At 38.6% G+C, this 109,883-nt stretch overlaps 3 protein-coding genes and 2 pseudogenes across 10 annotated transcripts; 3 read left to right on the top strand and 2 right to left on the bottom strand.

The window, feature by feature from the left end:
• Positions 1 to 1,535: 1,535 nt before the first annotated feature.
• Positions 1,536 to 13,277, top strand: LOC137025061 (gastrula zinc finger protein XlCGF8.2DB-like). Of its 3 annotated transcripts, XM_067393070.1 has the most exons (5): positions 1,536 to 1,578; positions 2,674 to 2,993; positions 6,198 to 7,262; positions 7,413 to 8,134; positions 9,612 to 9,701. In XM_067393070.1, the coding sequence occupies exons 2-4, from the start codon at positions 2,735 to 2,737 to the stop codon at positions 8,120 to 8,122; spliced, it is 2,034 nt and encodes a 677-aa protein (XP_067249171.1). In that variant the 5' UTR covers positions 1,536 to 1,578; positions 2,674 to 2,734; the 3' UTR covers positions 8,123 to 8,134; positions 9,612 to 9,701. The 3 variants fall into 3 exon arrangements, with proteins under 3 accessions (XP_067249171.1, XP_067249172.1, XP_067249173.1); XM_067393071.1 differs by lacking the exons at positions 6,198 to 7,262; positions 7,413 to 8,134; positions 9,612 to 9,701 and adding an exon at positions 12,597 to 13,277; XM_067393072.1 differs by lacking the exons at positions 6,198 to 7,262; positions 7,413 to 8,134 and having other exon boundaries at positions 9,612 to 11,623.
• Positions 13,278 to 15,217: 1,940 nt separating this feature from the next.
• Positions 15,218 to 39,269, bottom strand: LOC137025062 (protein NLRC3-like; annotated as a pseudogene).
• Positions 39,270 to 43,148: 3,879 nt separating this feature from the next.
• On the top strand, positions 43,149 to 47,930 carry LOC137025317 (gastrula zinc finger protein XlCGF57.1-like). The gene is made up of 2 exons (XM_067393318.1): positions 43,149 to 43,296; positions 46,894 to 47,930. Exons 1-2 carry the CDS (start codon positions 43,149 to 43,151, stop codon positions 47,928 to 47,930), a joined length of 1,185 nt encoding a protein of 394 aa, XP_067249419.1.
• A 22,112-nt stretch (positions 47,931 to 70,042) lies between these two features.
• Positions 70,043 to 86,823, top strand: LOC137024076 (zinc finger protein 239-like). Of its 6 annotated transcripts, none has more exons than XR_010895626.1 (4): positions 71,492 to 71,625; positions 80,566 to 81,653; positions 81,800 to 83,087; positions 83,871 to 84,597. XR_010895626.1 is itself a non-coding variant. In XM_067391239.1 (4 exons), the coding sequence occupies exons 2-3, from the start codon at positions 81,128 to 81,130 to the stop codon at positions 82,510 to 82,512; spliced, it is 1,239 nt and encodes a 412-aa protein (XP_067247340.1). In that variant the 5' UTR covers positions 71,492 to 71,625; positions 80,566 to 81,127; the 3' UTR covers positions 82,513 to 82,524; positions 83,871 to 84,597. The 6 variants fall into 6 exon arrangements, 5 of the variants coding, with proteins under 5 accessions (XP_067247342.1, XP_067247343.1, XP_067247340.1 ...); XM_067391239.1 differs by having other exon boundaries at positions 81,800 to 82,524; XM_067391241.1 differs by lacking the exons at positions 80,566 to 81,653; positions 81,800 to 83,087; positions 83,871 to 84,597 and adding exons at positions 70,043 to 70,083; positions 85,768 to 86,823 and having other exon boundaries at positions 71,393 to 71,625.
• A 1,514-nt stretch (positions 86,824 to 88,337) lies between these two features.
• Positions 88,338 to 95,749, bottom strand: LOC137024075 (NLR family CARD domain-containing protein 3-like; annotated as a pseudogene).
• Positions 95,750 to 109,883: the final 14,134 nt, after the last annotated feature.

The following is a 109,883-nucleotide window of genomic DNA, read 5'->3' as shown; positions in this document are numbered from 1 at the left end:
AATCAGAGCAGTGTAGGCTCTCGGAAAGGAGGGGTTTAGAGAGACTGATTCTTCAAAATCAACTACGATTCAAACGGATTGTTTACCAATCTTTGAGAACTGAGGTAAAATGAAATATATATTATGAGAAAACTAAAGTGTTTTTTGACCTTGCATGCATGTAAACCTGATGTAGGAGACTCCCAAAACAATATTAGGAACATTAAAACTGGCATAATAGGGACACTTTAAAAATGGAAACCAAAGAACTGAATTTTCCCCCCATGGGTATGGAGTAAAACAGGGCTGCAATTTATGTCAACCAATTGGCCAATATATTAAAATGTGCTCCCATTTAAGGTCTCACTCTACATGACACAGAAATAAAGTGTCTTCTCTACACAGATGACCTGGTACTTCTGACAACCACAAAAGAGGGGCTTCAGGACAGCCTGAACCTGCTTGAAGGATTACGGTCAGTCCTGGGCCCTGAGAGTCAACCTCCAAAAAACTAGAGTAATGATGTTCCAGAAATGCTCCACATCTCAGGGACCAACTCATACATTCACACTATCACACAGAACCATTGAAACCACAAAAACATACACTTACCTCTGCATAAATATATCTTCAACGGGTAATTTTACTTTTGCTGTGAATGAACTCAAATGGCTTTAAAAGATTCATCCAATCCAAATCTGGCTCAAACTTCAAATCCATAATTGTTTTATATGGCAGTGAAGCATGGGGTCCTTATAGCCTAAAATTTGATTTCTTAAATTGGGAAAAACATCTGATTGAAACTCTACATTGAGAATTATGTAAAAGAATACTCAAAGTTAAAAGAAAAACACCAAACAATGGATACAGGGCAGAATTAGGCCAATACCCTCTCCTTCTAAACATCCAAAACAGAGCCATAAAATTCTGGAAACACCAACAAACAAGCAACCCCAACACATACAATTACAAAGCCATAAAACACCAAGAGCTGGACATAAGAAAAAGACATCACCCATTGGACAAACACCATTAAAAACCAACTCAAACTGGAATGTTATTCGGCACTAAATTGAGAGTATACTGTTGTAAACTACCTGAGCACAGTGAGTGATGTGAAACTCAGGAAACCACTGACGATGTATAAACTTGGCAAGCACATTCTGGCCATAGAAACAGGGCAGTGCAGACAGACCAGACTCTCCACTCGCACTGCAGCTTGGGAGTAATCTTTTTTTATTTATTATTAATATTATTCTTTAATAATTTTTATTTTATTACTTTCATTTTATGTTGTTATTATTTTTTGCTATATATAGCCATGTGTATAATGTTGTGGATTTATGTGGATTTTTTAACTCTCAATGTGGAATGTATTATTGTTTTTAAATGTATTTCACCAATACACTCAACTCTTAATTGTGTTAACAAAAAACAAATTGTGTTAAAAAATATATATATATATTCGTAAATTAGTATGCACTTTTGTGATTATAGACGCAGCGGCGTGTGATCAAGACTTTTATTTTGGTCTCCGCGAGTGTGACGTCATAAGCCAGCGACGTGCTCCTGCATCTGTTGTGATTCTGCTGAAGAAAGGTTTGTGTTTTAAGCGTTGAAGGTGTTTAAAGCGCTAGAAACCATTTTAAAGCGACGCAAAATGAATTGTGTATTATTAAATGTAACATAGCATTGCTTTATCTAACATGTATTATCGTCGAGTGAGTAAAGTAACAATGAAAACTCGCGAGTAACATAATAGTTGCGTCTCATTACGCGCCCTTTTATCGTGATTCAGTTTATCATAAACACGAATTCCGCCACTGTCGACTGTGGCGAGTAGTCATGAAACTTTACAAAACTCCGAGTCAATTGAATCAAATACTTTCCAAAAAGATTCAGTGAGTCGAAGTGCTGTATTTCTGTTTCCTGCTTATCTTGATTCCTACAAGTCATACCTAAACTGCCTACTATATTAAGTGTATGTATAACTTGCATTATTTTATTAATTTGTAGTGTCAGTTTTGAGTGTTTAAATTGTCTAATCGGGTGATTTAAGGCCATTAACTCCCATTCTGACTGACTCCTTTCAGTGTTTCCCATGGGATTTAGTGAAACTGTATTGGGTGGAGCAGAGGGTCTGGGGACATTATTACCCCGTAAGAAAATTTTGTACGTTTTAAAGATAAATTTATTAATCTAGTGCACTTTGAGAGTTCATTGCACTTCATTGCATTGCATTGCATGCTGTGCATTGACTTTTACCTGAAACTTTAATGGGGACTCATACCTCTTTTTATTAGTGATATAGTGTCTCAGTCTATATTACAAAATGTAGTAATGATAATAATTTTGCAATATTAAGTAATAGCCATATATTTTAAAACAAATGCACTTAAAATCAAACCTTTTAGCTTCATCCTTTCAGTTTGACAAAAACAAGTTTACAAACGTGTCTCGTTTGAACTTTTATGTTATTATGAAAACTTTTATATATTTTTTGAGGGCCTCCAGAGTCTAGTTAATGAATGGGAAGCACTGAAATCTTTTGTGGCTGCCACAAATAAATCAATGTATGGAAAACACTGCCCTTAACAGAGCACTGACTACTGAACTAAGGAGCTGATTAAAACACAACCAGAGATTTAGTTTGGATTTAATTTTCTTTCTGTAAATTATTCTAATCTCAAACAGGACAAACACACAGAAAACCTCCTGGGGAAGCGACTGAGAGCCAAGCGACAGTATTATCAAGATGGCGTTTATTAAAGTGGAGAGTGAAGACATGAAGATTGAAGAAATGTACAGTGTGAAACATGAAGATACTGAGGAACAAACAAAGATGGGGTTTATTAAAGAAGAGAGCGAAGACTTTAGGATTGAAGAAACTTTCACAGTGAAACAAGAAGATACTGAGGAACAAACAAAGATGGAGTTTATTAAAGAGGAGAGTGGAGACATGAAGATACAAGAAACATTTACAGTGAAAAATGAAGATACTGAAGAACAAACAGGTTAGTTTAATTCTCAAAGCTGAACTCAGTAATTTGATTCTTTAATAAATATTTTGTATTTGAAGGGGAAATTAACTAAATGTTCCCTAAATATTTAGTATACCTCATAATGATGCACAAGTTATTATTTGCAAAAGGTATAACTACTAGATGACTGTATAGCCTTACATAAAACAGCTGCTGCATTACTAGGTTATTCATATATGTAACGGTCCTACTCGACCCGCTCCGAGTGAGATTTGAACTGATGTCTGGCATGGGAGGCTGGCGCTAACAAGGACGCTAAAGACTGCAGGCTCTAGCATTAGCTAACACGCCTCTTCATGCCAGGGGAGTCAAGTTTACATGCACAGCTCTTACTGGCCTACATCCATTATATATATTCAGACATTATTATAGACTATTTTTCGTAAAAGTTGACATTTTAATGTTGATTTGAAGAGTCAGTTTTTGCATTATTATTGTAGTCAAATCTGTAAACAGAAAGCATTTTTGTTACTCATACGAACTCCAAATAATAGCATTAGGGCTGGGCGATATATTGCATGCGATTCTCACGCGCATTTCGTCAGTAAAGCCGGTTCCCTGATTGCCGCTAAATCGCCATCACCTGCTTTCAAATGGAGCGGCATTTAATAGACAGAACCGTAGTTCACTGACAAGTTACGCAATATCGCGTTCATTATCGCAGATGAATCGCCTTTGACAAGTTACGCAATATCACGTTCATTATCGAAGGCGATTCATCTGCGATAATGAACGCGATATTGCGTAGCTTGTCAGTGAACTACGGTTCTGTCTATTAAATGCCGCTCCATTTGAAAGCAGGTGATGGCAATTTAGCGATAATCAGGGAACCAGCTTTACTGACGAAATGCGCGTGACAATTGCATGCAATATATCGCCCAGCCCTAAATTGCATGATCAGCCACACAAAAGAAAGAAATCAGAATAAATATTGTCTTAGTGCAACCAGGGCGATTTTCAAATATATTATTGAGTGTTTACATACCATGAACAGAGTCATGAGTCTGTGGTTGAATCATGAATCTTCCTCATATTTGAAAAACTGCATCATAGTCAGCGATTGACAAATTCAGATTCAAGTTGCATATTGGCATTGTAAAAAGGGTTTACGTTGCCAAAGCATTGACATTGCTTTGAACCAATGGTGTTGAGTATTATCAGGTTTACTGGCAACAATGGCCAGTACAGCCCAGCGCTCTGATCCAGTGGCCAAAAGCGCTCTGATCCAGAAGTGCCAAACCACAATTAACAACATATAAAAACAAATAATATTTACAGTAAGTTTATGAACAAATGTGCGTTAGTCTATATATTTATATAGTTCCATCACAACATATGTGATTTGATGATCGCACTAAGCCATATCACATTCTCACAACCATGCATTGTCAAAATTTCTAAAATTACCAGGCAACTGGCGAGTAACACCCTTTCAACGCTGATTTTTATTTGCATTTGGTGCTTTGAACCCTGGCTAACATGCTAAAGGCCTGGGTATACTTCACTTTGCACAACCGGATGCGTCTTGTGCGCAGTCGTGTCCGAGCATCTTTCAAAGTATACTCAACCGCGGATGGCTGAGTTCGACACATGCGCAGTACAATTTTTTTTCCATACTCTACCAGCCATCAGAGGGCAGCACTGAGTCATGTCATCAATGGGACATTTGCTGGGCAGGATCGGAGAAGAAAAATAGTGCATCCACCGTTGCAACATAGTTCAGAAGATACACCAATAGAACAAGAATCAAAAACGATGGAGAAGGATATGCTTCTAAGTACTCATCTTGAAAGAAGAAGAAATTAAGAAGAAAAGACGATGGTTATGTGTGGCTGCTGAACCAGAAGAGACTTGTGGATGTGGAATTTAGCAGTCTTCTGTCCTGTGCGATCTCATATGTAAGCAGATGCATGTGTAAAATTATTCAGTCGTCAACAATAAACAGCATATAAATCAAAATGCCTAATGTTATTGAGTGAAATGTCGACCGAAGAAGTGGTTAGGCCAGTGAAGCTTTAGGGGTGTTGATGGACTCGATCTACTCCATCTGTTTTGATCATTGTTTTGAATCCAATCCAGATGTAGATGTGATTTTCTCAGCTTTTTGCTCAAAATGTTGCTATATGAAATGTATCTATACAAGTGTCAATAAAAAAATGAGTGCATGGCTAGAATAAAACAGTGTTGTTTAACCTTTTAACATGCATTGTAAATGCATGGTTGACCTTTTTCGTGATCAAATTGCTCTAATTAAAACTTGCAAAACCCAATTTTTGGCCCTCATTGAATAAAGTGTGTAATTGCCATTATACCCACTGGGTGGGAATGCTGCAAAATATATTGTTGCTGAGAAGCTGAAAGAAAACCGGAAGTATATTGACATGACGCATCTCTTCAAAAACTAATATGTGAGGTAAGTATTTTTTTATTTTTTTTTTTTAAATTGGATTTTATGTTCTAAATCTCCTAACGGTATATTTAGTTAGAGGAACATTTTATCACTGTGTTTCTGCCATTTGTGTTGCATCAGAAAAAGTGCTTGACCGCTCTGTCGAGTTGCGTTTCCCAAAACCATTGTTGGTGAACCATGGTCGTAAGTCCCATTGAACTTTATTGGTAACGACGGAACTTGCGACCATAGTTCGCTTTGGGAAATGCACCCCAGTTAGGCTAAACTGAACTGCTCAGCAACAAAATATAACATGGTAGTCCTAACATTACTCATTTCTGAGCCTGTTTGGAATAACACTACATTGAATAGCAATAGCTACAGCTGTCTAGATGGGTAGCTATCTACAGACATTACATTTTCTGTTCAATAATCTGACAAATATAACATGTTTATGAGTATGTAATTGTAATTATGGATGGACATATTTGCCCATTTTTTTTTTTTTTTTTTTTTTTTTGTTTAGCACAGTGAACTCTTATTACTCAAACTTCAACATTTTCTGTCTTATCTAATTTCATAGTTGTGTGTTATCGAATGTGTTTTACTCGGTGTGCCATTTTTCTTATCAATTTATATGAAATTTCAATGTGCCTATATGTTGGGACAACAGTTTGTCAACATGACAATTATTCATTTTCATGGATAGATGTGCATGAGGCACTGATTAATCAAGATACAGTTTATCATTCTTGTGTAAAGTAATGTTAAGGTCCTATTTCTTTCAGACCTAATGGACTGTCTGACATTTTATGGATGTCCCAGAACTACATCTACAGCCTACAGCACTATTGCACTTTTACCTGCTGATCCATGTGATTCTGAGGTTGAAGATCTAAGTGATCCTGACGATGAAAATGATGAAGATTTGCTGCCCCCTCCAAAGAAACGGAGAAAGAGGAACAGACTTGTTGAGGCCTCTTTAGACCTCTATCAAACTCCCTCCCCTTCTACAAAGACCAGAAAGACCACATGGGTCAAGAAGGACATTCCACCTTTCACTGTGCCTGAGCCGGTCTTCATGATTCCAGAGTCAGTCCAAACACCGTTTATGTATTGGAAGAGGCTCTTCACTGACCAGATGATTGAGCACATAACTGAGCATACCAACCAGTACTCAGTTCAACAGACCGGGACATCCATCAACACCACAGTTTCTGAAATGGAAGATTTTTTGTCAGTTTTACTGTACATGGGAGTTTTTAAATTTCCCTCTATAGATGATTACTGGGCCCGTGAGTCACGATTCCCACAAGTGGCTGATACCATGTCAGTGAAGCGTTTCAATGTGCTACGAAGAAATGTCCACTTCAATGACAACTTCCAGATGGAGGGCTGCACTGACCGCTTCCATAAGATCCGCCCTCTTTTTGACATGTTCAGAGAACAATGCCTTCTCATTCCCCACACCAACAGGCAAAGTGTTGATGAAGTGATGGTGGCCTACAAGGGCACCAGAGCTGGCAAACTCAGGCAGTATATTCAAAACAAGCCAGATAAGTGGGGGTTTAAGATCTTCTGTCGGGGCAGCTCCTCTGGCATCATCCATGACTTCATACTGTACCAAGGGGCCACAACATTCTTCAACATTCAAGAGGAAGAGCATGCACATCTGGGCATGGAAGACCTCCACCTAGGTGCCAAGGTTGTCTCAATTCTCTGCAGCTCTATCACACACAAAGAGAAAACTGTGGTGTTCTACAACAACTTCTTTACCAGCTTCAATTTGGTGAAGACGCTGCACACCAATCTGGGTCTGAGAAGTGTGGGTACCGTCAGAGCAAATCACTCAGGTAATGTCCTTTCAGTGTTAGGTTAATTATATTAATTGTTAAATATACAAACACAACTACAACATGCATGCATGCACATACATTTTCTCATACATATAGAAACTGTATTAGGATTTATACACAAACAAATTTTTATTTCCACATTTTCAGGTGGTGCAACATTGAGCGACAAGGAGATGGTGAAGCGAGGCCAAGGTTTTGTCGATTTCTGTTCATCAGAGGGAGTCGTTGCAGTGAAGTGGTTCGACAACAAGTGTGTCACCTTGCTGAGCAATGCTTGTGGGGTGGAGCCGCTTTCTTCAGTGAAAAGATTCAAAAAAGATACACAACAGAAGGTTGATGTCCCTTGCCCATCCATTGTCCTGGCATACAATCAAGCCATGGGGGGCATCGATCTATCCGATATGCTTGTGCACCTCTATAAAACGCCAATGAAGGCACGGCGCTGGTACCTGCCTTTGTTTGGGTACATCATCGACGTGAGCATTGTGAATGCATGGCTTGTCTACAAGCAAGACTGCAACCTTCTTGAACAGAAACCAATGCCCTTGAAGAAGTTCCGCCTGTCGGTGGCTGCTACATTGAAGGGAGCCAACAAGGTACCAGCCAGGGTTGGCCAGCCCACAAATGCAAAGCACAAACCAGAAGTTCGTCGTCCTAACCCCCGAGTTCTCCATCCCAGCCTGGAAGTCCGCTACGATGGCATTGGACACTGGCCTACATTTGGCACTCAGCGAGGGAGGTGCAATTTGTGCAAAGGTGGAGTGTCACGTTGGCGATGTTCCAAATGTGGAGATGGGAAGCTGTTCCTTTGTTTGAACAACAAAAAACAATGCTTTGTTGCATATCACCAGAGGTGATTGTGACCAGAGGTGATGTTTAATATTCTATTCTAATATTTATTTTATTTTATTTCATTTTGTTGTTTTTTTTTTGTTGTTTTTTTTTTTTTACATTGGATGCATTTTAAAATTTTGATTAGATTACTCTGGATGTAGAATATAGTTGTACCTTTGTTTAAAAAATGCCATATATCATATCAATAATTTGTTCTATTACATTGACTATTTTTTTGCCATTTGTTTTATACAGATTGTCACTAAATCTTAATATAATTTTAAATGTATTTGTTTTTGTAATTGTTTTTTGTTGTATTTATTTAAAAAATTCTATTACATTAAATGTTGCACTTTTTCAATGCATTAATTGTATGTGTGTAAAAGACGTAGGCTAGTAAGAGCTGTGCATGTAAACCTCACTCCTCTGATCACAAGAGACGCTCTAGTGACGCTAGAGGTTGCAACCTTTAGCCTCCTTGTTAGAGTGTCCGACTCCCATGTGGATGGGCCCGGGTTTGCGTCCCACTTGGAGCGGGCAGGTGTGAACTAGAGGGGCTATGTTGGTGTCGTGACCCGGATGGGAGTGAGGTTTAGAGGGGTGAGTGTAACAGACATAGGCTAGTAAGAGCTGTGTGTGTGTAAACCTCACTCCCCTGATCTCAAGAGATGTTCTAGCGACTGATGCTAGAGGTTGCAGCTTTTAGGGTCCTTGTAGAGCGTCCAACTCCCATGCGGATGGGTCGGGGTTCGGGTCCCACTTGGAGTGAACCAGGCTACATGTTATAATAAGAACATGTTTTTTTAAATTAAGTCATGGATACATGAAGTTCCATGGATGGAACTTCATCTTAACTTGCACACATGAAAAACTCTATTAATGCCTACTGCTTGTTAGTTAATACAAAAAAAAAAAAAAAAAAACCCATCTGCGCAAATCAACCAGCTGGTATCCATTTAGTAAATGGGTCATCTAAAAAATAAAAAAATAAAAAGTTACTAAATGTGATTTCAGGAACACCATTTTAGTAATAAAATATTTTTTTGGAAATGTATTCTTAGTTTGACTGTTAAAGGTTTAAGCTATCAAATGGCTTCAGAAGTGCACGAAAACTTTATGGTGCTTTACATTTTTTGAATGTTTTTAGTGAGGCTTAACAATAACATGCAATAATACGCACCATATCGGACATCACTGAGAAGCTGCAGCTGTGGTGGGAAGGATTTTTGGGGGATGAATCTCCCCAGTGCTGTCATTGCCTTCCGCTATGTGTTCTAGTACAAAAAAAAAAAAGCTTCAGCGTCAGACTGATGCTACCTGGACAAGATTTACTGCAAATTTTCAAAATCATGATAATCAAACATAGTTTTAATGTCAGGACATTTTATCGTGGTTTATCATGAAATCGGTAACCGTCCATCCATAGTTGTCATGTTGTACGCATCGAAATGTTTTGATAACTGTTGCTTTGTGGCATTAACTAGGAATTAAATACAACTTTTTTCACCTTAGACCTGATGCTGTTGAAAGAGGACAGTCAAGATCTGAATGAAATGGAAGAGAAAGATAAGTACAAGACACATCATGATTTCATAACTGAAGAAAAATCTTTTAGATGCTCACAGACTGAAAAAACTACCTCACGAAAAAGGTATCAAAAGTCAGGGACTGTAGGTAATTTCACATGCCATCTGTGTGGACTAAGTTTCAAAAAGCATGGAAACCTTGAAGTCCACATGAGAGTTCACACCAGAAGGAAGCTTTACCCCTGCCAAGAGTGTGGAATAAATTTCAATCGAAAAGAACGCCTTAAAGTCCACATGAGAATTCACACTGGAGAGAAGCCTTTCACATGCCAAGAGTGTGGAATGAGTTTTGCTCAAAAAGGACACATGAATGGTCACATGAGAATTCACACTGGAGAGAGGCCTTTTACCTGCCAACAATGTGGAAAAAGTTTCACTCAAAAATCACACCTGAACAGTCACATAAGAATTCACACTGGAGAGAAGCCTTTCAAATGCCAACAATGTGGAATAAGTTTTACTCAAAAAGGACACTTGGACAGACACTTGAGAATTCACACTGGAGAGAAGCCTTAAAGTGCCCTTATTATGGATTTTTGAAAATTATCATGCAGTGTGTAATGTGACTGTATGTGAATGTAAACGGACCACAAAGCTGTAAAGTGCATTATAAATAAAGTTATTGTCTGTTAAAAGAAAGCGTCAACTCTATACCGCTTAAACAAGTCCTTCGAAACCCATTTCTGCAAATTTCACATGTCACGTTTACATAATGCCTGCTTACGTACTGTGTGGACATCCTGTGAAAACTTGAACCCCCTCAAATGCTGTAGCTCATTTGTGCGGATAACATGTTGTCAAGATGCTGTGCTCAGGAAATTTGGTTTATTTTACCTGCCTTATTTAGACCATCTTGGTCCTCAAAATCACAACCTGCAAGTGATTAACTATTGATGTATTTTATACTGAGTGTACAAATTGCATAGTTTTGTATTTTAGCTATAATTGTGTATGTTTTTGGTTAACTCACGTTATCACTGTCTTACTGAAATACTTCTGCTAATCAGTTGTTGGCCACTATAGCCTTAAACTATCCATTATTATTAATGTTACATTAGTCATTCACGTCAGTGCTGGGCTAATGTATGCACTGTTATTGATACAGTTAATGATAAAGTTACCACATGTGCACTGCAATAAATTAGAATTGTACACATCGGTTTGATGATAGACATACACCTGTTAATGCTGATAGTGAGGAATTACGTCTCATAATGTACCTCAAACTGAGTAGGGCATCACTGAGAAACTCATGCTCAAGTCGTTCTTGTGATAGAGGCTTGGGTTGAATAACTATTTTTTTTTTTATCATGTTTCATCACTGGACACGAGCTTAGATTGATAATGTAAAATTGACGCCATTGTTACTGTCTTTACAGTGTGTACAATCGCTGAGCTTTAGCTCGATTTGTTCTTAGGGGTAAAACGACGTTCAAAATACGTGAACGACTATTTGTTTATTTTACAAAAGTGCTATGTTTTGTTGGTATTGTGAATGTCCACAAATAATCTTTTAGAGAAGAAGTATTCTTAGAACCTTTACAGTTTCCAATGATGTATTGCTCTTATCTGTATGACCAAAAATTATATTTGAAGTTCTTTCTGCTTTCCGTTATCATGACAAGCACACTCAAATAGAGGTTTGTGAAATGCTGCCACTGGTAGACTGTCCGTTGGTATTATGATTCGAAGCACAAGCAGTATCAGTAATGTCAAAATGTGATTGTGCAGTCAAATGTCCTTGTTTTGCTGTTTAAACGAGTGTTCTCACAGATACACTTGTTGTACTTCCTGGAGTTTTGATATGTTTTATAGACTAATTTTTATTGTTTCTAAATGTGGTGACCTAAATTCCCATGACCCTGGTTGTCACTGCAGAAACTGGGAACGATTTAAAGGATCTGTTCACTTTTAAATAAACTTTTCCTGATAATTCACTCACCCTCATGTCATCCAAGACGTTCATGTCTTTCTTTCGTCAGTCGAAAAGAAATTAAGGTTTTTGATGAAAACATTCCAGGATTATTCTCCTAGTGGACTTCAATGGCCTCCAGATGGTTGAAGGTCAAAATTACAGTTTCAGTGCAGCTTCAAAGGGCTTTAAACAATAACAGACGAGGAATAAGGGTCTTATCTAGCGAAACGATTGGTCATTTTCGGAAAAAAATACAACTGTATGCTTTATGTCCTACGCCTTCCCTATTCTACTTACGGAACGAACGCAGCACCAGCTTCGTTTTTTCCGTAAGTAGAATAGGGAAGGCGTAGGACATACAGCGTAAGCGTTTTGAAGAATGCGGAAACCAGAAGTATGTTCACGGCGTTACTTTGTGTTTATAAAGCACATACAGTTGTATTTTTTTTTTTTTTTTCGAAAATGACCGATCGTTTCACTAGATAAGACCCTTATTCCTCGTCTAGTATCGTTTAAAGCCCTTAGAAGCTGCACTGAAACTGTAATTTTGACCTTCAACCATCTGGAGGCCATTGAAGTCCACTATATGGAGAATAATTCTGGGATGTTTTCATCAAAAACCTTAATTTCTTTTTGACTGATGAAAGAAAGACATGAACATCTTGGATGACATGGGGGGTGAGTAAATTATCAGGAAAATTTATTTTACAGTGGACTAATCCATTAAGCTACAGGGACGCTTTTGGTGGGACTAAATTAGCTCCTGTTTCAGAGTAGGGTTTAACCCAACACAATAGGAACTATTGACGCAAACGTACATTTGTTTGGCCGAACGTATGCAAAACACTGCCACCTGTCATTTTTCAAAAGACATATAAACCATTGATTGTGTATAGGATCTAGCATATGTTATAATTTGATATTTTATGTGTTTAAATGTTTTGATGTCTTTTGCTTTGTGACATTAAACTGGGATAAACTCTTTTTTCACCTTAGACCTGATGGCGTTGAAAGAGGAGCGTCAAGATCTGAATGAAGTGAAAGAGAAAGATCAGAGCAAGGCGCATCATAATTTCACGACTGAAGAAAAATCTTCACAGACTGATAATACTACCTCACGAAAAAGGCATCAAAAGTCAGGGACTGTAGGTAATTTCACCTGCCATCTGTGTGGACTATGTTTCAAAAAAAATGAAAACCTTGAAGTCCACATGAGAGTTCACACTGGAAGAAAATTTTACCCCTGCCAAGAGTGTGCAGCAATTTTCAATGATTCAGGAAGCTTTAAAGTCCACATGAGAATTCACACTGGAGAGAAGCCTTTCACCTGCTCTCAGTGTGGAAAGAATTTCAGGCAAAAAGGAAACCTACAAAAGCATATGAGAGTTCACTCTGTTGAGAAGCCTTACATGTGCCAACAGTGTGGATTGGGTTTCAGGCATAAAGGAAACTTTAAAAGCCACATGAGAACTCACAATGGAAAGCCGCCTTACATCTGCCAGCAGTGTGGAACATCTTTCACTCAGAAAGGAAACCTTACAAGACACATGAACATTCACACAAGAAAGAAAGCTTGCATATGCCCTCACTGTGGAAACAGTTTCAATCAAGATGGAAACCTTAAAGTCCACATGAGAATTCATTCTGGGGAAAAATAGAATAGTAAACATTTGTACATTTCTAAAGTTGTTTAAATGTAAAACTGATTTAGAAACTGTACACACGCCCTTGATGTACATTAGTGTTTATGCAAATCCAACACTTTACGTACTGATATGCTCATAAGATCACATATAAATGATCTGTAAATTATATGAAACATGTTTATGCATGATGAAGAGATTAGACTTTAGTTTTGGGGATGCAGAAAGCTTTGCAGAATGATTTATTCATGTGTTTACACATCAAGTATAACAGGTGTTGAACACTGTAGTGTGTACTGCATTGTAAGTGCAGAATGGTGAGGGTATAGACAGCTGTCTTCTCTGACACACATGGAGTTTTTAACTGCTGTGCACCTGATGTGAGCTTCAGTGCAGGGTAAAACCAGTTCATATTATCACTAGATCCCACACAGAACACATGAGTGAAGGGATTTAATGAAACCCACTAGAATCACCTGACTGTAAGGCATTTAAAGATGTTTATTCACTTCAAAACTAATAAATTACTCTTCTTTAAAACACTGCTTTATACATGTTTGTTTTTGAACACAGACCAGCTTACAAGTTCATGTTACATCAAATTACATAGTGATGATTTACTAATGGTTTGTTCATCATTTGATCATTATTAATCATTGTTTAAGATAATGATGCTAAAACAGGTTTGACATAAAAAAAGTGTTTATTAATATAACAACCATCTTCCCTTTATTTACCATGGTACGTCTCTTACTGACCACAAAAAAAAAAAAAAAAAAAAGGTTTACCAAACTTTATAATGGCAGTAAGCAAGACCAACAAGTATGACAATGAAGAAAGTGTCTTCATCCACATCCATCCATCATAAACGTATGCCACATGGCTCCAGGGGCTTAATAAAGGGCTTCTGAAGCAAACCAATACATTTGTGTAAAAAATATCCATATTTAACAAGTTATAAAGTAAAGTACCTAGCTTCCACCAGACCACCTTCCGTATTGACGTTACGGGAAAAAAAACTGGTGTTGTCAGTTAAGCTTTTTCCGTAAGTTGAATACGGAAAGCATAGGACGTAACATAAGCTTTTTTGAACTGGTAGAGTTTTATAATTTCTTCTTAAGTTGAATATGGAAGGATTGGATTTTGTGATTTGTGATCTAATCTGATTACATAATTATTTTTTCTTTTGAACAACTGATTTCCGAGATACAATCAATCCGAAATCAGATCAGATTACTTTTGAACAACTGGCCCAGGCATTCCAAATGGTAGCAGGAAATCATTCACCGAGTGGAGTCTTGCATGGATTCTGATCACTCCTATGTATTTAAAGCTGCCAATGTATTGGCAAATTTGTCCTTAGAAACCAGAGCACTCATACCAGACATTATCGCAGGACAATAAAATATGAACAAAAACAGAGCAAAGGTAAATATAAACCTGAGAATAATAATAAAATGATAAATGGTGTAAATCAAATGACAACAACATACATAACTAATGATTATAAATGATTGAACGGAGTAAAAAAAAAAGAAAATAAAGCACAATGGAATTAACAGACATGTTAATCCTTAGATCAAAGATCCTTAGATCCTTTATTTACACAGGAATTGATCAACAAAATTAAATTGATTCATTCTCTTAATTCCCTTGACTTTAACATGCTGTTCCTGTTTCTTTTGTTGTTGATTCTAACTCAATGTCTTCCTTAAAGTCTGCAAACTCACTCTCGATTTGTCTTTTGTCCCTTTTCCTTTTGTTTCATGGATTGGTTTTCAGTTCCTGTGTTTCCATTGCTGTCTTATTTTGTATCCACTTATCACCATTACCTGTCCTTCATTTAGTCCCTTGTTATCTAGTATATTTAAACCCTCAGTCATCTTATATTCATTGTCTTGTGTTAATATTTCTTGCTAGCGTTTGTTATATATGTGTTCATCGTCTCTCTGTGTCAAGCCTCTTTTCTTTTTCATCAACACAGTTTCACTGATGATCCAACATGATAAACAGTAAACCCAGGATAGAGCAGTTGAGTGAATGTGGTCTGGACTGTGTGGATGAGGCTCATTGTGTCTCCAGAGATGCTGTAGAAGGACAGAGTTCCTGCACTGTGATCCACATACACTCCTATTCTACCGCTGATGGATTTAACAGGGATTTCAGTTTGTATGTTATTGTGTCTGAATGAGTAACCGAAGAGAGAGCAGATCAAACTCCAGGACTGATCATTAGATCCAAACACACACTCATCACCCTGTCCCCTTCTGTTGATGCTCTTATATGACACTGATATAAACACACCATATTCACCACTCCACTCAATCTCCCAGTAACAGCGTCCACACACACTCTCTCTACACAACACCTGAGGATAATCAAATCTGTCCTGATGTTCAGGATACGGCTGAAGCTCTGTGACAGTGTAAGTGATGACTCTGTTTTTCTTAGACGGAGGCTTTTATTCACTGTGTTCAGATCCAGAGTGAACTGATGGGAATCTAATGGAGAGAAAACACATCAGGGGTGTATTACATAAACGTTCTATATTAAGTCTAAAGTTAAAGCTGCAGTCTGTAAGTTTTGCCTCTTGGTCGCCGTCTCTGTTCAAAACCTGCAATTGCAGTTATTTACGGAATTATCATCTTTACGTGGGTTGTGCATCGGGACGACTCCTCAGTGTGGATTAATCTAATGCTTTAAGGATGTGTGGCTGTCAGTCACTGGTGAATACTGTTCAGGTACTTCGGAATCAGATTGTAGTCTTGGAAGTATGAACAAAATAAGAAGTTTCACAGGAAAAATCTAAACAAGTAACAAATCTGCCACTTTTGTTCTGACCAAATGAGGAAAAAAAAGCATTACAATAAATTACACTATAAATAGTGATTAAATCTAATGATCGCTTAGCTCATATCACATCAAACCGTGCACATTATTATGTTATACATTGTTCTCAAATTTCTCAATTTTTCACAAATTTGTTTTACAAAAGCAAATCTTTACTTGAGTTCGGAACTCAACTCTCAGGTCTGTTACCAAACAACAAGTGATAATAATGCACTTAAGAAATGTGGGGTTGTCCTAAAGATAATACAAGTGTGTGAGTGTGTGCATACATACATTTGCGTACTCCTGCTGTAATCCTGATCTCTCCTCCATGATCCACACTACAAAACACACACAGTGTTACAATTAATCAGTAAACACACACATCCTTGTTTATACTACTTTGTGGGGTCCTTCAGTCTGTTACCATTGTATGCTGAAGGGATGAGGCGAATACGGAGATCCACAATTCAAAGGTTTTATTCACAATACCAGAGCACACAAACAACATAAACAGCTAAGCAAACAATAGAACAGACAAGGAGTGCAGGGAAAGTGTCCAACTTAAAGGGAGTGCTACGAGGAACAACAGCTGCAGGGAATCCTGGGAGATGGCGGGAAGACTGATGATGGGAGTGAAGATAGGTGTGCGGAACAGGAGGATTCTGGGAAATGGAGTTCGGGACAGACGTGGATGTAACACAGTTGGACCCCACATCCATTAAAATCTGGGCATTAATTGGGATACAGTTAAATGTACACTGTTATACTTGTTCAGCTACTCAAACTTCACAATGTGCATAAAAATTAAAAAGTTTCTGTGCATGTGTCTGTACTGCATGTGTGTGCATTTGTATGGGAGAGAGAGTGGAAGAATCCGAATAAAGCATAAAAGCATAAAAATCATAAAAATGGTTTGTAATTTATATCATATTGTTTGATATATTTATTTACTTTGTGGGTTTTGGTTCTTTTGTTGTTGTAGGCTGTTAGGACCTTTGAAATAACTGAAATTATTTTGGAAAGTGATAGCATTCAACAGCTCTATAGTATAACGAGTATTTACAACCTTAGTAAATTCTCAATAAGAACTTTTGTAAATCTATAAAAGAAATAAAGTCTAACTGGTTTGTAATAAGTGAAGATTATAATAATGTTTTTGGAGTTGTTTAATCACAAATCTTAATGCTCTACATACTTGAGTTTATCCAGTCTGTAGTTTGGGTGGTTGAGTTTATCAGTGAGCAGCTTGACTACTGAATCTCCTGGATGATTATAGCTCAGATCCAGCTCTCTCAGGTGTGAGGGGTTTGAATTCAGAGCTGAAGACACATAACCACAGCCTTCCTCTGTCACCATACAGCCAGACAATCTATAAAAACACAGCAACAATCCACAAGACATTAATTTGTCAATCAAATATTACTATCACACACTGACCAGTGCAGTTTGTATTTGCAGGCAGCTGCTATTGTCTGTAGATTCAGTTACAAAAGTGTCTGTGGAAGTGTATCAGAGTAAAAGTATTCATTTACTTTTCTAAATGTAGTTAGCCTCTTGAGGCGCATCCCCCTTTTGAGCCATTAAACAGGTTGTCTTTCCTAAACTATATTGAGTATGAGCATAGTTCTGGTATCATTTAAAAGTCGACAAATTGAGCTTTATTAATATAAGTAAAAAATAAGTTAGACAAGCTGAAGTTTAATAGAATGAAAATGATTTTGCATAACATAACATTGCATAACATCTTTTTATCATTTTATCACCACTGTAGTAATGTTTTGGAGAGAAACAAACCAAAAATGTAATTTATTAAGCAAAATTATTCAGATGTTGCACTCCTGTGTACATTCATATCAGAGCACCGCATTTAGCGCCAGTGTGCAAAGGAAAAGTACACGCTAAAAAAAAAAAAAAATGAAACATGAGGCCTATAAATCTCAAAAGCGCATATATTTTCTTCTCTGAGTAGATTTCTCTGTTGTGAGAAAGATTGTCACATGAACGAATAATGTAAGCTAAACCTAACACAATATATATATATATTTTTCTTTGAGTTAAAATTATTTAATTAATAACTAATTCCATTGGAAACTAAACTTTTTTTATTGGAGAATTATTCCAACATACAGAAAACTCCTACAACTCAACATACAGAAAACAAAACAACGCACCACCCACCCACTCTCCATCTGCCTGATACACACCACATAGGGAGGAATACTAAAAATAAAAGCCAGAAGTGAAATGGATCTTAGATCCAACTAAAATTAAGTCAACATCCCTTTCCTCCAAGTTGTAGGACTTCGCCTATTTATTAGCTCAATTTAATTATTATGAGGAATAAGAATTGAATCAACTGTAATTGATTCACTGTAAATGATTCAGAATTAATGTTTAACACTTCATCAATTATTCGTCCAGCGAAAATTGAGGTTACAGTATTTTACCAATTCTGGATAAAATATTATCCTGCGGCCAACAGTAACAATATTTTATTATTATTATTATTATTATTATTATTAGGCTATATTATTATATGCAAGAGGTAACTTGATCTTTTAAGTTTAAGGCAGTAATTTGACACACAGCACAAGAAACTTGTATATGTGAAAATCAAAACAAGGCTTTATTGACTACTTCTAATGATTATAAGAAACTAAGGCTAAAATACACACACATACATACATACGCACACACACATTCACGGAGTTGATATGAGTTATGGAGAAAGTCCCAAGTACCCAAGTCCCAAAACCTTTGCTTGATTCTTTCTGTTTCAAGGAATTTCACCAGTTTCCAGCAAGGGAGAGAGAAGTTTGCTTGTACCTGCGTTTGCTCTGACAGCTGAGGTAATCGGGTTGTTCCGTGACTCTTGTTGAGCGGGATCCCGGCTCGGATTGGCTGTCTTTGAGGTGACGTCTCTCGGGGAAGCCTTTCGTTGGGCTGCGCGGAAGCTTTGAAGAAAGTTGCCGGCTAGTGAAACGCGCTGTTCTGAGAGTCTGGCTGGAGCGGCTCTCTTCTTTGGAGACTTTGGTCAAAAGGTTTAACGGAGTGTTACAGGGTTCGGGATGTGACGGCTGTTGCGGCTCGTGGATGAAGATAGTCAGCGACTGTCAGATGGAAATCAGCCACGGCAGTTAGATGGGTTCTTCAACCCTTCTTCAGCATATCGATTCTTTGACGTATCTTTTACATATCTTTTGACAACTAGCTATTGGGAAAGCATAGTTTTAAAGGAGAAAGTTGGCTCCATCCTCTGATGCGATTCTCCAATGAGACGTTGCTACAGAGCATAGACACGCCCCGTTTATTGTCCATTGATTGTGATGTCCGTGGAACATAATCATGTTTATCAGTAACTTTATAAAGTTTCCTAATATTTCTCTGGTACCAAATTTCAATATTCATGCACACTGAATCAAAGAGGATAATAAACATGACACACTTCTTACACACATATTACAATGATGATTACAATGATGCATTTGAAGAAAACCCACATATTGAATACATTAAATAGACATGTTAGTAATTACATCATGGCATGTATTATTCTGTATATAGTCTAAAATTATCTCTTAATGATTGTCCATTTGAGATTAAAGATTGAGTCCTTAAGCATAAAGTCAGACGTGACCGGGTCAAAATGAACTCCTAATCAGGGGGCTGTCTGTGCAGTTGCTTCACACAAAGGAGGTATTGGTCAAGGATCCATTGGTCCTAACTTGATAAGCGTTTTCCTGTTCCATCCGATAATACAAGAGGGTTTTGTGAGAGAATCAATAGATTTAATGTGATCAGACCCCCGGGATAGGTTTTGATTAGTTTATTGCGGATGAGCTGAGGAGTACTCAAGACCTTTGTTAAAAGAAGTCGCGTCATCACTCCTGTTAAGGCTGGGGTCTTTGCTGTCAGGAAATGGATCTTTTGGTTCAAATGAAGCTTTGTTTAATCATGTTGCTGATTGATAAGGTCATTTGGCAGGTTCTGTCGAGCGATGCCCTACAAAGTCTCCTCTGCCTTCGCCTCTAAATACCTTAATTCACGAGTTCACAATTACAAATAAGTCAGATAAAATAAATGGTATACGTATTTGGCGTGCTGTCCGGGGAGAGGGTTCCGAGCTCGGTATTTGGCCTGAATACTGAATACCCCCCAAAGAATGCAAAATATGAACGACGGACAGCAGCCAGGAATGGTAACTGTAACCCCCCCAAAAAATATGGTAATTATGAGGCTGATGTTTGTGGCGTTTGCAAGGAGAAAGTTGTTTGCTGGATCGAGAGGGTTCTCGCTGCATCCGATGGGAGTTCGATACTCGCAGCGATCGGATGAGTAAGCCTCGTCGACCGGCAAACTAAGATGGAGTTTAGATGTTTTGACCAAGGGGGCTCTTGCGGCATCCGACGGGAGTTCAATACAAAAGACAGGTGTAAATTTATTCCAACCTGGAAGAGCTCTTACTGCTTCCAATGGGAGTTCAATACTCGCAGCGAACGAACAAGCCCCCTTGTGCGATCGGACGGGTAAGCCCCTGTTGGCATGGGGTGAATGTTTAGTTATTTTAGATTGGGAGGGCTCTAGCGGCGTCCAACGGGAGTTCAATACTTGCAGCGATTGGACGGGTAAGCCCCCTGCTGGCATGAGGTGAAGGTTTAGTTATTTTAGATTGGGAGGGCTCTAGCGGCGTCCGACGGGAGTTCAATACTCGCAGCAATTGGACAGGAAAGCCCCCGCTGGCCGTGAGGTTAACGTTTAATTATTTTAGATTGCTAAGCGCTCTCGCGCCGTCCAATGGGAGTTCAATACTTGCAGCGATTGGACGGGTAAGCCCCTGCTGGCATGGGGTGAAGGTTTAGTTATTTTGGATTGGGAGGCTCTCATGGAGTCCGACGGGAGTTCAATACTCGCTGCGATTGGACAGGTAAGCCCCTGCTGGCGTAAACGCAAAATGTTTAGCTATTTTCGACTGGGAGTGCTCTCACGCCATCTGACGGGAGTTCAATACTAGCAGCGATCAGACGGGTAAGCCTAGCCATAGTTGAACGAGAATAGAAAATTTATACCGATTCCGAGGTTCTTATGGGAGCTCAATACTCATGGTGTCAGATTGAGACTGATTTGACTGGGTGGTTTAAATAATCTGTGATGTTTGGAGGGTTAGTTTGAAGACCAGGAGATTTCTTGCAACATTGGATGAGGGCGAGTTTAGGCAGAGCTAGGCTCCTGCGGGAACGGGGGTGATCTCACTGCTGTGGCAGTGGAGAGAAAAAGCCAGACAAACTGAGCCCCTGTGGGAGCCCAGGCGACATCACTGCTGCGGCAGTGGAGAAGTTAGCCAGAAGAACTGATCTGCAGGAGCCGAGGGAACATCACTGCTGTGGCAGTGGAGAGAAGAGCCAGAAGAATTGAGCTCTTGCGGGAGCCGAGGCGTCATCGCTGCTCTGGCAATGAGATACCATCATTCCAATAAAATGGAAATGTTCTATTAGTTGAGTTCGATATGGCTTGTGGGTATGTGTGAGAAAATGAGCTGGAGCTGAAAACCTAGCTGATAAGTGTTTGTTGGGCTTCTTTAATGTGGAAGCAGTTTGATGTAGTTCTTAAAAGCTTCTGATGACCAGTGACCAAGTGTTTGAATCTGATGCTGGGAAAGGCCTTATTGAGCAGCTGTGGTTGCTTCTCCTATGGGGAACGAATGACTAGAAAAGTGGTCTGCTGGGAGCTTGGAGGTTCTTAATGCTGTTTACATGAGATGTAAATAAAGTAATGTTGAGAATAGAAAAATCAGGAAAGGCAGGCTGGAGGAATGGCTGGGACCGAGGCCGCGTGCGGTGGCAGCCTCATGCTCAGGTTGGCCCCTGGAACCTAGGGAGAAATAAGAAGGGTAGAAAAGAGGGAAGCTGGGGAAGAGAATAAGGCATCTGGGCACGCACCACTAGTGGAGGCAGCCTTACACTCAGGTCAGTCCCTGGAGCCTGGGGAGGAACAAGAACTGTAGAAAAGAGGGAAGCTGGGGAGTAAAATAAGGCATCTGGGCCTGCGCCGCTAGCGGAGGCAGCCTCACGCTCGGGTCAGTCCCTGGAGCCTGGGGAGGAACACGAAGTGTAGAAAAGAGGGAAGCTGGGGAGTAAAATAAGGCATCTGGGCCTGTGCCACTAGCGGAGGCAGCCTCATGCCAAGGTCTGTGGTTGAGCTGTAGACCAAAGACAAAAAGAGAGTTTGAGACTAATGATTGGGCCTGTGCTATTAGCGGAGGCATCCTCACGCTAATGTCTACAGGCCACAGACAATGGGTAGGGTAAGAGATGGTGGGATGAAATGGCTGAAACAGCGGAGCTTGCTCCGCTAGCGGAGGCATCCGCCAAGAGGGGCGAGCATTGCTGTATGTGGTGTGGCAGCGGGAAAACTGCGGTGTGTGGCTAAGTGGAGGGAGGAGGAGAGTGGGGAATCTGAGGCCCGGCCCAGGCCCGCTGCTGCTGTGGCCTGACGCTTGTCTTCTAGTGCATGAATCGAAGAAGCAAGAGAGAGGAGATGCAAGATGAAAAAGCGGCCTGCGGGATTATGCGCATCACATCAAGATAGCTGAGCAAAGATAGCAGTTCCTGTTTAGAACAGTTTGGACTACAAAACAAATAAAAATATCCTATTGGTTCCTTATGTAGTGAGGCCTAGAAATTAAAGGTGCCCTAGAACATTCTTTCACAAGATGTAATATAAGTCTAAGGTGTCCCCTGAATGTGTTTGTGAAGTTTCAGCTCAAAATACTTCATAGATTTTTTTAAATTAATTTTTTTAACTGCCTATTTTGAGACATCATTAACTATGCACCAATTCAGGCTGCGGCCCCTTTAAATCTCACGCTCCGGAGGTCTTTTAAACAAATGAGATTTACATAAGAAGGAGGAAGCAATGGAGTTTGAAACTCAATGTATGTCTTTTCCATGTACTGAACTCTGTTTATTCAACTATGCCAAGGTAAATTGCATTTTTGATTCTAGGGCACATTTAACTGTATTTAAGTTAAAGCCCATAAATTCAGTTAGAATTCAGCGAAACTTTGCAGGGCTGAGAAATCGATTATTAAACTATAATGCTTTATAACCTGCATATATTCACCTCTGGCATGATTGTTTGATACCGTACTGTCGTTTACAGTTTGTACCGTCATTGTTTGATGTTGAATGATCATCAAACAGCAAAGTACAGACTGATTTAGATGATTGTTTGTTCTTTTAACTGTTGCTGGTTTGAGTCACATGCACCTTCATTCAAAGATCAAAAGAGACTTGATTGTAAAAAGAGAGCTTTGCGTAATAAAAATGTGCAACTTGGATTTATTCAATTGTGTTCAACAATCGCTAAATTTACAATGAACATGCTGCTTGTATGATTTTATCTATTTATTTATTTATTCATTTATTCATTTATTATTTTTAGTTCTATTTTCCATACTTATCCAGACCTTGTACTCAAATTACTCAAATCAAATTCCATGCTTTCCCAAACTGCATAGGAACATAACATACAACATAAGTTTATTCATTGGTTATCCGTCTATGTTTCATTACTTTACTTACAGATTTCTGCTTGTTCTAAATATAGATGAACAAGAGGAACGGTAAAATTTATTTGAATTCATCGGCAAAAGAACAATTTTGTCCTACCAGTCTGTGCTGCGTCTTACCAATTGTGAAGCTGTGGGTTGAAGTTACAGAAATGCATATTATTACTTTAAGTTTCCAAGCGATTTGTTGATAAATCGCAGGACAGCAATGACAACAAGTTCCGTGTTTCATAGTGATTCTGCGTGCGAACTGAACGTGATATATGAGCTACTGTTTGCGTGTTTAACCATAAGGAAGCGGCACAGTAATTTAGAACAGCAAGTCACAGAAACAATCCCCCCGATCAAAACTGATGCAGATGAATTGACTGTGAAAATTCAATCAGGGAAAGAAAACGAGAAGGATTTAAACTGTGCTTCTTGTGGGGTTGAGCCGATGGGGTGGAGAGTGTGAGCTGGCTGGGAACTCGATCTGCGCTGTGGCGTGGCTCCGGCTTACTGAAAGTCCCTGTAAAGTCAATTTTGAGAATTCTTTCTAAACACTTCATAAATGTTACAAATGTATTGCTGAAACACATTACAAAGACTGTGAATTGTGTAATGCTTAATTGTGAAGTTAGAGTGTTTTCACCAAGTCTCTGTTCAGGATTTTTTGGGCGGAGCTAAAACGGGGGTCCGATGATGCACTGGAGCCCCCGTACATGGTCCCTCCCCTAACACTATATAACTGTTGATGAAGCACCGAGCGTGGTGCCACCCCTAACGCTACAGCGGTTCACTCGCTCAATCTCGAGTGTCATTACAGTTATACAGCCCTTTGCACATTTAGTTGGTAATGCCTTCGTCACGCAAATGCATATTACATAGTTGTTATATACAATACAGCTTGGTCTCCTTATTTATATTTCCTAAAACGATGATATGAAGAAGGGGTGGATTAATTTAGTCTCTAAAGTGATCGTTCTACACCGGATAATTTTACAAACTTTCATCAGACAGCTGGGATTCACAGATAATCCGCTGTTTTTGGTGAATGTGACTGAACAGACCTCGGCCCCCCTCCCTTTTGATAACTTATTTCATTTACTTGCAGGTTTTTTTAATCATTCAAATTTGGCTGGGTGGTTAATAACACATTTTTCTGAGGTGTGACAAACTTAGAACACATACTTTAAAATGACTTTACAGGGACTTGAAGGCCTGCTGCGGCGGCCTGGTGCTGGAAGAAGCCCCGTTCCTTCGCGGGAAGAGGCGGCATTGCCCGAGACTCGAGCTTGGTGCTCGGCTGCCTTATTGTCCATTTCCCTATGACAGTAATTGAATGGGCCGGAGTAGGGAAATACATAGAAGGAATATCGCGGATTATTCAAACGTGGTAACAGGCCTCGGCATTTTGGCATGCAGGACCCGTTTGTTTGGGCTGACGCCATAATAATAATGCCATTGGATTGGAGAAAAATTGTTCCTAAGGCCAGAAGATTGTGGCAAAGATTCCTCAAGGATGAAAGATTATTCATCGGATTCGACTTCGGACATGTTGGGAACTTAGGGCGGGCCAAATGCTGAAAACTGTCGAGGATTCATGGGTGAGTTGACTGTGGTTATACAGTATATGCCTGTTCTCATTCTGATTGGGTAGATATGTTGATTACTGATTATTGACTGCTGGTTGAGATGATGTGATAATCGGGTAGCTTATTTGACTTGTTCCTCCCGAACTACATTAATAAAACATCATTAAAGCGTTCCCATGTTTTATCAAACTGTCCTTAGAAAGAGCAGTATATGCTTCAAATGTAATGCATTTGTGAGTTTGTCAAGCCACAGCTAGGATGGGGCCCCGGATGTTTATTTAATTATTTTAAAACCATTTACCTCAGTATCTCCAGCTGACAGTTTGGACTCTTCAGTCCATCAGAAAGAAGATTCACTCCAAAATCCCGCAGGTCATTGTTACTGAGGTCCAATTCTCTCAGGAAGGAGTTTGAGGATTGTAAAACTGAAGACAAATTTTCACAGGACTGAGAAGTGAGATCACAGAACTGTAGCCTGTGTATAGAACAAAATAAACAGTAACAGTAATGCTTAGTAGGTAGCTTTTATAATATGAAGCTTGAAAAAACCCTGTGCTGTTGAGCAAAGCTAAAACAATTTTCTATTCATAAAACATCAAACCAATATTTATATAATCATACACATTACATTAATTTTTTTCTGAATAGTCTAGGCCAACAGGTTACCCATGTAAAATGAAGGCCCTATTACAAAAAAATTAACAGTGTATATGAATGAATGTAAAGGTGACTCTTACAGTGCTCTTCTGGTGTTTTTGATTACTGGCAGCAGTCTCATTACTGCTTCATCAGATCTTTGGTATTTATGCAGTACAAACTTTTCTTGAGTCTCTTCTGACATGAGGAGCACAAACACCAGACCAGACCAGACCACTGGACAGAGGAGAGATTCTCTGCTGAAAGATTTCCTGAGCTCAGATTCTTCTCGATTTCCTCCACAAAGTCATCTTTCAGTTCACTCAGACAGTAGAAGAGATTCATGGTTCTTTCCACTGATTTCTCCATCTCTATTGTCTGTTTGATATAGTCAACAGTGTCTTTAACATTCTCTGTTTTCAGTGTCAGTTTTGGCAGTAGTTCCTTCAGGTCACTTTGAGTGGACTCCAGTGAGAGACCCAGGAAGAACCGGAGGAAAAGGTCCAGGTTTCCATTCCCACTTTGTAAAGCCTTGTTGACTGCAGCCTTATGAAGCTGAAGCAGTGGCTTTTTGGACAGTTTCCATGTCAGTTTTTCTATCCAGGATTCAAGAAATGTGTAGCGCGTAACACGTGTCGAGTCTGAGGTGTCACACTTGTATAGGGTTCAATATGGTTCGATATGGGCCAACTGATCAGAAGGTAAGGAGCGGCTACTGGAGAGAGGGAAGCAACACAGCAGGTAGGTGAAAACCAAGAATTTCATTTACTGGTTGGAATCTTGCATTCATTCAAGAGTCTCTCAATTGCAATTTGTCTGGAGTATGTAAATCTCAATATTGTAATTTAACAACATACAATGTTGAACAATGTTTATAATCAATTCTCTTTTTGAAATTCCAGGAAGTTGGGCTCATCAACTCAAACAAATCAACCCAATTGAGAACAATTGTCATATACTTTGTATGAAAATGAAATAATAAAATAAACTTATTGGAAAACTCCACAGACTCAGTTTGTTTATAACCCAATAAAATTGAAAGAAAAAATAAACAAAATAAAAAAATATTACAACTCAATTCAAATAACTCTTTCCCTTCAGAATGTAACAGTGCTTTCAGCCAAATGGATCAAATGTTCAAGATTCACTGGATCGATTCAGTTAATGTCAGTTCAGAGTCAAATGACTCAGATCAAAAGACTTGTTGACTCCTTAGAATTGTTCAGTTCTGAATCAATGTCTCTCCGTTCAAAGCTCGAGGGAAAAATATGCAAAGTCTCAGTCCTGTTTGTTCAAAAACAAAAGGAAAAGATTCATCATACCGGTTCCGATGAATTCAAGATCAAGGTTCAACAATCAAATTGTCTCCGCGGGTGGCTCGCCTTTTACATACGCTCATATGCGTCTCACGTGTCCAGGATGGTGTTCACAATTTCTCAGAAAAACACATAAAGGAGGGAAAAAAAAACCCAGCCTTGCAAAACACAAGGCAGAACAATAATTAATCTTCCATTCAAACACATCACACTTCATTGACTCGTTTACATCTTCACATGTGATTAGCTTTAGCCCAACATGCTAATTAGCACCAGCTCATACACTATGCATAAACGGCCTATATGACGCTAATATCACATTACTGATTTGCCGCTAAGTCTTCAACAGTTTTCTTGTAGAATATTGAAACAACTCACCAAGGCAAGAATTTCACATCTTATTAAGAAGATAATTTGCGGTGCTTTGGTGCTCCATGTATCTACATTGGCCTTTATTCTCAATTCTCTGCCTCGTCGTCTTCTCACTTCGGCATCAGCTCTTCAAAGTTCACTCAAAAATGTAATCTCTTGATTGCATTCAAGTTTTCTATCTCAATCGCGATCTTTTTTTTATACGGAGTATCTGGAAATCACTCAGTGTGCACATGCTTCATCTGACTCGCTCGCTCTCTCTCAATGTCTGATAGTGGTGAAGTCGCCGGTGCCATCTCAGTGCGCTGCTACCATTGGCTCGTTGGAGTGTCAATCAATGCAGCACGATCAATGATAGGACGAAACACTTTCTCTTCTAAAGCACTCGCTTTTCTCTCTTATCCTCTTGTTCTTAATCTTCCCTTTTTTTTTCTTTTTTTTTTTTTTTTTTTTACATAACTTTCAACACTTTTACTAGTAGCCTGGATCACCCGGGTTACAAATGGGTTTGTTTTCTTGTATTTGCTAATCAAAAACACATAGAGAGCAGCAAGGAATTCTTGTACGCTGAGATGTATAAAGCTGTAACATTTTCTTGCCTTTTCTTCCTGAAACATTTGAGTGCATAACCCAGACAACACAGACACTTCACTGACATCTAGTCCACATTCCTCAAAATCTTCTTTGTATAAAATCAGGTTTCCTTTCTCCAGCTGTTGAAAGGCCAGTTTCCCAAGCTTCAGAATAATCTCATCAAAAGACCTTGCACTGGTTATAGGTTCAGGGTCATCACAGTATTTTTCTTCCATCTGTTGCTTCTGAGAAATAAAGAAGCTTGTGTACATCCCTGTTAGAGTTGTGGGAGTTTTGTCATTGCTCGCTCGGGCCAGTAGGGGCTGAAGAACAGTAAGAGAGATGGAGCAGAAAACAGGGATATGGCACATGATGTACAGGCTCCTGAATTTCCTGATGTGACGGATAATGTTTTCAGAAACCTCAGGAATGCTGTTATTTTTGAAGTATTGCTCTTTCTGCTCATCGTTAAATCCTCGCACCTCTGTCACTTGATCAATGTAGTTACGGGGTATCAGACCGGCTGCTGCTGGTCTGGATGTGATCCAGATGAGAGCAGAGGGAACCAGATGTGTCTTGATAAGGTTTATTATTATCTTACTCACTGCTGTTTTTTCATTTGCATTTGTAAATCTGTCACCTTCTTTAAATCCCAAAGGAAAGCGACATTCATCCAGTCCATCAAAGATGAACATAACTTTACCATCACTTTCAGGAAGAGAGGACAGTTCTTCAGGACTACTAAAGAAGTATTTGTTAAGCAGTCCCAAGAGACTGTACTCTTCTTTAATCAAATTCAATCTACGAAATGGAAGTGGAAATATGAAGACTATATCCTGGTTTTCTTTTCCTTCAGCCCAGTCAAGGATGAATTTATTGACAGAGACCGTTTTTCCTACTCCTGCGATCCCCATTGTCAGCACTTTTCTGTTTTGTCGACCCGTGTCACACTGGACTTTAAACATGTCATTACACTCGATTGGCTTCTGTTTGGCAGTCAATCGGTTGTGGTTTTATTCGATCTGTATCACCTCATGGTCGTTCACTCTTCCTCCAGTCTCATTCTCTACCACATAAATCAGTGTAAATGTCGTTCAGGTATTTCTGATGACCCATCTGTGAGTTACCTATCAATATCCTGTTATAGTCCTGTTTTAATTTGTTCTTCAGTCTGAGACTGGTCTCTGTGTAATCATGAAGAGTAGCTTGATTGTCGTCTGCAGTTGAGCATTTAAGAAAGAGGGAAAAGACAGCAAAGACTAAGTGATCAGTTTATTATAAAATCATGCTTCTACTATTTTTAAATTAAATCACAGTCTTACTGCAATAGTGATTACATGCACATCGTACACTGATTATGCTGAAGTTGACAACATATATGGTGAGGGAAATGCCTTGACTAATGCTGACTCAAATGCACCTAGTTTCAATTTTAAAATTTCTAAACAACTTTTTTTTTCTAATTCCTTCCAGAGCATTTACTGGACTGTCAATAGTGGATCAAATTAAAGTGACAGTTCACCTAAAAATGAAAATTCTGGAGAAGGTGTTCGCTGCAGAGCAAACGGGCGGAGCTTACGTTAGCCCCCCCTCGCTAGACGTCCATTGAGGAGGAGCGAATGTACAACCACACATACCCTAACCCTACCCACAACTCTATCTCTCCACCCCATTCAACTTCATTATAGCTGTGTCCCAATTCAGGGGCCGCGCACTTCGAAGTGCATGAAAGGGGTGGGGTTTTTTGAGTGGAGGGTTGCCAAGTCTGCGCAACAAAACTATCCCAAAAGTAGTGTAATCACAAGTGTAAAAAGTGTCCCAATCCCAGACTTGGCAACAATGAGCCGAGCGTTGTTACATGGCTAGCGACTGTGTGGCAGACATCTGACAGCTGATGTTTGTGTGTGAATTCTAAAGTTTTATGACTTTCTAGTGAGTTGTGACATGCTTCACTGCCGCCGACGACGGGCACTGGACCAAAATATGAATAGTTAAACTATGTAATGTTAGTTTTATAACATTAGCAAGTTAACCTTGTTTGTTTTTTTATGTTAAATGAAATGTTATAACTTGGAAAATATATACATTCATATTTATACATTTACTCTGTATTTAAGTCTAAATTTAAAGTACTTTAGAATTTTATTCAACTGCACTCCATCTCAGAGACAAATATTGCATTTATGAAAACCTGACGATTTGGACATCACGGATATTACAGTCTGATTGGTGAAACCAGGGCATTGCTCAGGCTACATTTATTCTCCTGTCGTCACTGGCGCGCAATGAATTGTGGGATAGTGTAGACTGCGAAGTGTCTTGAGATCGACGCTTCATTCCACTGGGAAACGGAGAGGGTGCACTTGAAGTCGCTCTCGAGTTATGTCAGCCCTCCTCGCGCCGCGGTGAATCGCACTTCAAAGGCCGCTTTCCCCCTGTTTTCTCAAGAACAGAATACAGTGAATTAAAATGTGTCGATATGAATATTATTTAAATGTCATTTTGTCAATGAAACAGCCTAATTTCTCTAAAGTTTTTTATTTTATTTTTTTATTTAACTTAGCAAATGCATAAGTTGTATAGGCCTACATATATTTGTAATGTAATTTATTTGTAAATGAGCCAGAGTAATTCTGTGAAAATTTTTTTTTTTACATATGTTCACATGTGTAAATAAAAGAGAATTGTTCTGTTCGTTGTTTATTTCTTTTATGCAACTTGTAATTTTACATGAAAAATTATACGTAGGCCTATATATTTTTTTCATCATGTAAATTAAATGTTTTTACATTAAATACATCGTTCTAAAGGTACATTAAAGTACCTTTTACAACTATATACAACAGAACTTAGATTTACCATCAGAAAAATAGCATAACATTTTAAATCATGAGTATATAAAACAACAACATATTTGTGTACACTTTCATTCGGCTGAGAAGGGAGATGCTGGTGGAGCGTATTATATAAATATATAAAAATCATAAATATTTGAACATACAAAACAGATCTATGGTCCATTCTAATTTTGTCTTGGTCATCATAGCTTTAAAATTCTTGCCTGTTACAAATAGTCATGCTCAGCAGGTATATTTTAAGATATCAGTGCAAGTTCCTTTTAGTTAAAACAACTGACACATTTAACATTTCATTTAACATGAAAACAAACAAGGTTAACTTGCTAACGATATAAAACTAACATTACATAGTTTAACCATACATATTTTGGTCCAGTGTCCCATCGTCGCCGGCACTGAACGTGTCAAAACCCAATATAAAGTCATAAAACTTTAAAATTCACACACAAACATCAACTGTCTCAGATGTCTTTCACACAGCCGCTAGCCATGTAACAACGCTCGGCTCATTGTTGCCAAGTCTGGGATTGGGGCACTTTTACACTTGTGCTGTGATTACACTATTTTTGGGATGGTTTTGTTGCGCAGACCTGGCAACCCTCCACTCCAAAACCCCACCCCTTTCATGCACTTCGAAGTGCGCGGCCCCTGAATTGGGACACAGCTTCTGTCATCATTTACTCACCCTCAATTAGCATATTTGGAAAATTGTCAGTAACCAAACAGATCTCACCTCCCATTGACTAGTCACTGGGTGTCTGTTGGGAAGATCTGTTTGGTAACTGACAATTTTCCAAATATCCTCCTTTGTGTTCAGCAGAACAAAAAAAATCATACAGGTTTGGAACTACTTGAAGGTGAGTAAATGGCAGAATTTTCATTTTGTGGTGAACTATACCTTTAAGGTCATGCTGACCAAAATTATGAAAAGCTTTTTGACCAAACCATTGACATCTAACACAAGACATGAGACTGTATTAGGGTTAGGTCGGGGTTATTGCAAAGACCCTTTGTATGTAGAAGCTGCTTACAGAAGTTTTAATTTAGGGGTTTAAGACCCTAAACAATTTAACCATTTATAAAGACATGACTAGATATTCTGTTCTATTAAATGTGCTTGTATAAGATCTGCCACTGTTCTTTTTGACCCTGTAATTGCTGCTTGCTGTTATATTTTCCTTGTTTTCATGTACAGTTAATAATTGTTATTTACCCATTATCTCTTTTGAATCAACAGCAGCATATGTCTTCATATTGCCTTCAGCCTGACCTGTGTGTGTGAGAGAGAGAGGATCACTCACTGGGAAACATAAATCACACAAACTATCACATTGGTAATCTGTAAATCACTTTACAGTCACAGTGAATTAAATGTTACCTTGCCTGTAATTGTTCTGTAGCTGCTCAGCCAAATTATTCTGGTTCATCTTCCTCAGGATTTTCACAGTGACCTTCACAGCTTCTTCTGGTCAAAAACATGCCACCATCTTATCCACAGTTTTCAACCTATCTGCATTCTCCATATCAAACTTTGATATACACTTATTATCATTCTTTAAGTGCCACCGAAACTTCTTCAGTTCAGCTTCTAGCAGTTCATTCAGGGATTTCTCAAGCAGCTCTTCAACAAACGCCATTGCCCTTCACAGATTCACAGCTGCAGGACAAAAAGAAAAAGATCTGAAGTATTTTCACTCTAAACATGTTGACCTAAACATCAAATGTTATTAAGATTATAAAAAATGAAGCTGTGATCAAATCAGGACTCTCAGAGGCACCTCATCCAAAATCATCTGTTAAAGTCAGAGCTTTACTGGATCCAGAACCTCCGAAATCCAATCTAGCACCTAATTTGGGGGATCCCCCTTTTCACACATTACTGACATGCACCATGATAACCTATAGCTTAGATATGTTTAATGAAAAATTAAGTATAACTCTTGCCTTTAACATGTATGTATACATGGGTATGATCGCTCTAAGCTAGTACCTGGAAAGCGAACATGTGAGTGGATCAGTGCATCACGTTATCTACTGCTAAATTCAAATGTGCTTTCTTCCTGTGTCTGGCACTGAGCCAGAGACAGACATGCTCAGGCAGAGCTTTCCATAAAGGGTAACATCAAATCTATTCAGTGTTTTCAACCACATAATGTTTATTTTATTTTAAACCATTTCAGACATTTAACCCCTTAAACCCAAAGAAAAATGCAAAAAACAAAATGAGAAAAAAAATCGAATTACTAAGACTTAAGTGTCCATGGAATTGTCAATAAACTATTACGTGCCTTAGAGTCGGTAATGGCAGAAAGACTTAAATCACTCTTCCCAAAGAAGATTGTGTGACACTGCTCAATGCATCGACTGGAGCTCGCAGTTGTCAATACCATAAAGGAACTGGGGATAATAAATCATTTCAGGATTTTTGTGGATAAACACATTGTACAGCACATCAGAGAAGAACAGAATTGAGCTTAAACGATGTGCTGAAGAATTAGACATTCAGGCCCGGTTTCACAGACAGGGCTTAGCCTAAACCAGGATTAGGCCTTAGTTCAATTAGGATATTTAAGTAGCTTTTATAAATATACACTAGAAAAAAACATTTCTGGTGTTCATCTTGAGACAAAACAACTGACTTATTTTAAGATATGTCAGTGCAAGTTGCTTTCAGTTAAAAAAGCTTAAACATGTATTTTAGTCTGGGACTAGCTTCAGTCTTGTCTGTGAAACTGGGGGTCAGTTGTGCCCAAGTTAAATTGGGTTTTGGACGAGATGGGTTGCATCAAGTTTTAGATCTGAAGAAGCTGTATGGAAAAATTATCCTGCCCTTTACAATCATTTCATTCAGACATCAGAAGATTCTTCCCGTGACAGCGTTAACCATGCAAGCTACAGTGGCTTAGCTAAGCGGTTGTTTTTGTGCTGTTTTGTTTAAAGTCCCAGTAAAGTCATTTTAAAGTATGTGTTCTGAGTTTGTCACACCGCAGAAAAATGTGTTATTAACCACCCAGCCAAATTTGAATGATTAAAAAAATCTGCAAGTAAATGAAATAAGTTATCAAAATCTCGGAAAAAATAGGCAGCGCTCTCTGCTCTCAAACGCTGGGGGTGTGTCCGCTGTCGGCGCTGAAACCACACCCACTCGCGAGAGCTGCCGTCTCAACTGACTTATCTGAGTCAAACATACTGATGCATATAAAAAGAATTATTTAGAGGGTTGCAAATTTTAGTAGAGTTACTGTGGACTACCTTCTAATTATAACATAAGCAAACTCGGCAACTGACACTCATTGGTGGGCACGAACTGCCGAATGTTGTCGAGTCGACAAATAACGGTGCTGTGAGACGGGAGGATGAAGGCCGAGACGGGAGAGACTTTGTCCTGCCCCATATATCATCGGTTAAAGGTGGGACAGTAGGAAGGCCAAGGCAGGAGGGGGGCCAAGGTCTGTTCAGTCACATTCACCAAAAACAGTGGATTATCTGTGAATCCCAGCTGTCTGATGAAAGTTTGTAAAATTATCCGGTGTAGAACGATCACTTTAGAATCCTTCATATCATCGTTTTAGGAAATTTAAATAATGAGACCGAGCATATTGTATATTATAACAACCATGTAATATGCATTTGCGTGACGAAGTAAATGTGCAAAGGGCTGTATAACTGTAATGACACTCGAGATTGAGCGAGTGAACCGCTGTAGCGTTAGGGGTGGCGCCACGCTCGGTGCGTCATCGACAGTTATATAGTGTTTGGGGAGGGACCATGTACGGGGGCTCCAGTGCATCATCGGACCCCCGTTTTAGCTCCGTCCAAAAATCCTGAGCAGAGACTTGGTGAAAAACTGTTTAACGCTCTAACTTCACAATTAAGAATTACACAATTCACAGTCTTTGTAATATGTTTCAGCAATACATTTGTAACATTTAAAAAAGTGTTTAGAAAGAATTCTCAGAATTGACTTTATAGGGACTTTAAAACCTCAGCCTCATATACTGTATGATGCACTTAAATAATTGTGTTAATGTATGACTCATGAAGAACTAAACCATTAATTAATGATTACTGCATCAGCAACTAATAAAGTTTCTATATGATTAATAGATTAAGTAATATATGCATTGGTATTAATTAAATGTGGCATAATGTATTAATTCCTTAATAACATATTTTATTAACTAATAGTGTAAGTTAATTACCACAATGGGTTGAAGCCATGTACTTCAACTTCCAGTTGTCTGCTTTAATTAATCATTAACTAATTATTTGAAAATGTATCATTATGTTATGACTTTACTTGTTGAGGCACATGACTATTAACTAACTGTTAAGTAATATGTAATTAATGGGTTTTGACAGTTGCACATGAAGTGAGTGTAATGACAGATAATGTGTTTGAAGGATGGGTAAGTTGGGCTGTACACAAATATCAGCACACCAGAATCTGAACTACAGATTGATGTTACACTGTTTAAACTGGATGTGGCCATTATCGAGACATGCCGCAACAGCTGTTTACACTGGACATGATGGACCATTGCAAGTTAATTTGTCCTTAAAAGAAGTGACGTTTTGTTGTGTTGTGTTGCGTCGTGTAGTATCACTATCACTGATTTTAATGGGTTCTATTCTCTTTGTCCGGTCTTGACACAGTGTTACGAAATAGCAGTGTCCGGCCACATGTTCTCAGTGTTCCACCTTTGAATCCTTGAGTTCAAGCTTAACCTGACACATTCCTGTGCTGTGAACAACAAGGTTCTGAATGCAGTAGTTCACCTGGTACAGTGGAATCATGGTTGTAAATAGTTTGTAATTGAAATCCATGGCTTAGTGTAGATGTCAAAACCATAATGACATATTAATTAACAGTTAGTTAATAGTCATGTGCCTCAACAAGTAAAGTCATAACATAATGATACATTTTCAAAGCATTAGTTAATGATTAATTAAAGCAGACAACTGGAAGTTGAAGTACATGGCTTCAACCCATTGTGGTAATTAACTTACACTATTAGTTAATAAAATATGTTATTAAGGAATTAATACATTATGCCACATTTAATTAATAAGAATTCATATATTACTTGATCTATTAATCATATAGACTCTTTATTAGTTGCTGATGCAGTAATCATTAATTAACGGTTTAGTTCTTCATAAGTCATACATTAAAACATGATTATCTGTGCATTAATTAAGCATGAATTAATGCATATTAGTGTACACGTATTGTAAAGTGTTACCATGCTTTTTTTCTGAATACTTGCCTCAGGATGCTTGAGCAACGTATGGTGATAATGGAACACTAGGTGCTCTAAACCGTGCACGGTTCGTTTAGTCGGCCCTGGCCCGCTTCGTTTGGGCTCGAGTGCGTTTTGCATGCAGTGTGAGCGCAAACCGTGCCTGAGCATTGAACGGCTACTACTTTTGTGTGCGCTACTGTCATCATTACGACGGCAAACATCTTTATTACTACTCTGATAGTACACTTATCTATTCATGTAATTATTTCGAGTGTATTTGGGTTTATAACGGGCCTGATTCTCACCTTTAGTGAACAGGAATTGTAATTTGCGAGTAAAGCTGCAAATTCCTCCATTAAAGGGATAGTTCACCCAAAATGAAAATTTGATGTTTATCTGCTTACCCCCAGGGCATCCAAGATGTAGGTGATTTTGTTTCTTCAGTAGAACACAAATGATGATTTTTAACTCCAACCGTTGCAGTCCGTATAATGCATGGCAATGGGAACTCCATTTATAAGAGTCAAAAAAACATGCACAGCCAAATTAAACCTTCCGGCTCGTGACGACACATTGATGTCCTAAGACACGAAATGATTGGTTTGTGCGAGAAACCGAACAGTATTTATATCATTTTTTACCTCTAATACACCACTATGTCCAAGTGCCTTGAGCATCCGGTGTGTGAGGTCTGAATGTACTCTGGTGCCGGAAGTGGTCTCTTGCACTCATTGAAGTATATGCGTGAGACATCACTGCGCATTTTCAGATCTCACACACTGGATGCTCAAGGTTCCATGCTCGATGATCATTAAGTGCAGTGTGAGCACAGGCCAGCAGAGGAGTGGCGAAGAAGGACAATCGTGCTCGGTTTACAATTTCAAGTGCAGAGTCTGAAGGGGGTTGTACACCGAACGAGAAGCTCAGCGCTGCGCAGCACCTGGCCACATCTTTAAAATTTGATCGCATTGTTTTCCATGAGTGTATGCACACCGGCGGCTCCATTCGGCGCCTGTCCGCCGCGGCCAGCTATGACTAAATAAGTTGTTCAAAATCCTGCTGCGCCACAGAGGGTCATTTACATTGCTTTACATTAAATTTATATTATATTTCTCTCAAATCGTAATTAATGTACATACTGACTTCACCCTGTGCTGCAAGATACATTCGTTTTACATTCTTAGTTTAACAGCTTGAATAAAGTCTAAAAATATTGGAAAAAAATTGGTACATTTTTATTATTATTTAAAAAAAAAGTTACATTATTAAATGTAGCCTTTTCTTTCATTTTGCCATTCAAATGTTTGGGGTCTGTTCAGTTTTTCTTCTTTTTTCTTTTTTTAAAGAAACTGAAACTTTTATTCAGCAAGGATCCATTAAGTACTATATCGTTTTTTTGAATGTTAGTAACTGTCTTATGATATAAGTAGGTATGCTCTCTGTCCTCTAAGGGTAGAAAAATATGAAATAATGTCATTATCCACATGAGCCAATGAAATCTTAAAACTATTCTTAACAATGTGTTTTGTAACTTTTCCATCCACATACTGGATAAATTTGTCATCCATGAACTATACACATACTAGATGACTAGATGATGAAGATGACTTTGTACTAGGCCTGCAGCAAGTACCTTTAAACTTTCTTTATCTAAAAAAATAAATAAATAAACAACTAGCATATCTAGCTATACATTTAATTCTAGCATTACATTTTTCCAAAACTTTCCAGGCCATACTAACAACACTTAAATTATCCAGAACACATCTAAGATAGCTGACCGATGTTTTATCATCACACAATCATCAATTTTGACTCCCAAATCATCTACCGGTCGTAACTAATGTTTAACATGACACTTTTAAATCTATATCTATCAGTATTTTATGAAGTAGTATTTACTAACCATGAATGATGATGATATAGATGTTTTTTTTATTCCTCCACTGAACTTGTGTCTTGAGCAGAAGTTATTTTGAAACCAAGTTCAATTCTGCATTTTCATAAAAGGACTGTGGAGGGGAAGTTTACTACGTAACTCAAAAATTAATTATTTCGACACCTTAAACCAACAAGGAACTATGCTTCTAACCACAGGCCGAGAGTCCGGATGTTAGCTGGAACCCCTTTTCAGTTTATATGAGAAAAGCAAGCAAGGAATACAGTATAAAGCATTTGTGAAATTGCTGTAAACAAATCAGTCCCTTTTGAGCTTTTCCCTTCCATTGTGAACTTCAAATATTCTGTATTTTTTTCCTCTAGTGAATCTACTGGTATCTCATTCAACATGCCTGCAACCTTTGTTGCTAACTTTCTGGCAATCATTTCTCTTTCATTGTCGGTTTGTAATCTATGTTCTCATCTCCCTCATCACCAAACTCTCTACTCTGCCTCTTTTCTTCATCTAGACTTTTGTTGTCTTGACTGATCGGTCTACTTCAATAGTCATAATCTTTCTAAATACAACAGAATAGTAGAGTTCACATCACAATTCTAACAATAACAGCACAGATAAATTACATGGAATCACTTTCAGATTTTTTTTTTTTTTCAGCAGCTGATGAACAATAAAAACGTAGACAGCCAATCAAAACCCATCCTGCTTTCACAGCTTGATCCTTTAAGCAACAGACAACAAATCTGCAGTTCTTAGAACAAACAGAATGATATCGTCTGCTGGTTTGGATGCTAATATAGTTATTGTTCATGGTGAGAACATGCCTCTGTAAATTAAGAGGATTACACATTACAAATTTACAATTCCTGACATTATTTAAAATTCAATAAATGTAAAGAAAAACATTAAAGTTTGATTTTTAAAGCTCACCTTCTGCCTCAAATTACTCAGTCACCTCTTCCCGTCTCAGTTCAAGTTCAAGGCATCTGCTGTTATTCCTGACAAAAAGGATGGTTTATAGGTCAAGAAATAGCTGGTACAAGAGCAACAAAATATATTTTTATTATTTACTGAGTGAACATCACACACACCAGCAGGTCCAAAAAGACAGACATTTCTTGACCACCACCTTCAATTTAACCTTGCGAAGACAGAACTGCTTGTGGTCTCAGCCGACCCAACATTTCATCACAACTTCTCCATTCAGCTGGGTTTGTCAACCTTAACTCCATCCAGGACAGCCAGGAACTTGGAGTTGTGATTGATGATCACTTGAACTTCACAGACCAGTGCTGTATCAGCCAATCAATTCCCCTCTCCGTTGTCTCCATAACTTTCTAATTTCTTCCTCTGTGATTCTTCACTTGATATAACACACACAAATCAAGTTGACATCCATTGCTTTCTGTTTAATGGCCATTTTTTTTTATTTATTTTTTTACTCTTGACCTTTCTGGAACATGTACAGGACATTTCGACATTGGCATCGTAATCATATTATGTAATGCTTAAAGCAGGAATTAAGCAAACTAATAAAAGAAGTCATACAAAACTCCATCTTCCTCAAAACACTCTCATTACACTTTCCTGAAAAGGCATTCAACCTCCATCAAGAACATTTCGATCACACTAATATGCAATAAAGACAGAAATAATTATGAAACATGGGGCACATTTCCCATTTTTACAGGGCCCCACACGACATGCAGCAAAAAAGTCAGTTGTGTGCATACATTACTAAAGCCCCGTTCACACCGCCAGCGACTTTCTCGCTGCATGTACTGTACTTTCTCTGTACTGTGAATTCACATTAATGTGATTGGTAGACTGCACGTCTGGCCATATCTATAAAAAATGTAATTACAAATGATATGTAAAACTAAGATATCATTCTAATTTGACTAGGAATTAGGTTTAAAATAATTAAAAGTAACATTCTGCTGTTGTAGAGTGTTGTAACTTGCATTAAATCATTAACTAGATTAACTAATGGATGTTTGACAATTTGCATAATGCAAATGAAACTGTAATATGAACTGCAGCAGTGCTAAACTGCTCACAACATCATTAACTGTGCGTTCACACGGTTCAACATTCGCCTTGGCCGCCCTGCCAACAACGCTGTATTGTTCGTTCAAACCGCCGCCGGCAGGAGTGTCAAAGTAAATGACAAGTTGCGGCAACCAATTGGAATCCGCCATTGGTTGCCGCCGAACCGCGTCATAGCTCATTACCATAAAGTTGACTTGATTTCAACTCTCCTCGAAGCTCTCACTGTCCAAGACGCGCCGCGCCGCTCTCGGCGGCAGCTCTCATTGAAAATGAATGACTTCCTGTCACTTTGACGCTCTCGCCGCCGGAGGTGTGAACACAGAGTAACACAAACTATCAATGAATGTGTCACAGAGACGAAATTGATGAACGCGATTCCTTCCTCTGGCCATCAGAGGGCGCCTTCACCTGAATGCTGACACACACACATCCACTCACACACTACATTTCCCATCAGCCCCGTACCTTGGCACTAATCACCACAACCAGCTGCTCGCATCCTCACATTCTTTGCGAGGACTTGTACTACTACGGTTTGCATTTCTGAGTGTTCTTTATTGTGTTGCCCTGCCTGTTATTGACCCAGTCTGTTACTCGTTTACGATTCTCTGCTGCCTGCCCTTTGGACTCTTTTGCCTTGATCTGGACTTGTGATTGATATCTGCCTGCCCTGATCTACTGCCTGTTCTCCGACCACGATTCTGTCTATTCTCTGCTGTACCTGTTTGCCACTGTTTGACCACGAAATTTGTTCAATAAAGCCTGCATATGGATCCCACTTCGTGTGACGACTCGTTACAGTATGAATCAAACTCACAATACTGCCAACCACTTCATTTCCACGCATCATTTTATTATATCCAGGTATGTACAGTCAAATCATATAAACAGTCAAATCGCTCTGGAACTATGTCCTGTTTGTCTTGCCTGCACTCAAGACAGTGACGTGAGCTCCAGAGAGCCTTCACTCCTATCGGTTGTCACTTGAGAAATTCGCTTCTCGTTTGAAATTTCTAAACTTTTGTCGCTTGTCTCCCGTCACTTGACACGCCTACATTCTGTCGCCAGTGCTCCATTGAAATGAATGGGACCTTTTGCTGCTTGTCGCTGATGTGAATGGGGCTTGTGTTGTTCTCTCAGTTTACTAAATTGTGTGTATGATTTAGAAAATTGTGGGAATGAATTAGCAAGTCATGAGCACGATTTAGCAGTTTGATCTAAAGTAGCTTGTCTGTTGGGTCGGACCACATGGGCCAGTCTTCATCAATGAACCTTGGCTGCCGATGACCCTGTCGCTGGTTCACCACTGTTCCTTTCTTGGACCACTTTTGATAGATACTGACCACTGCAGACCAGGAACACCCCACAAGAGCTGCAGTTTTGAAGATGCACTGATCCAGTCGTCTAGTCATCACAATTTGGCCCTTGTCAAACTCGCTTGAATCCTTATGCTTGCTCATTTTTCCTGCATTTAACACAACTTTAAGGACTAAATGTTCACTTAACAGTAATTACAGGTTTCAAACAGAGATGTCGACAAAGAGGCAAACCTTACAGACTGCAGCTTTAAGGTAGGAAAAGACCTAAAACAAATAAGCAAAATTCGAAATCTCCTGAATCAGCAAATTTTGGTCAATTTAGATCACTTAAAACATTAATTGGAGAAAGGCTTGAATGAACAAATTTCAGGGACAACTGGGCAGAAAATTATTAAATAGATTTATTAATCATTTATATGTCATGTGGTTGTGCAATTCAAGGTATTACACTGGTTTCATTGGTTAAAGGTTAGGTTATCTAAATTCAGACCAGAACTAGACCCTATTTGTGATAGATGTAAGCAGACACATGCCCAAGTTTGTATAACTTTTGGAAATCCCCAATAGACCCATCTCCTTTTATTGCTATATTTGGTGTTACAGCACAGAACATGTGCCTAAGTAGCCATAATGGTATATATGTATATATATTTTGGTCTTTGTTCATTGTAATTGATACTTTATGTCTGATGGGTAGAGGGATGGGTTGTGTTGGGGATTTTGACTGTAAATACTGTACTTTTTCATTTTCTTTTTGTTGCATATTAACAGACCTTGTTAAAAAAAAATACACTTGCTTACATAAGCAAATAACTTTCAAAAAACTCTTCTTTACAATACAGAAGAAACCTCCCATAATGACCTTACTTTGGAAGGGTTCTACACACAAAATATGACATAGGCGGATGGTGAACCAACACAATAAGAATACGTTATTCCATTTAAAAAAACAAAACAAACATTAATAAAAAGCTGTTATTCATCTTCAACTCGATCTCACAAAGTTCTGTTACAGTCAGTAATGCTGGCTGCACAGTGAATCTATTATTTACATTATTACTTGCTATCATGAGAGAATTTGCAGGCATGCAGAGCTCAGAATCCAGTGACCACTTAAAACAGTCTTTGCCTACTGTCTATTTTTGTGTGTAATATGAACTCTGCTTAATAAGTCTGCGTAATAAGTCATGCATAAGTTTTTTTTTTTTTTCATGTATTTTAACACATTTGTAGCTATTTGAATATTAATACTGTATATCAGGTATAAATTGTTTCTAGACCAAAACATTACAGTTTTGCTTGTTAGATTCTCACACTCTTCTATGGGAAGTTCTTAATATTGCTTTGTGAACGGGACTTTTATTTTGGTCTGGCGGTATGACGTCATAAAGCTGCGCCGCACTCCTGCATCTGTTGTGATTTGGCTGAAAAAAGGTTTGATTTTTTTTTTTTTTTACACATGTAAAGTTTTTAAATCAAACTGTTCAGTCAATTTGTTTTTTACAAGTTATGTACAGTTAATTAACCATTTTTGAAAGTAATGTTGCAGTGCTTTATTTAACATGAATTAATATTATTTATTCCTTATGTTAATTATCTTAAACAGGACAAACACACACAAACTCGTTGAAGTGACTTAGATCCACGTGACACTATTATAAAGATGGCATTTATTAAAGAGGAGAGTGAAGACTTTAGGATTGAACAAACATTCACAGTTAAAAAACAAGAGACTGAGGATCAAACAAAGATTGAGTTTATTAAAGAGGAGAGTGAAGACATGAAAGATGAAGATACTGAGGAACAAACAGGTTGGTTTCATTCTCAAAGCTGAACTCATTCATTTCATATTATAAAATGTCCAGCTCTACAGAAATTAATGTTTTTGGAGAATACAAAGAATTTCACGTAACTAGAAAAATACTAATGCTGTCTTTAAACTTGGAAGCAGGATCTTCTTAGGTTTTCGTTTGTTGTTACGTCACACAGTAACTTCAAATTGCTCACAGTTCGGTTTGCATCATGGTTTAAGGATGATTCGGTATGTGCTATGTTGAGGGGAAAATGCATTACTGTCAAATAAATAACAAATAATCAAACTACAAGCAACAGCACAAATTAAAATCAATAGAGCAAAGATACGAATGAAATAGTGTTTTTCAGGTAGGTCTAATTGAAGTAATCAAATGTAAAGTAACATTGCATATTTGGCTGTGTAATGTAAAGATAAATCTTCATTAAAGTTACAAAAGCTGGTGAGTGATTTCTTTGTCTTTTGTTGTTTTGATTAACATTAAAAACACAGACATTAAGCTACTGTCACTTTAAGACATAATGATACTGAACTCATTCCTTGTCTTTCTCGAATGTATAAGTTAACTTAAGGCATAACAGACACTCCCCCGGTTTCATAAACAAGGGCTAGTCCTAGACTAAGCTACGTTCACACGAAGCCGGAGCTTTACCCTAAACCGATCTTTCTTTCTTTTTTTCTTGTCTCAAAAAAATATCTGCGTCCACACGAAACCACTGAAACGACTCAAAACGATGGAGTATGCATGCCAGACCAGTATGTGGCGCTGTAATTCTGACACAGAGATGCGCTTAAAGCAGCAAATAAGACTTGGAGAATGCACATAATCCTTGTGCGCTGAATACAAACTATAGACCAGGGATGGACAGCTCCGGTCCTGGAGGGCCAGTGTCCAGCAGAGTTTAGCTCCAACCCTAATCAAACACACCTGAACCAGCTAATCAAGGTCTTTAGGATTAGTAGAAAGTTATAGGCAAGTGAGTTTTTATCAGGGATGGAGATAAACTCTGCAGGACACTGGCCCTCCAGGACCGGAGTTGTCCATCCCTGCTATAGACCCTTTTACAGCCCACGTGATCAAACAGTTGCGTGCGCATTTTGGCAACGGAAGTGGTGTTGTTGCCTTTTGGTTTTAACGTGTTAGCAACTTTTTTTTTTCAATTTTTCAGGACTCTCAAGTGTAACGCATTGAGCGTGACAGTCATTCATTTCGGTCTTTTGTCACGCACTCCCGCCACACATTGTATTTCTCACGCAGAAAAACTATTTTTCATATATTTAATATGCCGCTGTGCCGGGCAGGAATCAAGCGCGTCTCCCCTGGAGTAGCCTGCCACTTATCAGCCAATCAAAAAAAAGAAAGAGGCTACACAGTAGCCAATCAGAAAATAGCACTATTGTATCTGGGTAAGATTTAACGCAACAACCAATGAAAAAAAAGCATATCCTGGAATTGTTCACCATCATCCTCGTTCACCATCATCCTCGTTCACCCACAGAGGAAAACACTGGAGCTCTGAGCATCACTTTGAGCACAGAGTAAGTCATGATCTCCTATTTTAATGTTACAACAAATTCACAGCTTGTTTGACACAAACAATGACAACTTGACTGAGAATGTTTCCCAGATAATCAGCATCAGTTTTTCATGAGTGTCTGAACTTAGTCAACAGTTTTACAGCCTGTTCACTGAAAACACCTGGTCAGTAGTCTAGACCTAGCTATACAGCTATGGAAAAAATTAAGAGACCACTTAACATTGATTTCTGAACTTGGAGTGGTCTCTTAATTTTTTCCATAGCTGTATTTTCGTTATCACACGATGACTGACATTTTGTCACATTAAACATCTCTCTCTCCAAATAGGCTTAATAATTTTATTAGCACTAAATAAATTATAGTGTATTACATCGTCGATGTTATTGGTCACTTTAAAAATCATGTCATGTTGTTGGATATTAGTCATTCTTGCCTGTCTTTAAAACTTGAGAGCCCTGGTTTATGTATATATATCTGGCCACTGTATTTGGCCATCTGCTAACGTCTTCTATCCACTCAACTACACGGATCTGATAGCCGGATACCATTTGATAAAGTCAACTTTTTAAAATAACTTTATCTGTCTGTGTTGCTTAATCCGCTCGCGAAGCTGTAGATATATATATCACTTTCGGAGTTGCTAACACGTTAGAACCTATGGGGTACAACACCACTTCCGTTGCCAAAATGCGCGCGCATACGTTGCTACGTCATCATTGTGTACAAACAGTAAAAGGGTCTATAGTAAAGCTTAGGAAAAAGCTTTATTTTAGCTCAGTAGCTTCTGCAGCACGAACAAAAGCATCTAGAGTCTGCTATTGTTGTTGTTGCTGTTTTGTGCTGTTAGCGGCATCTGACTAGGGTCGACACGTGGGGTGTTGACATCATCGTTTCAGATAATATACGGATAAGCTGTCCACACGAAAACGCAAGATGGCATTTTCAGACTTATACGCTCTGAGAGCCGGTTTCAAAAAAATAGCAGTTTCACCTTTCGAAAACGCTGGATCCTTGTGGATGAAATGACTATCCGATACAAAACTTGTGTGTATTCACAGAAACGCGCCTCTGTGTGGACGGGGCCTAAAATGCATGTTTGAGCTGTTTCAACTGAAAGTTACTTGCGCTGACATATCTTTTAAATATGTCAGTGCCATTGTTTTGTCTCAATATTCATACCAGTTATGGTTTTTTTTCTTTCTGTTATGTACTGTTTCCAGGTGTTGAATATTTTTTCGGCGAGCTCCGGCGAGATTACAGCGTAATTACAGCGTTGTTGGCAGGGCGGCCAAGGCAAATTTTGACGCTCTTGCCACGGCGGTGTGAACGCACTGTTAATCAGGGAAACTGTTGCAAATTTCCAAATAAATAGATTAGGATCCACAAATAAATGCAAAGTGATTCACAAAAATAATCATATGCACAAATTAATAGAATAAGATCCATAAATATATGAGTGTCACAAAAAATTATTAAATTCACAAATAATTAAAAATGAGATTTGCTAATAAAAAATTTATGTCACAAGCACATCTCTCCCTGCATTAATTTGTGAATTACCATCTGTGCATTTGTTGACTCTGAAACATTTCTGGCATCAAGACTGGAGAGTATTGGACATGCAATGCTGACACAGGATCCAGGCAAAAAATGAGCTGGCATTCAGACATAAACAAGAAAGCCTGTACGATTTTATCCACAATTTTGGCTCGCCGACAGGTTGAGAAATCGCCAACAGATGCCCGAAATCACAGGCAATTCGGTGCTCGTGCACATGAGTGACAATCCTGCAATGACTTCCTATTGTAAGGTCATGCAGTGTGAAACCTTCTGTCGCCGATCCATCGTGCAGTTTGAACACAGCAGCAACTGAATGCTGGCCAAGATAGTCATGCAGTGTGAAAAGAACAGTGACCCGACTACTTTCAAAATCATGCAGTCTGAACTCGGCATTACATGCAGTTGGTTTTGATGCTTAATATGTATAAATGTTTGGATGTCTGTGCTTTGTGCCATTAAACTGGTGTTCACCATTTTCTTTCTTTTTTTGCCTTAGACCTGATGGCACTGAAAGAGGAGAGTGAAGTACTGAATGAAATGGAAGATAAAGATCAATATAACAATCATCATGATTTCATTACTGGAGAAAAATCTTTTAGTCACTCACAGACAGAAAACACTTCCTCACAAAAAATAGCTCAAAATACTGGAACTAGAACTCATTTCACCTGCAACCTGTGTGAAAAGAGTTTCAGCACAGAGGAAAACCTTAAAGTCCACATGAAAATTCACTTTGGAGAGAAGCCTTACACCTGCTCTCAGTGTGGAAAGAGTTTCAAACAGAAAGGAAATTTTAAAGTCCACATAAGAATTCACTCTGGAGAAAACCTATACACATGCCTTCAGTGTGGACAGAGTTTTAAACAGAAAGGTCACTTTGAAGACCACAAAATAATTCACACTGGAGAGACGCCGTTCACCTGCCAACAGTGTGGAAAAAGATTCAGCCAAAAAGAAAACCTTAACAAGCACATGAATATTCACAATGGAGCGAAGCCATTTATGTGTGGACAGAGTTTTGATCAACATGAAAACATTAAAGTTCACATTACCATTCACACTGGAGAGAAGCCTTTCATCTGCCAACAGTGTGGAAAAAGTTACACTCTAAAAGAAAGCCTTAAAAGGCACATAAGAATCCACACCAGAGAGAAGCCTTACACCTGCCAACAGTGTGGAAAGAGTTTCATTCAGAAAGGACACTTTGAAGACCACATGAGAATTCACACCGGAGAGAAGCCATTCACCTGCCAACAGTGTGGAAAACGTTTCAGCCAAAAACAGAACCTTGACAGGCACATGACCATTCACACTGGAGAAAACTCCTACACATGCCTTCAGTGTGGAAAGAGTTTCCAACAGAAAGGACACTTTGAAGACCACAAAAGAATTCACACCGGAGAAAAGCCGTTTACCTGCCAACACTGTGGAAAAAGTTTTGGAATGAAACGGAGCCTTGAGAGGCACATAAAAAATTCACACTGGAGAGAACTCCTACAAATGCCTTTAGAGCAGAAAGAGTTTCAATCATAAAGGACACTTTCAAGACCGCATAAGAATTCACTCTGAAGAGAACCTCTAAACATGCCCTCAGTGTGGATACAGTTTGCCTGTTTAACTTTATTTGTTTATTTCTGCTGCTACTCATTAGACTTTCTGCAAATGGATTCTACTGTAACCATCATATGTAAGGAATGGTATTATAAAAAAAATGAATAAAATGGGTGAAATTATTAAAAGTTGATCAATCAATTTTGGGAAAATTAAGGCACTTTAAAGGTGTTAAATCTTAATCCTGATTTTATGAGGTATTAAATTTGTTCAAGCTTTGTCCAAAGAGTTCAAAAAGAAAGCAAGAATATATTTATTTTCCTCCACTTAACTATTAGAAACAACACCATGCTCAGTCTGCGATGATGGCAGTCCAGCCAGAAGAGCGTTGCAGTAATCGAGTCTAGAAATGACAAGGTCCTGGATGAGAAGTTGTTGTATGTTTTGTTAGAAAAGGCCTGATCTTCCTGATGTTGTTTAGTGCAAATCTGCATGTCTCAGCAATGTGGTCTTTAAAGGTCAGTTGGTCATCAAAGATTACTCCTAAACGGCTGAATTTCATGGGTTAATTGATGATGTACCAAGCTGAACGGTGAAATTTTGCTGTAGAGTCGTATTGGCAGGGAAGGCGAGAAGCTCAGTCTTTGCCAAATTGAGCTGCAGGTGGTGTTCTTTCATCAATGCCGATATGTCCGCCAGACAGCTTGATTTACAGGTCCTTCTCAAAAAATTAGCATATTGTGATAAAAGTTAATTATTTTCCATATTGTAATGATAAAAATTAAACTTTCATATATTTTAGATTCATTGCACACCAACTGAAATATTTCAGGTCTTTTATTGTTTTAATACTGATGATTTTGGCATACATCTCAAAAAATTAGCATATCATGAAAAGGTTCTCTAAAGAGCTATTAACCTAATCATCTGAATCAACTAATTAACTCTAAACACCTGCAAAAGATTCCTGAGGCTTTTAAAAACTCCCAGCCTGGTTCATTACTCAAAACCGCAATCATGGGTAAGACTGCCGACCTGACTGCTGTCCAGAAGGCCATCATTGACACCCTCAAGCGAGAGGGTAAGACACAGAAAGAAATTTCTGAATGAATAGGCTGTTCCCAGAGTGCTGTAGCAAGGCACCTCAGTGGGAAGTCTGTGGGAAGGAAAAGGTGTGGCAAAAAACGCTGCACAACGAGAAGAGGTGACCGGACCCTGAGGAAGATTGTGGAGAAGGACCGATTCCAGACCTTGGGGGACCTGCGGAAGCAGTGGATTGAGTCTGGAGTAGAAACATCCAGAGCCACAGTGCACAGGCGTGTGCAGGAAATGGGCTACAGGTGCCGCATTCCCCAGGTCAAGCCACTTTTGAACCAGAAACAGCGGCAGAAGCGCCTGACCTGGGCTACAGAGAAGCAGCACTGGACTCTAAGCAAATTTAGCATGTCATTCGGAAATCAAGGTGCCAGAGTCTGGAGGAAGACTGGGGAGAAGGAAATGCCAAAATGCCTGAAGTCCAGTGTCAAGTACCCACAGTCAGTGATGGTCTGGGGTGCCATGTCAGCTGCTGGTGTTGGTCCACTGTGTTTTATCAAGGGCAGGGTCAATGCAGCTAGCTATCAGGAGATTTTGGAGCACTTCATGCTTCCATCTGCTGAAAAGCTTTATGGAGATGAAGATTCCGTTTTTCAGCACGACCTGGCACCTGCTCACAGTGCCAAAACCACTGGTAAATGGTTTACTGACCATGGTATTACTGTTCTCAATTGGCCCGCCAACTCTCCTGACCTGAACCCAATAGAGAATCTTGGATATTGTGAAGAGAAAGTTGAGAGACGCAAGACCCAACACTCTGGATGAGCTTAAGGCTGCTATCGAAGCATCTATTTTTTTAGATTTTTTTTTTGGAATTTTGGGCTTTCATGAGCTGTATGCCAAAATCATCAATATTAAAACAATAAAAGACCTGAAATATTTCAGTTGGAGTGCAATGAATCTAAAATATATGAAAGTTTAATCTTTATCATTACATTATGGAAAATAATGAACTTTATCATGATATGCTAATTTTTGAGAAGGACCTGTATGCAGTTACTGAGGGATCATCTGGTTGGAATGAAAGGTAGAGCTGTGTGTCATCAGCATAGCAATGGTAGGAGAAGCCATCGTATGTATGTGGGTATGAGCTTCCGAGCTTATCTGAGTTCTGTTGTATGGTTCAGTTGTGCTTTATAGACATATTTGCAAACTACAACGGTTTATTAAGTTAAAGGTTTATTGCTGATTAGAACTTGAAGTGACGGTGAGGTCTTATTGACAAGGTCTTCAAAAGGTATTGAAATTAACTTCAGGATTCCAGCATATACCCTGAAGAAGCTGGAAAAACCAACCAATCATTGGACTTCTCTTTTTCTGAAATTACATCACACCAGTTTGTTCTTTAAATTCTCTTGAAGCATGTTAAAACCTTCCTTAAGAGTTTCACACTTAAAGAAAAAGCAGAGGACACACCTAGTTGACTTCAAAGAACCAACAATGTGAACACATAAGAATTTAAGTGTTTGTTCAGCTTCTATGCAGCTTTTGGTTGTAATTTTCTGTCGATGGGCAACAACATAAGCAATGTAAGTCTTCACTGCTTAGCAATGAATAAAACATCCTAAAGACCCATGTCTTTGTTCTCCACCACTTTAGCCCTGATAAATTTGAGGTTTTTAGTAGACCACAGCTGAAAGAGCTTACAGTTGCCGATGGATATAATTGAAATTCTTTAACCAAATGCCGCACCTGTCGTGGAGTCTGATGAGGGCAGCCCATAACACATCTCAATTGAGACAGACTACCTCAAAGCTTGTGTGCGCTGATGCACAAGATATCTGTGATTGCATAACATAACATAATCAAACATACAACAGAACAGCAGTTTGAGTAGCCACAGAGACATTGCACACAATGTTTTTATCCTCACTAATTTTGCACTCTGGCTCAAATTGAAAAAGCTTAAAGGGTTAGTTCACCCAAAAATGAAAATTCTGTCATTTATTACTTACCCTCATGCCGTTCCACACCCGTAAGACCTTCGTTAATCTTCATAACACTAAAATATTTTAGTTGAATTCCGATAGCTCCGTGAGGCCTTCATAGGGAGCAATGACATTTCCTCTCTCAAGATCCATAAAGGTACTAAAAACACATCTAAATCGGTTCATGTGAGTACAGTGGTTATAAAGCAGCGAGAATATTTTTGTAGCGCCAAAAAAATCAAAATAACTTATTTAGTGATGGCCGATTTCAAAACACTGCTTCAGGAAGCATTGGAGCATAAATGAATCAGTAAGTCGAATCATGATTCAGATCGCATGTCAAACTGCCAACGGCTGAAATCACGTGACTTTGGTGCTCCGAACAGCAGATTCGACACACTGATTCATCTGTGCTCCGATGCCTCCTGAAGCATTGTTTTAAAATTGGCCATCACTAAATAAGTCGTTTTGTTTTTTTGGCGCTCCAAAAATATTCTCGTTGCTTTATAATATTTATATTGAACCACTGTACTCACATGAACCAATTTAAATGTTTTTAGTACCTTTATGGATCTTGAGAGAGGAAGTGTCCATTGCTCCCAATGGAGGCCTCATGGAGCCATCGGATTTCAAAATAAATTTCAATAAAACCTTTTAATAATGGCATCAGATGTCTTCTGAACACCACAGTGTGCACCAGTCGGACTGCATCAAATACCCGTTTGACCTCCTCTGTTGAATTCAAAACTTTAGCCAGTACATCCTCTCCTCTTCACTGTATATTAGTATAAAACCTCATCTAAAAATACTGTGTTTTAATCATGAAGTAAACCAGAGAAATCCCTGAATGTGACTTATCTCATCTTTGATTGTGAAGTTCTGTGCCCTTTATGAGCCAGATTCTACTGGTGACTTTCCTGGTTTCAAAATAAGAGTGATCAGAGCATTTTTCAGCAACGGAGGGAGACATCCTCGCTGAAAAGCTTCTACATACATACCTATTAATTTATCCTTAAATTCTTTATAGATATCAATTGGGAGCCCATCTGGACCTGCCGCTTTACCACCCCTCATTTTAAGAATAGCATTAGAAACCTCCAACATCCGATCTAGCTCAAGTCTGTCCTCTACGGAAATAGAAGGAACATCCAATCTGTAATGAAGGCAGGACTCAGAGTAAGATCCAAATGCAGCTTTATTAAAAGGTGAGCGTGGTCATACAGGCAGGGGTCAGATAACAGCAAACAGGTACAGCAAGGAACAGGCAGAATCGTAGTCAGGAACAAGCAGAGGGTCAGGGCTGGCAGATATCAATCAAAGGTCAGTATACAAAGCAAAGGTCAAGACAGGCGGCACAGGATCGTAGACAGGAAGCAGACAAGATATAAACGCTTGTAAATGCATCACAGGGAAAACAAGACCTCGCGGTGAGGTGGTGTGTGTATGAGTCTTTTATAGTCAAAGTAATGTGTGGCAGCTGGGTGTGGTGATTAGTGTGGAGTGATTGTGAAGTGAGTGCAGGTGATAAGCAATGGAGGATCATGGGAAATGTAGTCCGGGATGTGACAGGATAATCAATACAAGGTCGCAAAAATCCGTCCTTCTTCCCCACAAAAAAGAACCCCGCCCCCGCTGGAGATGAGGAAGGGCGAATGAACTTAGCTGCTAGAGAATCAGAAATATATTTCTCCATGGCCTCCATCTCGGGAACAGACAGAGAGTATAACTTGCCCTTAGGCGGAGACTTACCGGGAACTAAATCTATCGCACAGTCATAGGGACGATGAGGAGGGAGAGAAGCAGCCCGGGACTTACTGAACACTTCCTTCAGATCTAGATACTCCTCGGGCATGTTAGACAAATCCACCGCCTCGTCCTGTAAGACAGAAACAGACACCGTGGGACAAGCAGACAAAAGACAAGACTTGTGACACTGGGTGCTCCATTCAGTGATAGTCTTCTGCTGCCAGTCGATGTGGGGATTGTGTTTAGTGAGCCAGGGGTGTCCAAGTACAACAGGTGCGTGCGGTGAGTCCATGAGGAGAAACTGTGATTCCCGCTCGATAGTACCCTTGAGTTTACTATTGGGCTTGGTCTTTTACCGGGCATGTCCTGATTAGATGTCCTGACGCCCCGCAGTACAGGCAAAGACCCTGGGACCTCCGCCTCTCTCTCTCCTCCCGGGAAAGCAGAGCTCTCCCCACCTGCATGGGCTCAGGATAGAGTACAGGACCGACCGTATCCACCACGCTGCTAAGACGGCTGCTGGCTCCGTTGCGCTTAACTCCAGGCTCCTCCAACAGCTCTAACCTCTGTAGGCGAGAATCCACACGAAGAGCAAGTTCAACCAGTCAATTGAAGGTTTATGGCAGGTCCAGCGCGTAAATCTCCCGGTGGATACGATCGGCCAGCCCATGCAGGAACACATCCCACTGCGCCTCCTCGTTCCACCGGCACTCCGCCGCGAGGGTGCGAAACTGGATGACATAATCGGCGACCGTGCGGTTACCTTGCTTGAGGGCTGTAAGTTGACGGGCGGCCGCAACCGCACGGTCGAACACCCTCCTCATCTCAGCGGAGAGTGCCTGGAACGAGGAGCAGCACGGGTCTTGATTCTCCCACACCGCCGTTCCCCACAGCGCCGCCTTCCCCGTCAGGAGGGTTAGCACGAACGCCACCTTCGATTCTTCTCTCTCGAAGGTGCGTGGCTGAAGTGCAAAGTGAAGAGAACACTTGTTAAGGAATGCTTGACAAAAATCAGGCTCACCAGCATAACTCTGTGGTACGGGAAGGCGGGGCTCCGGCAGATCCCTCCGTTCAGGTGACGTGGGGGGAACAGGTGGTGGGGCTGGCGCAGTGGGAGTGCGGAGTTGTTGAAGCTGCTGAGAGAGCTCGGACACCTGTGTTACCAGCGTCTGAACCACGCGTCCGGTGGATGTGATGCTCTCCTGCTGCTGATCCATGCAGGAAATGCTGTGGTTGATGAACTCCGTGAAAGCCGCTGAACTCGCTGCATCCATGATTGGTCAGATCGTTCTGTCACGGAAATGAAGACTGGATACAATAGCAAGTTAATATCTCTTTATTAGAGCTTCACGCCAGAAAATGTAGACGGATGAACACACAGTAGAAATAGCAACACAGTTAGCAGGAGAGTGGTAACACAGGGACTTCGATGAGCGGTGAATGTCTGTGATGAATGGTGATCCGTGAGGTGAGTCCGTGAGTCCGTGCAATGATCCTTGAATGAAATCCAGAGCGAGTAATCCAAATTAAACAGACGGGAACCAGGAACAGCAACGAGAAATCCAAGCCAGGAACAAACAACACGAGAGAGACACGGGACAAACACCAGGACTCCACACAACAATCTGACAAACATGAGACGAAAGACAAGGCATTAAATAGGCAAGATGTAACGAGCCACAGCTGAACAATCAGGTGACACACCCAAAACCCTCACACAGACAACAGTATGAGACAGCAGATACATGAACCGTGACAGTTATAATACAGATGAAGTGTAACATTTATGATGAAGTATGAGGGATGTGTATCAAAATGTTTTTCAGTTGAGTCTAGAGGAACATTCAAAGCTTGCCCTTAGTACTTGGTCACTATTCCCACAATCTAGGTCTCATGAATATTCATGTAAACGTCACCCATTTGAATAAAATATTTCAGGAACCGAATATATTGTAACACCAGTATTTTTATATTGCAGTACAGTACAGTTTTTATGGTTTCATTTTTAAGTGCTTCATGTTTTTGTAAAATATTTAAAACTTTAAATTATCAGTCCTGTTAAATGTTGCAGTCTGGCATTTACTGAAAATTTTAAGTTTTGTTGATGTCTTGCTGTGTTTGTGGCTTTGTTGACAGCTGCTTTTGATAAGCTAATATTAAGTGTACAGTAACTTATAGAGGTTTATTTAGACATGAGTGGCCATTAACAGATATTTAACTGCATTTACTGTGGAATTTGTGGAGATTTTACATCTTGTGCGCAAGAAAATATGGGAATCTGCTGGTGAGTGAGTGAACATTTCTGCCTGTGTCTCTGTTTTATCACATCAGTGAACGGACTGAGAAGCGGCTGTTCTCAAAGTGGTCTGTTTCTGGCCGTGTCAAGAAACCAGACCTGCCAGAGCACATATACGGAAACTACGAGAATCGTGCCGTTTATGGGTTTGTGATCTGGCGTGCACAGTCCGAAAACATGCCTTTTCATACAGTGGTGTCTCTGGGTTTTAGAAAGCATCCACATACCAACAAGAATCAGATTACTCCCAGAGAGTGCTTGAAGGAAAGAGATTTTGTTTGATGGATAAGCTTGAAATCCCATAATATGTTTTCTTGAAAAAAATATCTGGTGTTATTTAATTTATTTATTATTTATTAATAGTTATTTAAAACATGCTATTTCAAAGGTGAGATGGCCTATATGATCAGTGCTTTAAGTGGCCCAAAAGAGGTGCCGGTACTCTATTATAGCCTGCGCGTTTCACACACCCTCTCCGGCCACGTTGAGTTGTTGACACTGACAGCGGCAAAAGCGACGCATGCACTTTTCACTTGTAAAACTCCGGTTTTACGGTGTATGGGTAATGTAGTCTCTGCTCTCGGTGGGACGAATTAGGAAGCGTGCATTGTGAAGGGCACTCTGAAAAGCGGCAGCGCAGGCAAAGGATTAAAACAGATGCTAAAAGCACGTTCTGGGCGCACGGAGAGGTGGCCGTACGCTCAAGAGCTATATTTGGAAGTGGCGGCACTGAGTACCGGAGCGTACTGGCCCACTTAAAGCACTGTATATGATACCAATTTAACTTGTTACTAGAACTTATAAAAATACAAGTGTGATGCACAATACATGTGTGGTGATGCGATCCACCACTTTTTGTTAATTAGGGCAAAATGGTACATTCCACCTGTATAAAAATGCAGGAGTCTGACACCTAAGCCACGTCATTTGGGGTCTCGTTCTCTGACGTCATTTCTGGCGCGCCGTGTGTATGTCCTGAAGGTAAGAGTTGCTGGTAGCAGTTGCAGTCCTAAATATGTTTGGAAGGGGTAATTTGACACCCATGTATTTCAGTGTGGCTGAGGAGTGTGATAGACACCTTGAGCGACTTTATTTCTGCGAACCGTGTGGCTTGCACGCCATTGAGTGTGCGGGGTGGTGCAAGTCATTATCTGCAGGTATGTTATATTTCATGTTTGGGTTAATGTGACAGTAATTTCTATTTTTAATGCAACGTTTTATATTATACTAGTGACACGGGGGCCAGGAGGTGTTGCAGCAGGCTTTGTGGGCGCCGGTACGCGACTGCGGTCAAGCCAGCCGCCACCCAGAAATGAGTGGTCAATCTAGCCGCCCCTATATTTCATGGTCCGCGTATACACTTGGTATTACGGTAAGACTGTCTGTGAACCGATCTGAACGTGATTTCACATTCATTCATTTATTCAGTCAGTCAGTCAATCTGTATGAATGAATAAAAATAACTAAAAAAATATTTCACAGCTAAATTTCACCTGAAAATGATAGTAAACAAAAAAAAAAGCCTGACATTGTATGCTGCTGAATTCCAAAATTAAAGCCCTCCAACACTCATACGCTGTTTTGTCCATACATTGTGAAACTGAATGCATTTCACAGACCTATTTTACCTCGTGTTTACCCCCAAAACTCATGTTTCTGCTGTTTTGCTCATATTTTCAGAAATTCATAAATATAATCCTAGTTTCCACAGACCAATTTCAACTCAGCTGGAGAAGGACACATTCTCACAGTGTCAACTGCACCGTTTCAAGACATTCTGATGTTGCATTCCAAAATAAAAGCCCCCCAAACTTCATATCTATGTGCTATTTTGTCTATACATTCAGAAAATCATAAAAAGAAAAGTCCTAGTTTCCATAAAACAAATTCACCTAAGATGGAGAATACACCTTCTCATAGTGTCACCTATATCGTTTCAGGACATTCTGATGTTGTATTCCAAAATTAGAGCCCCCCAAACTTCATACACAGTTTGGAATACAACATCAGAATGTACTGTAACGGTGTATTTGACACTGTGATAAGGTGTACACCCCATCTGACATTAAATTGTTCTTTGGAAACTAGGACTTTTCTTTTAAATGATTTTCTGAATGTATAGACAAAGTGTATATATGAGATTTTGGGGGGCTCCTATTTTGGAATACAACATCAGAATGTCCTGAAACAGTGTAGCTGAAACTGTGAGAAGGTTTACTCTCCAGCTGAGGTCCAATTGATTTGTGGAAACTAGAACTTTTATTTTTTATGAATTTCTGAAAATATGAGCAAAACAGCAGAAACATGAGTTTTGGGGGGCTCTTATTTTGGAATGCAACATCAGAATGTCTTGAAACGGTGCAGTTGACACTGTGAGAAGGTGTCCTCTCCAGCTGAGGTGAAACTGGTCTGTGGAAACTAGGATTTTATTTTTTATGAATTTCTGAAAATGAGCAAAACAGCAGAAACATGAGTTTTGGGGGGCTCTTATTTTGGAATGCAACATCAGAATGTCTTGAAACGGTGCAGTTGACACTGTGAAAATGTGTCCTCTCCACCTGAGCTGAAATTAGTCTGTGGAAACTAGGATTTTATTTTTTATGAATTTCTGAAAATATGAACAAAACAGCACAAACATGAGTTTTGGGGGGGGGGGCTCTTATTTTGGAATCCAACATCAGAATATCCTGCTGAAACGGTGCCGTTAACACTGTGATAAGGGCCGTTTCTCAATATGCGTACTTGTCTGTACTTGTGTTCTTGTGAAATGTCATCAGTCGCTGTCCAAGTACTGTTCCAATTCAAAGTTCGCATCTAGCCAAGTTCAGTTCAAATCCCCGGATGTGTTCTTGATCCGCCCCTTTTATCGAGGATGCATCGAGAGGTGACTTGTGCAGACATACGGTGCATTCCAAACGGGATATATCGCCCTCCGAAGGGCACTTCGGAGTGAAAATAATCATGGCCGCCATATTGAAGGGTCGTTCCAAACCAAAGTGCTCAAATCTGGCCACTTCAAAGGGCCCTTTGGAAAGAAGGATTTCGAAGGGAACAACTGATGGACACTTCGGGCCCCCATGATCCTTTGCACAGGGAAGTTGTTTGACGCCACAGAATGGCTACAGGAGGTTAGGAGTTCGATTTTAACTATAAAGGTATGTATAATATTTTTCTGTACTACTGTAATATTTATACAAGTTAGATTTGGTACATTATTATGGTCAAAATGACATTGATAAATGAGCCGTAAAGTTTTTTTTTTTTTTTTGAAGTACAGTCCATTCAAATGTTTCAAATACATAGATACAATATAGCCTACATGCGGTAAACCTAAAATAAATAAATAAATAAATAAATAATAACGTTAAACAAAAGGCGCAGCTTGCACAATTTATCCTCCTTGATTGTCTCGTTAAGATGACGCTGAAGTGCGTTCCAGAAGAACAGTTTTTTTTTTTTTACCCCTACACCCTTCATCCCTTCGAAGCTCTCACTCCGGAGGGTAAACCCTCTAAAGGGATTAGGGCATAGGGATGAGCCCTTCCGAATGGAACGCAGGGTTGAAACAGCCAGGTATCCCAGAATGCATCTCGCACTAACCAGCAAGCATCAATAGTAAAGGAGAAACCCTGCATAATTTAAACATATTACTGTTATTATGTCATGATATGTGGTTTTAAGAGTTTTTCAGGCGAGAATGTGCTGGTTTAAAGCTCAAATTTGTGGTTTATTGATAAAGATAGCGCCTTTCTGACAATTTGATCTGACGTTGTCGGAGTTGTGAGATCCAGGCGATCACTGGACGCTCAGCGATCATGTACCCAGCCGAGAGCAGCCTTACCTCGGCTAGTCCTTCTGACTTTTGCCGCTGGCTCCGTTTTGGCTGAGGGCAACGTGACGTTTCATAACTTTATATATGGCTATTTAACTTTTGTATCCTACTAAAGCGCTGATTTTGTACGCTTGACTGCAATTGTTTGCTTTATTTCTTATTGTATATTCTTACCTTTTATAATGGCTATTATTGATCATTAAAACTGATATAAAACAAATGGAGACATGGTTTTGTTTTATGTTATAGCCTATTTCATTTTATTACAGTGAAGTTAATCAGAGTATGCACAAATAGTATTACATTTAATATTTTTGAAATATATACTAAAAGAGGCAGGGTTGTTTAATATTTCGTTTTGTTATAAATCTGCACATTGCAGATAATCAATCACTCGTTGCCTGAGACTATTAATATGTTTTTGTTTGTTTTTTAAATAAAACGAAAAGAGGCAGAGTGGTGTTTTATAACAAATTTCGTTTTATTGTTGGCTAAAATACACATACAGAGATAACCGGAGAAGCCAGAGCGAGCTGAGTGACGTTATCAAGTACGCTGCTGTTCCATTTGCAGAATCACCGGATTTGTGTTCTCCCGTCCACGGGAGTTCGTTCTCCTGAGTCGAAATTGTCCGAACCACCAAGGACGCGAGTCCGAAGTTTGCGAACTTGGTTTTGAGAAACGGCCAAGGTGTCCTCTCCACACAAGGTAAAATAGGTTTGTGAAATGTATTCAGTTTCACAATGTATGGACAAAACAGCGTATGAGTGTTAGAGGGCTTTAATTTTGGAATTCAGCAGCATACAATGTCAGGCTTTGAGGATTACTATCATTTTCAGGTGAAATTGAGCTGTGAAATATTTTTTTTAGTTATTTTTATTCATTCATACAGATTGACTGACTGACTGACTGAATAAATCAATGAATGTGAAATCACGGTAAGACTGTCTGTGAACCGATCTGAACGTAATACCAAGTGTATGCGCGGACCGCGAAATATAGGAGCGGCTAGATTGACCGCTCATTTCTGGGTGGCGGCTGGCTTGACCGCAGTGTTACGCGTCGTGATCCTTCTTATTGAGCAACGCGATTTATATCATCTCTTTGCTGCAAATGCCTGAACTGGAACGTTTCTTTGGACGGATGGATGGTTTCTTTCTCTCTAAGGCCGGGTTCACACCGCGAGCGGCAGCAGAGCAGAAGCAGCGCGTATTTTTTCGGCGTCCATGTTAACAGATGAGAGCGTTCACACCGCACGCAGAGGCTGCGCGGCAGCGCGGAGCAGGAGCAGAGCAGAAGCAGCAGTGCCGCGATCGTTTCGGCGCTGGGTCTATTTTTGCTGCTCTGCTAACGCTCAATTAAAGTGAAAGTACACCTTTGATGGACAAAAAAGTGATTTCACACAAAAAGTGCTCAAAATGCACAGAATAAGTATATCTAGTGTGTTTTAACAAGAATTGAAGTATGTCAGGAGAGAAAATTAATATTAAAAAATATTTATAGAAGATTTACTCATTTAAACGTGTTTTTAATTATTCAGTTTGGGTTAAAGTATAGCCTATGGTTTATTATAGAAAACTAAACTAGCCAGAAAATATGATATATAAACATTATTTTAGTTATTACACAGACAGCCATATTCTTGCATACCCAAATCAAACCCGAGTTTGCTGTCTTTTTTGCCGAGATTGCAGTCTTGTAAACATGTTCATGCGTCAGATGATGTAAAACACAAAGCTTACCTCATTCGTGTGCAGCAATGGATGACAGGAGGCTTTTATTTATTTATTTTTATTTAGGCTTTACTTATATTTGAGTGTTGTACACCTTGCATGTTAACAAACTTTCAAGACTATCAAGTTTAACAATGACCAATTATAAAAACAAATTTATAGCTGTCTTTGTAAAGAAATGCTCACTTTATATGCAGTTTCGAGCCGCTGCTGTGACGCTGTACAAACGCTTCCAGTGTGAATACTCGCGCGTCTCTGCAGCTGCAGTTCCCGCTCACGCGCTGCTAACGCGCTGCTTCCGCTCTGCTGCCGCTTGCGGTGTGAACCCGGCGTAAGTGTTGATTTCTTCGACCGTTCCTCAGATCTGCTGTATACTAGACGATGCCATCGCTGCGGCTTTGCAGGTAACACTAATTCACGTTATCACCTTGACGACCGGACCAATATTGCCGGCCATCGGTGACGCATCCAGATTCGAAAGACTTGAACTTCAGTGATCTGTGGATTTAAAAGGGGGTAATTGCGGGCGAAACGCTTCGTGTTTGTCACTACATTGTCTTTTTGTATATGCTGTTATTTTGCTTTGTTTGTTTTTATTTTGTTTGGAAACAAGTGTTTCGTGCTTTACATGTTTGTGTATTTGATGCATATTTAACTTTATGGGATGATTTCATGCTCCTAACGACCAATGAACCTTAGCTAGGACGATCACGATATTGATTTGTGACGTTTATCCCTCTGAAAGCATGTGATAAAGTGCTTGAGTTGTGGCCAAATCATAATGTGAAAAGTGTTTATGGATGTGTGTGTGCTTGTGTGTCTCATCCAGTTTTCTTTTTCCCTTCAGAATTGGGGTACCAGTATTAGCCGGTGCCCTTTGTGTGTGGTGGTGGTGGTTCGGCTGTTGGCCTGCAGTGTTCACAACGGGTGTTGTTGGTGCTGTGTTGTGAGAGCACGAGGGGTTGCTGTGTTTATCCGATAGGCGAGACGAATTCCCCAGTTCTGAAGTGGTAAACTCAGGTTTGTATGGATGTGCAAGTTTTATGAGTGATTGTGCTCCCTTTTTAAACTTTTATACATTAAAGAGACTGGTCTTGTACTTTCTTGATGTTTATTAAATAACATTGTGTAAAATGTACATTGTTGTCTGATATCTTTTCCAGCCACTGCTTATCTGTGTGTGGTACTTTGTGTACCTGTGGGTCCCCGGCCCATTTCCGGGGTGGCGTAGTCGAGCTGTTGCCATATTTGGCTTAATTGTGTAAAGCCTTTAATAGCAGAATGCCACACATGCCACAGAATCTTTCACATCCAGATTCCTGCAGGAGATCCCCACACCCGAAGTCGATCAGATTGACCTCAAGTGTTTCTGTGTTGATCAGCAGGTTCTCCAGCTTTATACCTCTGTGGAAAACACCTTGGCTGTGAGCAGCCATTGTTGCCTGCATCATGATAAACTGTCGTGTCCTCATTGAGGATAGCTTCGGTACTCCAAAAAATCCCACAGATCTTGGCAGGGTGAGGGACACTGCAAGACCATGATGATATATATTGGTCAGGTTGGTCCTGCCAGTCCAGCAGCTTAATGATCTTTGGAACTTTAAACCCCTTTAACAGAAGGGGTGTGGGATCACCAAGCTAGAAGAAAGATAGAAGAAAGACTGAAGAAAGAACGTACTGTTAGTGTGTTTTAGGGGTTGCACGACTACTGATTTCTGCTAGTCGATCTCTTATCAAAACAATACTCGAGTTAATCGACTACTCGTGGTTCATAATACTGCACATGAAAAGACACGAAATAGTTCTTAATGTTTATTAATTCATAACAGAATTCAACAATTACATAAGTAAACTCTCAAAACATTATAATTATGACATTACATATTTTACTTTTCATGTAACAGAGTAAAGCCAAATAAACAGCAGCACGCAACATGTAAATCCTAACATTCACGTTGTATATGCAAACTTTAAGTGCATGGCTGCATGCATACAGTCATTTAATAATATTTACCAAGTTTTCAACAGTAATAACAAGAACGAATAGAATCTTACTTTAGCCGGCCTGAAAATTTATAGACTAACACAAGTCATCGCCGCTATCGTCCTCTCCCCACACCAGTCTTTGGTCGAGCTCATGCATCACCGGTTTGCATTTAGAAATACAAGTGCACCGAGCAATCAGTAATGAGGGAGACCTTTTTGCCTTTCATTTCAGACGCAATGTCCGCTTTCATAGAGTCGTAGAGAATTCACCAATGCTTGTTTGCTTCATGATGTGCATCTCACTAACATTTGCTTTTGCTGTTGGAGGTTTCAATTGTAGGTAGTTGTGCATAGCTGTTGTACTGCTGTTGTATTTTAAAGAACCAGTCTAGTGACAATGCGTACCCAAGACTACCAAGCGTATACACGCCATAAAGTGCGTATCATATGCACATGACAGATGCATACAGTAATTTAATAATATTTACCAAGTTTTCAACAGTAATAACAAGAACAAATAGAATCTTACTTTAACCGGCCTGAAAGTTTATAGACTAACACAAGTCATCGCTGCTATCGTCCTCTGGCCACACGCAGTCTTTGGTCAAGCTCATGGATCACTGGTTTGCATTTAGAAATACAAGTGCACCGAGCAATCAGTAATGAGGGAGACCTTCTTGCCTTTCATTTCAGACGCAATGTCCGCTTTCATAGAGTCGTAGAGAATTCACCAATGCTTGTTTGCTTCATGATGTGCATCTCACTAACATTTGCTTTTGCTGTTGGAGGTTTCAATCGTAGGTAGTTGTGCATAGCTGTTGTACTGCTGTTGTATTTTAAAGAACCAGTCTAGTGACAATGCGTACCCAAGACTACCAAGCATATTACATACATGCCATAAACTGCATATCCTATGCACATGAAAAACTGCTTTTTGGCGTATATATTCTACGAGATTACTTGTGTACTATTGATATGCATTCACATGTGATCGGGTTTTGGGTTTCTCCATTTCGGAGTCGCATCTTCCCTCTCCAAGCATTCTGCCGATTTCTTACCAGCTCAGGATGTTGTCTATTAAAAGATGAATAATTTTAGTTACCATGAAATGTCAAGCATGGACAGCAGTGTGTGTAATGTTTAAGGTTATGGCTGTAAACTCACCCTCAGCGACACGTCGACTCTGTGGTTGTGATCTGGTACTAGAATGAATGGACTGAGGTGGACTGGAGCTGGAGGGATTTGAACCTGATGATCTGCAGGAGGAAGGACTTCAAGACCACTGGAAAGAGGTTCCTGAAGACCATGATCCTCTAGAGCACAAAGCACTGTACTGTAGAGAATTTATGATCTAAACCAGGGAATTTTGAACAAAAGCATAGTTCAGTTGCATAATAATAATTAAACATTGCATACTCATATTACGATAATTATTCAATTCTTTTTTTACTTTTTTATTATATATGTATAAATATATAATATATAGAATATCTGTTCATTACTTTGATCAAACTTTCAGTCATGATATAATATGTGATGGTGTGGATTTGTAACATATGGTCTCTTGGTCTGAGCTGCCACTCCAGTCACAGAAATGAAGAGAGAGGAGCTTCTCATAACTATCCATCCTCTTCCTCTTTCTAATTGGAGTCTAATTTTGCTCAACAACACTAACGTGTTGATGGTTTTTAGCCGCATCAGTGCTGGATGTTGAGGACGTGCTCCGATAAGAGTCGTGCAGCTGAGCGCTAGAACTATGTTTTCTCTTCAGCACCATGATAACAGCAGCAGACTGGGAAAACTGAGGATATGGTTCTCTTTCATCATCTCATATTCGAGATCCATCTATGGGAAGGATATCTATACCTAACCTCTGCAGAAGCATATAATTTTGGACCAAGACTGGCTTGGCTTACAGGAAACCTAGTGTAGAGGAGATGCTGTCCCTCAGGATAAAAAAGAGATAATATTACCATCGGTCACACAGGATGATAATCTGGATTAAGTCTGGACTGTGCATAGAATTAGTCAAAAGAGAAGTGTTAGCACCTGTGGCTGAACATTCAAAATGCAATCATATCACCATCTCAGCCTGTTTTTCTTTGTGCCATATATATATATACCCTCTCTTTAGTCTCCGTATGTCCAAAAGGGAACTTTTCAAAACATAGAATGAGAAATCAGCATTTCCAGGCCCAGGGAAATGTGTAAACAGTACAATGTGTTCCCTTCTTACCCTGCCAGACAAAACTCTGATCAAACTGTGAATGCCCACCGAAGGCAGCTTTTAAAATTGTAATTCGAAGAACTGAATTTTCCCCCCAGGGGCGTGGAGTAAGACAGGGCTGCAGTTTAAGCCCCGCCCTCTTCAACATTTACATCAACCAATTGACTCTTCGCAAAGACCTTTCCCCTTAGTTACTGTTGCTTTGTCCGACAAGCCATGGCTCTGTCACGCCACAGAGAGTGAAAAATACATTGACGAGCAAAAAGGACACTGACAACACGTCGACAGACAAGACATCTTTTAAATTGTGTGATTTTTTTTTAAAAGAAATTCGAACAATAAAAATGGTTTTGTGGCTCTTTAATGTCTCATAGATTGCTGTAGTGCCTCAGCTCAAACGGCTCGTAAACCGATCATCTCTTCCTACTAGTTCATTTATAACATCAAATAAACATGAATGAACATCAGAAGGAATGTTGTTTCAAACGCAGAAAGACGTAAATACACTCCAATTTTCAAGGTTAATCTTCTAACTCATGACTGCTTTGTTGGACAAAATGGTGGATCCGGCATTATGATTGGTTAGATCGCTTGTCAATCAAACTCCCGGCGAAGGGTCATTTGGTCAATATATTAGAACATGTTCCTATTCAAAGTCTCACTTTACATAACACAGTAATAAAGTGTCTTCTCTACGCAGATGACATGATTCTCCTGTTACCCACTAAAGAGGGGCTTCAGGACAGCCTGAATATGCTGGAGAATTACTGCCAGTCCTGGGTCCTTAGAGTCAACCCCAAAAAACTATTTTACTTACTTGCTTTATAGGGACCATGTACAATTTTTAACATAAATGTTTCCATTCCAAACAATGATTTAGCTAAAAGCTAATTTTCACCCACAACTAGAGTAATGAAGTTCCAGAAAATGCTTCAGGGGCCCATTTCAGAAAGGAGGTTCAACCAACTCTGAGTTAAAACTTGAACTCTGAGTTGACTTACCCTGAGATGGGAAACTCTGAGTTTTCGGTTACAGAACAGCTGAAATTAGTTAGTTCAATCAACTCTGGTTTGACTGACTCTGAGTTAAGCGCGTGCACCACCACTATAAAAAGCCATTATCAATGGAGTGCAGATATTATGAGTCACCATGGTAACAGCACCCGAAAAAAAACGCTCTGCATATTTTTCACCGGCTGAACTTGATGTGCTCATGCAAGCTTACAGTGAGCATGAGCACATTTTCCGAAAAAAAAAAAGCAAAACGACTGCAGCCGCAAAAGAGAGAGAGTTGGCGTGAGAAAAAATAGCTGCTCGAGTCAATGCGTGTTTAAATTTTAATTAGTTATACAGTGATGGGTTTAATTAATTACTAAGTACTAATTTACTTTTTTACTTGAACAAATAAGGGATTAGCTACTCTTAATTTTTCTGTAATTTAATTAAAGTTACTTCTGATGCAATTGCATTAAATACTGATTATTTTTTTTTAAGAATTAAAAGTGCGGTTTACTGTATATCCTTGTGTTGTGGTTGAGGTTGATATATATTTCTTATTATAAAGAAATTAGTAATAAATAATTAAATACTTTGTAGGCAGAGTAATTATTATAATTAATCTAATAACTTTTTTAGAGTAACTTACCCAACTGTTATAATATCAGAGGTGAAACTGGAAGAACAGTATGTTATTCAACCTAATTTTAATTTTCATGTAGGTGCAATCCTGCAGGTATTAAAAGAACATGGCAGCAGCTGAAAATTAAATATAAAAACATAATTCAATCAAGTAAGGCTTGAGCATATCATGGGTGTAGGCTACCTGACTTTACAAACATTTGACATATTAAATAACTAAATAGCATCCAGTGTCTAGCAGTGCAGAAGCATTTTTGACATGGGTCTAATGCTGTTTTCAAACAATTAAATATGAATTCTCATTTCACTTCTTCTCAGCCAACAGAAAGAAGGCAGATGCCCCTAAAACAGGGGGAGGACCTGCACCACCACCACTCACAAGTGCAGAAGAGATGGCCCTGAGCATGGCCGTATCTACCATTGAGGACACCGAGGTCATGTCCTTGGTATTTTTTCCCTAAATTTCAAATTAGTCAAAGCTGAAATCCAGCAGTGATGATCAATGCCAAACACAGAACCCGAATCCATATGTTGTCTGTATTTTCCATGGGCGTCGGAACCATTGTTTGTGGGTGGGACAAAACCCACCCACTTTTTAAGACCAATATTGGACCCACTCACTTTTACCGTCTCTAATCCCCCCCAGGTGTTGCTACTCCACAAAACACGAACAGAGCATAAAAAAATACCAAAAATAAAAATATTTTTAAAAACATCGCCAAGTAAAACATTGCGTTTATAAAGAAATGTCTCTTTACGACCACAACAAACGGGACAATTTCAGACGCGCATTCCACCTTCGGCTCAGCGCCAGGCACAAGTCAAACGAGCGCGGAAAATGTAGCTTCATTTGAACAACAGTGAACTGTGGTCAGATGAGATGTTGTCAGGCTATGTCAGTAAAACTCCAATCACCTGTTAGGCTATAGCCTACTGTGCTCGAAGCGTGAACTCAAGAATTGCTCGCGCAAATGCGCGGCGCGTGCTGCATACTACTGCATTATAGTTTAACTAAAGCGCTAAAGAAAGTACGGGCATGCACCATCATTATTCTGAGGTAAATGAAGTCATGGAATTACCAAACATGCGATTAAGCTGCCTCAAAACTGTGCATCTGTATGTATTTGTTGCCATGGTTTTAAAGCTATTGTTATCCAATTTGTTGGCCTTAAAACGTCTTAAAATGCATATATGTACATCAAGGAAATCAAAATTTTCCTCGGGGGAGCATGCCCCCCAACCCCCCTAGCAAAACAAATTTTTGTGACCTCGGTAAATATAAAACCCTGCGTACGGCCCTGGCCCTGAGCCTGAACACCGGCAGGCCTGTGGCTGAGGGAATTCCTGGAGGGAGCTCATCAGAGCCAGTTACTCCCCAGAAGTGACTTCATAAATTGTAAGATGCTTTTCTGATATTTCCATTTATTTCAATTTGGGTTGGGTTTTTTGTTTGTCCCAACAGATTCTAATGGTAATATCTGCCTTTTTGAGCCTCCTGTCAAACTCACAACAGAAACCCAGGCAGTTGTAAGTAGCCTACTAAATAAAACATAAATTATGACAAATCATATTATAAGGTGTACTCAGCTAAATGCTCTTCACAGGATGATGAGGATGATGAAACCACCTCTGTCACAGAGAGGCCTACAGAGGTAATATTAATATAGTGTCTACACATTCACATTTTCCCAATTTTTGTGTCTATAGAAAAGTTTATGTATGTTATAAGTATATAAACTGACATTGTTCTTTATCCCTAGAGTGTGGAAGAACAGCAGGAGGAGGGTCTATCAAATTCTGCTGCACAGATGAACACAGTTCAGTGATGTTCAGTAAATGCAAGAGTTTAATTCTGTACAAGTCATGTACAACTATATCATGTAACTTTAAGCTACTGTATTTTCAGTTACCAGTTAAAGAGTTATACAGATCTGATTAAAATAAATAGAAAAAAAAAATGACAAAGAAATGATATACTTGGATTGTCAGATCCAAAAGGCAGATCTGGAAATTGAGATCCTGAAACTAAAGCTGGAGTTGAGTGTATGGCCACAGGGGAATTCTATGAATTATAGGAAGAATATTAAAATCTAACAGTTGCGTTTGTATTTGTAGGAAATGAAGAGCAAATAAATGGTTGTGATTTTGTATTTATTGATCTTGTTTCTTTTGTGGGTGGTTGTGGTGGTGGTGGCTGATTAATCTGCAGAGAAATTGCAGCATATAATATCTCAAACTGGAAATCTGCAGGATTGATGAGGTCTTCCTCAGGGTCTTGTATTTGTAGGGCAGGGTGTTGCTCCCCTCTAATTATGGCAATATTATGGAGAACAACACATGCCACAATAATGTCGCAGGCCCTCTCAGGGGTTACCCTGAGGTGACGTAGGCACTGAAAACGTGCTTTCAACAGGCCTATGGTCATCTCCACCCGGGCTCTTGTCCTGCAGTGTGCCACATTGAAGCGTTGCTGGGGGCCTGGTTCAGGTTCTGGGTAAGGGGTCATTAGTTTTGGTTGGCATGGGTAACCCCTATCTCCCCTATCATACCTAAGCACTTGAGAGCAAGGCACACTTTTCTTACTGTTCTGCACACAGTGGCCTTACTAATGTGTTCTGCATCCCCGATGTTATAAAGAAAACTGCCGTTTGCAAAGAAACGCAAAGCAACACAAAGCATCTGCTCAGACGTAAGAGCACAGCCACGATGGCTGACGTTTGTGATGTAGGGATGGATGAGATTATGAATATATCTAATTGACTGTAAAGAAAAACAGTACCGCTCAAAGAAAAATGCATGTGGATATGACAAAAAATCCACTCGGGGTCTCAAAATCCTCTCCCGATGTAAATGCAACTCTCTGCGAATTAATGCAGCCTCCTCATCAACAGGATCCTCCATAAAAGGACATGCCATTTTCACTTTGACTGTCTCTGCATGCAGGTCTCTGTATGCGCAATGAATGAATGTATCGAAAGAATGAATGAGGTATTTAAATACCACTTCCACTTTAAGAAGGGGGAGGAGACCGAAATAAACTCTGGGTTTACCAAAGAAAACTTGCTCCCGACCAGGTTAGGTTCACAGAGTAAGTTACCAGGGTAACTGATTCTGAGTATAGTTAACTCTCTTTCAGAAACGGGCTTGACTTACCCTGCTTTCTCGGGTTTGACATACCTCCCATTCTGAAACGGAAAACCCAGAGTTTCCCTCATTTCAGGGTTAACATACTCAGAGTTTTCACTTAACCTCCTTTCTGAAACGGGCCCTAGATCTCTTATTTATATTATTATTTTTATTTGCTATATAGCCACGTGTATAATATTGTCTTTTTATTGAGTTTTATTACTATTATTATTATTATTATTTTCAGGCTTTATTAAATCAGATGTTCTAAAACAAATTTTCTATGTTTTAATGCTTTGGTGATACAAAATGTTTTCGTCATGCCAATAAACGGACTGCATTACTGTTTTATTGTTTTTTAACTGAAATGTATTATTGAGTTATTTCACCGATACATTCAAGTCTGAACCTTTTTTTAAAAACAAAAACGCAGCTGCGTGTGATCGGGACTTTTATTTTGGTATCCAGGATTTTGACGTCATAGGCCTGCGACGCGCTCCTGCATCTGTTGTGATTCTGCTGAAGAAAGGTTTGTGTTTTAAGCGTTTAAGGCGTTTAAAGCGCTAGAAACCATTTAAAGTGACGCAAAATGAATTGTGTATTATTAAATGTAACATAGCATTGCTTTATCTAACATGTATTATCGTCGAGTGAGTAAAGTAACAATGAAAACTCGCGAGTAACAGAAAGGGTGCGTCTCATTACGCGCCCTTTATCATAATTCAGTTTATCATAAACACGAATTCCGCCACTGTCGACTGTGGCGAGTAGTAATACAACTTTACAAAACTCTTAATCAAATACTTTCCAAAAAGATTCAGTGATTCGAAGTCAGTTTTGTAGTGTCAATTTTGAGTGTTTAAATTGTCTAATCAGGTGATTTAAGGCCAATAACTCCCATTCTGACTGACTCCCTTCAGTGTTTCCCATGGGATTTAGTGAAACTGTGGTGGGTGTAGCAGACTTCAGTAAAGTTGGTTTTATATTCGCACATTCGGACTTCTGATAAATTCAGACTTTCCAATAAATGTGCAATAAATGAATGTTTGCGATTTTTAAGCAGTGACATGATATTGACAACCAACGATTGTCAACTTACAACATTTTTCACAGTCGATCAAAATAGGCAAGTATTGTTTTAATGGCATATTTACTTGTGAATGTCCACTGAATGTCCAATGTAGTGTGATTAACAAGACTATTGAATACGGATGTCTGAATGTGCGAATATAAAAACAACTTTACCCAAGTGTGTAGCAGAGGGTCTGGGGACATTATTCCCCTGTAAGAAAATGTAGTACATTTAAAAGATAAATTTGTTAATCTGGTGCACTTTGAGAGTTCAAAATTAAGAGCTTCATTGCATTGCATTCTGTGCAATGACTTTAATGGAGACTCATGCCTCTTTTTAGTAGTGATATAGTGTCTCAGTCTACATTACACTATGTAATAATAATAATAATAATAATGTTGCAATATTATCCAGTAATAGCCATTTATTGTAAAACAAATGCCTTGAAAAAAAAAAAAAACTTTATTTTGTCCTAATTTCTATATGCAAGAGATAAACCTGTGAGCTTTCAGTTTGAAACAAGTTCACAAACGTGTCTCATTTGAACTTTTATGTTATTATGAAAACTTTAAATATATTTTTGGGGGCCTTCAGAGTCTAGTTAATGAATGGGAAGTACTGAAATCTTTTGTGGCCGCCACAAATAAATCAATGTATGGAAAACACTGCTCTTAACAGTGCACTGACTAAGGAGCTGATTAAAATACACCCAGAGATTTAGTTTGGATTCATTTTCCTTTCAGTAAATTATTCTCATCTCAAACAGGACAAACACACAGAAAACCTCCTGGGGAAGCGACTGAGAGCCAAGCGACAGTATTATCAAGATGGCGTTTATTAAAGTGGAGATTGAAGACATGAAGATTGAAGAAACGTACAGTGTGAAACATGAAGATACTGAGGAACAAACAAAGATGGAGTTTATTAAAGAGGAGAGTGAAGACTTTAGGATTGAAGAAACATTTACAGTGAAAAATGAAGATTCTGAAGAACAAACAGGTTAGTTTAATTCATCCTTTAACAAAGTGTACAGCTCTACAGAAATTATCATTTTGGATGTCAATGATATTTATCCTTTTAATATTTTGTATTTTAAGGGGAAATTACCTAAATAATTAGTAAATATACCAAATATTTACCTAAATTTATTATCTGCAAAAGGTATAACCACTAGATGGCTGTATAGCCTTACATAAAACAGTTGCTGCGTTAATTGTTTTAGGTTATTCATATATGTAACAGTCCTACCCAACCTGCTCTGCGTGAATTTAAAGGATTAGTTCACTTTCAAATTAAAATTTCCTGATAATTTACTCACCCCCATGTCATCCAAGATGTGTATGTTTATGTCATATACAGACCTAAATTAGAACTAAATTGTCATACACAATATTCTAGTGCAAGTAACTAGAGTTCAAACATTGACCTGTGGAGGGCAGTAATACACTTAGCAGTGTCTACACTGCCAGAATTCTAATAGAGAAGAAGAAGAGAGCTAGTTCAAGATGAGCATTTATGGTTAAAACCAGGGCTCTCAAGTTTTGAACTGAGTTCAGAGTGAGATTTCGGCGGGGGACGGGGGTCTGATATGAAAAATGACACACATTCGTACAAATAAAAAAATAATTTATTTAATTCAGCATTTTAGTGTGTATGTGAGTGAGTGAGTGTGAGAGATAGATAATGGTAATATAATCATACACATTATATTGTTGTTTTTCCTCAACATTGTAATGTGAAACAATATAAACATGGTAACCATATTCCGACTCTAGTGTACCTTATATACGTTACATTCTGCACGATAACTGGCGCGCTCTGCTTTACTAGTGTTTTTTCCCGCTCGCTGCTTGAGCCTATAATGCTTTTGTTCTTTAGGCCTATATTTTTTGTTTACACATATTGTTTAATGTTTTAAACTGAATGAAAACCTTAAGATAAAACACAAAATTGTTGTGTATATTACCTAATCATAAGTTTGTTCAGAAATGGCGATGATAACTTGAATTAAAAAAAATAAAAAACGTCTCTCATTTTCTCAAAATAATCGTAATTTAAAGCTGCTGTCTGCGATTTTTGGCCCTCTAGCGGTTAATAAACAGAACTGCACATGTCTTGCGGAGAAACATTCTAGCCGGAGCTACTTTTCTCCGTGTATGTCTCATGGTATGTCTATGGCGAGTCACGAAGTTACATACTCTGCGGCGAGTCCTACCAGTCCGGTCTGAAATAGTCTGAATATAAACACTTATTATAAGTGTACCATAATGATTCAGGATAAGAAAAAAACATGGTTTGGAAAATGGATTCATGTTGTATATTCTCATTCTATATTTTTTTTTTACATTTTTAACACAAATACATGAATATTCGTTTTTTTACTAGCCCAAATATTCGAATACAATATTTTGGAAAAATGCCCATCACTACTAGCCAGGCAAGTTAACGTAAAAGTATTCTGGACAAACTGTTAACTAACCTACCAGCTGCCTGGACACAAATATTCCCCAGCAATTTGATGAGATGACTTACTGTACTCATAGGATATGGTCCCACATCGATCACGATCAGTCTGTAGCCAGATGTGAATCAATGTGACTGACAGATGTCCTCTTCTGTAGCTAACTACCTCAGCGAGCATCTGAATCAGTGCGCGAGCCCGTGAATCACAGAATGTGTCGTTGGAATCAGAACATAAATATTTTTGTGGCGGGAATGTCTAAATCTTACCCGGATACAGTAATTCTATTTTCTGATTGGCTGTTCGGTAGCTATATTTTTTTATTAGATTAACTGGTGCGTGGCAGGGCCTTCTTAACTCTATGGGGAACTCGCTTGATTCCTCTAATAGCGGCGCAACTTGTTAGGAGATTTCTCTGCGTGAGAAATACAAGGTGTGGCGTGTGAGCGTGTGAACGGGTTGAAATGCGTGTGTCTCACGCCCAATGCGTGAGACTTGAGAGCCCTGTAAAACTTATAATTTTTTAAATTTTTTTAGAAAGTGAGTGATGGTTTCTCTAGATAAGACCCTTATTCCTCGTTTGGGGTGTAAAGAAAATATCGCTACACGTGAATATCGCAATATTATTATATTATATAATATTATTATATTATATTAATATAATATTATTATATTATGTATCGATTCTCAAAAACGCTGTATCGATATTTATTTATTTATTTATTTACATCCCAGGTTCATGGCTTTGTGTTCAGTTTAAACCACAGGCTGTATTAAACCAAACCGCTAGATGTCAGCATTATCTCAGAACATAAACGTAAAACTGACGCGTAGCCGGAGAAGCGCAAGGTGCATCAATAGCGTTAGTATTAGCAAACCCAGCTCACAAGACGATAAAATTTGTTCCGCTCATGAACAAGTGTGGACTCATTTTGACTTCAACTATAAAGAACCCACTAAGGAGATCGATAAGAGTCAGTTGTTTGCAAAATAGGCCATGTTAAAATAAAATCTGAGCGCTCACTTAACATTCCGACACGATCCACGCTGCTGAGAGGCATTTAGATAGAATATTAACGTTATGTACTGCACGTTTTCCTCTCAGTAACAAAATAAACACAACAAAAATGACAGCGGTGACAGCTTAAAGAAATTATTTGATCATAGCGATGTGAATATGTTTGCATCAGCTCTGTTCAGCACTTCAGTAAAGGCACATTTATTTAAATAGCACTTTAAGCATTATACTGCTTTAAAGCAAACAGCTTTTACAGTATTAAATAAAAAAACAGACATTCAGTCATGAAATGGACTATGCACTAGTTGTTAAATAGTTTAGAAATTAAAAACTGTTATACTGTGAACCTTTAAAAACTCTGAAGAATCCTGCAGTCACTTTACCATTTTCCCTTAGATTGTACAAAATAGTGATATAAATGCAAATGATACTGTATTGATTAAATAAAATTAAGTCGTTTGTAAGGGTTTATGCATATGGTGGTGTGTTCATGACTGTTTTTTCTAAAATTGCATCCTTTTTCTAAAAAAACAAATATCGCAATAGATTCCCTTTCTTACGGTATCGCAATGTATCACAAAATATCGTATCGTAACCCCTGTATCGTGATGTGTATCGTATCGCCAGATTCTTGGCAATACACAGCCCTATTCCTCATGTGGGATCGTGTAGAATGTTTTGAAGCTGCACTGAAACTGTAATTTTGACCTTCATTCGTTTGGGCTCCATTAAAGTCCACTATATGAAGAAAAATCCTGGAATGTTTTCATCAAAATCCTTAATTTATTTCCGACTGAAGAAAGAAGGACATTAACATCTTGGATGACATGGGGGGTGAGTAAATTATCAGGAAATTTTAATTTGAAAGTGAACTAATCCTTTAAACTGAAGTCTGGCATGGGAGGCTGGCGCTAACAAAGACGCTAAAGACCACAGGCTCTAGCATTAATAGCTGACCTCTTGAGGCCAGGGGAGTCAAGTTTACATGCACAGCTCTTACTGGCCTACATCCGTTATATTCAGATGTTATTATTGACTATTTTTTTATAAAAATTGACATTTTAATGTTGATTTGAAGAGTCAGTTTTTGCACTATTATTGCAGTCAAATCTGTACACAGAAAACATTTTTGTTACTCATACTAACTCCAAATAATAGCATGAGCAGCCACACAAAAGAAAGAAATCGGAATAAATATTGTCTTAGTACAAACAGGGCAATTTCAGAATGTATTATTGAGTGTTTGTATACCATGAACGGAGTCGTGAGTCTGTGGTCGAGTCATAAATCTTCCTCATATTTAAAAAACTGCGATTGACAAATTCAGATTCAAGTAGCATAGGCTGCGTTTACACTGGCACAAAAAAATCAGATCTTTTGCTCACATCTGACACAGATCGGAATTAGTTGCACACGTGTAAACACAAAAATCCACACGAGATCCGATTTTTTCGCATCCGATCTGAGCTACTTCCAAATGTGGTTTTAAATCTGATACATATCCGATCTCTGGACATGCGACCCACGTCTAAACACGCATATCCAATTCCCATTGGAATTCCAAGCCATCACAAAGCGAGGTCGACACGTTTCCTCACTGAAATGTTGTTTTGATGTTGTTTTATGAAGCAGACCTGCTTGTATACACTCGCACAAAAAATTTGCAGCTTTATTATTGAGTTGGGAACTTTGTCTAACGTTATTTTTCTAGGAAGAAATTGCGCACACACACGCACACATAGCTACATTCAGCAGCTGAATTTCAACTATTTCCCGGTTAATTTAAAAGAGGCTACCATGTTGTTGTTTTTCTTATAAGCCAAAAGCTTCACTGTAGCTACTCTCTCTCACGCTCTCTCCCTAGCTAGCTCGAATTCATAAAAAAAAAAATGGAATTCTAAAACTGATAACTAGATAAAATATCAAATGCAATTTACTTTTTCCGGTCTATACCCGTTTAGTCATAATTTGCGCTGTGATACATCCATGATACTGACAGCTGTTAACTTAAACATTCTGACAGGTAGCTGATCATGGCCACTCGATATGAAATAGGCTATATAAATAATTTGAATGGCATGGCCATTCAAAACCCGAGGGTCTGCTATGTGCATGTAAAACTATCAATGATAGCTGGGAGTACCTATTTTTGGCATTGAGAAGATTTGGTTTTAAAGATGAGTTTATTAGATGCATTAAAACTCTGTACTCATCACCAAAGGCCAGAATAAGAATTAATGGGCATCTCAATCAGAATATTATTCTGGAAAGAGGCTGCCGACAAGGCTGCCCTCTCAGCCCTGCCCTTTTCGCTTTATTCATTGAGCCCATTGCACAGTCAGTTAGAGACGAACAGGAGATAAAAGGAATTAGGGTTAGAGGTTTAGAACAAAAGATTTGTTTGTACGCGGACGACGTGCTCTTGTTTGTCGCAGCACCAGAGGTTAGCATTCCTAGGTTGATGTCCATCCGAAAAAATTCGGAACTTACTCGGGATATAAATTAAACGTTCAGAAAACACAAATCTTAAGCTATAACTACACCCCTCATAATGCTATGCTGAATAGGTTTAAATTTAATTGGAACTCATCAAGTATTAAGTACTTGGGGATTATAATAACAAAGGACATTTCTAAATTGTTTGATAGTAATCATGGTCCTACAAATAAGAACATTAAATCAGACATAGATAGGTGGTCCCAACTGCCCTTAGAGATGCATAACAGAATAGATACTGTAAAAATGAACCTGCTTCCTCGTCTTCTATATCTCTTCCAATCCTTACCAGTTGAAGTTCCAGTAAAACAATTTACTGAATGGGATAAGTGGATTTCAAGATTCATATGGGGCGGAAAGAGGCCAAGAATTCAATTCAAAATACTGCAGCTATCTAAAGTGAAAGGGGGTAGATCACTGCCATGTTTTTCAGACTACTTCAAAGCTGCCCAGCTAAGAGCTTTAGCATGCTGTTGTAACTCAGACTATGTAGCAAAGTGGAAGGATTTGGAGATCTCTCAGCTTGCTATACCACTGCAATCAGTGCTTGGTAGCAAAATTTTATATGAACAGTATTCTAAAAGGTTAAATCAATGGACTAAGGTTCCCTTCAGAATCTGGTTTAAAGAATGTAATTCAACACTAGAAAGACAGTCTAGAGTACTAAGATGGGTTGCGTTCGACCCTGACTTTAAACCAGCAAGTGCTGATGGGAGGTTTCAGCGTTGGTATAGGCTTGGCATCACCTCCTTTAGTTCAATCTCGTCAAAGGGAGAATTGGATAGCTTTCAGGAGATTTCTGATACATATGGTCTGGAAAAACTTGATTTTTTTTAGGTACTTACAAATGAGGACTTATTTTAATAAAGAGATAAGATACATGGAGAAGCATGACACCAATTTAATTGATCTATTCATCGATATTTATAAAAATAAAGACAATAGGAAACTTGTCTCAAAACTGTATCTAGCAATTCAGTCCATTAAGAAACAATCAACATATAATGTTAGATTAAAATGGGAGAAAGAATCCGGTCTAGGCATCTCAGAGGAAGACTGGCTGAATATTTGTTCTGTACAGGCTACCTCTACTAGCTCGGGTATGTGGAGAGAATTCTGCTGGCGAAATATTATTAGATATTTTGTAACCCCCAAGTTAAAATTTATTCAGACTGACGACATTGGAGGTGGTCTGTGTTGGAGGAAATGTGGGGAACAGTTGGCGGATCATTTTCATGTATTCTGGAGCTGCCCAGCCATTCAGTCATATTGGCAGGAGGTAATACAAGTAATAATTAACATTTTCGGTGAGGGAATTGATAGTTCTTTTTCCACAATTTATCTGGGCAATTTAGCAGCTCATATGATGAAGAAAGATAAATATCTTATAAAGATATTATTAGCAGCCAGCAAGAAAGCTTTAACAAGAAAGTGGCTACAGTTAGAACCCCCGACAAAGACTGACTGGCTGGACATTGTGACCAGTATCCAAAACATGGAGAGGATGACGTTCGCATTAAATTTACGGATGGATAAATACTTACAGTATTGGGAAAAATTGATTGTGTTTATGACTCTAACATGATCTCATCTGCTGTATCATCTGAGATGTACTTCCATCAATTTGTTTATGAAAGAATGTATGGGTGACCAAATGATCATTCTGTTGTTTAGATGTGATTGTATGTTGTTGTTTTTGTTGTTTGTTTTTCTTTTTTCCCTTTCTAAAAGATAAAAAATAAAAAGAAAGTTTCAAAAAAAAAAAAACTATCAATGATAATCATTGGGGCAGGAAGTAATGTAAACAGACATCGGATACCATTCACTTCTAAAGTTAATGTAAACACACTGGCCAAAATATTGGATAAGGTCAAAAGATCGGATCTGTGCATTAAGACTTGCAGTGTAAATGCAGCCATATTGGCATGGTAAAAAGGGTCCAAAGCATTGACAGCGCTTTGAACCAATGGTGTTGAGTATTTTCAGGTTTACCGGCAACAATGGGCAGCAAATCAGGCAGATTGAAATCGCTCTGATCCAGTGGCCAAAAGCGCTCTGATCCAGAAGTGCCAAACCACAATTAACAAGATATATAAACAAATAAAATTTACAGTAATTTTATGAACAAACATGCATCAATCTATTTATTTATATAGTTCCGTCACAACATATGTGATTTGATGATCGCACTAAGCCATATCACATTCTCACAACCATGCATTGTCAAAATTCCTAAAATTACCGGGCAACCGGCGAGTAACACCCTTTCAACGCTGATTTTTACTTGCAATTGGTGCTTTGAACCCTGGCTAACATGCTAAAGGCCCAGGTATACTTCACTTTACACAACGAGTTGAGTCTTGCGCGCAGTCGTGTTCACGGATGACCGAGTTTGACACATGCGCAGTACAAATTTTTTTTTTAATACATCGGAGGGCATCGAGTCATGTCATCAATGGAACATTTGATGGGCAGGATCAGAGAAGAAAAATAGTGCATCCACCATTGCAACATAGTTCAGAAGATGACACCAAGAGAACAAGAATCAAAAACAATGGAGAAGGATATGCTTCTAAGTACTCATCTTGATAGAAGAAGAGAAGATGGTGTGTGCGGCTACTGAATCAGAAGAGACTTGTGAATTTAGCACTATTCTGTCCTGTGCGATCTCATATGTAAGCAGATGCATATGTAAAATGATGCAATCATCAACAATAAACAGCATGTAAATCACAATGGCTAATGTTATTGAGTGAAATGTCGACTGAGGAAGCGTTTAGGCCTGTGAAGCTTTAGGGGTGTTGATGGACTCGATCTACTCCATCTATGTTTTGATCATTGTTTTGAATCCAATCCAGATGTAGTCTTTGACAAAAATGTGATTTTCTCAGCTTTTTACTCAAAATGTTGCTATATGAAATGTACCCATACAAGTGTTCATTAGAAATGAGTGCATCAGGCTAGAATAAAGCTGTATTTTTTGTTTAACCCTTTAACATGCATTGTAAACGCATGGTTGATCTTTTTTCGCAATCAAATTGCTGTAATTAAAACTCGCCAAAATCATCCTTTTACTTCCTATTGAATAAAGTGTGTAATTGCAATTATACCCACTGGGTGGGAATGCTGCAAAAATATATTGTTGCTAAGAAGCTGAAAGAAAACCGGTAGTATATTGACATGACGCATCTCTTCAAAAACTGTCTGCAAGTGACGCTAATATTTGAGGTAAGATTATGTTCTAAATCTCCTAACGGTATATTTAGTTAAATGGCAGAAACGCAGTGAAAAAATTTACCTCTGTGTTGCATCAGAAAATGTGCCCAGGGGTGCATTGCCCGAAAGCATCGTTGGTGAACCATGGTCGTAAGTCCCATTGAACTTTATTGGTAACGACGGAACTTGCGACCATAGTTCGCTTTGGGAATTGCACCCCAGTTAATGTAAACTCAACTGCTCAGCAATGAGATCACCTCACATAATAAGATATAACATGGCATTCCTAAAATTACTAATTTCTGAGCCTTTTTGGAATAACACTACACTGAATAGCAATAGCTACAGCTGTCTAGATGGGTAGCTATCTATAAACATTACATTTTCTGTTCAATAATCTGACAAATATAACATGTTTATGAGTATGTAATTGTAATTATGGATGGACATATTTGTCCATTTATTTTATTTTTTTTTAGCACAGTAAACTCTTTTCACTCAAACTTCAACATTTTCTGTCTTATCTCATTTCATAGTTGTGTGTTATCGAATGTGTCTTACTCGGTATGCCATTTTTCTTATCAATTTATATGAAATTTCAATGTACCTATATGTTATATGTGCCTATAACAGTTTGTCAACATGACAATTATTCATTTTCATGGATAGATGTACATGAGGCACTGATTAATCAAGATACAGTTTGTCATGCTTGTGTAAAGTAATGTTAAGGTCTAATTTCTTTCAGACCTAATGGACTGTCTGACATTTTATGGACGTCCCAGAACTACATCTACAGCCTACAGCACTATTGCACTTTTACCTGCTGATCCATGTGATTCTGAGGTTGAAGATCTCAGTGATCCAGACAATGATAATTATGAAGATCATGTCCCTCCACTCAGCAAAGATTTGCCACCCCCACCAAAGAAACGGAGAAATAGGAACAGACTTGTTGAGGTCTCTTTAGACCTCTATCAAACTCCCTCCTCTTCTACAAAGGCCAGAAAGACCACATGGGTCAAGAAGGACATTCCACCTTTCACTGTGCCCGAGCCGGTCTTCATGATTCCAGAGTCAGTCCAAACACCATTTATGTATTGGAAGAGGCTCTTCACTGACCAGATGATTGAGCACATAACTGAGCATACCAACCAGTACTCAGTTCAACAGACAGGGACGTCCGTCAACACCACAGTAGCTGAAATTGAATATTTTTTGTCAGTTTTACTGTACATGGGAGTTTTAAATTTCCTTCTTTAGATGATTACTGGGCCTGTGAGTCACGATTCCCACCAGTGGCTGATACCATGTCAGTGAAGCGCTTCAATGTACTACGAAGAAATGTCCACTTCAATGACAACTTCCAGATGGAGGGCTGCACTGACCGCTTCCATAAGATCCGCCCTCTTTTTGACATGTTCAGAGAACAATGCCTTCTCATTCCCCCAACCAACAGGCAGATTGTTGATGAAGTGATGGTGGCCTACAAGGGCACCAGAGCTGGCAAACTCAGGCATTATATTCAAAACAAGCCAGATAAGTGGGGGTTTAAGATCTTCTGTCGGGGCAGCTCCTCTGGCATCATCCATGACTTCATACTGTACCAAGGGGCCACAACATTCTTCAACATTCAAGAGGAAGAGCATGCACAACTGGGCTTGGAAGACCTCCATCTAGGCGCCAAGGTTGTCTCAATACTCTGCAGCTCTATCACACACAAAGAGAAAACTGTGGTGTTCTACAACAACTTCTTTACCAGCTTCAATTTGGTGAAGACGCTGCACACCAATCTGGGTCTGAGAAGTGTGGGTACCGTCAGAGCAAATCACTCAGGTAATGTACTTTCTGTGTTATGTTCATTATATTGTTAAATATACAAACACAACTACAGCATGCATGCATGCACATACATTTTCTCATACATATAGAAACTGTATTAGGATTTATACACAAACAAATTTTTATTTCCACATTTTCAGGTGGTGCAACATTGATGAGCGACAAGGAGATGGTGAAGCGAGGCCAAGGTTTTGTCGATTTCTGTTCATCAGAGGGAGTCACTGCAGTGAAGTGGTTCGACAACAAGTGTGTCACCTTCCTGAGCAATGCTTATGGGGTGGAGCCGTTGTCCTCAGTGAAAAGATTCAAAAAGGAGGCACAAAAGAAGGTTGATGTCCCCTGCCCATCCATTGTCCTGGCATACAATCAAGCCATGGGGGGCATCGATCTCTCCGATATGCTTGTGCACCTCTATAAAACGCCAATGAAGGCACGGCGCTGGTACCTGCCTTTGTTTGGGTACATCATCGACGTGAGCATTGTGAATGCATGGCTTGTCTACAAGCAAGACTGCAACCTTCTTGAACAGAAACCGATGCCCTTGAAGAAGTTCCGCCTGTCGGTGGCTGCTACATTGAAGGGAGCCAACAAGGTACCAGCCAGGGTTGGCCAGTCCACAAGTGCAAAGCACAAACCAGAAGTTCGTCGTCCTAACCCCCGAGTTCTCCATCCCAGCCTGGATGTCCGCTACGATGGCATTGGACACTGGCCTACATTTGGCACTCAGCGAGGGAGATGCAATTTGTGCAAAGGTGGAGTGTCACGTTGGCGATGTTCCAAATGTGGAGATGGGAAGCTGTTTCTTTGTTTGAACAACAAAAAACAATGCTTTGTTGCATATCACCAGAGGTGATTTTGACCAGAGGTGATGTTAAATATTCTATTCTAATTTTTATTTTATTTTTTACATTGGATACATTTTAAAATTTTGATTCGATTACTATGGATGTAGAATATAAGGATGAGAAGTTTTACCATTGTTTAAAAAATGCCTTACCATATCATATTAATAATTTGTTATATTATATTACATTGACTATTTCTTATGCCATTTGCTTTATAGATAGTCACAATCTTATTTATTTATTTGTAATATAATTTTGAATGTATTTGTTTTTATAACTTTTTTGTTGTATTTAAAAAAATTGATTTCTATTATATTATTACATTAAATGTTGCACTTTTTCAATGCATTAATTGTATGCGTGTAACAGACGTAAATTAGTGAGAGCTGTGCATGTAAACCTCACTCCCCTGATCTCAAGAGACACTCTAGTGACGCTAGAGGTTGCAGCCTTTAGCCTCCTTGTTAGAGTGTCTGACCCCCATGTGGACAGGCCCGGGTTCACGTCCCACTTGGAGCGGGCAGGCGCTAACTGGAGGAGCTATGTTGGTACCCTGACCCGGATGGGAGTGAGGTTTGGGTTGGTGAGTGTAACAGACGTAGGCTAGTAAGAGCTGTGTGTATAATCTCACTCCCCAGTGTCCTACTTGGAGCTGGCAGGTGTGAACCAGGCTACATGTGTTATAAGAAGAACATGTTATTTGTTAAATAAATTCATGGATACATGATGTTCCATGGATGGTCATCTTCAGTTGCACAAATGAAAAACTCCATTATTGCTAAAGTGGGTCATCTGAAAAAAGAAAAACTAAAAAGTTACTAAATGTGGTTTCAGGAACACCATTTTAGCAATAAAATATTTTTTTGCAAATGTATTTCTTAGTGTGACTATTAAAGGGACTGTTAAATGGCTTCAGAAGTCTTGGAAAATAGTGCATGAAAACTTAATGTTTTTTTTTTTTTTAATGCTTTTAGTGAGGCTTAATAATAACACATAATTATATGCACAGTATCAGACATCACTGAAAAGCTGCAGCTGTGGCGGTAAGGATTTTTGGGGGATGAATCTCCCCAGCTGTCACTGCCTTCTGCTGTCAGTGTCTTCTAGTACAAAAAATCTGCGTCTGATTGATGCTGCCTGCCTTGAAGATTTACTGCGAGTTTTTAAAATCATGATAATCAAACATACTCAAACACTATAATTAAATTTTAAACGATAATACTAACCATCAGGACATTTTATCGTGGTTTATCATGAAATCGCTAACCGTCCAATCCATAGTTTTGATGTTTTACGCATCTAAATGTTTTGATAACTGTTGCTTTGTGGCATTAAACTGGGAATTAAATGTCTTTTTTCGCCTTAGACCTGATGCTGTTGAAAGAGGAGAGTCAAGATCTGAATGAATTGGAAGAGAAAGATCAGTACAAGACGCAACATTATTTCATATCTGAAGAAAAAACTTTTAGTTGCTCACAGACTGAAAAAACTACCTCACGAAAAAGGTATCAAAAGTCAGGGACTGTAGGTAATGTCACATGCCATCTGTGTGGACTAAGTTTCAAAAAGCATGGAAACCTTGAAGTCCACATGAGAGTTCACACCAGAAGGAAGCTTTACCCCTGCCAAGAGTGTGGAATAAATTTCAATTGAAAAGAACGCCTTAAAGTCCACATGAGAATTCACACTGGAGAGAAGCCTTTCACATGCCAAGAGTGTGGAATGAGTTTTGCTCAAAAAGGACACATGAATGGTCACATGAGAGTTCACACTGGAGAGAAGCCTTTCACATGCCAACAGTGTGGAATAAGTTTCACTCAAAAAGGACACATGAGAGTTAACAATGGAGAGAGGCTTTTTACCTGCCAACAGTGTGGAAAATGTTCATTCAAAAATCACACCTGAACAGTCACATAAGAATTCACACTGGAGAGAAGCCTTTCAAATGCCAACAATGTGGAATAAGTTTTACTCAAAAAGGACAACTGGACAGACACTTGAGAATTCACACTGGAGAGAAGCCTTAAAGTGCCCCTATTGTGGACTTTTGAAAATTTCCTTTTATGCAGTGTATAATGTGGCTGTATGTGAATGTAAACAGACCGCAAAGCTGTAAAGTGCATCATAAATAAAGTTATTGTCTCTTAAAAGAAATTGTTGACTCTATACCTCTTAAACAAGTCCTTGAAACCCATTTCTGCAAATTTCACAAGTTAACAAGTTTACATAATGCCTGCCTACGTTTTGCATTGACATCCCGTGAACCCATGACTGAGAAACTCATGCTTTATCATGACATGCACGCTCAAATAGAGGTCTGTGAAATGCTGCCACTGGTAGATTCTTTTGCATTATGATTCGAAGCACAAGCAGTATCAGTAATGTCAAAAAATGTGATTGCCCAGGTGAAAAAAAAGTAAATTTCAGTAATGTCCTTAAAGTGCTCTATTTTCTCACACTAATTTTGTATTAATATACTAAAAATTCTTCTTTAGTACTTCTTAAGATCATCTAAGTGTACTCAACTGTGCTATTTTGGGACACCATGAAATATGAACTTAAATGTGCTTTTAATATACTATTTTATATTTCATTACCACTTGTAGTACACTTTGGGTTCAAATGTACTATTAGTATCTAAATACATTTTTTAAATACAGAGATGGTATATCAAAAGCACATTTAAGTTCATATTTCATTGTGTCCCAGAATAGCAAGTACACTTAGATGATCTTAATATACTAAAAGTTCAATATACTAAGTTCAAAATTAGTGCACGAAAATAGAGCACTTTAAGTACATTATAGAAATGCACTTTTTTTTTCACCTGGGTGTGCAGTCAAATGTCCTGGTGTATGCCGTTTAAACGAGTGTTCTCACAGATACACTTGCTGTACTTCCTGGAGTTTTGATATATGTTATAGACTCAATATTGTTTCTAAATGTGGTGACCTAAATTCCCGTGACCCTGGTTGTCACTGCAGAAACTGGGAATGATTCAAGCTGTAGGGACACTTTTGGAGGGACTAAATTAGCTCCGGTTTCAGAGTAGGGTTTCACCCAGTACAATAGGAACTAGTGACGCATATGTTCATTGTTTGGCCGAACGTATGCAAAACCCACCATTTTTAAAAAGCCATATAAACCTGAATGTGTAGAGGATCTAGCATACCTGTTATAATTTTTGATACTTGCATGTCTAAATGTTTTGATGTCTTTTTCTTTCTGACATTAAACTGGAATAAACTCTTTTTTCATCTTAGACCTGATGGTGTTGAAAGAGGAGCATCAAGATCTGAATGAAGTGAAAGAGAAAGATCAGAGCAAGACGCATCGTAATTTCACGACTGAAGAAAAATCTTCACAGACTGAAAATACTACCTCACGAAAAAAGCATCAAAAGTCAGGGACTGTAGATAATGTCACCTGCCATCTGTGTTTACTACGTTTCAAAAAACAACACAACCTTGACGTCCACATGAGAGTTCACACTAAAAAGTTTTACCCCTGCCAAGAGTGTGCAAAGATTTTCAAAGATTCAATAAGGTTTAAAATCCACATGAGAATTCACACTGGAGAGAAGCCTTTCAACTGCTCTCAGTGTGGAATGAATTTCAGGCAAAAAGGAACCCTACAAAATCATATGAGAGTTCACTCTGTAGAGAAGCCTTACATGTGCCAACAGTGTGGATTGGGTTTCAGGCATAAAGTAAACTTTAGAAGCCACATGAGAACTCACACTGGAAAGCCGCCTTACATCTGCCAGCAGTGTGGAACATCTTTCACTCAGAAAGGAAACCTTACAAGACACATGAACATTCACACAGGAAAGAAACCTTGCATATGCCCTCACTGTGGAAACCGTTTCAGTCAAGATGGAAACCTTAAAGTCCACATGAGAATTCATTCTGGGGAAAAATAGAATAGTTTAAATGTAAAACTGATTTAGAAACCGTACACACGCCCTTGATGCACATTATGTAAATCCAACACTTTACATACTGATATGCTCATACGATCACATGAGATCTGTAAATGATATGTAACATGTTTATGCATGATGAAGAGATTGGACTTTAGTTTTGTGAATGCAGAAAGCTTTCTATTATGATTTATTCATGTATTTACACATCAAGTATAACAGGTGTGTACTGCATTGTAAGTGCTGAATGGTGAGGATATGGACAGCTGTCTTCTTGGAGACACATATAGTCTTAAACTGCTGTGCACCTGATGTGAGCTTCAGTGCAGGGGTAAAACCAGTTCACTAGATCCCACACAGCACACATGAGTGAAGGGATTTAATGTTCACCCACTGGAATCACCTTATTGTAAGATGTTTATTCACTTCAAAACTAATAAATTACTCTTCTTTAAAAAACACTGCTTTATACATGTTTGTGTTTTTGAACACAGATCAGCTTACAAGTTCACTTTACATTAAATTACATAGTGATGATTTACAAATGGTTTGTTCATCATTTGATCATTATTAATCATTGTTTTAGATAATGACGCTAAAACAGGTTTGACATAAAAAGCAAGTGTTTAATAATATAACAACCATCAAAAAAAAAAAAAAAAATCATTGTATCCATGGTTTACCAATCTTTATAATGGCAGTGAGCAAGACCGACAAGTATGACACTGAAGAAAGTGTCTCCATCCACATCCATCCATCATAAACCTATGTCATACTGCTCCAGGGGCTTAATAATGGGCTTCTGAAGCGAAGCAATACATTTGTGTAAAAAATAAACATATTTAACAAGTTATAAAGTAAAGTATCTAGCTTCCACCAGACCACCTTCTGTATTCCCATTACAAAAAAAACAACTGGTGTCAATTAAGCTTTTTCTATAAGTTAAATACGGAAAGCGTAGGACGTAACATAAGATTTTTTGAACTGGTAGAGTTTTATAATTTCTACTTAAATTGAATACAGAAGCATTGGATTTTGTGATCTAATCTGATTTCTTAATCCTTTTTTCTTTTAAACAACTGATTTCAGAGATCCAATCTGAAATCAGATCAGATTACTTTTGCACAACTGGCCCAGGCATTCAAATGGCAGCAGGAAATCATTCACCGAACGGAGTCTTGCATGGATTCTGATCACTCCTATGTATTTAAAGCTGCCAATGTATTGGCAAATTTGTCCTTAGAAACCAGAGCACTCATACCAGACATTATCGCGGGAGAATAACATATGAACAAAAACACAGCAAAGGTAAATATGAACCTGAGAATCATAATAAAATGATAAATGGTGTAAATCAAATGACAACATACATGACTAATAATTATGATTGAACTGAGTAAAGAAAATAAAGCACAGAAATGGAATTAATAGACATGTTTGAGATCCTAAGATCCTTTATTTACATAGGAATTGATCAACAAACTGAAATTGATTCATTCCCTTGAGTTTAACATGCTGTTCCTGTTTCTTTTGTTGTTGATTCTAACTCAATGTCTTCCTTAAAGTCTGCAAACTCACTCTCGATTTGTATTTTGTTTTTTTGTTTTGTGGACTGGTTTTCAGTTCCTGTGTTACCATTGCCATCTTATTAATTTCCAAATCAATCCTTGTTTATCACCACCATTACCTGTCCTTCATTTAGTCCCTTGTTATCTAGTATAATTAAATCCTCAGTCATCTTATATTCATTGTCTTGTGTTACTATTTCTTGCTAGCGTTTAATATATATAAGTGTTCATCGTCTTTCTGTGTTAAGCCTCTTATCTTGGACTATTTAGTCAAGCCAGTGTGTGACAGTCACTGATTTATCATGAAGCTTAAAGAATTATGGGTAGAATCTATTCTGTTTCATCAACACAGTTTCACAAATGATCCAACATGATAAACGGTAAACCCAGGATAGAGCGGTTGAGTGAATGTGGTCTGGACTGTGTGGATGAGGCTCATTGTGTCTCCAGAGATGCTGTAGAAGGACAGAGTTCCTGCACTGTGATCCACATACACTCCTATTCTACCACTGATGGACTTCACAGGGATTTCAGTTTGTATGTTATTGTGTCTGAATGAGTAACCGAAGAGAGAGCAGATCAAACTCCAAGACTGATCATTAAATCCAAACACACACTCATCACCCTGTCCCCTTCTGTTGATGCTCTTATATGACACTGATATAAATACTCCATATTCACCACTCCACTCAATCTCCCAGTAACAGCGTCCACACACACTCTCTCTGCACAACACCTGAGGATAATCAAATCTGTCTGGATGAACAGGATACGGCTGAAGCTCTGTGACAGTGTAAGTGATCACTCTGTTCTTCTCAGACAAACGGAGATGTTTATTCACTATGTTGAGATCCAGAGTGAACCGATGGGAATCTAATGGAGAGAAAACACATCAGGGGTGTATTGCATAAACTTTTTATATTAAGTCTAAAGTTAAAGATGCAGCCTGTAAGGTATTGCCTCTTTGTCGCCATCTCTGTTCAAAACCTGCGATTGCAGTTATTTACAGAATTGTCATCTTTACATGGGTTGTGCATCGGCACGACTCCTCAGTGTGGATTAATCTAATGCTTTAAGGATGTGTGGCTGTCAGTCACTGGTGAATACTGTTCAGGTACTTTGGAATGTCAGATTGTAGTCTTGGAAGTATGAACAAAATAAGAAAAGTTTCACAGGAAAATCTAAACAAGTAAGTAACAAATCTGCCACTTTTGTTCTGACCAAATTAGAAAAAAAAGCATTACAATAAATCACACTATAAATGGTGATTAAATCTAATGATCGCTTAGCTCATATCACATCAAACACCAAATTATTATTGTTATACATTGTTCTCAAATTAATGTTAACATCAGCATTGTGTGACTATGCATTTAGTGTTTTTGCATTACCTGTAGATTTCAATTTATGTAAAGTTTAATCTTTAAATGTCCATTTGTCATACTATACAATCTGCCATCAAAATGATGTTTAATTATTCTAGCTGCTGCAAGAAAAGTCTATAAATGATCCTTCACCTGCATCATCCTTACATGATATAGCCTACTTGCTGGGACTCATCATTTATGTAAACAGATGTGATGTAATGACACAAAAATACGAACTGTGGCATGTTCGAATTGCCCACGCAAACCTATCAGTACCACTTGAATTAGAAAACATTATTACAAGCTTTACTGTGATAAATCAGGCTAAGGAAAGGAGATAGTATTGATCAATGAAAAAAAGATTGACAAGTTAATTTAGGATTTTTCACAAATTTGTTTTACAAAAGCAAATCTTTACTTGAGTTCGGAACTCAAATCTCAGGTCTGTTACCAAGCAACAAATGATAATAATGCACTTAAGAAATGTGGGGTTGTCCTAAAGATAAGACAAGTGTGTGAGTGTGTGTATACATACATTTGCTTACTCCTGCTGTAATCCTGATCTCTCCTCCATGATCCACACTACAAAACACACACAGTGTCACAGTTACTCAGTAAACACACACATCCTTGTTTATACTACTTTGTGGGGACCTCCAAATCTGGGCATTAATTGGTTTACAGTTAAATGTACACTGTTATACTTGTTCAGCCACTTAAAACTCACAATGTGCATAAAAATTAAAAAGTTTCTGTGCATGTGTCTGTACTGCATGTGTGTGCATTTGTATGGGAGAGAGAGTGGAAGAATGCGGATAAAGCATTATTAGAAAAATCATAAAAAAATGTTTGTAATTTATATCATACTCTTTGTTATATTTATTTGTTTGGTCTATGTCTTTGTGGGTTTTGGTTCTTTTGTTGTTGTTAGGCTGTAACTGAAATTATTTTGGAAAGTGACATGGAACTATGATGCAGTCAAAACTTGCCTGAAACTAATTAAGCTGCACATTTACTAAAGCATTCAACAGCCCCATAGTATAACGAGTATTTACATCCTCAGTAAGTTCTCAATAAGAACTTTTGTAAATCTATAAAAGAAATAAAGTCTAACTGGTTTGTAATAAGTGAAGATTGTAATAAAGTTTTTTAATCACAAATCTTAATGCTCTACATACTTGAGTTTATCCAGTCTGTAGTTTGGGTGGTTGAGTTTATCAGTGAGCAGCTTGACTCCTGAATCTCCTGGATGATTATAGCTCAGATCCAGCTCTCTCAGGTGTGAGGGGTTTGAATTCAGAGCTGAAGACACATAACCACAGCCTTCCTCTGTCACCATACAGCCAGACAATCTATAAAGACACAGCAACAATCCACAAGACATTAGTTTGTCAATCAAATATTACTATCACACACTGACCAGTGCAGTTTATATTTGCAGGCAGCTGCTATTGTCAGTAGATTCAGTTACAAAAGTGTCTGTGGAAGTGTATCAGAGTAAAAGTATTAATTTGCTTTTCTAAATGTAGTTATCCTCTTGAGGCGCATCCCCCTTTTGTGCCTCAAACAGGTTGTCTTTCCTAAACTATATTGAGTATGAGCATAGTTCTGGCATCATTTAAAAGTCGAAAAATTGAGCTTTAGACTTAATATAAGTAAAAAAATAAGTTGGACAAGCTGAAGTTTAATAGAATAAACATTATTTTACATAACATAACACTGCATAAAATCTTTTTATCATTTAAAAAATAATAAAGATACATGTGAAAGCTAGAAATACACTGGGCGCAAAGCCACAAGTCTTGTTTTAATTTTGAAGATGAAAAAAATAAGGTTTAAGTTTAGAATGTGTGCATATTTTACTGAGGTAAAATTACCTCTATTTTACTCAGTATAAATATCAAAATATATGTTCTTCTCTGGTGAGAGTAGATTTCTCTGTTGTGAGAAAGATTGTCACATGAACAAATAATGTAAGCTATGCCTAACACAAAATATTTTTTTTCTTTGAGTTAAAATTATTTAATATATATCTAATTCCATTGGAAACTAAACTTTTTTTTATTAGAGAAATATTCCAACATACAGAAAACTCCTACAACTCAACATACAGAAAACAAAACAATGCTCCACCCACTCTCCCTCTACCTGATACACACCACATAGGGACGAATACAAAAAAAAAAGCCAGAAGTGAAATGGATCTTAGATCCAACTCAAATTAAGTCAACACCCCTTTCCTTCAAGTCTCCTCTGCCTTCTCCTGTAAATACCTTAATAAAGGGTTCCCAAGTTTTAGCAAACTGTCCTTAGAAAGAGTAGCATATGCTCCAAATGTAATGCATTTGTGAGTTTGTCAAGCCACAGCTGGGATGGGGCCCCGGATGTTTATTTATTTTAAAACCATTTACCTCAGTATTTCCAGCTGACAGTTTGGACTCTTCAGTCCATCAGAAAGAAGCTTCACTCCAAAATCCCGCAGGTCATTGTTACCGAGGTCCAATTCTCTCAGGAAGGAGTTTGAGGAATGTAAAACTGAAGACAAATTTTCACAGGACTGAGAAGTGAGATCACAGAACTGTAGCCTGTGTATAGAACAAAATAAACAGTAACAGTAATCCTTAGTAGGTAGCTTTTATAATAAGGAGCTTGAAAAAACCCTGTGCTGTTGAGCAAAGCTAAAACAATTTTCTATTCATAAAACATCAAACCAGTATTTATATAATCATACACATTACATGTATTAATTTTTTTACTGAATAGTCTAGGCCAACAGGTTACCCATGTAAAATGAAGGCCCTATTACAAAAAAATTAACAGTGTATATAAATGATTGTAAAGGTGACTCTTACAGTGCTCTTCTGGTGTTTTTGATTACTGGCAGCAGTCTCATTACTGCTTTATCAGATCTTTGGTATTTATGCAGTTCAAACTTTTCTTGAGTCTCTTCTGACATGAGGAGCACAAACACCAGACCAGACCACTGGATAGAGGAGAGATTCTCTGCTAAAAGATTTCCTGAGCTCAGATTCTTCTTGATTTCCTCCACAAAGTCATCTTTCAGTTCACTGAGACAGTAGAAGAGATTCATGGTTATATCCACTGATTTCTCCATCTCTATTATCTGTTTGATATAGTCAACAGTGTTGTTAACATTCTCTGATTTCAGTGTCAGTTTTGGCAGTAGTTCCTTCAGGTCACTTTGAGTGGACTCCAGTGAGAGACCCACGTAGAACCGGAGAAAAAGGTCCAGGTGTCCATTCTCACTTTGTAAAGCCTTGTTGACTGCAGCCTTATGAAGCTGAAACAGTGGCTTTTTGGACAGTTTCCATGTCAGTTTTTCTCTCCAGGATTCAAGAAATGGGGTTGTTTTCTTGTATTTGCTAATCAAAAACACATAGAGAGCAGCAAGGAATTCTTGTACGCTGAGATGTATAAAGCTGTAAAATGTTCTTGCCTTTTCTTCCTGAAACATTTGCGTGCATAACCCAGACAACACAGACAATTCACTGACATCTAGTCCACATTCCTCAAAATCTTCTTTGTAGAAAATCTGTTTTCCTTTCTCCAGCTGTTGAAAGGCCAGTTTCCCAAGCTTCAGAATAATCTCATCAAAAGACCTTGCACTGGTTATAGGTTCAGGGTCATCACAGTATTTTTCTTCCATCTGTTGCTTCTGAGAAATTAAGAAGCTTGTGTACATCCCTGTGAGAGTTGTGGGAGTTTTGTCATTGCTCGCTCGGGCCAGTAGGGGCTGAAGAACAGTAAGAGAGATGGAGCAGAAAACAGGGATATGGCACATGATGTACAGGCTTCTGAATTTCCTGATGTGACGGATAATGCTTTCAGAAACCTCAGGACTGCTGTTATTTTTGAAGTATTGCTCTTTCTGCTCATCATTGAATCCTCTCACCTCTGTCACTTGATCAATGTAGTTACGGGGTATCAGACCGGCTGCTGCTGGTCTGGATGTGATCCAGATGAGAGCAGAGGGAACCAAATGTTTCTTGATGAGGTTTATTATTATCTTAGTCACTGCTGTTTTTTCATTTACATTTGTAAATCTGTCACCTTCTTTTAATCCCAAAGGAAAGCGACATTCATCTTCATCCAGCCCATCAAAGATGAACATAACTTTACCATCACTTTCAGGAAGAGAGGACAGTTCTTCAGGACTACTAAAGAAGTATTTGTTAAGCAGTCCCAAGAGACTGTACTCTTCTTTAATCAAATTCAATCTACGAAATGGAAGTGGAAATATGAAGACTATATCCTGGTTTTCTTTTCCTTCAGCCCAGTCAAGGATGAATTTATTGACAGAGACAGTTTTTCCTAGTCCAGCGATCCCCATTGTCAGCACTTTTGTTTTGTCGCCCCGTGGACTGGACTTTAAACATGTCATTACACTCGATTGGCTTTTGTTTGGCAGTCAGTCGGTTGTGGTTTGGTTCGATCTGTCTCACCTAATGGTCGTTCACTCTTCCTCCAGTTTCATTCTCCACCACGTATAAATCAGTGTAAATATTGTTCAAGTATTTCTGATGACCCATCTGTGAGTTACCTATCAATATCCTGTTGTAGTCCTGTTTTAATGTGATCTTCAGTCTGAGACTGGTCTCGGTGTAATCATGAAGACTAGCTTGATTGTCGTCTGCAGTTAAGCATTTAAGAAAGAGGGAAAAGACAGCAAAGACTAAGTGATCAGTTTTATTATAAAATCATGCTTCTATTTTTGAATTAAATCACAATCTTACTGCAATAGTGATAACATGCACATCGTACACTGATTATGCTGAAGTTGACAACATATATGGTGAGGGAAATGCCTTGACTTATGCTGACTCAAATGCACCTGGTTTCAATTTTAAAATTTTTGAACAACTTTCTTTTTCTAATTCCTTCCAGAGCATTTACTGGACTGTCACAATTGGATCAAAATTAAAAGGACAGTTCACCTAAAAATGAACATTCTGGAGAAGGTGTTCGCTGCAGAGCAAATGGGTGGAGCTTACATTAGCGCCCCTTCGCTAGATGTCCAGCGAGGAGGAGCGAATGTACAACCACACTCTAATCCTACCCACAACTCTATCTCTCCACCCCATTCAACTTCATTCGGTCATCATTTGGTCATCATTTACTCACCCCCGATTAGGATATTTGGAAAATGATCAGTAACCAAACAGATCTCGCCCCCATTGACTACTATATGGTAGACACTGGGGGCTGAGATCTGTTTAGTACCTGACAATTTTCCAAATATCTTCCTTTGTGTTCAGCAGAACAAAGAAATTCATATAGGTTTGGAACTACTTGAAGGTGAGTAAATGACAGAATTTCCATTTTGGGGTGAACTATCCCTTTAAGGTCATACTGAAAAGCTTTTTGATCAAACCATTGATATCTAATGCTGCGTTCACGTCACCTCGTATTTACCGGATTCTTGAAATGACAACACGTGACGTTATATTCGGAGCTGTTCACGTCCTCGGACTGGTAATTATGCGTTTCCATGGCACCACTATCAACGCCTAAATGAATCTAAAGCGGTCAGGTGGTACAGAGGCCACGTGGTACATGTGGGAGCTTTCAGAAAACTCCCAGCTTACAAGCTGTAATTACGAGCTCTACGAGGACGTGAACGCTTTTTACAAGCTAGAATCTCGTAACTACAGGAACGAGGCCGCGTGAACGCACCTTAACACACCACACAAGACATGAGACTGTATTAGGTTCAGGTTGGGGTTATCGCAAAGACCCTTTGTATGTAAAAGTTGCTTTCAGAAGTTTTAATTCAGGGTTTAAGACCCTAAACAATTTAACCATTTAAAAAGTCGTGACTAGATACTCTGTTCTATTAAATGTGCTTGTATAAGATCTGCCACTGTTCTTCTTGACCCTGTAAAATTGCTGTTATATTTCCTTGTTTTCATGTACATTGTTATTTACCAATTATCTCTTTTGAATGAATAGCAGCATATGTCTTCATATTGCCTTCAGCCTGATCTGTGTGTGTGAGAGAGAGAGGATCACTCACTGGGAAACATAAATCACACAAACACATCAGCAGAGCTTGTCAAACTATCACATTGGTAATCTGTAAATCACTTTACAGTCACAGTAAATTAAATGTTACCTTGGTTGTAATTGTTCTGTAGCTGCTCAGCCAGATTATTCTGGTTCATCTTCTTCAGGATTTTCAGTGACCTTCACAGCTTCTTCTGGTCCAAAACATGCCACCATCTTATCCACAGTTTTCAACCTATCTGCATTCTCCATATCAGACTGATATACACTTATTATCATTCTTTAAGTGCCACTGAAACTTCTTCAGTTCAGCTTCTAGCAGTTCATTGAGGGATTTCTCAAGCAGCTCTTCAACAAACGCCATCGCCCTTCACAGATTCACAGCTGCAGGACAAAAAGAAAAAGATCTGAAGTATTTTCACTCTAAACGTGGACCTAAACATCAAATGTTATTAAGATTATAAAAAATGAAGCTGTGATCAAATCAGGACTCTCAGAGGCACCTCATCCAAAATCATCTGTTAAAGTCAGAGCTTAACAGGATCCGGAACCTCCGAAATCCAATCCAGCACCTAATTTGGAGGATCCCCCTTCTCGCACACCACTGACATGCACCATGCTGACCTGTAGCTTAGATATGTTTCATGAAAAATCAAGTATAATGGGGCGTTCACACCAGACGCGACTTGTGCGAATAATCACGCTATTCGCATGTAGTTGGACGCTCGAACATTTTGAGTTTACTCGCTTCTTTTGTGTCATGAGAGGGGCTCTCCCGCTCCTTTATGTGTCCCTCAGACTTTTCCACACACTTCCTCTGAATAAATACTCAACTCGTCAGCGGGAAAGTTGTAAAATACAGCGAATAAGCTTAATTTGCCAGCTTTAGCTAGCTTGTAGTCTTAATATTTATATAGCCTGTAGCTCGAGTAAAGACTGTTTTTACAACTTACCAGATTGTCCAACCTCCTCACTCACTTTCTTCCAAGCAAGATAATTTTTATTCTTGTTTCTATAAAAGTAGATGCATCTTACAGAAATGATTTGTCCTCCATTGTTGTTTAAGATTTCTGCCTCGGTCACTACTAGAGCAAGCTCCTGATTGGTTAACGCGGCGTGAATTTTCGCCAACGTTCAGATTTTTCAACTTGCGTGATTCGCGCGAATAACGCGTTATGCACATCAAACGCCCGAAACGCTCAATTTGCGCTGCAGGATATCTATTCACATCTTTGCATTGACTTAACATGTAAATCACTCGCGCTTAACGTTTCATTCACATCTGGTGTGAACACACCATAACTCTTGCCTTTGACATGTACGTATACATGGGTGTGATTGCTCTAGGCTAGTACCTGGAGAGCGAACATGTGAGCGGATCAGTGCATCACGTTATCTACTGCTAAATTTAAATGTGCCTTCTTCCTTTCTTCCTGTGCTTTCTTCATTATTTTCATTATTAAACACTTGCAGTCTGTATAATTCATAAACACTTACAAATCCTGACACCATTTAAAATTCAATAATTAAAAAAAATTCCCAATATTTTTATTGAAATTTTTTTGTTTTCCAAAAGACAAAAAGACCATATAACACAGGTCCACATAAAGAAAAAGAACAGGTAAACATTCCCACACTCATTCACTCACATACTTGCACTTCTTAATATTTTTAGTTCCCAGATATAATGTTCATATAAGGTTCCCAAAGTTTTTCAAATTCTTTTAGTTTCCCTTTGGCAATATAAGTTAGTCTTTCCAGTCCTATACATTCTGACAGTTCTTTGGTCCATTGTTTTCTTGAGGGTGCTTCCATTTTCTTCCAGTTCAAGGCAATAGCTCTTCTAGCATGCAAAAATCCAAAGTCCAGCAGTTTTGTTAATTTCTTAGTGGGTAGTAAACCTTTTGGATACATTCCCAAAATGCAAAGTTTTGCACAAAGAGGTAGTCTTACATTGAATACATTGGACAGGCACTGAATTACATCCGACCAGAAACCCCGTATTTTTGAACACTCCCGAACACAATGAATGAGTGTTCATTTGTAGTTGTTGCATTTGGTGCACGTATCAGGAATATTCAATAAATTTAAACAAAAACATTGAAGTTTGATTTCTAAAGCTCACCTTCTGCTTCAAATTACACAGTCAAAGCATCAGTGGTTATTCCTGACAAAAAGGATGGTTTATAGGTCAAGGAATAGCTGGTACAAGAACAACAAAATCTATTATTATGATTATTATTATTATTATTTACTGAGTGAACATCACACACACCAGTAGCTCCAGAAATTTCTTGAAAAATGAAGGACCACCACTTTCAACTTAACCTAGCAAAGACAAAACTGCTTGTGGTCTCAGCCAACCCAACATTTCATCACAACTTCTCCATTCAGCTGGGTTTGTCAACTTTAACTCCATCCAGGACAGCCAGGAACTTGGAGTTGTGATTGATGATCACTTGAACTTCACAGACCACTGTTGTATCAGCCAGTCAATTCCCCTCTCCATTGCCTCCATAACTTTCTAATTGATTCCTCTGCGATACTGCACTTGATATAACACACAAAAATCAAGTTGACATCCATTGCTTTCTGTTTAATGGCCATTTATTTTTTATTTTTTTTACTTTAGCTTTACTTTAAAAGAATCTAAAATGAAGGGAATCCTATCCTTTTAATCATAATGCAAATAACATTCAAACAAAGAGCAAGTTGTATTCTGTCTCACTTTGAAGTTCTTTTAGGCCATCCAATATTCAGTTCCTTGGTCCCGAACATACACATACACTTGATCCAGTTCCTAGTTCCTTCTTAGGCCTGTTATTTAAATACACCCCTTTTGACCTTTCTAGAACATGTACAGGAAATTTCGACATTTGCATCATAAGCATATTATGTAATGCTTAAAGCAGGAATTAAGCAAACTATTAAAAGAAGTCATACAAAACTCCATCTTCCTCAAAACACTCTTTACACTTTTCTGAAAAGGCATTCAACCTCCATCAAGAAAATTTCCATCACACTAATATGCAAAAATAACAGAAATAATTGTTATATATTTCCCATTTTTACAGAGCCTCACACATGACATGCAGCAAAAAAAGTCAATTGTGGGCACTCATTACTAAAGCCCCGTTCACACCGCCGGCGACTTTTTCGCTGCATGGCATTAGTCTCTGTACTGTGAAGTCGGTTGTGGGCTTTCCTAGTGCTGTTGCTGTAATGTCATTGGTAGACTGCACGTCTGATCATATCTATAGAAAATGCATTCTGCTGTTGTAGAGTGCTGTGACTGCAGTGCTCAATGCATTAACGATCGATCTATCAATAAGTTAAGCTCACTCATTCTGTCAAAAATGACTAAAACATCATTCGAACTTGACAAATAATCAATGTTCTTGTCTCTAATAATCAACACAATGCAGGGGAAACTGTAATATGAACTGCAGCAGCAGTGTTAAACTGCTCACAGCGTCATATAATTAACAACACAAAATGTATGATGAATCAAACTCACAAGACTGCCAACCACGTCATTTCCATGCATCATTTTATTATATCCATGTATGTACAGTCAAATCATATAAAACAGTGAAATCACTCAGGAATTGTGTCATGTCTGTCTTGCCTGCACTCGAGATGGTGACGTGAGCTCCAGAGAGCTCCTATTGGTTGTGGCTCACGAATTTCTCTTCTCATTTTAAAATTCTGATCTTTTATTGCATGTCTCCCGTCACTTGACATGCCTACATTCCATCGCCAACAGTCACTGTCACCGGAAGTCGCAAGAGCTCCATTGAAATGAATGGGTTCCTGTCACTGCTTGTCGCTGGTGGTGTGAACGGGGCTTGAGTTGTTCTCTCAGTTTACTAAATAGTGTGCATGAGGGAATGAATTAGTAAGTCATATGCACGATTTAGCAATTTGAGCTACAGTAGCTCGTCTGTTGGATTGAACCACACGGGCCAGTCTTCACTCCCCACGTTCATCAATGAGCCTTGGCCGCCCATGACCCTGTCGCCGGTTCATCACTGTTCCTTCCTTGGAACACTTTTGATAGATACTCACCACTGCAGACCGGGAACACCCCACAAGAGCTGCAGTTTTGGAGATGCTCTGACAAGGGCCAAATTGTGATGTCTAGACGACTGGGTCAAACTAGGGTGACCACCTGCTAATAAGCCCAAGGGGGGACAAGGGCTATGTTTCTGAGGGACAATGTGGGACACTGCCTGGCGAGGCGGTGACTCCACCCCATGGGCAGACTCAGTGATAATGGTTTACTCATTTCTAGCACATAAAACATGTGTAATTGCTGATGTATGCTCATGAATAGGCCAACCAATGTCTATTTTTTTTTCTAAATGTATGTCCTATATGTATATACATATACATACATGCAAAATCAATTGGTAGTTACTAATAGAATAATGAGGACACAAACATTTACATTCAGTCGCGTTCGGTCCCATTTATTTGCATACACATACCTACACCGTTTTAGTCCAAAAGTGTGCACATTTGTAGAAATACACATTTTGCATTCAGATTGCATTATGGTTTCATAATTACCAAGGTCATAAAATATAATTTGCTAAGGGGGTTCGGGGGCATGCTCCCCCGAGAAAATTTAGATTTCTCTGGTGTATGTGCATTTTTAAGACGTTTTAAGGCCAACAAATTGGATAACAATAGCTTTAAAACCATGTTAACAAATACATGCATTCACAGTTTTGAGGCAGCTTTAATCGCATGTGTGGTAATTTCATGACTTAACTTACAACAGAGCAATGACGGTCATTGCTCGTATTCTTATGGGCTTTATTTAAGCTATAATAAAGTAATTATGCAGCGCGCGCCGGCGCATTTGCGCATGCAATTCTTGAGTGCGCGCCGCGAGCACAGAATAACAGCTGATTGGACATGTTAATTTTTCTGAATTTTACTGATAGTATGAAAACATCTCACCTGACCGCAGTTCACTGTTGTTCAACTGAATCTCCCTCTGCGTCACTTGTAGCCTATCTTTTCCAATTTTCATTGATTCAACTTATTCGTTTAAAAAGCTGATTTATTCAGTAAAGAAACAGCGCCATTTGTTGCTCAGGGACACAATGCTCTGGATTTGATCTGAACTATATTCGTTGGCGAAATTGTGCAGAAACAGGCAATGATGTCTAAAATGTAAACATGAATAAAATTTATTTAACATTTGTTATGCTGATGTCTGGAGAAAAACGTCACTCTTCATGTGATATTTATTAACACAGTGAAAGCGTGCACTCTAAATGCGCACCGACACTAGTCTAATCTACAAGACAACATCACATACAGGGATGTCAGATCGATTGTGCATCGTTAAAACAACAATTATGATAAAATCGCACACCCCTAACCGACCCTCTTCACAGTATAAATAACATTTGAAATTCAGGTCTGTAGACATTACTATTTAGACTTTTGGTGGCAGTGAAACAGCTACTCTGGTGGCGTCAGTCAATCTATCTTTTTTGGTGGCATTTTATTTTCTTTCACTTCATGAATTTACATTATACATTTAAATTAATAGTACCCAATGCAAAATCATACTGGGGTGGCCAGAACTTATGCAGGGGTGGCCGTGGCCACCCCTTGAGGGCGCCCCTGTGCGTGACACAATCTCAATTTGCGGGACGCATGAATTGGGCTTCAAACGCTGTGCGCGCACGCGCTACGCGGGACGGGTGGTCACCCTAGGTCAAACTCGCTCAAATCGTTATGCTTGCGCATTTTTCCTGCTTCTAACACATGAACTTTAAGGACAAATTGTTCACTTAACAGTAATTGCAGGTTTCAAACAGAGATGGCGACAAAGAGGCAAAACATACAGACTGCAGCTTTAAGGTAGGAAAATACCTAAAACAAATCATAAGCAAAATTTGAAATCTGCTGAATCATCCTGAACACATTTCAGGGACAACTTGGCAGAAAATTATTAAACAGATTTATACATCATCTATATGTGACCAGTCACGGAAACCAGGGACACAAGTCGGCAGCACAACATTCGCGCAAAATGAAAAAGAAGCTTTTTTTTTTTTCAAAATTGGTGATTTTCGTTTTTTTGCAGAATCTGTTAGTTGAGATCACGAAGAAGCCTCTCCAGCAGTATTGGTATATTTAAAAGTGTACATTTTAAGTTTGAAATCGGCTTGTTTTTCTGAGATTCTATCTCGCAGTTGGGGCGTGTCATTGTCTGTTTGTATTTCCTTACAGGAATCGGATACGCCGGCTTTTGTTTCTTTTGTTATTGCCCCCGCCCTCCAAGGGAAGCGTGGCTACTTAGTATGCAGCGCCGGCTCTGCTGGATTCTTTAGCTGCGGAAAAAAGTGGCGAATTATTGGACATTTAGAGGCAAACAGACGGTTACACTCCGAAGCTTCATGATTCATTTGTTTTGAATCAGTGATTCGGAGCATGTATCAAACTGCCAATGTCACGTGATTTTAGTAAACGAGGCTTCATTACGTCATCACTGTTTCGAAACATTTCAAAACAGTTAGAAATTTCAGTGGTTCACCGGTAGAGGGCAATGATAAAGTGAACCCATGAATCATGCAGATTCACTGAGAACTGTTGAAAAAGTGTCTATGGGTTTTACCTGATCTCTGATCAGTTTTATAAATTTGTAGATGTTTTAATTAGACATTAGAATAATCAAAATAAATAATGGTAGTTATTAATCTCTTATTTGCCTGTTTAGCTTGAGCCATGGAACAGAGAAACAAGCCTTGAAAATTGATAAAAGAACAGATATACAGTCACTCTATATGTAATCTTATTAGAGGATTAGTTAATTGCATTTGATTGATTTTACTTTCAATAAAACATTTGCAATAGATTTGTAAAAGGTGTTTTTACTGCATGTTTAGTGTGAGTTTTGTTGCATTTACACTGTTCTGACCACTAGGGGTCACCGTGGAGTCGGGTGTCAGATTGTTTCGAAGCCTCGAAACATCATGGCACATTTGATTCAACTGCTTCAGTGTTTCACGAAGCCTCGCTCTGCCCATAACTAACAAAAATGCACAGTTCAGAGTGGTTTTAATCCAAAAAGTGCAAACAAGTAGTTTTCCCAGTTGTGCACAGTAGCATTAGTCAAAAACAAAACAATAGTGATGACCGTCTGACACTGATGCTCCGACACAAGCTTCGAACTCGGAGCAGCATTTTTCTTGAACTACTGCTTCGGAGCTTGCTTTGGGGCGGAAAAACACACGTGACCGATGACGCCTGAAGCAGCAACTGCTTCAGTTCTCTAAGTGAATCACGTGAGTGGTTCAGACCAGTCGATACTGCTTCGCATCGCGAGAGGCTTCATGACGCGAGACTTTGCTGTGCGCACGCTTCAGCAGCTTTTTAGGTGCGTAATAGGACTATATAGACACCCAAAATGATGCACAAGATGTGGATTTGTTGTATTAGGAGTTTGCATAGTTGTTATTTTCACTGCATTGTTTGATCATCTTCATGGAGCCAGCTAGGAAGAGAACCTGTTCTCCAATGTGGGAACATTTTTATTTTTATAAGTTGAATAAATTGCTTTATTATACCTTGGTTATCCTACTGCACCTGGCTTATTTATTTCGTGGCTGGTTTATTTACATCATTCACACAAACCCTAGTTATACTTATACAGACATTATATTGCTATCTTCAATTTCGCCACTAGATGTCACTGAAACGAAGCTTTGAATGAATGAACCCACTTTCAAAACAATTGATGAAGTGGTTCAATACTGATTCGTTGCTTCATTTGGACATCACTACAAAACAACAAAGAGAGAGAAAACAAAAACAAATGCGATAAATCAAACTTATTTATAATATATCAATAAATGTAAGTTTGGCTATGCCAATGTCCAGACCCAAAATACATGTGCAATTCAACTTCTCTATCTTCCATTTCCCTAAAATGGCTGCCTTTTAAAGCTTTGGCTCCTCCTATATTTGGAACATACCATTTTACGGGGAATACTTTTAAGTTACATAAAAGTAGTTAAGTTCATTATAGTTCGGCTCTACAACATCCATCATTTGTATATATTACAGTTGAAACTGCTCAAATCAATAAAGACAAGACATATAAAAAAACACTTACATCCACTGTTCTCTCCCTCCCCTATGAGGTCAGAACCCGATGGAGAAATCTGCCATGAGCAAATGTTAGCTTAAAAATGGCTACTTCCCATAAGATAGAGGTGCACCCGAAGGTATGTCTAGCTGTTTGAAATGCATTGAAGTTAACTTGATAACTAAAGAAAATGAAATAAACACCTATTGTGTAAAGTATTTTTGGTATTATTTTCTGTGTAACATTATTGGAACAGGATGCATCACTGAACATTAAACATTTAAACAAATAACAATATTTAACAGACAAAAACAAAACTAACAACTTGGGATGATAAATGGGATGTTACAACACCAAAATTAGGGCACAACATACAACTACATAAGGATGGTATAGTTTTCCGGCATTTAGTTTGTACATATGTTTAATGGTGGAAACAGTTTGTTGTACATGTACCCATGCTCAGTCCCTTCAAAATAAAAGTCCTAGGTCACAGTCAGTCTGTGACAGTTAGCATTTTTGAATTGAATGTGATGCTAATAATTTTAGCCCGTGGTGGAGCAAGTGCTACTTAATATTCTTAACAAGGATTTACTAACGTAATATTAAATGTATCAGATTAAATTCCTACTTAAGTAAAAGTAAGTATCCGTAGCCGTAAAATGTGCGTTAAGTCAAAAGTAAAAGTATGAAGAGTTTAATGTACAGGATTTTTTTAATCCTTTGACTCAAACCAGGTCTAACCACTAACTGAGGTCTAAACCAGGAAAGATAAATTAAAAGATAAATTACTGACATTTACAATGGTCTGATTTTCCCGTTGCGTCTGTCATTGCTATGCAACCATGCAGCTTTACAGGGGGTATGGCTTATCTAAATGAGATGTAAATGAGCCCTATTGTCACTCCCAGCAGGTGACAAATGGCGAGAACTGCGAGTTTTAGAGGCTTTTTCTCTCTTTAGAGCTTTTTTGAGTGCCTACCTTCAAATGGCCACAACTTCTCCAAATATTATCAGATTTCCATGTGTTACACATTGTTGGAAAGCTTGGAGACTACACTTTTTAGAATCTGTGACTAACTAAAAATGCCCCAGAACCGACTTGTGTCCCTACTTTCCGTGATTGGTCACATATGTCAATGTCATGTGGTTGTGCAATTCAAGGTAATAGACTGGCTTCATTGGTTAAAGGTTAGGTTATCTAAATTCAGACCAGAACTAGACCCTATTTGTGATAGATGTAAGCAGACACATGCCCAAGTTTGTATAACTTTTGGAAATCGCCAATAGACCCATCTCCTTTTATTGCTAAATTTGGTGTTAGAGCACAGAACATGTGCCTAAGTAGCCATAATGGTTTATATATATTTGGTCTTTGTACATTGTAATTGATACTTTGTCTGATGGGTAGAGGGATGGGTTGTGTTGGGAATTTTGACTGTAAATACTGTAGTGTTTCATTTTCTTTATCTTGCATATTATAAAATCTTAAATAAACAGACCTTGTTAAAAAAATACACTTGCTCATGTAAGCAAATAACTTCCAGAAAACTCTTCTTGACAATACAGAAGAAACCTCCCATAATGACCGTACTTTGGAAGGGTTCTAACACAAAATTATGACTTTTCTGAACATATAGGCAGATGGTGAACCAACAAAGGATATATTCTTCCATTTAAAAAAATCAAAACATTAATAAAAAGCTGTTATTCTTCTTCAACTCAATCTCACACAGTTCTGTTACAGTCAGTAATGCCTTTCTGCACAGTGAATCTCTTATTTACATTATTATTTGCTATAATGAGAGAATTTGCAGGGCATGCAGAACTCAGAATCCAGTATCCACTCAAAACACTGTCTTTGTTTAATGTCTATTTTTGTGTGTGATATGAACTCTGCTATATAGACCCCTTAAAAGTTTGTAAATATTGCAACGTTTCCTAGCTGGAGGCAAAAAGAGGCGCTGGACGCAATGTTGACAAGCGTAAGCTAGCATGTTTTAGGAGGGATTTTTTTAAACATGGATGCAGAAGAAGGTTCGGAACTGTCCGAATATGTACAGTCACTGACTCTGCGGGACTGTGACAGCTATTTTTGTAAATTAACTCTCGCGGATGGAAGCAGGCTGCCTGACCCGGATGCCATACAGCCACGGGAGTGGCATGAAGACTTGACGGGGATGCCGAGGGTGGAGTGGCCGGACATCTACACTTACCTCATCGAGTCACCAAGTGTTTACAGCCGAGAAAAGCTACGGGCATATAAATCCCTGGATGCAAACAACTATGTTATTAATGGTCACGTTCAGACATTACAATACAACATTTTACGTACAAATCTTTGTGTGGTGCGGTCAGAGGTGTTGCCTAGCCAGAGGCAAGGCAAGAAGGGTGACATGTACCACACCTGGGTGATCGTAAATCGGGACAGTACAACAGTGCAATTGTCAGTTTTAACCTAACAGTAAATAGACAACTATTTATTATTTGCTGCAACCACTGTTATAAATCCTAATTAATATGTTTTGAAGTCATGGATATATTACTCTTGAGGGAAAGATTTCATTGAAAACTTGAGTTTTGAACCAAAAGTGCTCTTCCTTCTATTCTGGCAGCCAAAAACACAACAAGACGACATTTTAAAGTCAAAACTTCAAACTTTTAGCACGCCTGCTATGAGATCTTCCTTATGTTTTGCCTCCAGTTAGAGCGGTGACGTCACAGTGACATAGGCGATTGAGGGGTCTATAAAGTCATGCACAGTTTTTTTTTTACATGTATTTTAAACTTGTAACCCACATTTGTAGCTATTTGAATATTAATACTGTATATCAGGTATAAATTGTTTCTACACCCAAACATTACAGTTTTGCTTATTAGATAGAATCTCACACTCTCCCATGGGAAGTTCTTAATATTTTTTTGTGAGCGGGACTTTTATTTTGGTCTGGTGGTGTGACGTCATAGAGCTGCGCCGCGCTCCTGCATCAGTTGTGATTAGGCTGAATAAAGGTTTGTGTTTTTACACATTTCAAATGTTTAAATCAATGTAAACTGTTCAGTCAACTTAATAGTTTTTTTTTTTTTTTTTACAAGTTATGTACAGTTAATTAACCATTATTGAAAGTAACGTTGTAGTGCTTTATTTAACATTAATGAGTGTTATTTATTCTTTTTTTATGTTAATTATCTTAAACAGGACAAATACACACAAAAAAGTCGTTAAAGTGACTTAGATCCACGTGACACTATTATAAAGATGGAGTTTATTAAAGAGGAGAGTGAAGACTTTAGGATTGAAGAAACATTCAGTGTGAAACAAGAAGAAACTGAGGAACAAATAGGTTGGTTTCATTATCAAAGCTGAACTCATTTCATGCTTATTAAAATATCTAGCACTACAGAAATTAATGTTTTTGAAGAATACAAAGAATTTCACATGACCAGACAAATACTAATGCTGCCTTCAAACTTGGAAGCAGGATCTTCTTAGGTTGATGTTCGTTGTTACGTCACACGGTAACTTCAAATGTAAAACAACATTGCATATTTGGCTGTGTAATTTAAAGATAAATCCTCATTAAAGTTACAAAAGCTAGTGAAAAAACTGAAAGTTACCACTGAATTTGTGGAAGTGAATTTGTATAGTGAAATAAAATGGACTGAAAATTTCAAATGTGCACAAATGATGTGCACGACATGTTCTATTATTCATTACTGCCGTGATCATTATCACTCCGTAGACTATAATACCCGTCAAAATAAGTAACCCTGTTGTAAGCCAGATAATGCAGACCTTATACATAATTACAACCACAAAAATTTGCAAAATCACAATAAAGTGTTGCATTTTGTAAACAGGGTGTTTTATCATACAAACCGCTTCAGATCAGTCTGAACGAAGCACCCATATCCTAGGGAGCTGTTTTGTTGTCTCGCTGCCCTATCAGGCAATGACTTTTACGGCTGCGTTTGTGCATGAAGGCACCTCATGAAACTGATGTCAGACAAATTTCTGAGGCAGCGTAACCGTTTAATGGTCTACAGCAAAATAGCGCGAGCTTTGGCGAGAACTAAACAAATATTGAATTGCTACAGTAGTAATTTTTCTTCCTAGAAATGACATCAAAAGTGGAAAATGTTGGTCATAAATATACGTGTACACAAACTGACCAGCAAACAGAACTTTTGGACACCAATTTTATTTTTCTAGCTCAAATCACAGGATTGTGGGATATCAAAGGCAGCGAAGCATACATCTATGCTATCTTCAAAAACTGATCAGGTGAAGGTATCTCAAGAGACAGGAAGTGAAGCTAACATTGGATTTGGACATACCTTGATGCCTTGCTACCTTGAAATGTGTCCTCCGAAGGCAGTATTTTCCAGTTTTCAGATGCAGCCACTGTCTGTTCCCGCCCCTATTGTAAAGCAAAACGTGATTGGTTGTAGCAAGAGTGTGCTGTGATTAGTTGGCGCAATGTGGACGTTGTCTGATTGTTTTGAGTAATCGTTGGGTCAACCTATTTGTGGATTGATGAGCCTTGATGCTAAAACTGTTTCAGAATCCACAAATTCATGAGGTGATTCACAAATGTGCAGGAAGAGTTCCACAAATGCACAGGTGATAATTCACAAATAAATGCAGGTAGAGTTGTGCTTGTGACATAAAAACATATGTGATTTTTTTATTATCAAATCTCATTTTATTTATTTGTGAAACTCCCAACATATATATATATGTGGATCTCATTCTATTAATTTGTGCATGTGATACTTTTTTGTAAATCTTTTTACATTTATTTGTGGATCATCTATTTATTTGAAAAAAATGGAAACACTTTACCACTTTAACTGGTTTTGACATTGGCTGTCATGAGGCCATTATAATAGTGTCATGAATATGTATCTTGAGCTCAAGTACAGTGGTACAAATTGAACCTGTCATTAAAATGTCATTAAGTGACAATACTCTGACAAATAATTTTATAACAGTGTCATGATTATTTTTCATTTCATGTTTTTTTGTTTTTTGTTCTCCAACAGAAGTTTAGATAATATACAATTTCAAATTTCGTAAAAAAGATGACAGTGTTATAAAATAATGGTAACACTTTATTTTAGGGTCTTTTAACTAGTTGCTTATTACTATTAGCATTCATATGGCTAAAATATTGGCTATTTATTAGTACTTATAAAGCACATTGTCAGACACAGACGAGGACACAGATGAAGTAAGTGCAACAGAGTTTATTAACAGAGGTTTCAGACACAGGTGAAGACACAGGTAGATAATCTTGACACGTAGAACTGGTGAATGGTATAACAATGTAAACTTTCCTTGGCAGATGACGATGGTGACACAGATGATGACGGAGGACTCAGGACTGGAGATGAAGACGATGAAGACAACAGTAGGTACAATGTACAGGTAAGACGAGGTCGAGTGACGTGTAGGGATCGGTGCAAGACCAGACAATGAGTGAATGGGACTGGTGTGCTTATATGTGGCTCTGGTGATGATGCACAGGTGTTCAGTATTCCGGTGATTGTGAACGAGTGGGCGTGGCGTAAGTGTCCGTGTCTGAAGGTGCAGGTTGTGTAGCCGTGACACACATATTAATGCCTTATTCTACATGACCTTATTCTACATTCTTAATCCTACCCAATACCCTAAACCTAACAATTAACTATAATAAGCAGTAAATTAAAAAGTTTATTGAGGGAAAAGTCATAGTTAATCGTATATATATGTGTTCCCTATACTGAAGTGCTACCAAAATAATGTAATGTTAAGCCATAAAAGCTAAGTAGTTTTTTAAGTTTGATAATTAATCTGCTATGTCATGTTTATGATGACAGGTTATGATGTTTTGCTAATGTCAAGTTGTCATGACAAAGACACTGACAGGTTATGATGTGTTGGTTTATGTCGAAGTTGTTGTAACAAAGACATCTCAAACACTTTGCATTAAAAATGACATAATTGAGCGAATGACACTTAATGACAGTTGTCATAAACATTCATAAAACCTCCTTCATATTCATGACACGTGTCATGTCAAGATTATGAAGGTGTCATATCAGTCTTATGCACACCCCCTTCAAGTAAAGTGTTACCGAAAAAAATACTACAATTGTTACCCCCATAGGAAATTTTGAAAACGTAAGTGAAACAAACAAATACACAAAAGGTTGGGCTCGGAAATCGTTCCTTATCAAAGTCAAAGACACCTAATCCATGGATGGCATGCTTGCACATGCACTGTTGCACACGAATGGAGTGTGTGGATGTCTGTATACTTTGGCCTTTACTCTGACAACACTATTTGACAGCGCAAGAAACATTTTTCTCTCTGGGCTGCCTATTGAGGAACCCAAAAGA

Source organism: Chanodichthys erythropterus, chromosome 8 (assembly GCF_024489055.1).
Source record: "Chanodichthys erythropterus isolate Z2021 chromosome 8, ASM2448905v1, whole genome shotgun sequence".
Taxonomy (NCBI): domain Eukaryota; kingdom Metazoa; phylum Chordata; class Actinopteri; order Cypriniformes; family Xenocyprididae; genus Chanodichthys; species Chanodichthys erythropterus.
This window is presented reverse-complemented; position numbering and strand designations above follow the sequence as displayed.

Coding starts and splice junctions, on each gene's coding strand:
- LOC137025061 (XM_067393070.1), top strand. CDS start 2,735: ATGGCGTTTATTAAAGTGGAGAGTGAAGACATGAAGATTGAAGAAATG. Junction 2,994..6,197: donor AGATACTGAAGAACAAACAG/GTTAGTTTAATT, acceptor TATTTCTTTCAG/ACCTAATGGACTGTCTGACA. Junction 7,263..7,412: donor CGTCAGAGCAAATCACTCAG/GTAATGTCCTTT, acceptor CCACATTTTCAG/GTGGTGCAACATTGAGCGAC.
- LOC137025317 (XM_067393318.1), top strand. CDS start 43,149: ATGGCATTTATTAAAGAGGAGAGTGAAGACTTTAGGATTGAACAAACA. Junction 43,297..46,893: donor AGATACTGAGGAACAAACAG/GTTGGTTTCATT, acceptor TTTTTGCCTTAG/ACCTGATGGCACTGAAAGAG.
- LOC137024076 (XM_067391239.1), top strand. CDS start 81,128: ATGTCAGTGAAGCGCTTCAATGTACTACGAAGAAATGTCCACTTCAAT. Junction 81,654..81,799: donor CGTCAGAGCAAATCACTCAG/GTAATGTACTTT, acceptor CCACATTTTCAG/GTGGTGCAACATTGATGAGC.